Source organism: Antechinus flavipes, chromosome 2 (assembly GCF_016432865.1).
Source record: "Antechinus flavipes isolate AdamAnt ecotype Samford, QLD, Australia chromosome 2, AdamAnt_v2, whole genome shotgun sequence".
NCBI lineage: Eukaryota > Metazoa > Chordata > Mammalia > Dasyuromorphia > Dasyuridae > Antechinus > Antechinus flavipes.
The window spans coordinates 60048784-60162925 of record NC_067399.1 but is presented as its reverse complement, the minus strand read 5'-3'; the positions used below and the strand labels follow the sequence as shown (position 1 = coordinate 60162925).

The 114142-nt window shown below is 46.1% G+C and overlaps 4 protein-coding genes and 1 long non-coding RNA gene across 7 annotated transcripts in view; 1 reads left to right on the top strand and 4 right to left on the bottom strand.

Moving 5' to 3' along the window:
• Window positions 1-9686: 9686 nt before the first annotated feature.
• On the bottom strand, window positions 9687-14630 carry PSMB10 (proteasome 20S subunit beta 10). The gene is made up of 8 exons (XM_051974965.1): window positions 14282-14630; window positions 13869-13956; window positions 13631-13728; window positions 13155-13295; window positions 12857-12972; window positions 12028-12086; window positions 10013-10164; window positions 9687-9867 (listed from the first exon to the last, which is right to left on the bottom strand). The coding sequence occupies exons 1-8, from the start codon at window positions 14335-14337 to the stop codon at window positions 9756-9758; spliced, it is 822 nt and encodes a 273-aa protein (XP_051830925.1). The 5' UTR covers window positions 14338-14630; the 3' UTR covers window positions 9687-9755.
• Window positions 14631-21609: 6979 nt separating this feature from the next.
• LCAT (lecithin-cholesterol acyltransferase) lies at window positions 21610-25428 on the bottom strand. The gene is made up of 6 exons (XM_051974960.1): window positions 25194-25428; window positions 24463-24619; window positions 23776-23891; window positions 23480-23575; window positions 23152-23376; window positions 21610-22719 (listed from the first exon to the last, which is right to left on the bottom strand). The coding sequence occupies exons 1-6, from the start codon at window positions 25348-25350 to the stop codon at window positions 22094-22096; spliced, it is 1377 nt and encodes a 458-aa protein (XP_051830920.1). The 5' UTR covers window positions 25351-25428; the 3' UTR covers window positions 21610-22093.
• A 3584-nt stretch (window positions 25429-29012) lies between these two features.
• Window positions 29013-87357, bottom strand: SLC12A4 (solute carrier family 12 member 4). The gene is made up of 24 exons (XM_051974947.1): window positions 87207-87357; window positions 64603-64697; window positions 61726-61857; window positions 52766-52912; window positions 52317-52371; window positions 48647-48777; window positions 47525-47766; window positions 46808-47022; window positions 43924-44088; window positions 43677-43775; window positions 41820-41877; window positions 39351-39525; window positions 37717-37835; window positions 36853-36951; window positions 36356-36475; window positions 36015-36119; window positions 35482-35650; window positions 34695-34890; window positions 33558-33727; window positions 33295-33426; window positions 33108-33215; window positions 32603-32787; window positions 30443-30576; window positions 29013-29932 (listed from the first exon to the last, which is right to left on the bottom strand). Exons 1-24 carry the CDS (start codon window positions 87328-87330, stop codon window positions 29841-29843), a joined length of 3267 nt encoding a protein of 1088 aa, XP_051830907.1. The 5' UTR covers window positions 87331-87357; the 3' UTR covers window positions 29013-29840.
• LOC127547879 (uncharacterized) lies at window positions 85723-107434 on the top strand. 3 transcript variants are annotated; one of them, XR_007950281.1, is made up of 3 exons: window positions 85723-85987; window positions 102815-103108; window positions 106557-107434. It is a non-coding gene; the product is annotated as an uncharacterized LOC127547879 (long non-coding RNA). The 3 variants fall into 3 exon arrangements; XR_007950282.1 differs by lacking the exon at window positions 85723-85987 and adding an exon at window positions 85995-86426; XR_007950280.1 differs by lacking the exon at window positions 85723-85987 and adding an exon at window positions 99826-100814.
• Window positions 107435-114141: 6707 nt separating this feature from the next.
• LOC127547874 (dipeptidase 2-like) overlaps window position 114142 on the bottom strand; it is a 14178-nt gene continuing 14177 nt past the window's right edge. The window contains exon 10 of the mRNA XM_051974961.1: window position 114142. This exon is cut by the window's right edge and continues 1179 nt beyond it. The gene's annotated coding sequence lies outside the window, so the exon portion shown is untranslated.

Genomic DNA, 114142 nt, shown 5'->3' with positions numbered 1-114142 from the left:
TACACAAAAGATCATCCCAAATAGTAAATAGTGAATAAACTCGTTTATTCTCACGAAGAGCAAATAGAAATTGGAGAAATTATATATATTAGAATATATCAGTCACAGAATATATAATATATATTAAGTCATAGAATGAATGAAAAAGTTATCTCAGCTCAACCAAGAAAGAGATCTTGATCACAGAAACTCCCCAAAGTCTCTGTGGAGGCAAGCTAGAAACCAAGGGCATATTGATGTGCTGCCTTTCCTCTATATATTTGCCTTTTAAAATATTTTCTCTTTTCCCAGAGTAGGTCCTGAAGAGGGTTTGGAACTATATGTGTGAGTGTCTCTTTTTCATAACAGGAACGAAGAAGAATATCTCTTCTTTCCAAAGCTCCTGGGTCCATTCTGCCCCTCACACAGGTACACAATGAATAATCATTCTCTCTATCAGTCCAGAATCTCACTTAAATAGTAGTCCACAAAACGATCCCGTTTAAAACGGTATGTATCCAGCCAAACTATTGATCAGAAAGGAAGAATAATGACTTCTATTGAGGTAGGGAGAAAAAAAACCCATGCATAGATGACAGGAAAATTGAGGATTTAGGCCCAGATGAAAAATAGTGAATTTAGATTTAGAATGCATAAATTCAGACATGGCTCTTAAGAAGAGAAATGAGAATACACCTCATCCTACTCCTTCAATGAGGCAGGAAGTCCACAGTGTTATGTTGCATGTTTTCAGATTTTTGATTTGTTTTGTAGAATTTTTTTCTGTTTTCCTCTTCCTTCCTTCCTTCCTTCCTTCCTTCCTTCCTTCCTCCCCTCCTTCCTTCTTTCCTTCCTTCTTTCCTTTCTTCCTTCCTCCATCCCTTCCTCTCTCCATCTCTCTCTCCATCCTTCCCTCCATCCCTCCTTCTCTTCCTTCCTTTCGTTTTTAAAATAGTATTTGTTATGTATTGGTCATCTGGGGGAAGGAGTGGGAGGAAGGAGGGGAAAAATTGGATAAAAAGATTTTGCAATTTGTCAATGCTGAAAAATTACCCATGCATATATTTTATAAATAAAAAGGTATAATAAAAAATAGTATTTGTTATATGAGTTGGCCTTCTGAGATCTGGAAAGGGAAACAGAGGTAATGTTAAAAACAAAAGATATATATAAAAATTAATTTTAAAAAGACAAGATCAAAACTTTATTCTGTCACTTTTTGATTGTGTGACCTTCATAGTCACTTCTCTGAAGTTTGTTTAGCTCTTAAATGATAATAATAATATATAATGTTATGCCCAAAGTTGAGAAAAAGTTCTTTACAAACCTTAAGACGCTATAGAACCTACCTTCCTCCTAACTTCCAACTCAGAGAGCTAGCTGCCCAGATTTAGGTGATCCATTGAGTGTGGCAGAACTGGAGGGCTTTAAGCCAGCCACCAAATGATTCTACTCATCTATAGAGCCTTCTTTTATTGGAATTCAATCGTATACCTGGCTGTGCCTCCCAGTCTCCTAAGTGTGACTCTTGGACCTCAGTATTTCAAAGATCTGTGATTTCATTTCCGTTATAGATTGCAGCTCCTCCATGAGCCTGGTGGTGAACCTCCTGGAGAGGAGATATCAGGATAAAATGATTAACTGCAGCATAATGAAGGATATAAAACTTGGAGATAAAGGATCTCCCTTAACTAATCCCTTTCTAATCAGTTGTTGTTTGTCCTCTGTACTTGAAGAGGACTGAGGACATTTCCATGTCGGGGTCAGGTGCAGTGTGTCCAGTTCAGTATGATCTTGGAAGGCTGGACACAGACAGTCCGCTTGGACCTTTGGGACAGAGATGGCTTTAGATTTGCACATCTCAGGTTTCCTTTGAGTTGCTCCATTGTGCCTGAGTTCTCTCCCACCCACCCATCCACATACTCACCCACTGCAGTTCTGGTGGGATGGTTGGGGGGAATGTATGAAAAAGTTTTCAATTGTATGTGATGAGATAAGAATATGGATGCCTCAGGTCATAGGAAGAGGGAGGGAATTGTTAGGTATTCATAGATATGATTTGGAACTGAGATAGATCTTAGATATCATAGATTTAGACCTTGGAGATAAGGTGCCCATTATTAGGTCCAGCTGCCTCATTTTATATGTAGCAAAGGGTAATTAGGCTAGACTGAGAAACTTCCCATGGTGTTGATCCTACTGAGGAACATGCATCGTTACTGAGGTGTCCCAGACTAATCCCCAAAACAGTGCTATACCAAAAATCATTGGTGACTTCCAAGTATCAGGAAGAGCCAAACCCCACCCAATCTATAAGAAGAGCAAGAGAAATAGTTAAAGTCTTGTTTGATTCTTTCCCAGTGTTTTCTCTTCTTTGGATTTCCAGAAAGGGAGAAGGAATTTCTTTCCCCATTTCTCTCATTTTGCTAATTCAAAGATAGGTGTCTCTGCTTACCAACACTGGTTTAGCCCTGAGGAATCTGAGTAGGATTCAGATTTCTTTAGCTCTGGTATGTCCCTTGCCTGGAGCAATCTCAGGAAAATTGCTAAAGTGAAGCTTAGGTTGGCTAACATGACAGGAAAGGGAAGTTATAAAGGGGGACAGTAAGGATAATAGGGGAAAATAGGGGCAATAATGTGCTATTGGTAGACTTGTAAACTGATTCAATCATTCTGGAAAACAATTTGGAAATATTGCTAAAGAAAAAAAAAAGGATCCAGAAATACAAAAATGGCAAAGAATTAGAAATTGAAGAGATGCTCATTAATTAGGTAATGGTTGAACAAGTCATAGTATGAGTATAATGGAATACTGTTGTGCTATGAGAAAGAATAAGAATGGTGATTTCAGAAAAAACTTGACAAGGCTTATTTAAACTGATGGAAGGTGAAGTGAGCAGAATCAGGAGATCATTGTATACAGTAATAGCAATAGTTTAACAATGATCAATTATAAAAGATTTAACTACTCTCATTAAGGCAATGATTTAAGACAATTCCCAAGGATTCATGATGAAAAATGCTATCCATAGTCAGAGAGAGAATATTGAAGCATATTTTTCCACTTTATTTTTCTTACAACATGATTAATATGAAAATGTTTTGTATGATTTCACATGTATTATGGGAATTATATTGTGAATAGGGGTGGGGCTGGAGAGAGTAAGAGAATTTGAAACTGAAAAATTTTAAATGAATAATAAAAAATTCAAGTGTAGTATATGGCCCATGTTTAGGGACATACATAATTGGTGGCAACCAATTTCTTGCAGAAATGACACTTACTGTACAAAATGGATATTAGGCATAGGACAATCATTTATTTTCTCTATCACAGAAACTGTATGGAATGCAGAAAGATTCATAGGTACATAACAAATTCAGAAAACATAAAACAACAACAAAGATATCTTTGTAGTAATGCTCAACAGATAGTTTCACATATTTTTCAATTTAATAGTATTTTAATTTTTTCCACTTACCTATGGAGATAGTTTTTCAACATTCACTTTTATAAGATTTTGAGTTCCTGTTTTTTTTCTTTCTCCTTTCCTCCTCTCACCCCTCCCCAAGAAGACAAGTAATCTGATTGTTTCACATTTACTTTTAGTAGACATATTTCTCAATTAGCTAGCAAATGGCTATCTTTAGTCTTTCAAATACAGGATGATCCTGGAGGTGCTCATCTTCTCTTCCAAAAAATCCTCTGTTAAGGAAATCCTCCTCCTTCTCATCAGCTGATACTTGAATCCCTAACTTAGGAACGTGACTCACAAGCAAACTTTGCCTAGGCTTGAAATGTCCGTTTTCAGCATCACTGGTCATAGGCTAATGCTTAGGGGGAAGGAAATGGAAAGAAGGTAGAAGAAGGCAGCATGACCTCCAGGCCCAATTTCAGGTCTACCTAGACAAACATATAGTTCTGTTGCCCGATGCTACTGCGACAAGCTGCCTAGGAGAAGAGAAAGCCCTGCTATCTTCTATTTTTCTTCAGATTCTTTTGTAAACCATTGGAGTCTCTCCTCTGCGCTCTCATCTTAAATGCCTCTTGTCACTAGAGACCAACCAATTGGGAGTTTCCTTGTTTTACTCTCAGCAAGGAGCTCCCTGGGCATTGTTCCTGGTCCAGAAAATTAGGGCTTTCCTTGATCATCCCTGCTATGTAGAGATGAAGGAACTGGACCCACAGAATTTCAGAGATGGAAGGGACCTTAGTCCAATGGGAACCCCTTCATCAGCAGCCTTGACTACTGGCCAGACAGCTTCCACTTGAAAGCTTCCAGTGATGGGGAACCCACTACTTCCCCAGGCTCTGTTAGGAAGCTCTATTAGGAAGTGTTCTCCCCAAGATCAAGAAGCAGAGCCAGAATTCCTATTGAAAAGGTCCAGTCCTCTAGTGATGGCTTTAGAATCCAGACCAAGATTATAAGCACATGAAGGGCATGGAACAGCATCCAACAAGATGAAAACTATATCAGCAATAAGCTGTCCCATCTCCTTCTCCCGGAGGTTCCACACTGGACACAGGAGGCCATACAGGCCGAATTCATGGACCCAAAAGGCACTGGATCTCCAAACAAGGTGTTGGGCAGGATCTGGGCCCTAGGTCCAGCCTCCTTCTGAAACTTTCATTAGCGTAAATGGGCGCACTAATTAATTGGTATCTAGAGTTTGTGACTGTGTAAAATGTTTATAGTATACTCAAATTACAAAATGGTATCCTGAAAAGCACCCATCCCTGGGGGTATCAGAACTTATCTTGGCACCCAGAATCTGAGAAAATAGGTACTGTTTAAAACCAGACCTAAGGGAAATATGAATGATCTTTGGATACAGGGTGTGTCCTTCAATTTGGCTCTACCAATAAGCTAAGACTCAAGGCAGAATGAATGGCATTGGACTGTAGAAGGTCTCACAGGAAGCTAAGTGAGTCTTTTTCTTTTAAAATTTATTAGTTTTTTGACATTTGCTTTTAAAAGATTTTGATTTCTATTTTTCCCACCTCCTTCTCCTCCCCCGTCTTTAAGATAGCAATGAATATGACGTAGATCATACATATACAATCATATTAAACATTTCCACTTTATTCATGTTATGAAAGAAGAGGAAAATCATGAGTAAGAAAAATAAACAAACAAAAGTGAAAATAGTGTGCTTTAATCTGCATCCAGACTAGTTCTTTCTCTGGGTGTGGAGAGCATTTTCCATCATGAGTCTTTTAGAGTTGTTTTAGATATTGTATTGCTGAGAAGAGCAAGATCTATTAGAGTTGATCTTCTGTACAATGTTGCTGTTGTTGTATACAATGTTCTCCTGATTCTGCTCCTTTCACTCAGCATCAGTTCATGTAAGTCTCTCCAGGCTTTTCTGAAATCTTCCTGCTCATCAGTTTTTATAGTTTTCAGTTTTATAGTATTCCATTCCATTCATATGCCATCGTTTATTCAGCCATTCCCCAAATGATGGGCATCCTCTCGATTTCCAATTCTTTGTCACCTCAAAGAGAGCTGCTATGAACATTTTTGTACAAGTGAGTCCTTTCTCATTTTTTGTGATCTCTTTGGGATTCCTAGTAGAGATATTGATGGGTTGAAGGATATGTATGATTTTATAGCCCTTTGGGAATGGTTCCAAATTGCTCTTTGGAATAGTTGGATCAGGATGAGTCTTGAAACAGAAAAAGAAAGGCAGTCTTTGCTCGCAGCTTGGCTGGACAGGTTATACTCAAGGAGGGATGGCGCTTGTATAGGTTAATTAGGATCACATGTAACCCTTGGTGCATCCACTCTGAGACTTAAAGCACTGAGATAGCGTAAGCACCCCAAATCAGCTCATGGGTCACCTCCAAGCCTCTATAGGAAGGCAGTATGTTACTCTATAATTAATTATTCAAGAGAAAGTATTGTCCACCAGGGAGCACTGTAATCAAACCGCTAGCCAAGAGGTCTTTTCAGTCTCTCTGGCACAGCCCTAAAGCTGGTACTGGTAGCCAAAGGTTAGTTTGAAAACTAAAGGTGACTATCTTCTGAATTTGCCCAGAGAATGATGTGAAATACTCCTCAAAGATACTTAAAATAATAATGTATGGTTCTGCCCTCACCCCATGTCTGGAATTTCTTCTCTCTGTTGAAGGACCCCCACATTTATAGGACCCTGGGAGTCAATATTCTGGGGTCATGTAGTAAGTTAAACAGAGCAAAAATGATCTTGATCTGCCCATGGCCAGGCAGGTTGTCTGGTGGAGGCAGATAATGTCTCAGACTAGGGCAGCCTGCGACCACCATTGACACATACCCAAAGACAGCTGCTGTTTATCTCCTGGTGACAGCAAGCCCTATTCCAAAATCAGCCACTGGCAACTCCAGTTCCCCATGTGGTGAGCAAGATATCTGTATGAAGGACCAAAGGATAAAAAATAAGGAATCCACTTCCTGTGACTGACAATTTTGTTTCTCCTTATGGGAACTTGCAGTGGCTCCCTTGGTTCCCCAGAGGGATGGAAGTCGTTGCAAAAATGTCTCCTACCTGGGCATTTATGTCTGTAAGAGGAATCAGGGGCATTTATGGTCCCACCCTCACCATTTTGCAGCCTCAGAGAGATGAGTCACAAAAGAAGTAAATAATAGATGGGAATGGAAACTGGAACTGTGATTTCATTTGACTAGGGAGCTCAGGTGAGGAAACTCTCTTCCAGCAGATGGACGCCTTCTCTGAAATATATACTTGCAGAGGATTGCCAAGATATCCAGGAGTTTAAGTGAAGATTGAAGTCTCCCAATGTCCTTCTTTGAGGATCATCCAATCCCATGTTATCACAATTAAGATTCAGGCAGCTGTCATCTATTGACCACTACTCTCTCCCACAACATTTTTTTTTCCTTACTGGTTCAGTTTTTCTCTTCACTCTAATTCTACTCCTCAAACTAGGCTTCTTCAATATAAACATTGACACTTTCAAGTGCCCCAACTTTCTAATTCTTTAATCTAATTAATTCCCATGATCTCCTCCCGGACTCCTCTTCAGAGGTATCACACTTTTGGTCTTACCATCACCCAGTGTATTCTACTTCCATGTTTGTGAACACTGGAATTCCTTTTTCTAATCATATTTTTTTCATTCCACCTTTCCTTCTGCCTTATGTTCCCTTACCCTGTTTACTGTGATTTACTCACCAGTTACCTCCTCCCCTCAGTTCTTGCCCAGACCATCACCTCTGCACTGATTGTGTTCTTTTCTCTTTCCTGTCTCTACCCCACAGTGAATCAGGTCATGTCTATAATTGTCCTTTTATCTTGAAACCTGTCATTTCATTCCATTTCTGATCCTCCCTTGCCAAGCACAAGTCCAGTATTACTTGTATTATTCCCATTCTCCACTGTCTTTGCTGTTATTCACATGTAGAATGGAGATGGAAGAAGTCAAGGAGTGGGCTCACTCCATTGAGTATATGTATTATCTCCACTGGGCCTTTATTGTGTCCAGACAATCCTTTGGGTTCACTCTCCCACTCACCACAATGGCTCTCCCAAGCCTTTTCATCCCTGCTCAAGCCCCCTTCTTTCTACTCTCTCAGCTGAGAATCTTATCTCAGACCCAAGTGAAAAAATTGAAACAATTTGCTGAGAGCTCCCTCTCTTTCAAGTTCCTCTCATATCACTTAAAAATCTTCCTTTATATTTTCTCTTTCACTGCTGTCTCATGTATAGAAGTGGCCCTTCCCCTTGCCAGAGCAAACCCCTTTAGCTGTACAAGTGGTCCTGTTTTCTTTGGCAGATTTCCCATTCTCTCATGCTACTCTCTTTCTCTCCCTGTCTCTCCTTCCTGCAAATAGAGTGAGTCAGTTCTGTGCTGATGATTCTCATATCTATTATATCCAACCCTAATTTTTCTTGCCTCCAGTCACACATCTCTAACTGCCTTTTAATTGAGTGTCCCAGAAACATTTCAAACTCTATGTGTCCAAAACAGAATTTATTATTTTTACCCCAAATCCTCCTCTCTTCCCAACTTTTCTATTACTGTTGAGGATGGCACCTTCCTCTCGGTCACCTAGGCTGACAAGCCGTAGGCCATCCTCAACTCCTCACACATACTCACCCTATGTGTCCTATCAGTTGCCAAGTCTTATTTCTACCTTCTCAGTATTTCTGATATCCACCCCCTTTTCTCTAATCACAGAGCTTCTGCCCTGGTGAAGGCCCTCATTACTTCATACCTGGACTGTTGAAATAGCTTTAGCTGATCTCTCTGCCTTAAATCCCTCTCCAGTCGGTTCCATCTTTCATTCACTATCAAAATGACTTTCCTAAAGCACAGTCCGACCACGTTGCCCAATGGGGTGTTGTTAAACTCCAGTCGCTTTCCATTACCTCCAATATCAAATATAAAGCCCTCTGTTTAGTATTCAAAGCCCTTCACAGTCTGTCTGTTTCCTATCTTTTCACTCGTTTTTTTCTTGCTATTTTTCAAATATGACCCTTCATCTCCATGAGTCTGAGAAAAACACATCATCTGTTTCCCCTGGCTCTTCATTCTTAGAATACACCCTCTCCTCACTCTGTCTTCTCACTTCCTTCGGACTCAGCTCACATTCTACCTTCTGCAAGAAGAGTCTCCTGTAGAACCCCTCCTGATCTTCTAAGAGCCCTTTCATTTATTTATCTTGGGTTTATAACTATTTTTCATGTTGTTTCCCTGCTTAGAATGAAATCTCCTTGAAGGCACAGACTGTGCATCCTCAAAACTTAGCTCAGTACCTGGTACACGGTAAACCTCCTAATAATGCTTTTTAACTGACTGACAGCCAACTTATGTTGGAGGTGGGCTTTAGGCTCAGGTCTAAATGAGCTGCCCATCCATTACTCAGTGTTGTTTCTCAAAAGTAGCAAAGCTGAAATTAAATCTCGGTCTCTGGACTCCAGAACCAGCGCTCTTTCCACTCTCTGCTATAGATGGAAGCTGGGCCAAGACTAGATGGGGAGAAGCATGAGGGGCAAAGTTAAGCCTCACTCAGACTTCCGGTGACTGTCCAGGATGATGAGTGGGTCAAGGAAAAAAATAGAATGCCTATAAACATTAGTCATAGAAAGGGATTGCAGGGGTGTGAAAGCATCTGCAAAGCAGCCTGTATTTGGGGAAGAATCTCTGTGACTAAATATAAAATTACTGCATCTGAATGAGAGGGAACCTTAAAGGTCAACTCATGCAGCTCCCACCTGAGAGGAATCATAGATTGATGGAAGGATGGAGAAGGAGATGGGTGGAGAGATATAGAGAAATGGACTTAGTAGTCCAGATTTAGGATGACCAGGACAGGAGGACTCCCCAGCCCAGAGCCAGAAGTACCCTCAGGAGACTTGTGTTCTGCATTCTCTCCAGCCCTACAATTTCCTATTTACTCATCTTTTCAATGATTATTCAGTAAAGCATCTTCTGAAAACCCCAGCATTTATCTGGGTTGAACTAAGAAAAGATGTCCTACTGAATGGGAGGAGCAGAGCTTGGAAGGTTCCATGTGGTGGTAGCAGCCTCGGATGCCCACTTGTTAGAGGAAACCTTGGGGAGAAGGTCTTGGGCTCATCCTTGGGGCTGTTCCCTGCCATCCTGGGTCAGTTAATCAACAGTTGTTTCTTAAGCACCTACATGTATTCAGCATTGCCTTTTTATCCCTTCCATGACGGGGTACACGGTCTAGAAACTCTTGGAATTCAAGATTTCAAAAACTTTTATTTTCTGGAAGTTTCCTGAATGGGGCCCCGTGACTATTAGGGCTCACTCACTCCACCTCCATTGTCTGCACAGTCTCCTCAATCATCTCCAGTGCCAGAGGTGTCACAGTCTCCTTCATCACTGCTGTAGTTCCCTCTGGGTAGCGATACTTGCCCTGTCTGAAGAGTAGGGGATGGGCCAGACCCTTTGTGGTTATATCCTTCCTGCCCTCCCCATATGCTTCTCCCCCATATCTCCCTTTCCCTTGTGTCCTCCCATCACCACACATTCCTCCCCACCTCCACCTGCCATCCTGCTCCTCACCTCTTAGAGATGACAGCTGGGGTGCTCACTGCCCTCTGGATCTTGGCGCCAGCTTGAGTGATCACACATATATCCACGTTGCTTCCTGAGCCCAGGTCATCCAGGATCCCAGCAGTCACTGCCTCCACTATCAGCTGCTGGCCTTCCTCCAGCTGGAAGATGGTGGGGAGACAGCCAGAGGTGGGAAAGAATTAGGGAGGAGGAGAGTGAGCCGTTCAGTTTATAGAAATAAAAGAAATGAAAGAAAAATAATAGAATAAAAAGAAATAAAAGAAAATAAAAATAAAAGTGGCACAGTAGATAGAGCACCAGCCCTGAAGTCAGGAGGATCTGAGTTCAAATGTGGTCTCAGACATATAACACTTCCTGGCTATGTGACCCTGGGCAAGTCACTTAACCCCGATTGCCTCAGAGGAAACAAAAGAAAGAAAGGAAGGAAGGAAAGAAAGAAAAGGAAATGAAGGGATTGAAAGAATAGAGAATAGACAGTTAATGAGAGTTCATAGAAATAAGGTGAGTTATTGAGAATAAGCATATGGGGAGGTGGTGAGGAGACAAGATAGGAGAGGGTGAAGGAACTAAGATAAAGAGATGAGGAATTGAATGGATATAGAGGTGAGGAAGATAGAGGTAAAGATGGCAAAGGGGGACAGTGAGGGAACAGAGAATTGAAGGGAAATGGGGGAAGTGAAGAGGGTATGAACAGAGCAGAAAACAGTGTGAGTAAAGGGGACAGAGGAGTGAGGGAATTCCTGAGGGAATCTCCGAGTTGGGATGCTATCAGCCTTTCCAAGAATCCTGGTCCCCCTCCCCCATCCACCTATCTACCCATTCTCCCTGGCATCTCCCATTTCCTCCTTTGCTCTTTCTCCCCAAGTCTCATTCCTTTGCTCTATTCAGGAAGGTGAGGCAGCTGATTCCCCATCTCCCTTCTCTACCCCCCCCCCAAGCTCAGTCTCTTATGGCACTGCGATCCAGCCCAGCCCAGCCCAAGTATGGACAAAGTCCTTTTATTTAATGCAGTTGCCTCTCTCATTGGGTTATCCTGAGGAAAGAGCTTTGCCAATCTCATTGGCCTTTGGGCACATGGGTGGGTGGATTGAGATAAGACTTTTTTTTACTAGAATTAAAAAATAAAACAAAGACCTTCTAAAGGCCTTTCTCTAGGAAACTTAAGGTCAAATTGAATCAGAACAAAAAGATCCAAAAGAAATGAGTCCGTGAGCCCAGAGGCTGGATATCCACCCAAGGGAACCAACCACAGTCTGGGTGCAGAATCTGATTTCCCCAGCTCCCGGATCTGTTCTTCACTCTTCTTTGCTGAGGGTTGGGGGCTTAATCTATCCTAGAACGAGACTGGCTTTCTTCACTTATTCTGAATTCTCTTTGCCGGATGGCCTTGGGAACATTCAGTCAAAATCTGCCTCTCTATAACTTGTATTCAGTGAACCGAGTTCTGTCTCTGGGACCAAGCAGACCCTGTGGACAGTTTCTCCTTCCCTCCTCCCCCACAAAGTTTCTCTGGTCCATCTACAATTTGCTCACTCTCTCCTATCTAATAGAGAACACACTGAAGCATCTTAAGGTTTGCAAAATGTTTTTTTTTTCTTTTTACAGGCATTCTATCTTAGGAACAGGCTGCCTCCCATTTCAAAGCCATCCTGTACTTTCCACTATTCAGCCCCATAATGTGTTCTCATTTCCTGGCCGAGGAAGCATCTGCCACTCAACTCATTTACAGAGCAGGGGAGGTGGCGGACAGGTCCTGAGCTCAGCCCATCCCAGCTTCTTCCCACATCCCCCAAGTTCTTATCGCTAGCCTCTCAATCAAGCCCAAGGACTCTGATGGGTTTTCAATAAGAAAAACATCCTTCCATAGAGTGTTGCTCCCTATGGTAAAGGAAGCTGGTTTCGGCACAGCAGGAGGTAGAGAGAAATGAGATCAGGAGAGAGCTGAGAAGATGAGGAGGAGGAGGGTGGTGGCCCAGGGACAGGATAGGGGAAGGAGCTCTCACCGTCATATTTGGTTTGAAGCGATCCTCTAGCACAGAAATGGCTGCTTCCCGTCCAGAGCCTTTTGGAAGGTGAGGGAAGGTAGTAGTGGTGAGCAGTGTTAGGTATTAGGCAGTCTCCCTTAGCTTTCTCCCCATGGACCCTTTCCACAATCCCCTAAGACACACCTCCTGTCCTGGTCTGTTGCCACATATACCTAGGACTTAGAGGTTTGTTTTTTGAGGGGAAGGGGTGAGGAGGTAGAGTTGGGGAAATATCCTTAGAGACATTTGGTCTCAGAGGTCTCAATTAATTAATAATATTAGCTATTATTTTTATAACACTTTAAAGCTTACAAAGTACATATCTCACTTGGATCCTCATGTTAATCCAGTGAAAGAGTGCTGTTAATGAGCTCATTTTATGGGTAAGGAAACCAAGGCTGAGTGAGACTGGGCAAATAAATTGTCAAGGGTCACAGGGCTAGTAAGATAAGTACCCTAACTCAGTTCTTCTGATGGATAACTCTATTCCTTGTGCTCCCTAGCAAACATGGAGATTACACAGGAGCAGATTTAGAATGTGTTAAAGAAACTCTTTCCAACAATTATTGGCATCCTGTCTAGGGAAGCAAAAAGGGAAAGTGTCAGATTTGAAGTTGGAAGCCCTAGATTATTAGAATCTGTATTTTTGTATTTATTTCCTATGTGACCTTGTGCCAGTTACCTAAGCTATCTGAATCTCATTATAAAATTGGTGGGGGGGGGGGGTCCTCTGGGTATTTTCTACCTGAAATTCTGTAGTTCTGGGAGTGTGAGGTGAAGGAGGTCTGACTAGGAATCAGGGACTCACCCAAAGCAGTGAAAAGCAGACGGCTGTAGGAACCATGGGGATGCACACTGTAGAGAAGGGGGCCTGTGATGTCCACTCCCCCCACAATCAGGGAGGCCCCAATATGGCCCTGGTAGCTGTGGGGAGATATATCATCATTTCTTCTCCCCACCTCATGGTTCCCCCACCGGCCCCATTTCCCTCCCACTCTTGCTTCCCACCCATTTATCTTCCAGCCCCATCCCAAGCATTCACTCTCTGCCTCCCTCCCAGATCTTCCAGCATTGTTCTTAACTTCCCCACGCAGGTCCCACAGTACCGGAACAGCATCTGGCGGAGCATTCGCGTGACGGTGGCCACCCGAGGCTTCCTGCCTGTGGACAAAGCGTGGAGCTCCATGTTGGACGCCATCATTTGGGTGGTCATCTCAGCATCCGCTGCTACCCCTGCCCCGCAGCAGCTGAGGGGAGAGTCGGCGTTAGAGAAAGAGGCTTGTAGGGGGAGGGTCAAGCTAGGCTAGGGTTGGGGGGACGGGGAGAGGCCTGGAGCAAAGGGTCTGCTCCTATCAAGTATGGAAAGTTGGGTTTGGAGCCAGAGGGATGATTTTCAATCTCAGGCAGCCTCTAACTCCGTCATTAACTCGCTTCTTTCTTTGTGGACTCAGTTTCCTCGTTTGTAAATAAGAGGGTTGGCCTGGATGATTTGTGATGGACGCCTGCAGCTCTAACCGCTGTGCACCAAGGAGGAGGTGTCGGGGGATGAATCAGGGGAGGGGAGGTGGGAGAGGGGACTCACTAGATGTTGGGGGCGATGAAGTGGATTTTTTCGCAGTTCTTGTCCGCCACAACGGAATCATTGGTGGCCCGGGTGTCCGCCCCGAGGATGACTCCATCCTGGAAGGCAGGTAGGGGTTTACTCCAGCCCTGGGACTACAGGAACTTCTACCAGCGCCATCTCCCCACTGCTCCCGGAGCAATTCCTCTCCCCACCCTCCGGCACTGTCCTTCGCACCCCCTCTCCCCTCCCTCCTCACCTGGAACACAAGGCCGGCGATGGTGGTACCGGTTTTTCGGGCGTGGGGGACTCGGAGTCCCTTTAGGGAAGACTCCAGAAATACATTTCTGTAGGAAAAGGAAGAAAAGACCCTCTGGAGTCAGGAATCGCATTCGAAGGGGTCCCCAGAACATAGACCCTTTCAATCCAGTTTATAGTTTTTTCTCCCCGTCTCCCCCGCCACCCACACACCCGTGAAGCAGTCTCAGGACTTTCCGGGTAGGAACTGCAGCAACCCCCAAGATTCCCCCTCCCCTCCCCCACCCAATCAGTTTCACTTTTCATCCGAGTTTCCAGAAACTCAAAGCAGCGTGCCCCGAGTCTTCAGAGAAGGGGGATCAGGGACAGCACAACACCCTCCTCCCCACCCTGCCCCGAGCGGCTCCCTCTTACCTCTGGCAGTTTTTGAAGGAGAAGCCCCCCTGGGGGTTCCAGTCTGCCTGCAGCATGGCCTGAGCTGAGGGGTCCTGAGGCGGAGAGCGGGGGAGGAGGCTGCCCCAGCCTCGGCAGGTGGGACAAAGGGCGGGACTGGAAAGGTTGGGGAGGCAGACAGGGGCAAGAGGGGCGCGCTGGGGTCGGGATCCTGCACGACTGCCAGGGGACTGTGCACAGATAACTTGGAGACTTCCTTTTCTTGTGATTTCAGCTTTCGCTTTCACCTTGGCTGTTGGAGGAGGAGGGGCTGGGATGCTGGTGGGAGGCGGAGGAAGGAGGGCAACAGGGAGGCCGCCTGGGCTGTCAGCCGGAGCAAACTCCCCTCCCCACCCCATCCCTCCCCCCACATCCCATCCCGTCCTAGGGCTCCCACCCCAGGGAAGCAGCGGCAGACTCGGGGGTTCCCTGCTTCCTCTTCCTCTGCTACCACCCGTGAGGACTTGGCGGGGACAGGGGCCTCTTGGGATTGGTAGCTTGGCCGCTGGCCGGCTGTGCTAAGGGCGCATAAGGTGACCCCGGGAGAAGTGATTTTGCCCCTCTTTAACATAGTTTCCTATCTGAACCTGGGGGGTTGAAATTGATTTTCGAGGTTCCTCGCCTCGGACGGTCTGATGTTCCGGTCCTGTCCCCTTCGCTTCCTTGCCCTCTTCTCCATCGGGCGTAAACGTGGGCTCTAAATACAACAAAGCTGGATCCTGCCAGCAGCGTGGAAACAATGTATCTACAGGGCCAGAAAGTACCGTTAGTAACGAGCTAGTTACAGCCCCCTCAGGAGCCGGGAGATTACTTGGTCTCAGATTGTTCAAACCCAGGGACCTTCTGGTAATCACCATAATCACTTGTACATATAGAGCATTTTTAAAGTTTGCAAGGGGAGGTAGGGGAGGTTATCATCTCTGTTTTAAAGAAGAAACTGAGGTAGGTGGAAGTTAAATGCCTACGACCATACAGGTCTTCCTGATGTCAAGTCCAGTGTCTATCCACTATGTCAGCTGGCTGCCTCTGCGGGAAGAATCTATAGCCTCAAACCACTGTGAGAATAAAAATCTCTAAGGAACAGGGAACTCTCCCTCCCTCTCCTCTCTCTCTCTCTCTCTCTCTCTCTCTCTCTCTCTCTCTCTCTCTCTCTCTCTCTCTCTCTCTCTCTCTCTCTCTCTCTCTCTCTCTCTCTCTCCTTTCCTCTCCCCTCCTCCTTCTTTTCCTTCTCTCTTTTCTCTCTCTTCCAGCTTACTCAGTTAATTGACACAAAAAGTTCTCCATACATGTTGCCTTTACTATCTCACTTTACTCCTTTGCTATGGGGCTTCCTATAGCACCACTTAATGGAAGCCCCTCTCTCCAATTAGGTCACCAATAACCTCTTAATTGATAAGTTGGACGCCTTTCCTTATTCTGTTTTAAAAGAACCATTACCTTTGCAGTGCCCCTGTCCAAAGTAAGTTCGTGTGGTTTCCTGTGGGGCAGCCTACATTAGGGAGATGTGACTTGGCAGGGAAGCTCAAAAGAAAGAGTCAGGTTTAGGGGAAGGTGAGATCTATGAAATGACTGTTGGGAACCCTGGAACTGAGTCCTGGGAAGAAAACTGCACTCCTCTCCCCCACATCCTCCCCAACATGTCCTGTGGTTCTTAGTGCTTGCAATCCCTGCAATTCACAGATTTCCCAGATAAGAAGCTTTTCTCCTTGGTGAAGCTGAAATTTCATCTCATTCCCTTTCCTCTTGTGTGTTCTTTCTCCTAAATTAATCTGTACAACTTCCCTGATCACTATTTACTGCTTATATTGATAAATGTATCTTTGCTGTCCAAGATGATTGTCTTTTGTGTATCAGGTTTGGGAACGAGGGAATCAACCTGACCAAAAGGGAGCTGTTACCCTTCCATTCTAAGGCTCTAGGACTGTTTCCCACTTGGAACAATTAGGGAAAGGGACTTTTATCCTGAACTCCCAAAAGAGCATCATATCTGTAGACCAAAATTATCTGATGTATAGTATATAAGTATCTTCTTGTTTGTTCAGTTGTATCACTCTTCTTCGTGACCCCATTTGGAGTTTTCTTGGCAAAGATACTGGAGAGCTTTGTTTATTTCCTTTTTCAGCTAATTTTACATATGAGGAAACTGAGACAAGCAGGGTGAAGTGACTTTCCCAGAGTCACCACAGCTAGGAAGTGTCTGAGGCTGAATTTGAACTCAGGAAGATTTTTCCTGATTCCAAGCCCCATGCTGTATTCACTGTACCATTTTGTTGCTCACAATTTATTGTTATTCAGTCATGGGTAACTGTGATCCCTCCCTCATTGAAAAGGCAAGCAATATGATATCAATTATAAATGTGAAATCATGCAAAGCATATTTCCATAGTATCGATGCTGAAAAAAAATTAAAAAGAAAAAAAGTATAAAGAAAATCTGCACTCATAGTTCATCAGTTTTTTCTCCACAGGTGGATAGCATTTTTTATCTATTGGATTTGTCTTGGATCACTGTATCCACCGTATCAATCAGAGTAGTATTATTGTTACTGTGTACAATATTCTTCTGGTTGTGTCCGCTTCACTTCACATCAATTCACATATGTCTTTTCAGACATTTTCTTTTTTGAAAACTATTCTGCTTATAATTTGCTATGGCACAATAATATTCTATCAGAAGGCAGCTGTGTGAAGAAGAATGCTGGGCTGGAATCAAGAAGACTTATCTAAATTCAAATCTGGTCTCAGTCACTTTCTAGCTATATGACCCTGGAAAAGTCACTTTACCCTGTTTGCCTCAGTTTCCTTATTTTTAAATGAGTTGGAGAAGGAAATGGCAAACCACTCTAGTATCTTTGCCAAGAAAACCACAAATGAGACTATTAAGAGTCAAACACAACTGAAAATTTTTGAACAATTCTATTACAAACATATACCACAACTTGTTTAGGCATCCCCATGTTGATGGGCATCCCCTCAATTTCCAATTCTTTGCCATCACAAAACGAACTACTAGAAATTTTTTTGTACATAAAAGTCCTTTCCCATTTTCTTTGATCTCTTTATGAAACAGATCTAGGATTTGTATTGCTGGGGCAAAGAACAGGCACCGTTTTATAGGCTTTTGGGTATAAATCTAAATTATTCTCCAGAATGCTTAGACTAGTTCACAACTCTACCAGCTGTGCATTAATGTCCCTATTTTTCCATATGCCCCTCAGCATTTATTATTTTCCTTTTCTGTCATATCTGATCATGTCTGATAGGTATAAAGTGGTATCACAGAGTTGTTTTCATTTGCATTTCTCTAATCAATAGTTATTTAATGTTTTTTATGTGACTTTTGATAATAGCTTTCTTCTTTTGCAAATAGTTCATATCTTCTGACCATTTATCAATTGGGAAATGGCTCTTATTTTTATAAATATAGCTGAGTTCTTATGTATGAGGCCTTTGTCCAAGAAATTTACTGTAAAATCCTTCTCCCCATCTTCCTGCTTTTTTTTTTTTTTAATTTTGGCTGTATTTGTTCTATTTGTGCAAAACTTTTAAAATTTAATGTAAAAAACTTATCCACTTTATTTCCCATGATCTCCCCTTTCTCGTGTTTGGTAATAAGCTCTTCCCTGATCTTAGATCTGAAAGGTATAATTTTCTATGCTCCCTTCATTTGCTTATAATTTTTCCCCTTATGTCTAAATTGTATACCCAATTTTGACCTTATTTTGGTATATGACATATTGGTCTATGCTTAGTTTCTGCCAAGTTGTTCTCTAATTTCCCTAACAATTTTTGTCAAATGATGAGCTCTTGCCCTCAAATCTTGGATTTTGGGGTTTAACACATACTAGATTACCATAATCTTTTATTACTATGTGTTATGTACCTAATCTATTCCACTGACTCACTGCTCAATTTCTTAGCCAGTTTCAGATTGTTTTGACAATAACCACTTTGATTTTTTTATGTTAAATCTAATATATGTATACATATTTATATAATTATCTTGTTGCACAAGAAAAATCAAATCAAACCAGAAAAAAAAAAGATGAGAAAGAAAATAAAATGCAAACAAACAACTACAAAAGAAGTGAAAATGCTATGTTGTGAAGTGCATTCAGTGCCCATAGTCCTCTCTCTGGGTGTAGATGGCTCTCTTGATCACAAGATCATTGGAACTGGTCTGAATCATCTCATTGCTGAAGTGAGTCACGTTCATCAGAATTGATCATCGTATAATCTTGCTTTTGCCGTGTATAGCGATCTCCTTTCACTCATCATCAGTTCATGTAAGTCTCTCCAGACTTCTCTTAAATCATCCTACTCATCGTTTCTTATAGAACAATAATATTCAATAACATTCATATATCCATAACTTATTCAGCCATTCTCCAATTGATGGGCATCCATTCAGTTTCCAGTTTCCTGCCACTACAAAAAAGGGCTGCCACAAAGATTTTTGTACATGTGGGTTCCTTTCCCTCCTTTAAGATCTCTTTGGGATATAAGCCCAGTAGTAACACTGCTGGATCAAAGGGTATGCACAGTTTGATAACTTTTTGAGCATAGTTCCAAATTGCTCTCCAGAATTGTTGAATTCCATCAACAATATATCAGTGACCCAGTTTTCCTATATCCCTTCCAAGATTTGTCATTATCTTTTCATGTCAACTCAGCCAATCTGAGAGGTTTGTAGTGGTATCTCAGAGTTGTCTTAATTTGTATTTCTCTGATCAAAAGTGATTTAGAGCACTTTTTCATATGACTAGAAGTAGTTTCCATTTCTTCATCTGAAAATTGTCTGTTCATATCCTTTGACCATTTATGATAACCACTTATGAAAAACCATTTATGAAATCTAGGCCATTATCCCTCACTTTTTTTATTGATTCCCTTGATAATCTCAGCCTTTTGTTTTTCCAGATGAATGTACTTTACTTAATCTATTCCATTGACTCACTGCTCAATTTCTTAGCGAGTGTCAGATTGTTTTGATAATAATCATTTTGTAATATAGTTGGAAATCTAGGCCATCATCCTTCACTTTTTTTTATTGATTCTCTTGATATTCTCAACCTTTTGTTTTTCCAGGTGAATTTTATTATTTTTTCCTAGCTCTATGAAACAATTCTTTGGTAGTTTAATTGGTATAATGCTGAATAAGTAAATTAATTTAGTTTGAATTGTTATTTTTATTTTATTGGCTCAGCCCACCCATGAGCAATGAACATTTCTTCAATTGTTTAGATTTATCTTTATTTATGTAAAAAGTGTTTTGTAATTGTGTTCACATAGGACACTGTCTTGGCAGGTAGATTCCCAAGTACTTACAATGTTCGTAGTTATTTCAAATGGAATTGTTTTTTCTATTTCTTCCTGTTGAATTTGTTGATAATATATATATATATATATACATATATATAGACATACTCGTTATTTTTTATGTTTTAAAATTTATATTCTTCAATTTACTAAAGTTGTTAATTGTTTTTAGTTTTTTAGTTGATTTTCTAGGGTTCCCTGAGTATAACATAATAGCATCTGCAAAGAGTATAGTTTTGTTTCCTCATTATCTATTTTTATTTCTTCAATTTATTTTTCTTATTTTATTATTATAGTTAGCATTTCTAATACAATATCAAATAATAGTAATGGTAATGGACATTCTTGCCTTACCCCTTATCTTACTGAGCAGACTTCTGGCTTATGCCCATTGCGATAATGCTTGTTCTTCATTTTAGATAGATACTTCTCACTATGTTGAGGAAAGCTCCATTTATTCCTATGCTTTCTATTGTTTTTAAAAAATAAGAAAATATATTATATTCTGTCAAAAAAGTATAGTTTCTTTTAAAAATGAAATGAACAGAGACAGGAGAACAATTTCCACAATAAATAATATTGTAAAGATAATTAACAATGAAATATTTGGTAACTGATCAACCACAGTTCCAAAGAATTATTCAATATAATATTCACTTTCAGGCTGAAAGTTGATGTAGAACTCTAATGCAGATGGAAACATGGTCTTTTCCTTCTTTTTAAAAATCTTGAACATAATTAATGCAAGGATCAGTTTTGCATGATATATACATTTGTTATAAGTTTTATATTTCTTGCTTTCTTCATGGATGAGGGAGTGGGAGATGGGAGAAAGAGAGAATTCAGAGCTGAAATAAAATTGAAATAAAAAATGTGTGAAGTGTCCTAGAAATAAGGCATTGGTGTTGGAGGGGTGGAGAAGGAAGGCCATGGGCCAAGTACTGAACTTAGAAAGGAGGGAGAATGTCTTGGGAATTAATAATGACTTGATTGACTAATACATTTTGATTTCATGAAGTTCAAAAATGAAGAGGTTCCTTGAGTGATTGTGACAGAGAGAGGATCTGGAAGTGACAATTGGATTCAAGAATATTCTGATTCCTTACCATAACCAGTTCTGGATAAGAGAAAAAGTGGAGTCAGTACCTGAAGAGTGGTCAGAGAAGCAGTGACATCCAGAGGGAGCAGGTCTCAGGAAGAGCTACAAGATGGCAAGAGAAAAAGTTTTAGATGAAAGGAAGTTAGTGAATCGTGGACAAAAATTCCACAGAAGGCATGGGAGAAGGGGAGAGCAGATCTGGAGCCGGACATTGGGAAATAATGTTGAAGATATTGGTGTTTGTCCTTTATTCTCAAAAAGGTCCAATGACACACCAGGAAGATGATAGCTTGACTTGTAAGTGAATTGGCTTTAAGTGCAAAGTCAACAACTTCAATCTTCTCCAGAACCCTCTGGTTCCACTGGCAGGATATAAACCAGGACAACTGGAGATGGCCCTGTATGCAGTGGGAAACTTTAGTGCTTCTAAGCTAAGGCCTTTCCTAGCTCTCATTTTGTCTGATTAAGGCTAGGTTTAAAAAAAAAAAAAAAAAAAAAAGGAGGCAAAAAATGAACTCTTATCTACTCAAAAGAAAAGAAAATCAATCTGGAAGAAAAAAATCAAATTAACTCTTTTTGCTCCATTAATTAAATTCAGCACTGGAAAACCAGGCCCATTGTTTTCAAGTGGAGCTACCTGACTATATCTTAGATCCAAATCACTCTGGCTCTCACTGATTGCTAGATCTCAGTCCAAGCCTTATTTTGATCATTATTTGGATTTTGATGACTCCAGAATGAGAATGAGAAGGAGGGCCCAAGTAACTAAGGCCGTGGAGGAGGTTTGTTCTTATGAAATTGGTGTTTTAGAATCACAAGGATAGAAAACTTCAGTGTAGAAGAAAATTCCAGGGGATGAGGACTAAGAAAAAAAAAATCACTAAGTCTAGAAATTGAGTATTATTGACAACATTTATAGCACTCTAGTGAAGTCATAGAGGTGGAAGCCAAATATCACTTTTTTACATATGCAAATGTACTTATATAATATTGTATCATCGGTACATTTGTGTCTCATCTTCTTCTGGGACTATAAAAGCCACAGCGATCCTTTCCTATCTAAAATCCTTTCCTATCTAAAATCCTTTCCTATCTAAACTTTATGTTTCTCCCCGTCCCCCATCACCTATCACAGTGCTCTGCACACAATACATGCTTAATAAATGTTTATTATTGTTCTCCTCCTCCCACTTCCAGAGAGTCGGGCCCTCCTTCCTCCTTAGTCACTCCAGAGATGGACTTCAAAGAAGAGTCCATGTCCCCTCAGCCCCAGGCGAGGCTGTGACGGGGTAGGGTGTGGGGGGGAGACCCAAAGTCTGGGGCAGAGCCAAGCTTCGGAGGGATGCGGTGCCCCCCGCCCTTTCGGCCCCCGGCTCCTCATATGTGATCTGTGACCTTGTCTGTGTCTGTGTCTGTGTCCCGCAGGATCGAAGCCGAGGGGGGATCCCCGGAAGGGGCAGGGTCCGGGTGGGGGTCCCTTGTTCGATAGGCACCCAACAGGATGGAGTTGATGTAGTCCAGCGTCTGGTTGTTGAAGACCATGTTGAGGTGCTGCAAGCCGGGGATGGGGAAAACGTGGACCGGCTGGGGCTGCTGCTCGCGCCAGCGCGCACAGAGCTCCATGCTGCGCGTGGCTACCGTGTCGTCCCCGTCTTCGTAGAGGATGGACACGGGGTCGTTGTAAGGGAAGCCCTCGTCGTAGATGTAGGTGTGGGGGGTCGGCAGCCCCACGCCGTAGAGGCAGTAGACCTCCACGCCGGGCGCGGGCAGCCCCGCAAACAGGTCGCGCGTGTGCAGCCACATGTACCAGCCGTCTTCGAAGCGCAGGTCTGCAAAAAAGCGCTGGAAGTTCTGGAAGGTGTAGTTGATGGTGGGCGTGGAGAAGAAGACGTGGTCCTCGGGCCAGGCGAGGCGGGAAGGGAACATCCACGGGGAGCTGGTGGTCCTCCGCGGGCCCGCTCGTAGCTTGATGTTGGACATGATCGGGATGCCCTGGTTGTCCCCTGCAGACGGTACAGGGTGAGGGGTGAGGGGCCCACCCAGGGCTAGCTAGCCCTGCCAACCACCCCAAATCTGGCTCCGCCACCATGACCTCCGCCCCCCTGCACTCCCCTCATCCATCTCCGCAGAGAGCCCCGGGAGGGATTCAGGAGGCGAAATTTTTGTTGGATAGGAGCGCCTGGCAAGGGAGCCAGAAAGGCTGGAGCCGCCCCTAAGTGGGTCCTATCTGGATATGGGGGATCCATGTGAATCAGTATTAGTGGGCGGAGAGCCGTGCAGCTGGGGGCTGGTTCTGTTCCTGAGGGTATCTGTCTGTGAGTGCCCTGGCTCTGGGTCCGAGGGATCTGGATGTGTCCCCCGAGGGTTCCTGAGGATTTTACAGTGCACATTAAGGCGTTTCTCTTTCCCCGTATGGCAGTGGCTGATGTCCTTACCAGAAGTGAGGACCTTCATGGGTTTGATGGAGCCAGCCCAGGGAGCTCCCAGGGCAATGAAGCCATCAATGAAGCGGTCCTTCCAGGCCTGAGGCTGATGTACAAGGAAGTAGAGCAGATGAAGGTTGCCCAGGCTGTGTCCAATGAGGAAAACAGGCTTCCCGTAGCTGGCGTACATCTCCTCCACCAGCCTCGCTAGGTTCTTAAAGTATTCTTCCTGCTGGGCTGGGGCCAGAGAGAGATGGGACGCCAGCCTCGAGCGCTTACCATGGGCCCCCTCCCTTCTCAGATGCCACGCCCAGCGCCCCCCTACCCCTACCCCACTCACTGGGGTCCAGTCTCCAATCATAGGGCGCAGCCCGAACTGTCTCGTCCCGCACGTACCCATTGTTGACGAGATTTTGAACTAGTGTGTGCATATAGCCTTCATTGGGTTGGGGAATGGGGATGGAGATACAGGATAAGGGGATTAATGACAGTTATAAGGGTGCCCTCCAACCCAACCCTCCAGAGTATAGAGTCTTCGGGGAGTCTCCCTCCAGCGGGGCTGGGACTTAGATGACAAGCAAGACGGAGTGGGTCCCTGGCTTTTGGGGCAATCAGCACGGACCCCCAGCTTCCTACCTGCCAGTTTTTTTGGGTCCAGATACTCCACTGAGTAGGTTTTGCCAAAGCCTGGGACCCGAATCTGCACGCCAGGGGCATTGGACATTTGCCCTGTGGTCCTGTTGTAGACCACCCTGTAGAGTCAAGAAGGAGGCTCAGGCTCCAGAGGGATGTGTGTGTGTGTGCAAACACTCTGTGGGGGGTGGGGGAAGGGGGAGATGTGTGCAGGTACAGAAAGGTGGGATGTGCTTGTAAGTGGATGGTGCAGTCAGCACATGCGGTCATCCCAGGCCCAGTCTCTACCAACTCTGAGCTTCTGAGAGCGGGCAGCTGGATGGACATGTGGATGCTCGCCCTGGCCCCAGGAGAGTCCCCAGCAAGTGTGACTCCTTCCTGGAGCCCTGGGTAGCTTTTCTGCTTTCTAGAATGAGGTTGGTAACCCTCCTGCGCCTGTCCTTTGGCACAAATGGACCAATGGATTTTGTAAAAGTTGATCATTTTTTGGAGTGTGGAAGGATCTGGCCTAAGGGCGTGGGGGTGGCTGGGGGGCTCCTTGGCTTTGGGAGGGGGCTGGGGGGGCTCCTTGGCTTTGGGGGATTGGGGGTTCCTTGGCTTTGGAGGTGGCTGGGGGTCTCCTTGGCTTTGGGGGTGGCTGAAGAGCTCCTTGGCTATGGGAGGGGGCTGAGCGCAGTTCTCAGGGCCCACCTAGTGTTGTCAATCCAACAGTCAACCCCGAGGGGCAGGAACATGTTGAAGTCAAACCAGATGGTGAAGAAGTCCTCTGTCTTCCGGTAGCACAGCCAGTTGACCACATCTGGCTTGTCCAGCTTGGCCTCCAGTTGGTTCCCCAAGCAGCCAGGCACTGTGGGCAGGAGGACCCTCACCCTCACATATCCCCCTCCCCTCCCCTGGCCCCTCGTGGGGAGGGGGGAGGAGCCTGTAACTCCATACCCTGGGCTCCCACCAGGAAGAGGAGGCGGTGTCCCTCACCCCCACCTAGGACAGAGCTAGATAAACACAAACATCCCCTTTCTTCCCTCGGGGCCTCAGCCAAAGTCCAGGATGGAGCAAACAGTTTGGGCCCGGCCGACAAGAAGCCAGCAGAGATAGAAGGCTGGTGTGGCAGTGCGCTTTGGGGTGCAGGGAACGGGAAGACCCGGGGAGCCAGGACTCCCTTTGTCCCAGCCCAGGCTGCCGTGGGAGGTGCCCCAGGAGCCACCCGTCCTGTCCCCCCAGACCCCCAGGCGGCCTTGGGTTTGGAGGAGCAGATGCAGCTTCCCAAAGCTGGAGCCACAACCACAGCCCACCCCTGCGAGGCCTTCTCCTACGGGCTGCGCCCCTCGGGAGGCCCCAGGACCTGAGGTGGGGAGCAGGCCCTCTCCCCCGTTTCCCAGAACTGCCAAGCCCAGGCTGGAGGGGGGCGGGGAGAGCCTTACCCAGCACCACGGGTCTCGTGTTGTTGTTGAGGGCAGCCTTGGGGGTGGCATTTGGGGGGAAGAGGACGTTCAGAAGCCAGAAGGGGGTGGCCGAGGGCAGCAGGAGGAGGAGGCCCAGGAGGGAGCAGCGGCCGTGCAGCCGCCCCAGAAGCCCCATGCTGCACGCCCGGAGCCCGGCAGGCCACAGCTCGGCCCCTTATCAGAGGTGGTGGTGGGAGGGACTGGAGGAGGGCGGCTGCTGGAGGAGCTGGGCCCTGTGAGGGGAGGAGGGGAGGGCTCCGGGGACCTGGGCTCTGGGGGCGGAAGCCAGGGGGAGGAGAGGGGCAGTGTGGGAAAACGGGCCAGGACACTGACCTTTTCCAGGTACTCGGGGGCACACGAGCCAGCCAGGACTCTGCCCTTGGAATCTGGGCCAACAGAACAAATGCTGGACTTGGGGTGGGGGGGTCAGGGAGACACGAGTTCAAAAGCCACTCTGACCACTGGGCTTTCAGCATCCTCGTTGGTAACGGGGCATCAGCCGGGGCCATGGCGGGCATCCAGTAACAGAGCGGGGGCCCAGGGAGAAGGCGAACATTCACTCTGTTGTTTGCTTGCGTTTTGCTTTCTCTCATTTTTTCCCTTTCTGATTGGGTTTTTCTTGTGCCGCACAATCATCGGAGAAATGTGTCTATGTATAAAAAAAAGCTGGCTAATATTCTAAGGGGCCAGGATGAATCGGTGCCCTCTGCCTCTGAAAGGGAACAAATCCCGTCTCACCTTCTTCCTACCAGAGCAACACCAGGGCAGCTCTGCCACTCAGGCTGGTTCTTCCTCCAAAAAACAGGATGGGACTAATGTCCTCGGACCCTTGAAAAGAACAATAATATCCTGAAAGCTAACACTTGTCTAGTGCCAAGAACTGTGCTAAGGGCTTTATGATTGTCTTACACGACCTTCCCAGCTATCTGGGGAGGGTTTGGCTGCTCGGGAGCATGTCCGACTCTTCCTGTCCCCACAAGGGGTTTTCTTGGCAAAGATTCTGGAGCTGTTGGCCATTTCACAGATTAGGAAACTGAGGGAAACAGGGACCTGCCCAGGACCACACAGCTAATGACTGAGGCTGGATTTGAACTCAGGCTTTTTGAATTTAAGCTGGGTGCTCTATTCCCTGTGCCCCTAAGGAGCATGGCACAGTGGTTCTCGTGATGGCCCTAGGATCTGGCAGACCAGAGGCTGGATCCTATTTTTAATACTTACTCTGGGCAAGACCCTTAAGTTTGGTGAACTTCAGTTTCTTCATCTGTAAAATGGGGATAATAGCACTCACATCATTGGTTTGAGTCCATTGAGATCATGTATACCACATGCTTTCTAAATCTATTATGTAAATGTGTGCCAATATTATTGTCAACCCAAGATCTGATGATCCATAGGAATCTAGTCCAAGTCCTGGTTTTCCCTTAAAAAAAAAAAATCTTAAGGGACCAGAAGAGTTCTGAGCACCTAAGAGCACTCACTAAAGTGGTCTTGATTAATCACTTTTTTTTGTCCTTTGTAAAAACTGCTGGACATTTGGGATTTTTTGTTTGGTATTTTTTGGGGGGGAGATAATTGGAATTAAGTGACTTGTCCAGTGTCATACAGGTAATGTCTGAGGTCACATTTGAACTCAGGGTTTCCTGACTCTAGGGCTGGTACTATATCCACTGCATCCACCTCATTGCCCCTTAATTTATTCTTAATCTCATTTTTATTGACATTTTTAAACAATGAAATCTCAGGTCCAGGTCTTATTTCTTTTGTCTTTTCATCACTTTCATTTCTAAATATGTTTCTCCTCCCTCTACCCAGTGAGCCATTCTTTGTAACCAAGGTTTAAAAAGGAGAAAAAAGTTCAGTAAGAAAGCATTTGTACTGGTCTATACCTGGAGTTTCCCACCTCTGCAAAGATGGATGTATTTAAAAGCAACTGCATATGAAAGTGTTTGCAACATTATATACCCTCAGTCCCCTCACCTCTGCAAAGATGGTTAAATACATTTAAAATCAGTTGCATCTGAAAGCATATGCAACATTATATACCCATATTTCCTCACCTTTGAAAAGATAGAAGTGTTTAAAACCAACTGCATTTGAAAGTGTAACACGTATAATCTGTATCAGATTGTTTGCTATTTGGGGGAGTAAGGAAGAGGAAGGAGGGAGAAAATTTGGAACTCAAAAAGCTTATAAAAAAATGAATGCTCAACACTATCTTTACATGTAATTGGGGAAAAAAAAGTTTCCTAAAACAAACAGCAACAAAAATACTGAAGTAATAGTCAATGCTCATGGCTAGGCCATGCCAGTAAAAATTGACATTATCCCCCAAAAGCATATGCAACATTATATAACTGTAGTTCTCCACCTCTGCAGAGATGGGAGGTGTTTTTTTCAATTCTTCCCCCAAACCAAGCTTGATCATTGTGATTGCACACCCTCATGTTCTGCTTTTTTTCTGGCAAAGTGGATCGAAAAGGAACTAGAGTCAGGAAAACCAAGGTTCAACTCCCATGAAAGACACTTAGTGTTTGAATCTGGGCAAGTCTGCTTTAGTTTCCCCTTCTTTAAAATAGGAATAACAGCAGACTTGTTGTGAAGAACAAATGAGGAAATATTTGTAAAGTCCTCTGCAGCTCTTAAAATGCCAAGTAAATACTAACAATGCTTGTTGTTGTAGCTACTGTGTAGGCTAGATTCTACCTCCTTCTCTCCAGTTGGTTATTATGGCTTCCATGCTTCTCTGAAACCTTCACATCCATTGTTTCAGAGAGTTCAAGAGCATCGTGGCCCATTACTAGCTACCACAACTACTTCGGCCATTCCCCAAGCGAGCCCTTCAGCTTTGGGAGAAGACAAGGATTGAGTGTGGTACCTCAGAAGGAGGGAAAGGATGTAGCTATAAGGGAGGGGTGATGAGTTTGCAGAAGGGCAGCTGGGTGGGACGAGGGAGGAGGGGAAGAGAGGGAGGGAGAGAGAAAGAAGAGAGAGAGTGGGAGGGAGAAAGAGAGAGAAGGGGGCAGAAACAGTGTTGGAGAGAGAGATAGAGAAGAGGATAGACAGAGAGGGTGGGAGAGAGGAAGGGAGGAAGGGGCAAAGAAAGACAGAGACAAAGAGAAAAAAAGAGGGTGGGAGGGAGAGAAAAAGAGACAAGGAGGCAGAGACAGTGTTGGAGAGAGAGAGAAGAGAATAGGGTGGGAGAGAGGAAGGGAGGGAGGGGCAAAGAAAGACTGAGGAGAGAGAAAAATACAAAGACTGATGGAGGAGAGAAATAGAGGAGAGAGAGACAGAGAGAAGGAAGGAGGGAGGAGTTTGCTGCGTATAATGAACAGAATGCAAGATATGGAGGCAGAGGATCTGGATTCAAATCCCAGCATTCCTACTTATTGCCTGTAGGACCGAGGACAATTCACTTTCACTTAACAAGAGGTTCTAGGAAGGGGAGGAGGAAAAAAATAAAGTGACTTTTTGAAGTTTCTTGAAGCTCTCGATCTGTGGAGCGCAATTCACTTCCCTGAAGCTGGCCCCGGGGGTGGGGGTGATGTGGAAACTTGGGAGGTGAGACATTCCTACCCCTCCCAACCCCCCTAAGGCCCCCCCTTTCTGACAAACGGTCAGATCGCAGGGCAGGAGGCAGAACCAAGGCAGGAATCACCCAAGACAAGGAGGGAGGCTGGGCTGGGGCCGAGCCAGCTCCCGGGGCCTCCCAGCTCTTTTTGAAGCTGGGCCTGTCTCTCTCTAGAGCCAAGTTCCCTTCTTTCCTCTCAAAGGAAGAGGAAACAAAACCAAGTCAGGAGATGGGAGAAAAGTCAGTAAACAATGTTTTATTGGGAAAACAAACAAACAACAGCCCCCACTCGGGACCTTCTGCTTTGTTCACTTGGGTTTCCAGGGCAGGGCAGCCCCGAGGACGAGGATGGCTGGTGAGGAGGGAGGGCGGGGGTGTCCGATGGGGGCTTCCCTGGCACAATCTGGGCCCTCACAGCCTGGCGGGTTCCTCGGGGCAGGGACGTGCCCGTGGTCAGAGAGGAAGCCTCCCCCTCCCCCCAAGCATCTGTCTTCCTGTTCTCTTGCTCCCTTGTAACTTTCCTGACCAATAAATACACAAATAAATAGGACGCGGTCCCCAGGCCACGGCCACCTGCAAACATAATCCTCATCTCTCTCAGCGTCATTGATTCCCGTCTCTGTTGCCGGTGGGCCTCGCGGCCCAGGCGAATGGCCCCCACGGCCCCCTTCCCGCTGCCCAGGGGGACTAGGGAGTCGGGGAGAAGGGGGCCCGGGGAAGGGGGACCGAAACAGCCTTCAAGGCCCGCCCCCAGATCTCCTAGCAAAGCTTCCAAGAACAGTCCTGGGAAGGGCCTTCTCCTCAGCCCCACTATCGAGCCCTCGTCTACAAGGAGTTAAGTTTCAAAGTCGGACACTGTGGGCGGAAGGTGAAACCGGAGGTGAGCAGTGTGGGAGGGGCTGGGGGCTTCCTGTGGGTAGGGGGATGCCCGGCTCTCCCCCTCAGTGCCCGAGGGGCCCGGGGCGGGACAGCGTCGGGGAGGGGGCAGAGAGGGAAGCAGGAGCTGCGGCTGTCCGGGCGGCCCTGGAGTGTCCGTCACTGACCAGAGAGGCCCCGGCTCAGGAGTAGATGGTGATGACCTCTCGGCCCCCGCCCCTCACCAGCAGCACCCGCTCCAGGCCCTCCGTCAGCACCTCCAGGAACTCCATGTCTGAGCAGGCAGTCAAGGGCCATACCCCGCGCCTCAGGGCTGCCAGCAGGGGCCCGCCCGCCCCCCCAGCCTCCCAGCTCCCTCTCCCCCCCTGCATTAGCCAACACTGTCTCCCCGGCTGGACCAGAAGCTCTGGAGGGGGCAGCTTGTGACCAAGGGCCTGGGTGGGCACCCCCGCCTTTGGACACCTGGGCTGGTGCCGGGAGCTTATGAGCAGGCTCTCTCAGGGCCTACATGGTGACAAGAGAGCTGGAGGAAGGTGCAGGGGCTCCCTCAACACGGGGGCTGTCAGCCTGTCGCTCTGCCTCCTGGAGGGCCCCCTGACCCAGGCCCCGTCAGCGAGGAGGCCCCCCGACCCAGGCCCCGTCAGCGAGGAGGCCCCCAGACCCAGGCCCCGTCAGCGAGGAGGCCCCCCGACCCAGGCCCCGTCACCGGCCAGCAGGGAGACTCCTATCCCCCCCCCCCCCCCCAGCTCCTGCCACCCCTGGCCACCAACGTCTCCAAGGATACAGTTCTCGTCTCCGTCGCTGTTCTTGGGCGGGCCGGGCATGTTCAGAAGGACGAGCCGGGCGTCGTGGGAGCGGTTGACGATGACCTCGTTCAGTTTGACCGCCGTGTGCATCCTCCGGACGTTGGACTGGTCTCTGTGAAGCAGCCGAGGTCAGGGTCGGGGGAAGGGGGAAAGGGGCAGAGACTCCCCTTAGGTCACCTGCACCACATCGTACCAGACGAGAGCCCCCTCCCCTCTTTTCTTTCTTTCCTCCTCCCACTCCCTTCTTTCTTCTCTCCTCCATTCCCTTTCTTCCCTTTTTCTTCTCTTCCCCCCTCTCCCTTTCTCTCTCCTCTCTTTTTCCCTTCCCTTCTTTCCTCTCTCCCCTTCCCAGAACCTCTTGTTAACAACATGCCTTCACCTCCCTCTTCGCAGCTCCCACCCAGCTCCCAGTTTTCCCTTCCCCACGTGCCAGAGCACACACTCCGAGGGCCTGTGGCCCCATTAGCGCCTTTCTCTGGACTAAATATCGCCAGCCCCTTTGACCCTCCTTTATGGCCCCGGCTGCCATCAGCTAAGTCTGCTCCAGTTTATTTATTTAATTGAAAGCTTAAGACCCTTCTCTGCCCACGCGCCCTTCCCACCAGATGGGGGCCCCTAGTGTCCCGGGCCCACAGATACCCCCCTCTCTGCCTCCCCGGCCTCCCCACGCCCCCCACTGTCCCCGGCACATCCACAAGACTGCACCTTGATTTTGTCTGCCTCCCCCCTCCCCTAACCAGGTAAGAGTCTTTTTCCCTCTGTGTTGAGGTCATAGGCCCTGCCGGACTGTGAGCCCGCGAAGGCAGAGACTACGATGCATTTAAGCTCTGCAGTTTCCCTTGGCCCCGCACAGTGGGCTTAGACCCCCGGCCCTCCCGCCTCCCGTATGCATACATGCCCCTTTCCTGAACCTCCCCCCCTCCAATCTCTGCGAGATCAATAGTCCCAGGAGCCACTGTGGGCGGGCCTCCTGGCTGCCACAAGAGCTTCCGCCCCAAGGCCCCGGCACCAGGGGGTACTGAGGGGGCTCCGAGGGGGCACTGGCCGGATGGCCCTGGCACTGGGAAGGGCACCGAGGGAGCTCTGAGGGGGCACTGGCTGGATGGCCCTGGCACCGGGGAGGGCACTGAGGGGGCTCCGAGGGGGCACTGGCAGGATGACCCTGGCACCGGGGAGGGCACCAAGGGGCGGGGAGGGCACCGAGGGAGCACTGGCCGGATGGCCCTGGCACTGGGGAGGGCACTGAGGGGGCCCCGGCACTGAGGGAGCTCTGAGGGGGCACTGGCTGGATGGCCCTGGCACCGGGGAGGGCACTGAGGGGGCTCTGAGGGGGCACTGGCCGGATGGCCCTGGCACCGGGGAGGGCACTGAGGGGGCTCCGAGGGAGCACTGGCCGGATGGCCCTGGCACTGGGGAGGGCACTGAGGGGGCCCCGGCACTGAGGGAGCTCTGAGGGGGCACTGGCTGGATGGCCCTGGCACCGGGGAGGGCACTGAGGGGGCTCCGAGGGGGCACTGGCTGGATGGCCCTGGCACCGGGGAGGGCACTGAGGGGGCTCCGAGGGAGCACTGGCTGGATGGCCCTGGCACTGGGGAGGGCACTGAGGGGGCCCCGGCACTGAGGGAGCTCTGAGGGGGCACTGGCTGGATGGCCCTGGCACCGGGGAGGGCACTGAGGGGGCTCCGAGGGGGCACTGGCCGGATGGCCCTGGCACCGGGGAGGGCACCAAGGGGGCCCCGGCACTGAGGGAGCACTGGCTGGATGGCCCTGGCACTGGGGAGGGCACTGAGGGGGCCCCGGCACTGAGGGAGCTCTGAGGGGGCACTGGCTGGATGGCCCTGGCACCGGGGAGGGCACTGAGGGGGCTCCGAGGGGGCACTGGCCGGATAGCCCTGGCACCGGGGAGGGCACCAAGGGGGCTCCGAGGGGGCACTGGCCGGATGGCCCTGGCACCGGGGAGGGCACTGAGGGGGCTCCGAGGGGGCACTGGCCGGATGGCCCTGGCACCGGGGAGGGCACCAAGGGGGCTCCGAGGGGGGCACTGGCCGGATGGCCCTGGCACCGGGGAGGGCACCAAGGGGGCCCCGGCCAGACTGGGTGCGCACGTTTGGGGGGGAGGGTCTGCCCCGGGCACTCACGGCTTGATGCTGATGAGCTCACGGAAGTTTTCCAGAGTATTGCCCCGGTTCCTCCTCTCGGCATCGTGCTTGTCCCTGGTCCAGGTCATCTGGACCTTCTCGGGCCTGGCTTCCCCCTCATCCTCCTCGTCCGAGTAGAGGCTCTCGAGCCGGATTATGGAGTGCCGGTCCTTGACCAGCTGAGCCTGGGGGAGCGCACAGAGCCGTGCACCCGGAAGGCGAGGGCGCGGTGAGGGAGCCGCAGAGGAAAGGGCCCCTGCTCCCAGGCTCCGCTCGTCACCTACGCCCCATCCCCTCCCGTCGCCCCCTTCTACAGCCCCTCGTTTGTCTCCCTTCTCCTGCTCCAACTCCGGCTCCCTCTCCCGCCTCTAAGCCCGGAGGAGGAAGAAGGCCAGGTCACTGGGCGAGGGGTTGGCGCCGGCCCCGAGGGGACCCCCGGGATCTCCGTGGAGGCCCCGGGAGCCGGGACAAGACCAGCCTCCCTCTCCCGGGAGGGCCTCCCTACCTCCCTTTCCCTCTCCGTCTTGGTCAGCCTCATCTGCCTGAGCATCTGCGACCTCTGCTCCATCATCAGCGTCCGCTCGTAGGTGTAGGCGGAGATGTCACTGTTGTGCTGGGGGGAGACAGAGTGGGTGGTGGGCAGCTGTTCGCGGCCAGTCACTATGGCAACCTGGGGCCGGCGCGGCTCTTACCATCTCCACCACCTCCACCTCCGCCTCGATGCGCAAGTGGTACAGGAAGGTGGCCAGGTCCTTCTTCATCTGGATGCTGTTGTCGTCCATCTGGGCCACGGTGAAGATGCGCATACGGCACTTACGCCAGACCTGCGGGCGTGGGGAGGTGGTCAGGGCCGGGAAGAGCGGGCCCCCGCCTGCCCACCAGCCCCCCGCCCGCCCGCCAGCCCCCTGCCCACCAGCCCCCTGCCCACCCACCCGCCCGCCGGCCCCAGGGGCACCTTGTGCTGCTTCAGGAGGAAGGGGAGCAGCATGAGCATGCCGCCATCGTGGACGATCCACCAGACGTCGATGTTGCCCTCGTTGTAGCGCTCGTGGTTGCTGGGGTAGAAGGAAACATTCTTGGGCACCAGCAGCGCCAGGTGGGCAGCCGTGGTACAGCGCACAGTGTCTACGAGGCAAAGGTAAGCCGGGTGACGCCCGGTGCCCCCAGGATCCCATCGCCCGTCTTCAGGCTGGGGCAGCGGGCACTGGGGGGGGGGCACAATCTCCCCTCTGCTCCTCCCACATCCCACCTTGCAACCTTCTCCTCCCTCCCTAAGAACTGACAGCTGGTTTCTACAGTCTAAAGGCACTCACTCTAACCAAAGTATCAATGATGCCAGCTTAAAGTGCTTAAAGTGGGAGGAGGGCATGATGGGCACAAAGCTTGCCAAGTTTGGACCCTCAAATTGTCTCACTATAGTGACTTATCTATGCTTCTAATTCTCTTTTTTATAATAGCTTTTTATTTTTCAAAATACATGCAAAACGTATATAATATATACTAGATTATTTGGAGGGATGGGGGAAAGGGGGAAAAAATTTTGGAACACAAGGTTTTGCAAGGGTCAATACCCTTAAATTATCCATGCATGTGTTTTAAAAATAAAATAAAATAATTTAATAAAAACAATACACTTAATAAACAATTTAATAATAACAAATTCAATTTAAAAACTTAATGAAAAAAATAAAAATAATTGAAAAAACTAATAAAATAAACAGTAAAATAATTAATGATTTAATAAAAGATAATGAATTTAACATAAAAAATAATTTAACAAGAAAAAAAAACCAAAAACAATACATGCAAAGATAGTTTTCAACTTTCATTCTTGCAAACCTTATGCTCCATTTTTTTTTCCTGCCCTCTCTCCCTCCCCCTGATCCCAACACAGCAAATAATCCAATAATTTTTCTTAGCATCGTTCCAGTTTTATCATCACACTTCCAAGTTGTAAGACCACACTGGTGGGAGACTCAAAGCTACGGGGGCTCTGTCTGCTCAGCCCCCGTTCGTCCCCAGCCCTCCCAATGGCGCAGGGCAGCTGCTTAGCGAGCGAGGGGTCCGGCTGGGACCAGTGCGGGAAACTCACCAATGAAGGTTTTCCACGCCCGGGGGTCCTCGCTCTGCCGCCAGCCGTAGGGCCAGCCCAGCACCACTGAGTTGTGCTTCATGCCCCCCAGGCCGCAGGACTGGATGAGGTGGGCCAGGCCTTCCCTCACTTTACTTGTTACCACCACCTGGCAGAAACCCTTCACCTTCTCAATCTCAATCATGTTCTTGATTGTCTGAAAACAAGAGGCCATATGTGGTCAAATGGGTCAAATCAAGCTGGTTTTCCCGCGTATCCCCCCTGGAAGCAACAGTCTAACTGTGGCTCCACTGAGAGCCTTCAGGTGTAAGGTACTAAGGAGGAAGGAGAAGGCTGCAAGGTGGGATGTAGGAGGACTATAAGGGCCCCTTCTTGGGGGGCGCTCAGAGCCCACCCGTCTCTTCTTGGCTCCTGGAGCTCTGGGAATACCTGCCACCAACGGGCTCATCTCCGTACGTGTCTGTCTACGCTAGAACGTGAGGTCCCCGCACTCTCTGCCCTCCTGCCACCAGCAGTAAGTGCCTGGGGCTGGCTGGAGCCGTCGCTGGGCCCCTGGGAACAGAGCCTGGACCATTAAAGACATTTGTCTCGGGGAGAATCCAGAGGGATGGAGAAGGAGACATTCGCTTCCCACTCTGCTCAGAAATCTCGGGCAGCGGCAGCCAGGCCCGGCCGCACTTCTGCTCCTCTGGGCAGGCCCCGCTGTGGGAGCGGACTTGGGCCCCCCAGAGCCTGACTCGGGGGTCCCACCAGAGGGGGGCTGGAGGGAGCCCTAGGACGCTGTTACCTGCTCAGCTGCCTGGGCTTCCCCGTAGCTTTCCAGAAAGTTGCCTTGGATCACGGAGCCGATGATGGTCAGGCCTTTGCCAGCCTTGAGCTGGGAGGCAAATGTGAGCAGCCGTGGGTACTTGACGTGGAGATCTTCGTCCAGCTTCAGGAGCACCAACAGCTGGGGCCTGTGGGAGAATGGGGCAAAAGCCTCCGTCAGCAGCAGCGCCCATGCCCCGTCTGCCCGGACCCCGGGAAAGTTCCTGGAGGGCGTCAAGCCTGGTTTCAGACAACTTCCAGACAACTGGGTCTTGGTGGAGCGAGCTTTGGGTCTTCCCTTTCCTATCCCCTCCCTCCTGGGGGGCTACTGCTAATGACAGTCTTAGGCCGACAAACTGCTTCGATTTTGGTGGGGTCTCATCAGCTCCAGTGGGAGCCACCCTGGGCCCTTCCAGAGGCCTGTGCCCTGCCGGTCATCTCTTGGCTGTCTTTTCCCCCTCCTGGCCCCGTTCATCCAGCAGAGCCGGAGGGGGCTCGGGGCCGGCGCCTCACCTCCAGTTCTTGGTATGTGGAGGCCCCTCCTCCAGGCGCAGGAGCGCATAGCGGGCCGCGCTCAGGGAGAGGCCCCGGATGCCGTCGCCCCATTCCTTCTCAGCTCTGCATGAAGGAGAACCGACAGTTTGTCCCAGAAAACGCTGCCTTTCCTCCGAGTCCCTGAAGGACACATTCCCTTCCACCCCGAGGCCAGCGGCAGCTCCCCCTGCTCTCCAATTGCCAGGAGAAGCCCCTCGGGACCCCGACTTCTCACCCTTGGCCCAGCCGAGCCGGCTGCCCCTCCCCTTTCCCTGAAGCCCCTTCCACCCCGAGGTCTCCAGACCCCAAGCCCGACTCACCCCTGATACTCAATGTACTTGTAAATCATGCCCGCAATCAGCATGGCCACCAGGGCGTAGTACCAGGAAGAAATGAACATCAGGGCGAGGCAGATGCTCATGCCCAAAAAGGACAGGGCCCTGAAATAAAGTCAGCCGTCAGTCAGCGGGCACTCATTAAGCACTTACTGTGTACCGGGCATGGGGGTGGCAGCAGACGACCCTGGCGCCTCCGTTTCATCGGCAGGTGTGTCACCTGCACACACACACATCCATTACGAGGCTTCTCGAACCTGGCCCACCTTTCCCACTGGGAGCCTTCGTTTCCCGCCATCTATTCACGTCCCAGTGGGGAGAAGGGCCAGAGGCACTCGAGGCTGGTTCCCGGGGGGCTGAGGGGGTGGGGTCCGGGGCCCACGCGAGGAACTTGGCAGGGACAGGATGGGGAGGCAATGGCTTCCATTATTGTTGTTCATTCCTGAGGGATGTCGTGTCCCATAAAATGAACGTCAACTTACCAGTGGTAATATTTAAACCGGGGCCGCCAATTGGGGGTCCTCAGGAGCGTCTGCACCGCGCAGGCCAGGTTGACAAACAAGTAACACATGAGGAAAAACCTGTGAAGTTGGAAGGAGCCTCAGAGTCCATGATCCCCCTTCTGCGGCCCAGAAACCCAAGGCCCAGGCCGAATGACCCTGGGCCTTAGGGCCCTGGATACGAACTGTGGTGAAAAGGAACAAAGTGGGGAAGAGAAAACAAGGGAGGAAATGAAGGAAAAGGGAAGAGGGAGGGGAAGGTGGAAGGAGAAGGAAGAGAGGGAACAGGGGAAGGGGGAAAAGGGGTAAATAATAAGGAAAGAGGAAGGACAAGTGGAAGGAGAACAAAGTGACCTGAGTCTGAAAGATTTTTTAAATTCCTTAGCCGGGTCATAAAGCAATGTGTGTTAAAAATCAATCAATCAACCAATTAATTAAAAAAATTCCTAGCTGGGTCTTATTTTAAAAAAAGAAAAAGAAAAAACCCAACTGAGATTTGTATGCTGGTTGCCTCGGCAACCAGTGCCGCTTTTACAAACTGCTTTCTGCTGTAGCCTGCTCTGCGGGAGACTTCCAAACTCATAGCAGATCCCAGCTTTTAAAAACACTGAAACAGAGGAAGCACAGGCTGGAAATCTGGAAGCGGACCAACATCTCTGGCTGCTCTTTCGTTAAGTGCTATTTTAACGGCCGTCCAACGCCGGGGACCGACAGCGCAGGAACTGTGAGACGCTTGTAACAGCCCTCGCACACGGCCCCTCGGCTGTGCCGGGAAGGAATTCCGTGGAGGAGGAAGGGGAATTCCGAGCAGCGGGGGAGACAGACTCGCAGACTCTGGATGCTTACATGGACAGAATGGGCGCCACCATATCGAGAGAAGCGATGAGAATCCCCAGCTCGGCGATGAAGGCCGTCAGAAGCAGAGCCCAAGTTGGTTCCCCATTTGCCTTCCCGTGGCCAAACACCTAAAGCCAGAAAGAGATTGGGGAGGGGGAGGAGAGGGGAGGTGGTCCTTAAGTGCCTCCCTGTTCTTTCCCCAAATAGCCACTGCTGGTTTGGTGACTTCAACACTGAATCTTGGATTCAAATCCCCCCTTTGGATGGGTCTTTGCAGCTACTCTGACCCAGGGAAGCCTCTCACCTCCTGCCCCTCCAGATTCTTCCCCTCAAATTCACATAATAACAGGGGAACATCGTGGAGGTCCAGATGGAACGGCCCTAAGAGCCCGGTGTGTTGGCCAGGCCAGGTCTGAGACCTGGTCCTCCAGCTTTCTGTGTGTGTGTGTGCCTTTCAGCAATCTGGGGACACTCGTGGATCACTTCTCAGAGAGTCTTTTTAAGTAATGGAAAGAAATTCCAGTTTAAGGTCTTTTCCCATCCAAGTTTGTGGACTCCCTGAAATCTCCCTCAGATTAAAAACTTCATCTCTCGATCTCCTTCTCTCCAGATTAGGAACCTCTGTTCCAGGCCGTCCCTGGATCCCCTTCTCCAACATACACACATTCAATCCTAGACTTTCCTAAGGGAAACACGCTTCCCAAAACAGGACCAAATCACATTAACATCAATGTCTCAGTCTGTTATTACTGAGTTCTTTCGATTGCGTCTGACTCTTGGTGAACCTGTTAGAAATTTTCTTGGCAAAGTTACTGGAGTGTTTTGTCAATTCTGCAGCTCATTTTACAGATAAGGAAATGGAGGCAAACATGGAAGTGACATGCCCAGGGTCACACAGCTAATAAGTATCTGAGGCTGCATCTGAACTAAGGTCCCTGACTAGGGCCCGAGCTCTATCCTCTGCCCATCTCAAAATATGCCGTGTTTCTAATTCCACGTGCTCCATATTGCTTTTCTGGGTCAGAACCTTGCCAGCAGGTACCAATAGGATGAATTAGAGGCCTGCCTCCCTCCCTTTCTCCATGCCATCGATCCCTGGCAGGTCTTGACTCCCCCCTTTGCCCTGGAGAAGTGGGGCAATCTTTCGGTCCTGTTGGCCCGGTCTGAGTAAGTGAGCCAGGCAGTTAGTGCCACCAGCTGGGTTGTGCCCACAGAGAACATGGGGAGACCAGGGAGGGGTCAGAAAACCTGGGTCCTGATCCCGTCGGGGACCTTGGCCAAGCCATCAACTTTGCCATCTATAAAGTGGGAACACAAACAAAGGAGCAAGCTCCCCTACTCTATTGAGTCTGTCCCATGGCCCTAAATCAGGGATTTCTGAACTAGACAGAGGCTGGCTGAGAAGCCCTCAGAAAGCCAATGGCTTCTTGTGGCATAGGGAGGACCGACTGCCTGTATGTGCTCTGGGGCTCAGTTTCCTCATCTGTAAAACAGGGGTTAGCTTTAATGGCCTCTAGGGCCCTCCCCAATCTGGATCTGTGACCCGTTATCCCAGAGTTCCCGGGAAGGCTGAATGAGATCGTGGCTCCAGAAGCGCTCTGATGGGTCTGGAGGACCCAGCACCCGTGAAGGGGAGGACAAACCCGCAGGAAAGGGATGATGTTGTCCTTGGCGATGGCCTGCAGCAGGCGGGGCGCTCCCGTGAGGCTCTGCAGGCCGGCCCCACACGTGGAGAAGAAGGAGCCAATCACGATAACCCACGGAGAGGGCCAGGACAGCGTGCCCACCACCAAGTTCTTATTCACCCCATCGCCGTACCTGCGGGGGAGAAGACGCCAGAGTGAGCTCCCCATCAAGGCCTCCCCCGTCCCCCCCAAAATCCTAGAGCCGGGGATGCTCACACCCCATCCAAAGGGGAAGCCAACCAGGAAACCCAGTGTTCCCAGCAGGCCCCAGACAAGTCAACAAGCATGGTCAGGCACTGTGCTCAGGGTTGGAGATATGAAGAAAGACAAAAACGGTTCCTGCCCTCAGAATCATGTTCTAATTGAGGAGACATAAATAACTGGGCAGATAAAAAATATGGTAGAGATGGGGGGCCCTCACACAGGTAAGGGGGTGACCCGGGTCCTGAGGAAAACCAAAGGAATTAAACAGTGCAGGTGAGGGGGTGGAGAGTCCTAGCACAGGGCAGTGACGGGAGAGGGGTATGTGTTCTGGGACTGCAGATTCAGACCAGGGCAGCTGGATCATGGCGCAGGCAACCGGTCTCATCTGGGATTTACCAGATTCCTTTTGGCAAACGTGTGGGTACGGGTGGAATGGAGTGGGGAGACCAACTGGAAGGCTGCTTCAATCACACAGATCTGAAGGCCTGAACAAGGGCAGGGGGTGGAATGGAGGGGAGAGGGCATCTGCAAGAGGCGGCAGGAAAGCCGAAATTAAGGGGTAAGTGTGAGGAGTCCCACTAGATACTTGCCACGAGAGCTAGTGGGCACCATAGAGCACAGAGCACTGCGTCTGGAGCCAGGAGGACTCATCTTCATGAGTTCAACTCCAGCCTCAGATACTCGCTAGCCATGGACAAGCCACTTAATCCTGCTTGCCACAGTTTCCTCATCTGTAAAATGAGCTGGAGAAGGAAATGGCAAATCCTCCAGTACCTCTGCCAAGAAAACCCCAAACGGAGTCACCAAGAGTCAGACATGACTGAAAAACCACTGAACGACTTGGCAAGACATTATTTGTACATGTGATTAAACACTGATGATTATTTATAATTTAACACCATTTCCTACTATAAATGAAAGAGGTGGGATTAATTGTATCAAGTTCAAGGGCAGGGTGGGAGATAAGAAGCATAAGTAGAGATGGAAAGTTATGTAAAAAGCCATGGTAACCATTCAGTTAGTGACTATAAAATGTATAATTTTTCTTATGTCAAAAAAAAAGTTAGGATTTGGAAATGGTTTCTATATATTTGCAGAGAAACCAATGTTTTCAACACTGCTACTTTAAACTGTGAGTAAAGATACTCCAGTTAAAAAAAAATACACATATATATAAAGCTGGGAAGTTTTGGAAGAAAAGAGAAAGTTTTGGAAAAAAGATACCGAATTCGGTTTTGGACATGCTGTAATTTGAGATGCCCATGGGACGTCCACTTGGAGATGTCCAAGAGGCGGTCAGTGCTCTGGCACTGAAAGTTAGCACACGCAGGTACCCACACGTGTACATATAAGCACATGCTGTAAGCACCTGTACACGTATGTGTGCATGTGTATATCCATGTGCACATCTATGTGCAGCATGTCTGAAATACAATCTGGAGATCAAGCTATTGTGGGAAGTCCTCCCTGGCCTGCTGTCCGGCACCGGCATGGGGAGAAAGGAGCGAGGGCCACGGGCATCTTGGTGCTATGGAGCCGTCCTCGCAGATGGAAGAAAGGCCGACAAACATCCAGGGGGAGGCCGCTAGATCTGACCAAGCCCGGGTGCTCCCGGCCGACCCCCTGGACCTTTCTTCCTCCTGTTCCCCTCAGCCCCTTCTAGCATCCCCTTTCTCTGCTTCTCCTCCTTGGCTTTCCAGGCCCCGGATGTTCCATCAGGCCGCCTGGGGCAGCTTCTCCCCGGAGAGAAGGGACCACTGGCAGCTGCCAAAGATGCCGAAATCAAAGCATCCCTTTGAGGTAAAGACTGGACCCCAAAGCTACACTCGGAGCCACTGAGAAAGGCAAAGACAGTCCTCTCCTTGTGGCGGAGTGGGGGCCAGGAGGGCAGCATCCTGTAGATGCGGGCACTGAGGCAATAAATTGCTTCCTTGTTTTTCTTTGTCACTGAGAAGAGATCAATCTGCAATGCTGGGGAGGAGGTGGGGAGAGACTAACCACCCCCAACTGAAATAACTATGACATAAAAAGGCATCAATAAAAGGTATCTTTTTACCTTTTTTTCTGGTGAGGCAATTGGGGTTAAGTGACTTGCCCAGGGTCACCCAGCCAGTGTTAAGTGTTTAGGGGCTGGAGTTGAACTTGGATCCTCCTGACTCCAGGACCACTAGCTGCCCCCAAGATATCGTTTTAAAAGCAGAAAACAAATTGCAAACCACTCACTTATCTCTGAGGACCACGCCCTCAATGCAGGCTCCAAAAAGCACCACGCTGCTAAAGTCTGGGGAAGGCAGTCAAAGAAATTGTCAACAGTTCTCCCACCAACCCCTAGCCCAGGTGTAGATTCTGGGGTCCCCGTGGGAGGAGGTGGGGAGGCCTGAGCTCCTAACGTGCCAGAGGAACCCGACCTGAAAGCCCCGGGCTCTCTCATCCCTGGGGGCTGGAGCCAATCCCACCCACAGGTGATGTGGCTGCTGGGGGGGGGGGGAGGGAGGGCAGGAAAAGAGATGGGACTGGGGCTAGAAGATGAGAATGGAGCAAGAACAAGGTGGGAAAAGTGGACGAGAGAGTGAGTTCCGGGCGTGGGGAGGAGGAGTGCTTTATGGAACAGCGTGTGCATGGGGAATGTTCGGACCGCGGAAGGGTGACTGCTGAGGGGGACGAGGTGGGCAGGGTCTGCGTGTGCAGGCAGGGGCAGAAACGGCGCGGGACGTGTGTATGAGGCGCTATGGGTGTGGGCCCCATGACTCTCTGCAGGTCATAGTGGAATCAGACAAAAGCTTTTTATTCGTGTCACTGAAATCGCTTCTTTTGTCCGTTAGGATCTGCTGAGTCCCTGGTCTGGGCAAGGGCAAACCCTTAATCTGCAATGCACAGGGCCCAGCTTCCTTTCTATGCTCTGGTTGAAGCCGTTTGGGGCTCGTCAGGGTGGTGACGTCAGAGTCCAGCCTTAAGCTGTTCTCACTAGTAATGTGTGTCTGGGGTTCCCTAATCCTGAGCCGGGGGGGTCCTTTGTGGTCTGTTCTGTTCCCCTTTTCCACTTGTAAAAAGGCACCCGTTTGCTCCCTGCCGCTTTGTAACAATGTCGGGGGAGACACAATTCAGCTGAGGAATAACCAGGAGGCCACGACGAGGTCACCCCTGAGACTGGGCCAAGGACGGGGAGCCCAGGCCTCTGGTCCTGGGGGTTCGAGAAAAGCACATTGAGCCTGATGCACAGAGCAAGGAGCCAGAGTGGAGAGGGCCTGCGGCCTTCCCTTGCCCAGACTTGGCACAGTCCCCCCAGGGGATTCTTTCTGACCAGCCTTGGAGGGGTTCCTGGGGCTGCCAGCAGGTGGCGCTGAAGGCCACTGCAGCCCAGCGGGGGCTGGCAGGGCCAGGACTAACAGGTCAGGGCCGGGAGGACCAGGGCTAACAGGGCCAGGGGCCGGGAGAGTTGGGGCTGACAGGGCCCAGGGCTGGGACAGCTAGGGCTGAGAGGACTGGGACTGGGAGGATCAGGGCTAACAGGGCCAGGAGCTGGGAGAGCCGGGGCTGAGAGGGCCGGGGCTGAGAGGGCTTGGGGCTGGGAGAGCCGGGGCTGAGAGGACTGGGACTGGGAGGACCAGGGCTGACAGGGCCCAGGGCTGGGACAGCTGGGGTTGAGAGGACTGGGACTGGGAGGACCAGGGCTAACAGGGCCAGGAGCTGGGAGAGCCGGGACTGGGAGGACCAGGGCTAACAGGGCCAGGAGCTGGGAGAGCCGGGGCTGAGAGGGCCGGGGCTGGGAGGGCCTGGGGCTGGGAGGGCCTGGGGCTGGGAGGGCTGGGGCTGAGAGGACTGGGACTGGGAGGACCAGGGCTAACAGGGCCAGGAGCTGGGAGAGCCGGGGCTGAGAGGGCCGGGGCTGGGAGGGCCTGGGGCTGGGAGAGCCGGGGCTGGGACAGCTAGGGCTGAGAGGACTGGGACTGGGAGGACCAGGGCTAACAGAGCCAGGAGCTGGGAGAGCCGGGGCTGAAAGGGCCGGGGCTGGGAGAGCTGGGGCTGGGAGGGCCGGGGCTGGGAGATCTGGGCCCGTGGGCTCAGCATTTTAAAGGATACAGACTAAAGAGGTGGTGACGATGGCCAGGATGGTGCCCACCGGAATGGATTTCTGGGCATCCTTGAGGTCTCCAGACCGGTTTGACCCAGCCATGATACCTTCAAGAAACAAAGAGCGGTTTTTCTCCCCCCCACCCCAGGGGGCCCGAGGGGCCTCTCAGGAAGTCTTTAATTCCTGGAATGGCTGGAGGTCGAAGGGAAGGGGTCCCACACGGCTCCCCCCGACATGGCAGGGCCACGGCCTCACCTGTCACGGAGGGGAAGAAGATTCCCACCAGCACCGTGAAGGACGTGGCGATGTCTGCAAAGACGTAGAGTGGGAGGCTGCTCTTCTGGCCTGGGACGTCGACGGAGGGCATCCCGGGCTTCTCCAGAATGTCGCCCTTCTCCAGGTAGCTGCTCCACAGGTTATCTTGTGGGGGAAAGAGCGACATCAGCCCGAGGCAGGGCTGGGCGGGCAAACCTGAGCTTGGAGAGCATGTGCCAAAGGTCCTCCCTGCTGAGTCAGCCTGGCAGACGGAGCTGGGGGCCTTGACTCGTGGCCCCGCTCCCCACCTGTGACATCCATTTCCCATCACTAAAAGAGCAGGCCCGACTGTCAGGACATAACGCTGCTAGAGGACTTGGATTAAAATCCACGTTAGATCATTACTAGCTGTGGGACTGTGGGTACAGGTCTCTTTTCTGGGCCCATTTCCTGGGCCAGCTGCTGGACTCCTCCCCACTCCAAACGGATGATCCTGTGCCCTCCTCCCCTCTCAGCTCTCTCACCCACAAACTATCATCTGCGGTCACCTTTGTCCTTGGCCCCAACCTACTCATGACATCTGGGGGAGAAGCGCTTCTCCAGCACCTGCTGCAGCTTAGCGGCAACTGGTCCCGTCTCACAAGTTCTTCACCGCAACCCTGCGGGGAGGGGCTGCTACCACATCCATTTTACAGATGCGCAAATTGAGGCAGACAGGATAAGGATCACACAAATAAGCCAAACTTGGATTCAGAATTTTCTGACTCCTGGCCCAGTGCACTATTCACCAGCTCTCTTGGTGCAGAGAATCTCTGAGGTACTGCTGGTGGGCAGGGGTTCTCCACCTCCTCAGAACATTCTGGCCTTTGACAATACATATTTCTAGAGCAACCAAAGTTACCAGGGATCATTCTCGCAAGTGTCAGAATTACACCCCCATTTTACAGATGAGTGAACTATCTACAGCCCTGAGAAAGGACACAGAAACCCTCTGTGATACCCTTTTTTGCATGAAAACTAAGTGAACCCTGGACTTCTGTACATCTCATGTGTTATATTTTGGTTTAATTAATGATCAGCTATGGAATGTAATATTTATAGTACTTACATATAATTTGTGTATAATACATAATTTATATAGTTTTTATAAATTTACATGTTTATACATTTATGTATGAATGATAATAAATATGGATTGTAACCATTTAAAAGAGGGAACATTTGTCACTTTTTACAGAATAATAAAGGAATTACATATTAAAAAACACTCAGGAAAGGTACTTATTAATCTGATATATTGTGATGGCAGGCATGAAGACTGATTTCTCGATGTAATAGCGTTTCTAAAATGTGTTGGTGAAGGACAGTGTACAATCTATCACATTTCTTCTCTTATCTACAGTCCTCAGTTGCAGTAATTGTAAACTCCTGGAGAAAAGGGACTGTGCTTTATTTCTCTTTACGGCTCCCAAAGACAAAGTGCTCTGTGGATGTTTGGGAAGGAACAGTGAAGCCCCCGACAACTCCCTGGAGAACATCCAGGCCCACCAGCCCTATGGGATGGGATCCAAAAAGCAGCTAGAAAGTGTGGATGTTGGTGCAGTGGATAGAGTACCAGCCCCGAAGTCAGGAGGACCTGAGTTCAAATCTGGACTTGGACACTTAACATTTCCTAGCTGTGTGACCCTGGGCAAGTCACTTAACCCCAATTGTTTCAGGGGAAAAAAAAAAAGAAAAAAGAAAAAGTGTGGATGCTGACACTGCGGTCCTCCCACAAGTGAGCCCTTAGCATCATGAACCTGAGCAGACTGCCCAGTTATCTGGCTAGCCCCAGGCCCTTACTCCTAATCTCCCCCTGCTGAAATCCTTTTCTCCTCCTGGCCCAATTTTGGGGGCTAGCCTGCCCCGGCTGCCAGTTTTCTCCTGTTTACATTTTCCTGGAGCACTTTCTCACTTGTATGTATTTCCCTTCTGCAGGGAGTGAGGGGACAGAGCTTGAGGACAAAAACTGTGCCATTTTTCATCATGAAATCTCCAGCTCTTATTAAATACTGACTTGAACTTCTGGAATACTTAATGACACAGCTTGGCAGGCTATTTGGAGATCACCCTCCCCCTCTCTTTTGGCCAACGGTGTTTGGAAACGTTACTCTAGAATCTCAGAACTGGGGGAGCCTCTCAGCAGAACTGGGGGAGCTTCTCGGCAGAAGTGGGGGAGCCTCTCGGCAGAAGTGGCCGTGGAGCCTTGGCCAAGAAAGAACCACGGGCTCCAATCAATCAGTCAATTAACTGATAAAACATTCAGTTGGCAGGTGAAAGCACCCAGACATGTCCGCCATCAGAAAGCTTACGCTTGGCTCCAGGCTAGTGTCTAGGTTTCAGCTTCTTACAGGAGGCCTGGGATCCTCCGGGGTCTCCAGGCCTCTGGATCACACCTACCACAAAGGGCCAACTAGTCCCAAGTGCCCCATGAGGCAAGTCCCGAGGTTGGCAGCCCAGCCCCATGGGAGCTGTGCCCAAGCCAGGGTTCAGTAGGAGAGCGTTCGGCCGCTGCCAGCTGCCCAAACAGAGGCCTATTATGGGCTCTGGTGGGAACTTCTCAGGCCAGCGTCAGCAGGGCCTGACTCTTTGAAGGGAAAAACCTCGCCCAGTGGCTCTTGTCCTGGGATGCTGGAGAAGGGACGCGGGCTCAGAAATGCGTTTAGTCAGCAGGACGAAGTGGCTTGGAAGGCTTAGGAGGCCAGGCCAGATTTCCCCGTGACACCGTGCCCTGGCGGGGGGTGGGCAGGGGAACCCCTTTTTCGAGGCTGGGTCCCAGACTCCCCCCTTTCCCAGGAAGCGAGGGCGCCCGACCCCAGCGGGGGCACCCACTTTCTGCACCTACCCTGGAGAATCCCACTGGCGGCTCCGGGGATGCCAGAAATCTCGGTGACGTTGTTGAGGAGGAAGTACTGGTCGCAGCCCTCCGAGGTGAGATTGGCCGTGTGACAGAAGAGGACCCAGAGCTTCGTGGCCACCGTCTCATTGTCCACCACTGTGGTCTTAGCACAAACATCAAACTGGTCCCGAGACAGGGTCCTGTTGCCCAACATGCAAACTCTGATGGGAGGAAAGGTCAAAGTTTGCTAAGTCAAGGGTAGGAGTTCATCGACATGCTCCCGGGGCTGATCTGTCGCACCCTTTTTGGGCAGGACAAGGGTCCTGGGGAGCTCAGACCTAGGGGGCCTGAGGGGTGTGTTCTGCACGCGGCTCGTCGCCTTCCCCGTTAGAAGAAGGGACAACAGTCGGGGGACAGGGACGAGTCGGAGTCCTGATTGTGACACTTGCTGGCTCTATGACCTGGGACAAATCAGCCTCTGCATCTCCTCCCATGCAACCCATGGAGACTGAATCAGATCCATTCCTAGTGGTCTCCGTGCACGACGGAGCTGGCCCTCCTCCTAACGTGGCTGCTTTCCCTTTCTCCCACCAACTGACTGCCCCGTCCTTCTGGGAGGACTGGGAGCCCTACTTCTCAAGGGGCTCATGAGGAACTGGCCCAGCCAGCCCGAGTGGCTCCTTACATTCCGGCTTCCCCCCGGCTCCGGCGCCCCTCACTCACGGAAACACCGGCGGGTCAAAGATGGACTTGATGCCGCCGGCGTAGATGGACAAGATGGAGATAATCACGCAGGCCAGGAAGAGCGAGGCGAATTTGTTGACATACTTCACGCCTACAAACACCACCACGGTCATGAAGGTCAGAAAAATGGTCCCGTAGACACGCATGTTGTTCAGGCTGGCGCTCGAGGTGTCGTGCGCCCCCGTGGGGTGGAAGATGGCGGCCGGCGGGGCGATGTACGTCTGAAACGACAAGAGCGGGCTCGGGGGCGTGAGCGCGGCGATGCTCCCATCTCGTTTCCCAAGGACCAGGTGGCCAGGGGCCAAACTCCGTCCATTCCGAGGGGCAGTTCTGAGGCGGGAAGTGGTGACTCCCTTCCCTCTGTGGGAACAAGGGTGGGGCGAGGAGGTCTCCCCCCCACCCCCGCCTCAGACTGGGTGGGGTGCCCTAAGACTCCCGCCCCGCGGCCCCAGCTTCCTGCTCAGGCTGTCCCGAGATGCGGCTGCTGCTTCCAAGGCTAAAACTGAGCCCGGGAGCTGGGGGGAGGGCTCCGGGAGCCAGATGTTGGCCAAACAAGCAATTTCCCCAGGACGTTAAAATAAAAAAGTCTGGGCTCTTCTTGTTGTAAGGGGCTCCTCCTCTGCAGGGGCTGGGCCAGAGAGAGACAAGGTCCAGCAAATGGACACGGGCAAGCAGATGGACACACAGACACAGACAGAAGGAGGAACCAAGGAAGGACAGATGGAACAAGATGACATGGATGGGACGCTTGGTGTTGCCGCCAAGTGAAAATCATGGCACAAAATTAAGCCCTTCACAAAAACCAAAGCTTCCAGTCCCGGCCACAGATAAAATTATTCTTGGCCATATTTAAAGAGGCAAAGACAAGGCAGATGTGTCCGAGCTGCCCCCGTCCTTCCCCTTCCCCGCCTTCTCTCACCGGCTCTCAGCCAGAGGCTCCTTCCCTCTTCACCATCGGCCCAAAGGGCAGATTCCCAAGAGCAGGGTCCCAATCCCACCCCCGCCTCCTCCCCGGCCATCACTGGCCATACCTGGGCCCCATGAAATGATCCTGGCTTTTTATGCTTGGGATGGGGGGGAGAGGGGCCGAGCCGGACTCACCAGCAGGATTTCTATGGCTCCCAGGATGTACATAGCGGCTGCGAAGGTAGTACCCAGGTAAAAGCAGAGGCCCACGGCTCCTCCAAACTCGGGCCCAAGGGAGCGGGAAATCATGAAATAGGAGCCCCCAGCTAGCAGGGACAGAGAAGACACTGAGCTCGCCGCTGAATCACAATTCTCCCCAAACACCCCAACGGTTCCCTCGGCACACTGTCAGAGCTTGCGTCACCAGGGTCTGCGCATTCAGAGGCTCTGGCAGCCCGGGGCCATCTTGGATGCCCAGATAGCCCTTCAAGGACAAACCCTCCTCGGCTACTCACTAGCTGGATGCTTCTGGGCTTACTGTTTGTCCTTTGTTCTCAGACAACCATAACCTACAAGTGAGTTAGATTTGAGCGAATGTACAAAGTCACCGGCCTTACTCTCTCCTCCAAGAGCCATCTGGGCCCAATGGCAAATATAGATCAGAACAACAGGAGATGGCCCTGGACATGGGGGAGACCTTGGTTTTTCTAATGCCCTTAATGGGTCTCAGTCTTACGGAGGCAACCACAATCACTTAACTTTTGGGGGAAATGTTTCAGTTTTTTCCTCATCTGTACTTTACAGAGAGAGATCTGGCCTTGAAGACCACCTATGTCTATGACTCTCAGGACCTAAGAGGATAGAGTGAAGGGAATGGCACCAGGAAAGACTGTTACGATGAAGAGATGTGATTTTTAACCTATGTTGGATCACTGGGGGTCCAGGGAAGGTGAGAAGGGGGAAGGGAGGGAGAAGGTTTTGCAATGAAGGTTTGAATGTTAAAAACTATCTTTGCATGTATTCTGAAAAATAAAAAGCTACTCTTATTTTTAAAAAAAAATCAAGAGATGCAAGAAGGCAACTTCTGAATCAGTTCCTGCCCCTGATACACACTGGATTGTGTGAACCTGGACAGATTTCTTAACTTCTCAGCGTAACAGGTAAACTCTGCCCTTTAGCAGCAGAGCACTGACCCACACAGCTAAATGGCTTCCCTCCCTGCCGCCTACTTCTCTCGACCTTCTGTCTGGCAGCCGGGCTGCGCAGGGGAGAGTGCTGGCTGGGCCTGGGGTCAGAAAGCGCTAAATTTAAATGCAACCTCAGACATTTACCAGCTGTGACTCTGGGCAAGCAATTTCAATTCTGTCTGCCTCCGCTTTCTCAATTGCAAAACAGGGATAGTAAAAGCCCTTATCTCCCAGAGAAGATACTGATAAAGCACTTAGCGCAGTCTGTGGCACACAGTAAGCGCTTAATAAGGACCTACTTCTGTCCTTCCATCCTTTTTGAGCTCGGTGTGGGCCAGGATGTCAGTGGGACTGGGGCAGCTCAGGCTTACCTCCGCTCCGCCATCACTGGGCTCTGTGGTCTGAGGTAATCTTGCCCTTCTCTGGGCTGGCCTTGGCCCAGATACAAACAGTGGCAGGACTTGGAAGGATTTAGGGGAACTTCCTGGCTTGAGGCCCTCTTTCACTTTTACCTTCCTGTGCTCTCCTCTGTACTCTCCCAGGGGTTACAAACATGCTTTTTTAAAACAGCGCCTGAACCCTCAGGTTCTGTGGGGTCCCTCACACCAAACAGAACTGTGATCCCCCTGGCAGGGCCGGCTCTGCTGGCCCCGTGAGACTCTGCGGAAAGGTCGCCTAAGTCTGCGAACCCATTCTCTTCTGCCAGATGACAGAACTGAAGCTCTGGGACTCAAATGATGTGGCCAAGAAATTAGCATCAGGGCCTCCTGACGCTCAGTCCAAGAGGCCTTCATATAACTTCTCCCCAGGGGGACAATGAAAGACTCTGAGGCAAAGGGCCGGGACTTGACTCTTGCCTCGTTACCCAGTCTCCGTGTGACCCTGGAACCCTATTTCTGAGCCGCCAAAGCCTTGCTTTAAAAGCCAGGGTTTGAGAGGGTCTTTCTTTACGGCCCCATTTGAGTCCATGGGCGAGCTCTTTCCTCCTCGCCCACTCTATTAGCTGGTAAATCATTATTCTGAGGCCCCAGCTGGCTGGGAGCCACAGCAGCAAAGAAACTAGCCCGGAGGAGGGCGCCTGGGCCAAGGTTTCAGGGCCAGTCCCCCAGCAGGCTCCCCCGGAACAAAGGCTGCAGCCTCTAATCCTGGGGCCCTTTCTGTGGCCGCAGTCTCTGGGGCGCTCTGGCTTCAGAAGCCCCGCAGGCGATGGTTTTGGCCTGAGAAATCCAAAAGGGTCATTGACCAGAAGGGAAAAGTAGCAGAGGGAGACGGGTCGCTTCCAAGTGAGATAAAACCCGCTCTTCCCCCATGAGTGAGCGCTAAATCACCCCTGCCATCTGGCTCCACACTGCCCAGGACAGCAACGGTCGGCAGCCGCCCAGCCAGAGGAGATAAGCTCTCCATGTCAGGGACGGACCTCCCAGCAGGAGGGCGGGGGGATGTGAAGGGGCGGAGCCCGGCCAAAGATGCTACCAGGCTTCTGAGCACTGAACCTGCACTGGGATGGGCCGCAGAGCTCAGTGACTCCTGCACGAGTGGGACCCCCAGGCAGCTGCCTGGCCCTACCGAGAAGTCCCCCAAGTGACTCCCTGCTCTATCGGACCCCTCACAGACCTGCTGAGAAGCCCCCCGACTGACTCCCTGCTTTATGGGATCCCTTATAGACCTGCTGAGAAGTCCCCCAACCGACTCCCTGCTCTACCGGACCCCTCACAGATCTGCTGAGAAGCCCCCCGACTGACTCCCTGCTCTACGGGACCCCTCACAGACCTGCCGAGAAGCCCCGACTGACTCCCTGCTCTATGGGATCCCTTATAGACCTGCTGAGAAGCCCCCCGACTGACTCCCTGCTTTATGGGATCCCTTATAGACCTGCTGAGAAGCCCCCCAACTGACTTCCTGCTCTACCAGACCCCTCACAGACCTGCTGAGAAGCCCCCCGACTGACTCCCTGCTTTATGGGATCCCTTATAGACCTGCTGAGAAGCCCCCCAACTGACTTCCTGCTCTACCGGACCCCTCACAGACCTGCTGAGAAGCCCCCCAACCGACTCCCTGCTCTATCGGACCCCTCACAGACCTGCCAAGAAGCCCCCCGACTGACTCCCTGCTTTCCCAGACCTCTTGTTGAGGTTACTCAGAGCACAAGCTCCAAACAATAAGACTCCAGAGTCAGAAGAAAGGCCATTGGGCCAGGGCCTGGAAAGAACCTGGACACTCACCCTTCTTATTCTGCAGGAAATGAATCTGATGTTCCCGAGGCCCAGAGAAGGGGACATGGTTTGCTCCATATCGTGGAGCCAGGATCTGAATTCAGATCTAGTGCTCTTTCAAGTTTACAAGGAGCAAAAGGAGCGTGGGGAGCTTGGGCTCCAGATCTAGCTATGCCATTGCCTGTTATGTGATTAATGTTGGCCACATCACTTGGATTCCCAATCAGTTAGTTTTTCTCATCAGCAGTGAAAAGTCCCTTCCGGCTCTAATGATCTGTGGGTACCGAGATGACCTCTAAGCTCCCTTTCCATTCACAGACTCATGGAACTTCAGAGCTGGGAGGGAACTCGGAGGTCAGCTGGTCCCCACTCCCTCTGTCTGGAGATGGGGAAGCCGGTTCTTCTAAGATCTGGCCCAGAATTCTGTGTCCCCGAAGACCAAGTATCATATCTATAAACAAATACCTGGAACTACCCCATTGGTGGCGATGGCACTCATGGATATTGCCGTCAGTAGGGTCTATAAAGACAAGAAATTGTAGCACAAGTTACAAAAAATTCCCATCGGAAAAGCCTCCATTATTAGTCAAAGAAAGCTTTCACAGATGTGTCAAAGAGAAGTTCAATCTGTTTTTTAAGTATTTTTTTTCTTTAATAAAGCAACTAATTAATCAAACATTCCTGCTCCAATAATGAAGGAAGGGCTAACGGTGATGGATGCTTCAGAACTGAAGCACTGAGTTCTACGGATCAGAAATTTCTTTCCTTCCTGACATCTATTACTCTCACCCCTGCCCCCAAGGGTCTCACTCCAGCCAGCCAGGCCAGAAGAACAGAGTCCAGATGTCGGCCTTTTGGGTGGGAAAAGAAATGGAAAGCAGTGCCCACAGTCAGATGGGAGGGCAGATACTCACACAGCAGCAGCAGATGAGGACGATGAGGAAGGACTGCAGGACGCCGGCCGTCCCCACCATCCAGGTCAGTCGGAGGAACAGGATCACCCCAAAGATGTTCTGCATACAGGGCAGGTACACGCCCATCAAGGTGCCCATGCTGGGTGACTGGGAATAAACAAACGTCTCGTCTGAGTCACCCAAAGTCACATTTTTGGCCCTCGTGATGTATTCCTTGCTCAACATAAAGCTCTTGTGAAGCACCACAAGGACAGCCAAGGATTCCAGACCACAGACAGTGACTTTTCCATTTTGATAGAAATGCCCTATATAGCCACTGAGGGCATCCATGATGAAGATAAGTCTTTCAAAACTACACAGACCCTTTCTTCTGAAAGGGGGACAGCAAAAAAGCTCCCTCCAACAGAGCCCCTCCCCTGCCCACGTCAGGGACCCGCAGGATTCCCGGGTGATACCACGACAAGAACAGCCTGAACTGGAGACCCGGCCTCTGCTTCCACCGGCACAAGGACAGGGCCAACTTGAAGAGGCTGGACCAAGCTCTCAGCCTGCATGAGGACCTCCTGCTGCTTCTGTTGGCGGGTGACACTACGCTGACTGCCCTAAAGCCCTGCTCGCTTCTGAACATCCCAAGTAGGAAGGACTCAACGGTTTGGCTCATGTCCTAACAAAGAGTGGGGTGAATTCACAGAAGCCCAGGAAAACATGGAGTGAAAGAAGCAGTGGAGGAAGGAAACAATATTCATTACAGCTCTAATGGCACTCATGGAAAGAACGAGAAATACATGAGGAGACATTTCTCCCCACTCCTATGGAGAAATCACAATTTGTGGGGATGGAATTTGTGTCTAACACTGCATCCTTTTGTATGTGTTGGCTGTTTTATGAATTTTTTTTCTCTTTTTCTTTCTGTTATAAGGGCTGGTTCTCTGGAAGGAAGGTGGGGGAGAGAGACACAGGGAAATCTAGATGATATAAAAATAAAAGATGGCAATCAAATCTATTTTTAAAAAGTTTGCCCTAACCATCCACACAATAATGGCTAAGTGGATGAAAAATGAAAAATGAAGTCAGATCAGGGGTCTATAAACCTGTGTTTTTTTTAATTCTGAGAACTTTTTCAATGCAATTGGTTTTGTTTGTAATCCTGTGTATTTCATTTTATACATTCAAAAACATTATTCTGAGAAGAGATTCAAAGGCTTCACTAGATTGCCAAAAGAGTCTTTCATAAGAACCTCCAAGCTGTATGGAGAACCTAGAAAGCCTTTTCCATTTGTGTGTATGTGTGCACAATGTATGTACCCACACATACCCATTGTGTATGTACATATGTAGGCTATCTATATACATATACAATAACATGTACATATGTGTATATAAAAATGTGTATATATATGTATATATGTGCACATATATGCATGTGGCAGGTCTGGAGTCAGGAAGGTTCATCTTCTTGAATTTAAATCTGGATTCAGAGACTTACTGTGTGACCTTAGACACTTCACTCTGCCCCATTTTCTCATCCACAAAATAAGCTAGATTAGGAAATGGTGAACCTCTCTAGTGTCTTTGCCAAGAAAATCCCAAAGGGGGTCGCCAAGGGCTGGACGTGACTAAAAACAACTGAACAATAACGTGTGTGTGAGAACACATAAATGTGTGTGGGCGCACCTATATATTTGTGTTTCTCTCTCTCCCTGTCTCTTTCTGCTGCAAATGGACCACAATTTGGGCACCAAGTTCTCCAAGAAAGGAATGGGCTAGAAACTTGGGACGCTTAAAGTTTTAAAATGACCTCAAGCCTCCCCCTTAGTAAAAAGGCTCCTCTCTCTCTCGAAGACCATATTATTCTGCTGGGGTGACACAGTTATCAGTTATGGATCAGAACAGCCTCTGAAGGCCCGGGGCCATGGAGAGGTCTACGGTAGTTGGAAGCAGGCTGTGCTACATGACCAACGAGGAGCTGCAAAGGAGAACCAGAGCAAATGATACCTAAAAAGAAAGGAGCTGGGAAGAGGAGCAAGGTTGAGGATGATGCTCCAGGAGCATCCCTGGAAACTCACAGGAAAGCGAAGGGGCTCCAGTGGGCAGGTCCTGGTCCCTGCCATGGCCAACTTAGGGAAGGACGGGAGGAGAGTCCTAGGGCATGGAGGGCTGATGGGCTGTCTCATGGGGAGGAGAGGTACTTCTCTGAAGTCACTGAGTAACAGAAGGAGCCACCAAATCTACCACCCACAGACACCAACCGAGCACTGGGGAATCCTTGCCTGAAAAGGGGCTGGGGTGTGGGGCAAAGATGACCGAGTTTAACGTCAAGAGACATGGGCTTGAATCCCAGGGGCACCCTGATTGGTCCTGGCCACGTCAGCCAACTTCTACGCTTTAATTTCCTTCCCTATAGAAGACGAGGTTAGTTGGAACTCGAAATCTTATAAAAGGAAAGAAATTTCCGTGGAATTGGAAAAAGTAAAATACTATTAAGTATGTGTGTGGGAATTAGAAAAATATAAGGAGTTTGGCCCAGATTACCACTTCTGGCTATGACTCTCAAGACATGACTGGAGGTACTGTAAATAAATAATGTTGAGGGAGAAGGGAACATCCGGCTAGGCTAAGTTAGAACGGATCACGCCTCGGAGAAGACACAAAAAGGAGCCATTGGGGGCTTTTGAAACTTAAAGGAGAAATGATGCAATGAAGGGGGTGGGGGAACAGTGGGAGAAGGAACTAAGAAATGACTCAGGAGCGTGGACTCACAGTATGGGGGCAGGACAGCTCTGTTACAGACCGAGGGAGGGAGGAAATCCACGTCACAGAGTCAGAGCAGTAAGAGGGAAGTCCCTGGGAGTCTCACAAAAGCTGGGGTGGGGGGTGGGGGGGGAGGTCATAGGAATCCAACAGGAAGGCAGAGGACTCTGTTCTAGAGGCCCTTCTACTCTGACGTTCTAAGATCCAAGAAGACGACCCTGGGAGAAGGTACAGAGATCCAAGATGGGGCAAGGATGGAGACAGGAACTGGAGTCAGGAAGACCCAAGTTTAATCCCTGCCCAAGACAATTCCCAGCTTTGTGCCCTTGGACAGGGAATATAACCTCTCCTTGCCTAGTTTCCTCATGTGCAAAATGGGGATAATAACAGCATTTACCTCCAGTGAGGATCAAGATAACTCACATAAAGGGTTCCACAAGCCCCTTTACCTTTTTTTTCTTTTTTATTGAGGCAATTGGGGTTAAGTGACTTGCCCAGGAAGTGTTAAGTGTCTGAAACTAGATTTGAACTCAGGTCCTCCTGACTTCAGGGCTGGTGCTCTATCCACTGCACCACCTAGCTGTCCTGCAAGCCCTTTTTAAAAGAGTATTTTATTTTTCCAAATACATGCAAAGATAGTTTTATCAACATTCATCTTTGCAAAAATCTCATGTTTTTCTCCCTCCCTCATTTCCATCCCTATCCCCAAGACAGCAAGCAATCCAAAATGGGTTAAAAAAAATATTTTGTAAACTTTAAAGTGATTTATAAATGCCAACTATAATTATTATTACATATTGCTTTCCTAAACCCACTCTGCCTCTCTCTCCCCTACATGGATCTCTCTGTAAAAAGGGCAGTGAGGGAAAAAGCAATGAAGAAAAAATTTCCTAGATCCTAAAATAAGTTCAGCAAATTATCAGGAGGTTCTGGAATCAGAATCCCCCTGCTCCAAACAGACCATTTTATCTTAATAAGATCATCTATCTCCTCCAAAACTAGCAAATCTGACAAATAAATAAACCACCCATAAGGCCTTAGAGTCAAATTCAGGACTGCAGAATTTAGAATCAGAGAATCAAGCTCATTCAAGTCAAATTTTAACAAGTGAGGACACCAAGACCCAGTGACCTGATGTGACTTGACCAAAGATGAAGAAGAAGAGAAGAGTTACTTTCACATAATGAGTCAAAGGGCAGGAACAGTTTTCAAATGGAGAATTGCAAACAATTAAAAATCACATTAAAATGTTCCAAATCACCAATAAGAGATTCAGTAAAAAAAATAAATAATTTTTATAAATTAAAACTGATTCAGCAAATGTGATAAAACACAAAAGTAATCAGTGCTATGTGTGATCAGGGAAGGTTATATGCTAATATGCTGCTAGGGAAGCTCCGAATTGGTCAAACCATTTTGGAAAACAATTTGGAGGTGTGAGAAAAGCCACTGGAAGGTTCATACCCTTTGCCCAGAAGTCTTAATATGTTGTGTATGATCCAAGGATGTCAAAGGCAGGGAAAAAATAATACACACATTTGATATTGTTAAGTTGATTAAATTACATTTGGTTCTTCATGACCCCGCTCAGAGTTTTCTTGGTAAAGATATAGATGTTGTTTGCCATTTCTTTCTCTAGCTCATTTTACAGATGAGGAAACTGAGGCAAAGTTAAGTGACTAGGGTCACACAGCTAGTAAATGTCTGAGGCCAGATTCGTGCTCTTGAAGATTAGTCTTGCTGATTTACTGATTCCAAACCCAATGCTCTAGCTGTTATTCTATGTGTATACAGAGGTACATACACAGCCAAAGATATACAACACAGACAGACAGACGGATAGATTATGAAGCACAATACGGCTAACAGTGTACAAATATATGAAGAACTTGTGATTTTGTTGGTACAGGAGCTCCCAGTGGGAACATTCCCAGGAGTCCCTGCAGGGACCCAGAACGTAACTTGCCTATAATGTCTATTCTTAGAGCCGTGTCTAATGGGAGGTGAAGTGACTCATCCATGGTGAGAGCAGCAGGAAGTGTCAGAGAAGGCACTGACGGAAGGCTCCAAGGGTGAGTGCCATCCACACCTCCACACCACCTCTCCCTGACAACTAGAATACACACTCAAACAACATTAGAACGTGACAGAATTTGTATGAAATACAATGACCACCGTTGGTTCCAGAGGGCCACTGATGGAAAGGAAACACACTCCCCTTCTCTAGGGAGAGAGATGGAGGTCTCCAGTGAAGAAGCTGGCCCGCTACCAGAAGGAACTTGTAATAATGGCTGGTTTTGCCTAATTTGTTTGGAGAGTTCTCTGGATCAAAGGGGCACTTATTCAGAATCTGACTATAGAGGAAAAACCTCAAAGCGTTCCTGAGATGTTTTTTCAAATAATAAAAATAAAGGCACTTGCCCAGGTTCACACAACTAGAAAAGAGCAAAGCCAGAATTGTACCTCACAATTTCTGATTTCAAATCTAGTTTTCTTACTAATACAGGACACAGAATGTGGCAGGGCTAGTATCTTCAGTCAAGAAGTACTGAGTATCCACTATGTGTAAAATGTACCAAGTACTATGTGCAAGAAGTACTGTGTACCTACTATGCAAAAAGAACTGATTACTATGTGCAAGAAGAACTGAGTAACTATGTATAAAAAGCACTGAGTAACTACTATGTATAAACTGCACTGAGTGGCTACTATGTGCAAAAGCACTGAGTACCTACTATGTATAAAAAGCACTGAGTACTTAGTATGTACAAAAAACACTGAGTGCCTACTATGTGCAAAAAGTAGAGTGCCTAATATGTGCAAAAAGCACTAAGTGCCTATGTGCAAAAAGCACTGAGTACTTCCTACTATGTACAAAAAATAGAATGCCTACTATATGCAAAAAGCATTAAGTACTTCCTACTATGTGCAAAAAGTAGAATGCCTACTATATGCAAAAAGCACTGAGAACTTACTATGTGCAAAAAGTAGAATACCTACTATGTGCAAAAAGCATTGAGTATTTAGTATGTGCAAAAAGCACTGAGTACCTAGTATATGCAAAAAGTAGAGTATCTTCTATGTGCAAAAAGCACAGAGTGAGTACCTGCTATGCGCAGAAACCAGTGCAGAGGGGGACTGAGCCCAAATGGTCCCCGAGAAAACAAAGGGAGGCAGCCCTCCTCCCTCCCACAGAAAGATCCTTGCTAAAAGTCCTCTTGCCCACACAGATGGAGCTAAACGCCAAGGCTGCCTCAAGAAGTCACTAAAAAGCTGCTCGTGGGCATCCGGCCGCCCGGTTCCTGAGCTCACAACCAGAGGCCCCCCAGCCGCCCCGAACATCTATACCACGATGGCTGCGGGGGGCTCCGTGCTGGGCAAAGACTGGCCAGGGGGAAAGAAGGGATGGGAGCAGGCTCCCAAACACAAACCCAGGCACCCCCTGCCTGGGCCTGATATCGCTCCCTCACCTGGTCTCTTAAATAAGCCAGGCCCGAGAAAACACTGACTCCTCAGTTCTCTCCTTCCCGGCCAACAAGCCGCCCTGTGTTCTCCTTGGCAGCCAGAGGAGGGGGTCAGCCTGAGCAGCAGCGGTGGGGGGGAGCCAAGAATACCCAATGCTCTGGCTGGGGGAGGGGGCGCCCTGAATCCTCGCATCTTCCAGGGGAGCTGTGGGGAACAGGAGATAGGGAGCTCCAGCCCCAAAACAGTTAATCCGCCCCTCAGAATCGAGCTGATTCACTGTGACTGGCTTGCTCGGCTGAGAATGATAACAGCTGCCTCTCTGTGCTCTGGACTTGCAAAGCCCGAGCGGTGGGGGAACCAGGACACCCGAGCCCGAGAGGGCCCAGAAAGGATGGGCCAATCAAAGGAAACTCTGTATTTACCGAGCGCGTTTCTGCCACCCAAAATGGCGGAGAGGAAGTGATTTTGTGGCTCTCTGGGCTCCTCTCCACAAACTCCCCGCACTAATCCCGGGGGTTCTCATCCCCATTTATTCACCCACAGTGAATTCTCAGACACCAGTGGCGGTGGATTCAAAAATCTAACGTTTTCTGTCCTGTGCCTCAGAATATTTGCCAGTGAATTTTTGGTAAAATGAAAAACAAGAAGAGTATAAGATGGTTTGCAAAGTGGTTAAACGGTGGTGATTGTGTTCACTGTCCCTTCCCTTGGAAGTCTCGGGTTTAAGTCCCTTTGGCGGCCTGGAAGACCCACCAGATGGGTGTTGTGGCCCCTGCATAAGCACCTTTGGTGGCCTTCGGCATAATCCACTACGGTTGGGTTAGGCGGTTTTTAGTCATTTCAAACTCTATGAACCCTTTTGGGGTTTTCTTGGCAAGGACATTGGCGCAGTTGGCCATTTCCTTCTCCCACTAATTTTACAGATGGAAAAACTGAGACAAACAGGGTGAAGTGGTTTACCTAAGATCATATAGCTGGATTTGAAGCCAGACCTTCCTGATTCGAGTCCCCATATTCTATCCACGCTACCGGCCAGCTGCCCATAATTTACTACTGGCTATGTCTAACTCCAATGCCATTACAGCCCAATTCTATCAGCCTCATTGAGACCAAAGCCTTTCCTGGAGACAAATGGAAATCAACACATACTATGCTCACTTTTTCCCCTTTTTTGTCTTGTCTCTCCCTTCCTCTCTCTTTCCTGTTTTTTGTCTCTTTTGTCTCTATCCCTGTCTATGGCTGTCTCAGTCTCTCTTTTCCTCTTTCCCTCTACCTTCTTCCCTTCCTCTCTCCCTCACTCTTTCTTTCCTCACTACCCTCCATCTTTCTCTCTCTCCAATATACATGACATGTGTCATCCAATCTTTCTTGGAAGACCATAAGGGAGAGGGATCCTACTACTTCATGACAGCCATTGCTGCTTCTTTCTGTTGTTCAGTCCTGTCTAACTCTCTGTGACCCGATTTGCGGTTCTCTTAGCAAAGATACTAGAGGGATTGGCCATTTCTTTCTCCAGCTTATTTTACAGATGGGGAAACTGAGGCAAGCAGGGTTAATAATGTGCCCAAGGTCACCCAGCCAGGAAGTATCTGAGGCTGGATTTGAGCTCAGGACTCCAGACCAGGAGACCACCTAGATGCTGCTTTAACCTGAGCCTCTCAGTCAGTCCCCCAGGAGCTCCAGCCAAGCATGACCTTCCCTTTGGCATTCCACAGCCCTCAGACCTTGAAACCAGTCCCTATGTCCTTCTCTCCTCCAGTAACTCTGGTTAACCCTCGCCTGATCATGAGGATGGCCGCCGTCCCAGTCACCCACCTAGGGACCCTCCAAACGATCCATTTCTTCCCTATACAGGGCACCCCAAACGAAGCCCACCTCCCGGGTGGCGTCAGGCCTACGGCTACCCCAGTCTTCATGGATGGGGACACTGAGTCACAGCCCCTCTGATGTCCGGCCTCCTCCTCCTAGTTCTCCCTAACTCAGCTTCCTTGCAATGACCTTTGCCTTCTCGGAGTTTCTGATGGCTTTGTCCCTCCCGGGTATCCCGGGGAGTACTCTGAACTCTGGGAGTGGGGGGCTGCTCCCCTAACACTGGCCCGAGCACTGCCAACAAAGAAGTTTAATACATGCTTTGGAACAAATGATCACCAACAAGCTGGGCCTTGGACATCTTTATGGAGATTGAGCCAGATAAATTTAATCTCCAAGCTTTTCACCCAGTCTCACTTATCTTGAACTATTGTTTTGAGTGTGCACAACCTCCAATACCTCTTTGTTTAACCAACAGAGCAAAGGGCACAGCCCCGGTGGGAGGAGTGGCTGGGGCCCAGGCCTCTGGGACAGCATCCTGGGGCACTAAGGTAGGGGATTGGGGTCTCTAGCCCCGCTCTGGCTCAGGAGATCATTTCCCCAGGCAGATTCATTTGGCAAACGCAGAGAGCGGCTGTCCAGAAAACCACACTTCAGAGCACCCCAAAGCAGCAGAATAGAAGTGGGAGGGGCTGCTGTCTCCCCCAGAGTGACCTTTCCTGAGTCAGAGACCCCAATACCTTGATTCTAACCCAGCACCTTCCAAATAAAGCAACAAACTAGGCTGCCGGCCAGTGACCAACAGCCCCAGCGCCACCAAGCTGCCAGAGGGACCCAAGCAACTCGGCCGGGCCACAAGGCCTGGCTCGGACGCCTGGGAGTGGCCGGCCCTTTCTGGTGCGGAGGGAGGTGGCTGAGCAGGCCGGCTTACTCACTTTTGAAACTTTTCTCCGAGACCCCTCCACATTCTCAGCCTCTTCGTGTTCTTTGGCCCCCTGGGTGAGGTTGGTATAACTGACCAGCTTCCCGAGGAGAGATGAGACCTTCGGGCGGACATCGAGTTCCTCCTGCAGACAGAGCCAAGGAAATGTGAACAGGACAGCCTCCCTCGATGTCCTTTGGGGCATTCAAAAAGCCAGGTCCTAAGTCAGGGCACAGGGAGGAAGGGAGGGAGTGAAGGAGGGAAAGAGGGAAGAAAGGAGGAAGGAAGGGACAAAGGGAAAGAAGGAAGGAAGGAAGGAAGGGAGGAAGGGAGGAAGGGAGGAAGGGAGGAAGGGAAGAAGGAAGGAAGGAAGGAAGGAAAGAAGGAAGGAAGGAAGGGAGGGAGGAAGGTAGGCTCATGGCAGGAAGTGGGAAGGTGGGGAGAGACCCGGGAAGGGAGCTGTTGATGAGGGTATTTTTCTGACTAAACCTGTTGAAATCTAAGTTCACCAATCTACAAATATGTGAATCAGATTCCAGCATTTGGGTGGTAAGGGCAGTAATTCTGACTCTCTCTCTTGTCTCTCTCCCTCCCTCTGTCCCATCGCTCCCTCTCTCTTCTTTGCTCCCCGCTGACTGATTCTCCCTCCCTCTGTTTCTCTCCCTTTCTCTTCCCCCTCTGCCTCTTTCCTCCTCTCCCTCCCCCTCCATTAATTTATGGAATAAAATAAGCACAACTCGCTCTCTTAAGCCTCAGTTTCCCAGACTGTAGGTTTGTCAGGTGGACAGGCCCTTAGAAACCACCTACTTTTCCCACACCCATCACATTGCTTCTCCCCAATCCTGCCTCTCACTTTCTCTCTTCCCTTCCTTCCCCCCTTCCCACAGGCACCCTTCATGTTCTCCAAAGTTGCCCCTCCATCTTCTTCCTTGCTGGCCCCCAGTGCTTCCCCCTCCTCATTGTTTTCTCCCCACTGCTGCCTTTCCCCCCAAGTTCCTGCTAATATTTTAAAACTCTATCTCATGATTAGCTTTCACAAGCCCCCAAGGACTAAATCAAGATAAACTAGTACAGGTGGCAAACAGCAGAAACTGGGTTTGAAATCAGGCTCTCTCTGACCCCAAATTCACTAATGGGGCTATTAATGCTGATACTCCCCGGCTCATGGGCTTGTTAGATGGAAAGTGCTCGGTGATGCTGGAAAGCTTATTACTGTAATTATTAACAAGAATAACAATGACTATCATGATAATGATTAAAATCGGGATAAAGATGATGACCTCGGACCAAACAGCCCTGCTTCCAGTTCCTCCGCTGGCTGCTCTTCCCCTCCGCTTTGCCCGCTGTACCACTCCGGGCTGCAGCATTGGGGGGGCCACACTCCTTCCCCCTGCCCCAGAGGCCCACAGACGGACCCTCGGCCCCAGACCAGGGCACGGTAATGTTTCCAATCCATTTGTACAATGAGTGGCTGTGAAAACCACAGCCCCCCAAGGGATGCTGGAGCAGGCTCCTGGTACAGGCTGCCCAGCTAAAGGCCTCCTGCCTGCCAGGGCTGGGTCTCCCTTCTGCTGGCCCCCTGCAGGCCTGCCCTCACTTACCCCTTTCCTTGCTCCCTCCCCAGAGGCGCTCTGCCGCTGCCCTCATCTTCCCCCAATCTCCTCACTATTTTCTCTTCGCTGCTGCTCTTCCCCCGAAGCGCCTGCTAATATTCTGAACCCCCACCTCATTTATGATTAGCTTTCAAAAGCCCCCATGGACTAATTCATAATTCAGGACTTGCTAAAGGGGCCATGAAACAGATGAGGTCATTCTCAGCTTCTGGATCTCAAATGATCATCTTGGTCAGATGAAAGTTTCTTCTGCTACCCCAGCCCATTCAATTCTGTTCAACAGACATTTATCAAGTGCCTGCTGTGTGAACACGGTGCCGAAGAGAGAAGGATTATAAATGACACGGTCCCTGAACACGGTCTGGTTCCACACCATTCCAACAGCAGAGCTAAGCCCAAGAATGAACTAAGGTCAAAGTGGGGGGTCCACTGAATGTACCCCAACCGTTCCACAGAAAGAAGGAGAAAAGTCTCCTTCCTGTCACTTCCCCACCCATCGTGTCCTTCTGGACCTTCCAGCAGCATGGGAGGGGCTGACTTGACACTGGGCCCAGGTTTAGCCTGTGAGCCCTGGGAGGGTGGAAAAAGTGACTCCCCCAGATGCTCCAGCCTAGGGTGGTACAGTGGGCAAAGCGAGAGGAAGGGCAGCCGGCGGAGCCGTCTGGTCCGAGGTCATCCTTGTCCCGATTTTAATCGTTACCATGATAGTCACTGTCGGGCTTGTTAATAATAATTATAGTAGTAATAAGGCTTTTCAGCATTACCGAGCCCAATCTCACAAGAGTCCCCACTTGTGACTCTGTGAGTCTCAACAAGGGCCCATCTTCAGTAGAAACAGTAAGAGCAAGGGATTCCACCATCCTTCAGCTCAGAATGAAATAAAGGCACCCACACCCTTGCCTGCCTACCCCTTCGGGTCTCCCGTCCCCAGAGCCGATTCTGCCTCTTTCCCGGTCTCCAGGGGGCCTTTTTCATGGAACATTTCCCCGACCACCTCAGGGCCCACATCTTGTCCAAAGGTCTGCCTCCTTCTCATAGAAGTGAGCCATCTATCCTCCCTGCTAAAGGGGCAGGACCTCTACTTTCCTCCTCTCTGTATTCCAGGGATGGCTGCACAAATGAATGAACGACTGAGGAATTAATCCAGGATCTGAAGCGGAGAGAAGGGACAGGGATATTCCTCTACCCTTGAACCCTCTTCCCTCCCTCTGGCTTAGCAAAAGGTCCAAGTCCTTAGGGGTTTAGATAATAAAGGAGGAGGAAAAGCGACATTTTACCTCAAAGAGGGCCAAGTTCCTATCATAGTAATCGCTTCCTTTACTGGCTTCGGAGCAGCTAAGGAAAGGGCTGCTCTCTTTGTGATTGCCGTGACCTGCGGAGAGAAAGAGAGGCCGTTGTCGCTGGCTGCCCAGAAGCCCCCTCGATGGGCACCCGGGGGACCCGGAGAGCCACTCTGCCCCACTGGAAGCCACTGGCTGTGGAGCATCAAGGCAGGGACTTCAGGAGAACCTATTTCCCTAGGAAGGAAGGTAAAGGAAAGAAATGAGTAGTAATAAAGCGCAGACTGCGTGCTAAGCACTTCTACAACAGATCCTTATAACCACCCTGGGAGACAGACACTATTATCTCCATTTTACTTTTTTTTTTATTTCTCCATTTTTACTTTTGACGAAACCCAGCTACTCCTAGGAAGCTAGTTACTTGTATATATGTGTAAATTAATATATAATATATACTTATATTATATATATAGTTTATACAAAGTTGATATATATAAATATACATATTATATATAAAATGTTACATATTATATTATGTAAGCTACTCCTATAAACTAGCTACTTGTATATATGTGTATATTACATATAATATATATTCACATTATATAACTTACATAAAGTTTATGTATATAAACATATATATTATATATAATGTTACATATTATATTATATTATATATATACATATACACGTAAGATACTCCTATAAACTAGCTAGTTTGAGGGTAGATTTGAACTCAAGCCTTCCTGATTCTATGTCCAGCACTCTCCACTGGGCTACCAGTTTCCTCTAAACCAGGACAGGACTTGGCAAAGACAAACACTTGGGAACCCAAGAATACATTTAGTCCCCTCTAAAACCATTCTTAGGGATGCCACGCGGCTGCTGGGAAACAGCTGTCTCACAGATGCACTCTCACACCAATTAGCAGAGTGCTAATGTTAGACCCTCTGGCCATCCTGCAAATGTCCTCAATGTCACATCAAGGCCGTCCGCAGCACAGGAGAGAGGGCACTGCTATGGAAGGCGGAGGAGCCGGACTTGAATCCTAGTTCTGCTGCCCATTACCGGTGTGACCTCAGCCGGACCCTCCCAGCCTTGGCGGCCTCCTCTATAGAGGAGGAGGATGGGCTGGGTCAGATGGTCCCCAAGGCCTTCCCCAGTCCAGACTCTATGCTCCTATCTCCAGGTACCAGAGTTTGCACAGGCAGAAGTCATGAGAAATGTGCTGGGCAGTCCAGTCAGTTCCGTGACCCCTCCCACAGCCCCCAGACCCTCCCACTTAAACCTTGTCTTTTTTTTTTTTTCTTTATTAACCTTTTTATTTTTCAAAACACATGCATGGATAATTCTTCAACATTAGCTCTTGCTCCAATTTTCCCTCCCTTTCCCCGACCCCTTCCCCTGGCCTACATGCAGTACAGTGATCATGGGAAGGAATGAGGGATTCTGCTTTCTGCATCATCTCAACCCCTGACAGGCGGGCCATCTACAACAGGAACTTCCACCTCCTCTGCCCTAACCATGCATCCTCCGAGCAGCCCCTAAAGTGATTTTCCCATCATCCCCTATTCAACACACTCCACGGGCCCCCACAACCGACAAGATCAAACACAAAGGGCCCTCTCTGGCATCTCAAATGCTTCATCCCTCAGCACCCTCTACCTGCCATCTGGTTACACTTTCCTTCCTGAAGAAGTAGGCTCCTTGATCCAGTAACCCCGGCCTCTGGCTATTCCATGGACCCTAACACTCCACCTGTTGGCTAGGGTATTCTCTCTGGCTTGTTCCCCAGGCCCGGCACCCAATCCCTGCTGTCCTTCCATTACTGACCTCCCGACTTCCTTTAAGTCTCAACTCAAATCCTACCACCTCTCCATTTCAGGGCTTCCCTCTCTTAATTATCCCCCATTTGTCCTGCATGCGACTCAATTTGTGCAAATCCGTCCGCGTGCTGTCTCTCCCCTAGACCGTAAGCTCTTTGAGAGCAGGGACTGATCTTTGCCCCCATTTTGTACCCCACAGTGCCCAGAAGGCACTTAATAAATGTTGGATGATTCATCTTCAGGTATATCAGAATCTGTCCTGAAGGAGACAGTAAACACTTAATAATTCTGCTTGTCACCTGAGGGTACATTTCAGAGCAAAGCCTCCAACTTGCAAAGAAGTACATTTTTGTTTAATTTAAGAGAAAAACTTCCTGATAATTACTGATGTTCCAAAGTGGAAGGGCAATCATGGAAGGCAGTAGCTGTCTTCTCAATGGAGATTTTCAAGGGAAGGTTGGGAAGGGGACACTTTTTGAAGAGATTACAATAGAATGTAAGCTCCTTAAAACTGATGATTATCTCCCCCAATTTTTTTTGTGGGGGAAGGGAAGCTGCGTTATCTTTGCTAGGGAGGGGAGGGAACATAACTGAAATCTTTGCATATAGTAGGAACTTAATTAATGTTTAAATAGAATTCCTATTCACTGTAGATTAAGGTAAATGATTAACTCAAAACAATCCTTCAGAAAGCAAATGCTGTGTCTGCCCCTGATATTAATGCCTCCTCTCCTAGGGATGGTTGTATTCTTGGGACAACTAAGTTGTATGGTGAATAGAGCATTAAGAATGAAGACCTGAGTTCAAATCCAGCCTCAGACACTTACTAGTGGGTGACCCTGAGCAAATCACATAACCTATGTCTTAGTTTCTTTATCTCTAAAATGGGGATAACAACAGCCCCTGCCTCCCAGAGCTGATGTGAGGATTAAGTGAGATAATAGTTGTAAAGCATTTAGCATAGTCCCTGGTACATAATTAACACTACATAAATTATTTTTATTATACTATATTTTAAATTTATTTTTCTTTGTTATTTTCCATCCAACTGGAATACAAGTTCTTTGTGGGGCAAGGCCATTAAAATGAAAATCTTAAGTCTTTGTATCAGCAGCTGTGGTTGTACCACGGTAAACACTTAATAAATGCTTGTTGAATGAATGACATCCTGGTAGGCTGGGTGGTTTAATTAAAGTCTGAGGCAGAGTACCCAAATTCAAATCCCAGCTGCTATTTTGCTGCCTGCATAGCTCGTGTGAGGCAAATCATTTACCATCTCTGAGCCTCAGTTTCCCCATCTGTAAAACAGGGGTGGAGCAGGCTGAACTAGATAATATCCAAACTTCTTTCCAAATTCTACATAGACTTACGGTCTCTCCAGGGTGGCCAATCCTCCAAGATATTATTATTGGAATATTATTATTATTCCTACTGTGAAGGTACAGAAACTCAGAAATCGGGGCTTTTCTGGGTCTTTTGGTCCATTCCAACTCCCCCTTACGCCATTCTAAGTCTGGGCCGGGCTGCAAGGTCTGCTCCAGGAAGGCCAGCCCGCGCTTTGTGCCCGACTCCACAGCCACCCGCCTGGAGGACAGCCCCGTTACCGGCTGGCCACTGCTGGTTCTGAACAGAGTGACCTTGACTTGGGAGCAGCAGTTGCCCAGGTCTGTTGCAACCAGTGAGTGCTGGGAACAGTCACTAATTATCCACGGCTCCCTCTACACGCCCCTTCTCTCCTTCCATTTGTCCCTCCTTTGCTGACCTACGATACTAAAGCCACAGAGAGAGCCGTTATCTCCCCAGGCAGTTTCCTACCTTTCCAACCCAGTAGTGGACCAGTTTGGGGTCCATGAGCAGTTTAGACCAGACATCAGACAGGACTGTGACATCATGATAGAATAGAAAAGTCAAGAGGATGAAGATCAAATCCTTTCGGTCAAGGACCTGCCCCCCTGCCTCAGTTTCCCTCATTTAGCAAGAGAGGATTCGATGAGCTTTTCAATAGAACTTCCCAATCAGGTGCCTGTTTCCTTACTTATAAAATGAAGCACTAAAAATCCAGCTCCAAGACTGGATTGCAGACAAAAACTAGATGCAGACCCCACAGGCTGGGTGACAGAACTGGGAGGTGGGCTGGGGAGGAGAAGGAATATGAACTGAATTACAGGACACTCTGGGAGTGGGTTGTCCAGGTCTCAATCTCAAAGAAAACTAATAAAACTCTAACACTGAATGCAGAACAATCAAAAACAGCTCAAATTTCCATAGCACTTGGGGATTTACAATGCTAAATCTGGGGGGAGGAGGGACAAATATTATCTTCATTTCACAGATGAGAAAACTGAGGCTCAGATTAGTAAAGTGCCTAAGCCAAGGTCCTACCCTAGGGGATGGTAGAACCAGGATGAGAATTCAGGGCCAAGTTTCTTCCCACTACACTTCCAGGCCTTTCAGTCAATCAATTAACACTTATTAAGTAAGAACCTACCATGTGCCAGGTATTATACAAAAAAGCACTACAGACACCTCTTGCCCTCAAGGAGCTTCCAATCTAAAATAGTTCCTGCCTTCAATGAGCTACAATCTAAGGGCAGGGGACAAAGAAAAACGCCAACGCCCCAAAGACTGGTGGCCATCATGAGACTGATACCAACCCTGGGCTCAGCAAGGCAGATGTCAATGAGAAATGACCTCCTGGCCCCCGCCTCTCCCTCCTGGAGACCCCTGCCCCAAGCATTCAGCAAAGGCAGGGTTGGCTATGACTCTGTGTTAGGGGGAAAACTTCCTGAGGGGAGGCAGTGGGGCCAGAAGCTTCTGGGCCAATTCCTGATTTAACAGAAAAACAAACCGACGCTCATTGGGATTAAATAAAGCCCCATTGATTGTGCTCTAGCTACAGCTCTTCCCACAGGACCATATTGCTCCCTAGGTGGGTAGTAATAATGATGATGATGATGACAGTAATAATGATAATAATGGCTAGCATTCATATAGTACTTTAAACTCTATAAAGCTCTTGACAGATAACTCAATGGATCCTCACAGCAACCCTGGGAGGAAATTGCCATCATTATCTCCATTTTACAGATGAGACATCTGAGGCTGAGAGACATCAATGACTTTTCCAGTTAGGAAGTGTCTGAGGTGAGATTTGAATTCAGTACCCTAATCCACTTCTACCCCTCCATCTCCTGTGCTGTCCAGCTGCCTCGAGTTCCACTTTTCCGTTTTATACGAAAGGAATCGGAAGAGGAAAAGGGATTGGCCGAGGTAACAGTGAGTCTGCAGTAACTGGACCCAAGACCTGGCTTCCTGCCTTTGCCACGCTACCTCCCTGGGGCTTTTGGGTGGATCCAGTCCCTTTGAGACTTACTCCCTGGCCTTTCCCCCCAGAAGTTCCTCCCCTCCGCTCCACATTTCTGGCTGGAGGAGTGGAATCCACATTCCACATTGGGCGCTTCCCTTCCTCCTACTTCCCTGATGTTCCCAGGGCAGAGGACATCTGTGTCCCAGGGGCCGGTCACACCCTAACCCCGAAAATTCTGAGGAAAACCAAAACCTCACAGACAAGAAAGCAGGGCCTGGTGGGGCTGGGTGGGGCTGGTCTGGGACGAGGGGAACTGGGCTGGGCTGGGTCGGGCTGGGTCAGCCTGGGCTGGGATGCCCATGGATAATAATGACAAGAAGCAGAGACCAATGAGAGGGGACACAGCTACAGCCTGCAAGCCAGCAAGCTCTGTCTCCGTGGGCTGGCCACTTAAACCATCAGGGCCCCCGAGCACAAACTGCACAGGGACAGAGGAAGCTTCCTCCCCGGGTGTCCCTGCTACCAGTGAAATCACGAAGAACAATTACTATCACAGCTATCACTTATGGAGTCACTTCTATGTGCAAGGCACTGGGCCAAGCACTTTACAAACATAACAACCACCATAATAGGAGCTAACATTTATACAGTATTTACTATGGGCCAGGCACTGTGCTAAGACCTTTAAAAATCATCTTCTACTACTACGGCTACTTCTCCTCCTCCTCCTCCTCCTCCTCCTCCTCCTCTTCCTTTTGCAATGGGAGAGCAGGTTCCATAGGTAAGAATTACCTGGACACCGGCCTTGTTTCTCAAAGGAAAAGGCTTTACTGTTGTACAAAGTAAGATGAGACCAAGCAGCATAAGAGAGCTGGTTGGTCTGAGGGGTTACTTCAGGATGAGTATTTTATAGGAAAAGTAAGGCTGAAGAAGAGATGTTACTCTTTACCCACTGGCTAGTCTCTCTAGGGAGATGTCCACCTCCCAACCATTGGCCAAACTTTGAGAAAAACAAGGAATAGAAACGTGTGGCAGGACCCAAGCTTCCCAACAGCCTGCTTAGCAGAACCCAAGCTCCCTGCCCCTGGGTGTATGACCAACCAAGTCCTGTTTACCACAACTCAAGCTCTCCGTGCATATCCTGGTGGGCAATAACAACTTGTTTCTCTTCTCCTGTCTCTGACTGCAAACAGAGACCTCACTGGGGCCCACGCCACCACTACCAATACTACTACTGCTATTGCTACTGAGGCTGATAATTACAGCTAATATTTATATAATTGACTATGTGCCAGGAAGTACTATACTATTGATAAGGGAAGCTAATATTTATATAAATTACTATATGCCAGGCACTATGCTAAGAATTTTACAAATATAATAATTAACAATGATAATAATCTTGGAAATAATACTAGTAGCAGTGAACATTTATATACTATTACTAAGAACCAGACACTGTGCTAAGCACTTTACAATCGTTATCTCATTTGATCCCAATCCAAAAAGAAAAAAAAATGCTCCAATATTTCAAGGCTCCCTGATTTCCTACATTGCCCCACTTTTTTTTTTCTTGACAAAGATCTCAAGCAATCCACAGTTTGACAAATGGTTTTCTAAATTTTTGTGCTCAAACCTTTTATCAAACGATGGACCATCTCTCCAGGATAAAATCTGTCTGAATTTTAGTTGCACTGGTCCTCAGAAAATAATCCACAGCCAGGCCAGCACCTGCCATTTTTCTCATTTGGTAGAAAGAAAATTCTTATTCTCATATCCACAAGCAGAGTCAGATTTAAATGTATATCTATGTCATAATAATCAGAAAGAACTTTACAAAGACAAAGTAATAACCAATCCTGCTCTCAAGCAACTTACAATCTAGGCCAAGAAGACGACATCTACTTATATATACGTGTGTACACATATATGCATAAAGACATAATCAACATACTTCGGTCACTGTACATACATGTATACTTATTTATATATGCATGTATTGCATAAATACAAGTATTAAAATTACACACAAATATAGGTGAGTCATAAATATATACACAAATGCTATATACGTGTATATGTAGAAAAACATAAGTGTACATAGAGTAAATATGTATATATGTAAGTAAATATATATGTGCACATGTACACACATACTTGTCTCTGTGTATGTATCTGATTTGGGAGGGAAGATATTAGCATCTGGCGGAGGGGAACAAGGAAAGACATCCTGTAGAAGGGAGTTTTTGATCAGACTCTTGAAAGAAACAAGAGATTTAGAGATTCTCAGGTTGGGGTAAGGCATGGAAATCATTAGTTTGGAAGGGACTTTAGAGATCAATTAATCTAAGCCCTTTGCTCTACAGATGAGGAAAATGAGGACCCAGGAGGCTGGTTTGCCCAAGTTTTTATAGGTAATTAACAAGTGGCTTAAAATAGGGATCCAGAACCAGTAGTCTTTGCCCAGATGGCACTGAGTGAGAAACTGAGGCAAGAGGTAAGGTGAGCATTCCCTAACGGCAACCTACCCAGGGTCCTGGGCCTGATGAGCTCAAACTCCTGCCGGAGCAGCTCAGCCATTCCACCTTCCAGGCAGATAAGGTCACAGAAGGAGCCATCAGTAAGGGTGTCCATAGTGGTCACGGATGCTGCCCGCTCCTCCTCCACCCATCCCAACATGTCCCCTAGGAGTGGGCAAAGAGGAACCCCTCAAACTCCCTCTATGGTAAGAGTCTGGAACATCCAGAGGTATTCTGGGATAGCCCCTGTGGAAGCAGCCCCCAGAGGTGGGAAGTGGGGGCCTCCCAGCTGGCTACCATGGCAACAGTACAGAGGCATTCCAGCCTCCCAAGGCCAGCTAACCAGAACTTGAAGCCCTAGGGGTAGGAGTGGCTTTAAGATCCTTCTTCTTTTGTAGCCCCAGGAGAATAGTCAGGAAACCAATTTACAAAGAAGAGCATGGAAGAGAATCTCGGTTATGGCATCTGAGGATTTTAGAGATGGAAGGGGCTTTAGAGGTCATTTAGGCCAAGCCATCCATTTTACAGATAAAATGGAGGGGGAGAAGGGAAGAAGGGAGAGGAGGAAAAAGGGGGGTGGAGAGACAGACCGACAGAGAACAACAGTGAGAGGGAGAGAGAGAGAAAGAGAGGAAGAAAGAGAGGGAAAGAGAGGAGGGAAGGAAGGAAAGAGAGAGGGGGGGGGTAGAAAGAGAGAGGGAATAGACTTGATCAATGTCTTACACACAGAGAGAATGAAATAGACTTGCTCAATGTCACACACGGAGAGAACAGACTTAAGTCAGAGAGAGAGAAGGAAATAGACTTGATCAATGTCACAGAGAGAGAGAGAAGGAAATGATAAATGTCATACACGGAAAGAGAGAGAGAAGGGAATAGACTTGATCAATGTCTTACACACAGAGAGAATGAAATAGACTTGCTCAATGTCACACACGGAGAGAACAGACTTAAGTCAGAGAGAGAGAAGAAACAGACTTGATCAATGTCACAGAGAGAGAGAGAAGGAAATGATAAATGTCATGCACAGAGAGAGAGAGAGAAGGGAATAGACTTGCTCAATGTCACAGAGAGAGAGAGAAGGGAATAGACTTGATCAATGTCTTACACACAGAGTGAATGAAATAGACTTGCTCAATGTCACACACGGAGAGAACAGACTTAAGTCAGAGAGAGAGAAGGAAATAGACTTGATCAATGTCACAGAGAGAGAGAGAAGGAAATGATAAATCTCATGCACGGAGAGAGAGAGAGAAGGGAATAGACTTGATCAATGTCACAGAGAGAGAGAGAAGGGAATAGACTTGATCAATGTCACACAGAGAGAGAGAGAGAGAAGGGAATAGACTTGATTAATGGTCACATGTAGTGAATGGCCAACCAAGAATTCGAATCTAATCAAGGTCAAATCTTCTGGTCCAAAGTTGGCATCAGTATCTCCCAGCAGAGAACAAATTATGGAGGATGAATGTAACATAATACTGTTGTGCTGTAAGAAATGAGAGAGGGGATAGTTTCAGAGAAAATTAGGAAGACTCAAATGAACTGAGGCAGAGGGAAGGAAACGGAACCAGAAGGACAATTTATATTAACAACAACATCATAAAAATATTATCTTCAAAGGCCTTAAGGTTTCTTATCAACATAATGATCATTGGTTTCAGAGAGCCAATGTTGAATGAAGGAGAGATGGACTCAAGAGGTGGGATCAGATATTATTTTTAGAAATGGCCAACATAGAGGCAGCTATATGGCACAGTGGATATAGCACCAACCTTGAAATCAGGACTTGAATTCAAATCTAGCCTCAGATGCTTGACACTTACTAGCTGTGTGATCCTGGCTAAGTCACTTAACCCTAACTGCCTCACCAAAAAGAAAAAGAAAAGAAAAGAAAAAAAAAAAAAAAAGAAACCAGCCAATGTGAGAATTTGTTTTGCTTGATTATATATAATTGTTAAAAGAAAAAAAAAAAAGGCTCTTACTACTTCTCCCAATGATGGGGATATGGTGGGAAAGAAAATTACTTTTTTTGTTAATTGAAAAGCTTAATTTAAAAAAAAATAAGCATTCCCCATAAAAAAGTTAAGGAAAAAGAAAATCCTCTCTGCACTTAAGCACAATGCCCGGCACAGAGCAAGCAAGTGTTTAATCCATATCTGTTGATTGATTTACTGATAGGTTCATAAAATTTAGGGCTGAAAAGGACCCGACAGTTCACCCAGTCTAACTTGATCATTTTGTAGATGAAGAAATCAAGGCTCAAGAGGGGAAGTACTTTTCAATGTCACACAGGTAGTTTGAGTCCCAATTCTTCTGACCCCAAATTCACTCAGCTTAATAAACACTTGTTGACTTGACTTTCCATTGGCAAGTTCTTAGGCAACTTAAATCAGCAGCCGACTATACCAAGAGGTCAAGTCAACTATTTACTCTGTTCCAGGGCCTGTACTTAAGCACTGAGGATTCAAGAAGGACAAAGAAGTCCCTCCTCTAAGGGAGTTCAGTCTAGTGGGGTGAGCATCTGCAAACAAGTATGTGTAAACAAGCTTATAGATGGGAGAAAGGATTCCCCTCCATAGAAGGAATACAGAAAGCTTCTCTGAGAAACTGGGTTTTAGCAAGGACTTGAAAAGCCAGGAGATGGGGGTGAAAGGAGAATACCCAGAGGTCTGAGTTAAGAAAAGCAAAAAGTGTTACCAGTCCTAGAGTTTATGGAGGTAGGAAAGGTGAGAGCTTATGAATGGCTTTCTTTTCTTTTCTTTTTTTTATTTTTCTTCCTTTTTCATGAATGGCTTTACTTTATTCATTTTTATTTTTTCTTTATTATTCCTTTTTTATGAATGGCTTTATTTTCTTTTTCTTTTTTTTAATGAGTGCCTTTAAAGACCAGAAGATTTTCTATTTAATCCTGGAGGTGACAGGAGCCATGGCTTCCCCCTTGTAACCACATCTACTTGATCACACATCTGGAATCCTGCTCAAGGCTCTGATTTGGAGCATTCAAAACAAGGCCCGGTTCTACCTCAAGTACCCCAATTAGGCCAGTCTATACCTCCTTCCATCCTATTTTGTGTCTTCCTCCCCTAAGTCTTCAGTAACAGCTTCATTGTCTCAGGTGGGGACACACAGACATGGGACCCAATCTTGGTGGCAAAAGCAGAAAGAGAAAGCTCAAATGCTTAGGATAAACATGCAGAAACACATAGTGGAGGGTGGGATAGACAGAACGAGACACGACTGGCCCAGACAGGAAATACAAACTAGAATGAAGAACAGCCTTGTCTTTGGGGGGTGTGGGGTAAGAAGCTAGCTAAGTATACTCCCAACCTACATGAAGACAAGTGAGGGCAAGATCCAAAAACCATGGCCCCTGGTACTGCTGAGAGAGGCGCCCCACCCTATCCAGTAAGCCTTGGGGGAGGAGAAAGCTGCCACCATTCAGATTCTACATTTGAAGACACCCAGGTGTTCCACACCAAGTCCCAGAAAAGAAAGGACTCCCCACCCCCAAAGACTTGGGGATTCCCCACATGGGGAGAAGGATCAGGTTCATTATTAGGCCAATGGTTCTGAAACACCTCTGCAGTTTGGGGAAACCTATGGACCCCTTCCCTGAATATTTTCAAATACAGCATAAAAACTGAATTGAACAGAAATCAAAAGTTAATGAAAATAAAGATGTCATTTTTTTTTCCTCCACTCAATCCCTGCAATCTACAAAGCCCTGGTTAAGAAACCCTGGTTCTTGACTGAGAAAGCTTGGAAAGCAAAGAAATCAGATGCAATCAGGGAAAAAATGGCTGGAGGGCTTCTAGGGATGTCTCTGTTACTCTAAGGGCCCCACAATCTGGCTGGCCATCTGACTGCAAGTAGATAAGGAAGGAGCTCTAAATGGCCATTCTAATCAATAATTAAACTGTAGTGCAGACATTTTACTTGGGAAGTTAAACACAATTCAAAATGAAAAACCCTCTCCATTACTTCCTTTGATCTCTGAGATGGGACAATCTATCCATCCTCAGGACTGATGAGGGCCACCAAGATACTCATTCATTTATATTCTTTCTTTCCTTCTCCATCTCTCACCTCCCCCCTTCTCTTTTTCTCTCCCTCCTCCTCCTTTCTTTCCCTTTCCTCATCTTTATTTTTTTCTTCCTCCTCTCTCTACTCTCTTCCTTCCCTTTTTTCCTCTCCTTTCTTTCTCTCTTCTTCCCTGTTGATCTTTTCTTTCTCTTCTCCTCATTCCTTTCTTTCTCCCTTCTTCCCTGTTGATCTTTTCTTTCTCTTCTCCTCATTCCTTTCTTTCTCCCTCTTCTCCTCCCTTCCTTATTCTTTCCTCCTTTCTTTTCTTCCCCTTTCCTCCTTTCTTCTCTTCCCCTTTCCTCCTTTCTTCTCTTCCCCTTTCCTCCTTTCTTTTCTTCTCTCCCTTTCCTCATCTTCTTCCTCCTCCTCTTCTCTTCCTTCTGCTTTTTCTCTTCCTCTTTTCTTTCTTTCTTTTCCTCCCCTCCCCCCCCTCCTTTTTTTCTCCCTCTTCTCCTCCCTCCCTTATTCTTCCCTCCTCTTTTTCTCTTCTCCTCCCCACTCTCTGCCTCTGTCTCTCTCCTCCTAAGTAAGGGCCTGGGCATCTCCAGCTGGCACTGGGGCCTCCCTGGCCTATTCCTCCAACTCATCCAGGAAATGCTTCAATCTGGGGGACAGGAAGATGAAAAAGGAGATTAACCTTGCTCACATTATCGCCAACGCAGAATAAGTTCTGTTTTCAAGGTTAAAAGAACCCACACATGGTGTCATATACCATGGATGAAAGGTTTCAGCCCCCATGGAGAAGCACCCAATCACTCCCACTCCCTGGATCAGCTTTTCTTTCCTGGGTCCCCACACTGTAAGAAACACTAGACCAGGGGTTTTATCTACAAGTCTAAGAATTTTTTTAAAATTTTGTTTTTCGATCACTGTATCTCAATACAATTAGTTTCCTTTGTAATCCTCCATATTTTAAATTATACATTTAAAAACAATTCTGAGATGGGTGTGCCATCTTGGGTGACAAGTAGAACTTGGACTCTGATTCCAGTGTCCTTTCTGCCCTTTCCTCACCATTCCAGAGATCTGGGGAGGGTTAGGAGTAGAAAATGTGAACTGTCTTTGTCCACACAGACAGGTACACAGTGGCACAGAGCAGCCCCTACAAAGCCCTACAGAAAGCAAAGAAGGGTTGACCAACCCTCAGAAGGGTCACCGACCCAAGATGCTGACCCACATCTTACAGTCGAGACAGCAAGAAAGACCCTTGTGCCACACAACATGTCAACATTCTGAAGGCATCTGATCAAGGGAGGAAGGGATTTCTGGAAAGAGGGCCAGATCTGGAGTTAGAAGGCCTCCACTCAACTTTCAGCTCTCTCCATTGGGCCGATCACCTAAGCTTGTGGGACCTGGCTTCCTACAAGACTCAGCTTCAATGATAAATGTGGAAATGTTTTAGAAGAATTGCGCATGTTGGATTATTTTTGAATTATTTGATATATAGGATTATTTGCTGGATTATTGGATACACTGGATTATTTGCTGGATTATTGGATACACTGGATTATTTGCTGGATTACTGGATACACTGGATTATTTGCTGGATTATTGGATACATTCAATTATTTACTGGATTATTGGATACATTGGGTTATTTGCTGGATTATTGGATACATTGGATTATTTGCTGAATTATTAGATACACTGGATTATTTGCTGGATTATTGAATATATATTGGATATACTGGATTATTTGCTGTCTAAGAGTGAATGGAGAGGGAGAAAAATTTGGAACACAAGGTTTTACAGGGATGAATATTGAAAACTATCTTTGTATGTATTTTGAAAAATAAAAAGCTATTAATTTTTTCAAAATGACAGATTCTTCAACCCATGTGTAGAATGCCTTTCCCAGCGCCCATCTCCCTCTGAGATTCCCTTCATATATTTTGTCTATATCAGGGACATACCTAATTATCCTTATGTTGCCACTTCCTTCACTAGAATGTAAACTCCTTGAGGGCAGGGATTGTTTTTGTTTTTCCTTTCACTCATTCCATTTCATTCTTTTCACAATTCCACAATTAAATGCTCCTTGACTATTTCCTTGGCTGTAAAGATGAGTCAATGTTAGCAAGTTGCTAGGGTTTCTTTCTGTTCTAAATCTATGATCCCTTGATTTTTATTTTTTTTTTAAATGAGGCAATCACAGTAGTAAGTGTTAAGTATCTGAGGCCACATTTGAACTTGGATCCCCTTAACTCAGGGCTGGTGCTCTAACCATTGCACCATCTGGCTGCCCCCAATTCCCTGATCTTAAGGGCAACAGAAGATCCCACAGCTCGGGGCAATCTCCCCACACACCTGACAACATCCCCTGGGAGCCAGTTCCCTTCTCCAGACACACAGAGGAGGCTGCTGAGCTCCCAAGAGTAACAGTGACCACATTTGGACCTGCCCCATCAGCCGGTCTTGGGATCAGGTTTTCCATCCCTGGATCCTGGCTGAGAACTAACAGGAATGAGGGATTAGGCAACGGAGGGGAGCGGCAGACTGGTACCCGGTCCCTATCCCCAACAGGCAGGCAAACAACATTCTCTGCCTCCTCACAAAAAATACTAGAGTACAAATTGTATTCACTTTTACATGGCTGTACAAAAGACATTCCTGTCTTCAAAAAGATAAGCAATAATAATAGCTAACATTACAGATCATTTTAAGGTTTGCAAAGCACTTCACAAATATTAGCTTGGTTGATTAGCAACCTGAAAGGCAAGTGTTAATATTATCCCCATTTTACAGATGAGGAAACTGAGGCAGAAGTTATGTGACTTGCCCAGGATGACAGCCACAAAATCTCAGAGGCTAGATTTGAACCCACTACCCCACCTTGCTTCCCACTCTCCCCTTTCTATCCTCACCCTGCTTTAACAGTGTGCAAATTCCCTAAATTATTTAAAAGATGATCTTCTTTATGTTCCATATATACACACACACACACACACACACACACACACACACATATATAGCTCAAGGACATCCAAAACTAAGACAGGTGTACAAAAACCCCCCAAAAAGCTACTCTATTGAAGGGCTAATAAAGTATACTCCTCAATGAAGATATATAAAGAACACCGATCCTCCTTTCCCTCTACAATGTCCCTCCTGCCATATAGGTCTATTAAAATCAATCTCCCTCGCCTCCCCTTACAGGCCAGTGGAATCTACACCCCGTATCCCCGCAAAAAATATCAACTTTCCAGTTTGGCAGAAACTAGATATAGACCAACATCTCACCCCACATACAAATCAGGGTCAAAGCGGGTACATAATTTAGACATAAAGAGTGATATAAGCAAATTAGAAGAGTGTGGAATATCTTGGCTGCCAGATGTATAGATAAGGTAAGAATTTATGACAAAATGAGATCCTAGAGCATTATGACATGTAAAAATGGATATTTCGACTATGTTAAATTAAAAAGATTTTACACAAACAAAAGCAAATGCAACCAATATTAGAAGCAGGAAACTTGAGGGGGAAATTTTCTAGCAAGTTTCTGTGATCATGGTCTCATTTCTTAAACATATAGAGAAATGAGTCATATTTATGAGAATGAGTCATTCTCCAAATGATAAATGACCAAAAAATATAAACAGGAAGTATCAAACTGTCAATATTCAGATTTTCAAAATGCTCTAAAAAAACTGATTAGAGAAATGCACATTAAGACAATTCTGCGCCACTATTTCACTTCTATCATATTGGCTAATATGACAGAAAAGGAAAATAACAAACATTGGAGATGTAGAAAAATTGGGACACTAATTCACTGTTGATGAAATTGTGAGCTGATCTAACCATTCTGGAGAACAATTTGGAACTAAGCCTAAAGGCCTATAAAACTATGTTTACTCTCTGATCCAGTAATAACACTGTATCCCAACGAGATCAGGAAAAAGGACCAGTCTACCCCCAAAATACAGCAGCTTTGTGTCTGTGAGTGTGCACACATGCATGCACACGCACAGTGGCAAGGAATTGGAAATTGAGACAATAGCCCACTTGGGGAACAGATGAACGAATTCTGATATATGATTGTAATGGAATACTATTGTGCTACAGGAAATGATGAGAAAGATGGTTTCAAAAAGCCTGGGAAGCCTTACACAAATTGATGCAAAGTGAAGTGAGCATAACAGGGGAACATTGTATATGATTGTATATGATACAGCAATATCATATGATGATCAACTTAACTATTTTCATCGATACAATGGCCTCAAACAATTCCAAAGGACTTATGACAAGAAATTTGAAACACAAGGTTTTGCAAGAGTGCATGATGAAAACTATGCATGTGTTTTGAAAACAAAAAGCTTTATATAAAAAATTAAATACAAAATGAATGTAAAAATTGTTATTATATATAATTGGGAAAATATAACATTTTAAAAATATTTTAATAAATACATGTTTATATATTGTACATAATTATGTTATATGTTAATAAAATGTCAATTTCCCCACAGATTGTAAATTAATTACCTAGAATTAAGAACCCCTGACTTAGGTGGACTGGACTATGACTGGGATAAGAGGCACGGGGGGATCTGGTTTGTTACAAGACTAACCCAAACCCCAGTTTCAAGCTCTACGTGGAGTCCCGTGGAACCTGGCTTTCTTCTCAACTCTCAGCAATTTAAAAAATGTTGCAGCAGGTCCCAACATGTCTGTACCACCGGCTGCTGCCTAAGACACAGACCTCCAAGCCCTTCCCACAGCCAGCACACCACCACCCTGTGCAAGGACTGGTGGGCAGGAAAAGGGCACTCACTCAGTTCTCCCATCGGGGGCACAACCCACTTGGCAAAAAAAAAAAAAAAAGCCTCTTTTACTGCCTCAATTTACAGTGATGCAATAATTTAGGCCCCCCTCCTTCCATCCTCCTACTTGTGCAGCTCTTCAGGAGGAAACACTGAGATTTACAGGGGGCAAGTCGGTCAAGAAGCCTTTAGGAAACCCTTATTATGTGTCAGGTACATTCTCCTAAGCTCTGGGATACCAAGGCCCAAAAACCCAGTCCCTGCAGCAAGAAACCCCATCCCAGTAGGGGAGATGACCATGTGCTAATTATGTACCACAAGATACATGCAGGGAAGGAGAAGATGGTCTGGCATTAAGGGACACCCGCAAGGATTTCGCATAGGAAGAAGACTTCAGGGAGTCCATTCTAGAAGCAGGGATGAGTGACTGGACAATCTGAGAGGGTAGGAACCTTTAAGATTATTTAATCCAGATCCTTCATTTAACAACTGAGGAAATTAAGGCCCCGAGGGCCAAGCTCTACACTGAGCCAGGTGCATGAGAGCATAGGACCAAGATAACCGGCTTCCTTGTGCAATCTCCCTGGGCATCTGGGATGGAATCGTGCAGTGATGGTGGGAGTTTTGAATTTAAAGGGAGAAGTCCTGGTTTCAAATTCTAGCTTTGCCTTGGGGGACCCAGGACTGGTGATTCCATCTCCAGGCCTCAGTCTAGTCCATCTGTAAGAGGAGGAGGGTCCCCCTGGGCTGTAGGCCCTCCATCTATGACTTCCCACCATGTCCCCCGAGTTGGGCAGCCTTCAGCCAGAGATCTGGGCCCTCAGTGGGAGGAGAAAGCAAACAGCAGTAGCCATGCAGCTAGGGTGGGCCTAAGAGGTGACCCCCCCCCAAGGCTGGGACCCCCAAGTACCAAGTCAGAGACCCTGGGTCTCCTTAACCATAAACACAAGGGTTGAACAGCAGAGAGAGGTCAGAGAAACAGACAAATAAATCCTTGGAGTTTTTAAAGACTTGGGACAAAGCGGGGTTAAGAGGCAGAAGCTAAAGTCCTGGGAGGAAACAGACAACAGGTTGGAGGAACAACAAGGAGAGTCCGGAAGGGAAGATCTGGGGGAATGAGACAGAGAAGGGGACATGGGGCAGGGGGACCAGCAGAAAGGAGACTCAACAATAGCTCTCAGTGGCTCCCCTCCCCGGCCAGCTCACTTTGGGGCTCCTCCCAGCCACTGCTGGAGGACAATTTGGGGTGTGGGGGCTGCTAAAAGCTACTCACCACGAAGAGGGCCCTGGATGTCCCCCATCGAGCCAGCTGCCAGGTGCTCCCCAAGTGTGTGGGGCCTGGCTCCGGACTCCGGGCTCCTGGGAAGGCTGGAGGGGGGTGTCATGCCTGGCTGGCTTCTCCCCGGCCAATCAGGCTGCGGAGGGTTTTAATCTGGGCTCAGTGTGGGGTGGGTGTGAGGGATCAGCTTCGAGACCACACTTTCCTGGCCGGGCAGGAGGCGGTCGCTGGTGTGGGCTCGGTGACCAGGCAGAAGGGCAGGTCGGCTCAGCACGGCCCGGGGGCTCCCACCGAGAATCTCCCCGATTCCCGGTCCCCTCTAACCTCCCGCAGCTCAGTTACCGGCCCTCGACGGTGGGCCCGAGCCGGAGGGCCCCATGACCCAGGTACTACCTGCTGGACCACCGGGCCCGTCCCTGGCAAGCCTGGGCAGCAGGGCAGGGCCGCTCTCCCTGTGTCACACACAGCAGACGTGACCAGAATAAATGTCCTTTCCTCAGCGACAAAGGAATGAGGGACAGATTGTTCCTGCCTCTCAGACTCGGGGCCTACCGACCTAGACAAAACGTGAGCGTGTGTGAGGTGGGGGGAACAAGGAGCTGAGGAAGGGCCCTCGAGGCAGGGCAGCCCCCGAGCCCTGTTGGCCCAGGTGGCCCCAGACAGTGAAAGTCCTATAACCTTAGTTTCTATGGCTTAATGTCCTTGGAACCAAACCAGGCGAGTTACCAACAAGTCTGCAACTCAGGCTGCCAGACGCCTCGGCTACACATATGTCCATTCATATGACACAGAGCGGATACAGCACGGTCATCTCGGCGGAAGGGGGGGTCCCCGGAGAGGCTGGGGAGGAGACCCCGGGAGCAAGTCCTCCAACTAACCTGCTGGGGTGATTCTGGGCCCAGATAATCCGAGGGAAGGGTGGGAGCAGGGCCAATCGGCCAGGGCCACATTCTGATGTCCAGACGGCACGGCGGGAGGGCAGCTCCCTAACCCATTCACAAAGGATTGCCCCCCAGGCCTGCGAGGGATGCTGAGGTCCTGCCACTCCCCAAAGACCCACGCGTGTGCCCCAGAGGTCAGAGTCAGCCCCCCTTTTTCCCTTTGGTGGGGCTGAGGGCTCTGAGAGGTGTGGACCAACCTGAGACCTCGGGGACTGGAATCTTTCCTCTGTCCCTCCTCTCTGAAATGGGATCAAGGAAGACGGATGGCTTAAGCCTGAAGGGGAGCTGGACAATGTATATGTATGTGTGTATACAGTATACAGGATAACGTGGCAAAGGGCACATAAACAAAGGAACAATTAATAAGTGAGTTACTTCTCCCCACCCCGTGGCCTGTGTCCCGTACCCGGAAACTTACTGCAGACCTTCTCTGTCACCCCTCTGCAATCCAGCACAAGGCAAACTCTTAGATACTCATTTATACTACAGTGTCAATGACAACTAAGGCATTATACTTGGAGTCAAGGGACTGAGATTTAAATTGTAACTCTGCTATAATCTAAGTAAAACATTAAACCTCTCTCTCTGAAATTCATTTTCCTTACTTGAAAAATGAAGATGCTGAGAGTGACTTCTAATGTCCATCCCATTAAGATATATTTGCATTCTGAGAGGGGGAGAATGTCTTACTCCATCCCAGTTACAGTGGGGCATCCTGGGACAGTTTGTGATGTACAGATCCCAAGCGAAAGTCCTATGTGGGAAAGTATATATGAGGATAAATGCATACATGATATAGGAGTGCCCATGTGTGTGTGTGCATGCATGTATGTATACGTGCTGGGGCCACACCGGAAGATACAGGGAAGGAAGAGGTAGAGATACAAGTTGAGTCTGTAAATTGCAACAGAAAACAGAGTAGTTGGAGAGGGATTACCCTTGCCCTGTCTATCACAATATTTATTCATCCTTCCCTAAGATCTTTAATCTTTCCCTCTCACATGTATATGACTATATAAACATGCATTCATAAGCACACATAAGCACATTTGCATACACACACACTTCTCCAATCAAGACATTCATATTTATGACTACCACACACAAGACATTATGGTAGACATCATTTGGGAAGGGATGATTCAAAGATCCCTGCCCTTAGGGCACTTAAAAGTTGGGAAGGTCTTAAAGACCTGCCTGGATAGGAGAAAAAATAAAACCTGTATATGATCTAAGCCAAATTTGGGGTACAGACAGCCAATGATGAGGCAACAAGGTGACAGACACAGTGGACAGAACACTTCCTGATGCCAAAAAGAACCAAGTTCAACTGGCCTCAGACCCTTAGTTGCTATGTATCCCTGGACTGATTGTTCTGTAAAATGGGGATAATAACATTTACCTCCCAGAATTGTTATAAGGATTAAATACGATGATATTTGTGAAAAACAGAGTGCCTTCCACAGAGAAGGGACTTAAATACTTGTTCCCATTCCCTTTCTCCAATGCCACAGGAGTTTAGTAAAGGGAAGTCCTCACAGAGGAAGTGGGATTTGAGCCAGACCTTGAGGGAAAATAGAATTCAGATGGGCAGAGAAGAGCAGGGAGGGCATTCCCAGAGAAGAGGAAGATAAGCTTGAGTGAAACTGAAGAAATGGGGATGGCCCATGTTTCTAGAGGGTAGCAAGGTGGGGTAGGAAGGAAGAGAGGGAGAGGAAAAGAAATTGAAGAGAGACAGAGACTGAAAGATTCATTTAATGAAGTAAATTTTAAATGTAGGTCTGGGCCAGCCAGAATGCCAAATTACTGGGTGAAGACAATATCTGTGTTCAAGTTTGACTCTGATATTTAATTTTCATGTAACTACGAGCAAGTCAACATCTCTGGGTTTCAGCTTTTTCACCTGTAAAATGGTGATAACAAATACTGACATTATCTAGCTCACAGCTCTTTGGAGGAAAGTGTTTTATTTGTAAAAAAATTAAAAGGCTAATTTTAAACTAGATTTCATTTCTTTTGTGCACCAAGCACTTAGTACCTGAAAATGTAAGGTTAAAAAATGCTTGTTATAATAATAGCTCGCATATATATAGCATCTACTATGTGTCAAGTACTGTGCTAAGTACTTTACAATATCTCACTCGATCCTCCCAACACCTCTATGAGATAGATTATTAATATCCACATTTTACATCTGAGAAAACTGAGGCAGAAATCAAGTGACTTGCTGAAGGCCAAATAGCTAGTGTCTGAGGTAAGATTTGAGTTCAGACCTTCTCCTGTTCCCATGCCCAGAGCTCTTTCAACTTCAAACTGACTAAATAGAAAGTCATTGGAGACTTAAGAGCAAAGGAACAACTCAATTACTAGATGAAAGTAGTATTCTGAGATGATTAGTCTCTTTGGGTGGACAAAGTGATACTGAAGGGGGAAAGGAGAGAAGAGATAAAATCTCTGGTCTGACTCAGGTCTGCCTGTTGAGAAACCTCCACATTCAGGACAGGAAAGGGGACCAGAAAATGAAGTGGCCAGAAACTGTGAGAGCCTAGCCGAGTGATAATAGCACAGGATCTGAAGTCAAAGGCTCTATATTTGAATACTGACGCTGTCAGTCACTCTCCGGGACTGGGTGAATCATTCAGTAGCTGGCACATGGTAAGTGTTTAATATATGCTTGATTGACTTAACTTCTCTGGATCTGAGTTTTCTACTTTCCTATCTCTATACCATGAGGGAAGAAGGGTAATATAAATATGGACTTTTTAAAATTGTTTTTATCACAGACACTTGTCAGTCTGGCGAAGGCTACGGACCCCTTCTCTGAATGTTTTCAAATACATTAAATAAAATAGGAAACCAATTATACTGAAAAAAGTTATCAAATGTGGTTTTGATTTTTTTCTAAATCAAGTTCACAGACCTCTTGTAAGAAACCCGTGGACTAGATAATCCCCAAATAAGCTGCCTTTCACTGGAAATCTATCCTTAGATCAGGAGTTTCAGAAAGAAGGAGTGGTCCATACTGGGAAGGTCATCTCGTCCTGCCGGGCTTACTCCCCCGGCTTTAGGAACACACAAACAGCTGGAGTGCCAGGTAAGGTTAACCCGGAGGCTCAGAATTCACACCCAAAGCTGGGGGAGGGGAAGAAAAGAGGGGTAGCCGGTCCGAGAAGTTCCCCGGAGCCTACGCCACACTCCCAGCCCTGAGTATACAGGAACGGGAAGTTTTGGAAGTTTAAGAGGGGAAGTGGAAGGCTGGGAAAGGGGTGCCCGATTGCAGGTAGTGGGGAAGGGGAGATGATCATATCAGACAAACCATCTAGCCAAAAGCTCCCGAACCTTCCCGGGCTTCAAGCTGCGAGGTTGAAACTTCAGCCCCGCGGCACCGGCCAACTTTACGGCTGGACTTTTCAGGCCAGCTCGGCTCGGCCCGGCCCGGCCCTGCGCCACGTCTGCAGCCCACGCCCCGACTCATCCCGGCTACCCCCCACCCTGGGTGGCCGCGCGTCCGCGGATAAGGAGATCCGCTAGTGGGAGTAGAAGTAGAGGCGCGCGAGCTTCCGCGAGGAGGTGTCTGGATGATTTATGTGTCCGTGCGTGTCTGAGTGTGTGCGTGGGTCCCAGAAGTGGAATGGGCTGGAAGTGGGACTCCTCCGCGACAGCGTGAACAGGGATGTAAAAGTGTGTGGGTACGGAGCGCGCCCGGGTGGGTCTATCGAGGGCAAGTTTACAAGCCCTTGGTGGGTGGGTAATGGGGACGGGCCGAGTGTCTTTAGGCGAGTGCGCCGGCGTGGGTCAGTTTGGGGTTCACGTGTGGGCGCGAGTGGAAGCGAGGGTCGGGGGGCTGGGGAGGGGGCCGGGATCGCGCTCTCACCGTCCGAACTCACGGAGTCCTCGGGGTCCCCAAGCTCGCGGTAGTCCACCCAGCTCAGTCCCTCTAAGTTGTCGTAGTCGCCCCGGCGCGGCCCCTCCACGGGCACCACGGTGAAGTGCGGCATCCCCGCGGCGGCCCCGGCCCCGGCCCCGGCGCCGGCTCCCCACGGCCCCCCGCGCCCCGCCCCGGCCCCGCTTCCCTCCCGCATTCCTCCCCCGTGCGCTCACTTCCTCCGCCCGCCCCCCGGCCTGGCCCGGGACCGCCCAGGGGGGCGGAGGGGAGGGGGAGCGGAGGAGCGGCCGAGGAGGGGGCGGAAGGGGCGGGGGGTGGAGGAGGAGGAGGAGGAGCCCAGGCCATCGGACCCCGGGCTCGGGGCGCCCTCCCACTGCGCTCCTGGAGGGGCTGTGCTGGACTGGGGTAGAAGGGTGCCTGCCCAAGGTCCGAGCCCCCCTTCCGCGCTGGGCTCCGTGCTGGCAATGTCCGGGGTGGAGCCGGGCCCGGGGTAGGTTCTGTACTTGGGTCCTTGTTGCGCGGGGCATTGGAGAGTTGGGTTTGAATCCGGGACCTGGATGCAAATCTTGCCCTTCCACTTAGTCCCTTCCTGACCCTAACATTGTGGTGCTTTCTGCGTAAGACGGATCCGAAGTCACTCCTATCTAGATGTAGATACAGCTACGGATACAGATACAGATACAGATAGAGATATAGAATCTAAACATCTCGGCAGAGGAGACAATGTTTCCCCTAGCTGCTCCTTTAGTGGTTATCAGCGGCGGACCAGGCTTGCTTTGGGGCTCCCATTGTTCCTTCCTCTCTAAAAATGCTCCAGGAAGCCCGTAGGCGGGGCGCCCCATGTATCTATCCCCAGGAGGCAGGGATTTCCCCATAGAGCAAAAATGCTAACTGCCTTTCTCCGTGACACAGCTGATAAGGATCAGAGATGGGATTTAAATTCAGGTCTTGTAGACTCCTGGTTTAGCCCTCTGTCCCAGGTGCCCCTCTAGACTAGAAAACAAAGCTGACAAGGTGAGAGGTGAGCAGGTCATTACTGATTAGGAAGGCAGTAGACCCAGAAAGCTGCTTTATCTTCTCCGGGCAAGGCCTTCTCCTTGGGTCTCTGTGTTCCCCAACTCCCACTGAGACCGGTACCTCCTTCAAGGTCCAGCTCAGATACCCTCTCCTTCATGAAGTCTTCCTTATTTTGGAAGCCTGGAAGTCTATACCACTCATTTGGCATTTAACATGGACGTGTATTAAAGTTATCTATACAGTGTAAATTCCCTAAATGGAGTGAATATGATTCTACTATCACTCTAGGTACATGATGAATGTTGAATGCATATCTATCTCGGATGCTCACTTTTTGGGTCCATCTACTTTCCACATAAAGAATTACTCCAGTCCACCTTTATAGGTCAGGGATATCAGAGGCCATCTGGTCCTACCTCCTCATTTCGGGAAAGCAAGGTGCCCTTAATCATGAGTATCATAGGTGGGGTTGGAACCCAGGCCTGTAAATTTCTGAGTCAAGAGTTTTAATTTTCCCCTTCATCAGGCCTCCTCCCTTTAGGAATTGCTCTCCATGCTACAGCCCTTCAATCCCCTTACCAAAGAAGAGGAAAGAGAAAAGAAATTGATTACAACTGTGAAGCTTTGTTCACCGCTCTGCTGACAATCAAATCTACATTTCTCATAAGAATCATACAGTTTTAGAATTAGAAAGACAATGGAATCATCCATTTTAAAGCTGAAATGGATCTAAGAAAATCACTGAGTTTTAACCCCATTTTTTCAGATGAGGAAACCATCCCAGAGAGGTTAAACAAGATCTCCAAGGTCACACAGGCCAAGATTCTCCACTGATTCTGAATGATTGTTTTTCCACTTGGCAGATCACTTCATCTCACTCAAACTCAGTTTCCGCCCTGTAAAATGGGTTAATTACTTGGGACTTGGCTGATGTTTCAATCCTGAATCTCCAAATGCTTCCAGATTCTTTAATTCAACATTTTAGAATGTAGAACCTATTTTCTCATAACACAGGTTCTTTCTCCCAGCATCCTTTCTCTCAATGGCTTCAACATTCTCCAAGTCACTTAAGATATAATGGAGATAGTTTTGATTTCTCCTCACTTCTTGATGTATAAATGTGTCAAATCCCATGAATTCTTATTTAGCCATTTACTGGATGTATCACTCCAGTTCAAAGCCCATCTATGATTTCCTGTTGCCTCCCACACAAGACATAAGAAATCCTAGTCTGGCAGTCGTATACCTTCAGAGTCCGGTGGTACCCCCTGCATCCCCAGCCTCATCTCACATGACTCCCATGTGTGTTAGTATGATTCAGCCACACTGGACTAAATCTCTGAAGATATCCTTTACTAATCTGCCTCTGCTTTTGTTAATGCCATTCCTCCCTGCTCCTCATCATCATCCCACATCCCACCTGCCTTTTGAAATCCCAGGGGTTCATTTAAGGCCCAATTCAAAAACTATTACTTTCTCTGACCTTCCTAATCAGTAATGGCCTTCTTATCCCTCACTTCTCTTATCTAATCATCATGGATTGTTTTCTAGTCTGTAGAGGCATTGTGGTCAGAGGGCTAAATCTAAAGCCTCTATTGTGTGATTTACCATCTTTGGGCCTCAACTTCCCAACATGGGAATAATGCTTCTTGGGGTTGTGAGACTCAAATGGGATAATTCATATAAAGCAATTTGCAAGCGTTAAAGTGCTATGTAAATGTCAGATTCCCCGCCCCCACTTCTCACTCCCCACATACATGCTCTTGCTCCTAAAAATACACATTCTTGCTGTGTAAAGGTCAACTGTTATTATTGCCATCTGTCAAGGACAGGAACAAAACTAACACAGGTTAAAAGAATGTGGATGGGTTTTGATCTGGCCCAGTAGCAGGACTCTCCATATTAAGAAGCTCATATGTAGATCTATTGAACAACCCAAGTTATCCCACATGTCCCAAAACCCTCCCTCTTGATGATGAACTCCATCCATAATTTCAGGGGATGCAATTTATTTAGTTTTTCTGTGCCCAGGGCAGGGAGAGGCACACAATAAACACTCAAGTGTTTGGCAAAATACTAATAACCTATTGTATCCAAGGTCCAGTACTAGGGAATTGTGAAAAATGCAAAAAATCATAAATGGGATCTTGGAAGTAATTAACCCATTTTACAGGGCAAAAACTGAGTCTGAGTGAGATGAAAGGATCTGCCAAACTTAAAAGTCCAATTTTCCTTGTCCACAAAGAAACTTCAGGTACTTATCTTTTAAAAGTTTCCAGTCCAGTTAAAAAGATAAGACAGATACCTGTGTAAAGATAAGTAACTATACAAAGCAGCATAGAATGACAATAAATGCTGGAATTCAGAGGAGAGAGAAATCTTTTCTAGTCAAGATGAAAAAGTTCAGAGAAGAGGCAAAATTTAAGCCCAGCTTTGAAGGTTGGGGCAGACTTGTAGCTAGAGGGCTGCTTTCTCAAAGACCACCTACTCAGAGGATCATGGATTTTAAGTTGGATGAAACCGAGACGGGAAGGGGCCGAGGTCACCCAGAGAGTGTCATAGATTGGGATCGACAAGGAAGAAGGAGAGATACTCCCTGAGGGAAGACAAGAAAACACAAATCTAAGCAGAGGACAGGGAAGAGGCCTGTCTGCAGCAAGAGTTGGTTCTTCCACAGAGTTAAATGATACCTTCAAAGTCATTTTGAATCCAATCTCTAGTATTAAGCTCACGTTATTTATACTGGTCTTGGGAGAGTATGTGAAGATTTTGGAAATTCCAATTTAGAAAATAACAACCACACTGGGAAAGTACAATTTAGGCCTTAGAAAGATTCTGATTACCCATCCCACTCCAATGTTTAACTACTCCCAGGTTTCTCCTTTATTCTGGGGACAGATATTCTCAGTTGGAGAATGTGCAAAACACTGGACTTCCATTGGGGATTGTAGGAGACTTTTTCTTTCCCAGGAAGGCAGTTCTGGGGGAGGAGCAGTGCTTCCCTTCCTCCAAGACAAGCCCTCCACCAGCACTAAGGGAGCCGCCCCAGGTCATCTGAAAGCCCCTGCCCCGTTGACTCCGGAGAGATCCCAGGGCCGAAGGATGTGGGACGTGGGAAGAGAGAAGGGAAGAGGTAACGGGAGATTTTTCCAAACTGCTTGACCTATAGGAAGTAAGGATATAGGAGTGCCCACCTGGCCCACATCCTTAGTGGGAGTGGAAACCCGATGAGGGGGAGGGGTGCTCCTGATCACCGGACAGACCTCTGTGAGGTCAGAGGTCAGGGGAGGGACCCAGAGCAGACTCCGTTGCTTGTCAGGGGTCAGGGTGACATGCAGAGAGAGAGAATGTTTCCAGCCAAGCTTTGCGATCCCAGCCTTCCCTTTGAGGGGAGCTTTCTGTGAAAAGACCAAACTATTGAGAAAACCCAAGGGATGGTTGGCGATTGTGGGAGCGGTCACTGACACCATCTGCTGGAGAATGGTGGGGGAGAGATGCTACCTGCGGCCACGGCGGCGTTGGGGTTTGGAGCAGCTATGGGAGCAGTGACCCACTGCCATCTGCTGGGGAATGCACGGCATTGAAGCAGGGCTTTTAAAACATCCAGCATTATACTTAACTTTGCAGGTGGCCGGGGAGCCCTGGAAGGGAAGGCAAATGAGGAGAGCCACAGGATCCCTTGTTGGGACTATGACAAGCCTCATGGGCAAGGTCCTACCTACCAGTGACTGAGTCTGTTTAGGTCTCTAGTGGAGGTTGGTCCACAAGCCCTAAGGGGAATTCTCATTGTTGGTTTGTTGTATTTTGTTTTGTTTTTGGATGGTGTTTGGAACTTGTTCACTGTTCGAGCTTTCTTTCTTTTTTTATGCTTTGTGTTTTTATCTTTTTTTTTTTTTTTTTTTTTTTTTGCTGAGGCAATTGGGACTAAGTGACTTGCTCAGGGTCACACAGCCAGGAAGTGTTAAGTGTTTGAGACTAAATTTGAACCCAGGTCCTTCTTACTTCAGGGCTGATGCTCTATCCACTGAGCTGCCCTGTTGGAGCTTTTTTAAAAAGCCTGTGCTTACAGAAAGAGTCAGGTACAAACATTATCGGACATCCTAGTGCTTAAATGGAGTCGGTGAGCCAGAAGGAGACGTTCCCAATGTAGCTACCTAGATAGCACAATAGAGAAAGGGCTCAACTTGGAATTAGCATGATCTTATTTCAAATCCTGGCTCGCATACAAGTCACTCAATCTCTTTCTGCTTCGGTTTCCTCATCTGTAAAATGAAGATAATCATGACATCTATCTCCCAAGATTGTTATGAGGATCAAATGAGATAATATACATCAAATGCTTTGCAGACCTTCAAGGGCTACATAAATGCTATTGTCCTTCATGTCATGTGCAAGTTTTTGATGCAAGGATTAAATAATAATAATCACCATTATAATATAATAATGCATATTAACATATTTTACAAAGATTTTCATATACAATTATTTCATTAACTTCACACCTTTTCCATCATAAATATTCAGTGGTCTCTCTCCCTCTATTTTTCTTCTTTTTCTTCCCTGTGCCTACTTGCCAAATTTATTTGCTAAATGAAGAGGAAAAAAAACCAAGTTATTTTATGTGTGTGTATATATATATATTATATATATACTAAAGACACATATATATACGTATATATATACACGTATATATATGTGTGTATATATATATCTTGTGTGTCTATAGTTATTTGCATGTTTTCTCCCCCATTAGATTGTGAACACCTTGAGGCAGGTATTGCTTTTAGCTTTCTCTGCATCCTCACTGAGATACTCAAAGCTATCCTCCAATGTAATCCCCAAAATATAATAATCGGTACATAATTTTTGTTGTTTGGACCTTTTCTGGTTGTGTCTGACCCTTTGTGTCCCCGTGTGGGGTTTTCTTGGCAGAGATACTGGAGTGATTTGCCATTTCCTGCTCCAGTTCATTTTACAAACGAGGAAACTGAAGCAACCAGGATTAAGTGACTTGCCCAGGGTCACACAGCCAATAAGTGTTTGAGGACAGATTTGAATTCATGAAGATGAGTCTTGCTGACTCAAGGCCCCAAACTCTATCCATTATACCACCTAACTCCCTATCTCCAATTTGCAGATTGGGAAATTGAGGCTCAGGAAGGTTAACTTTCTTCTTTGAATTCACACAGCTAATAAATGGCAAGGCCAGTACTTAAACCTGGATCTTTCTGACATCAACTCAAGTGTTCTTTCTACTGAATCATACTGTCTTTTCCAAAGTTTAAGCACATGTGAAATAAGCAGAACCAGGAGAACATTGTACACAATAACAGCAAGATTATGTGATGATCAACTATCTTAGACTTTTTCCCACAATGATTAAAGATAGTTCCAATAGACTGGGATGGAAAATATATCATTCGCATCCAGAACAAGAACTAAGAAGACTGAATGCAGATTGAGGAGAGTATATACATATATAAATACACACACACATATATATAATCTCCTAAATATATATTTAAATTCTAAATATATCCAACGCACTTTGCATACCTCTCTATAAATGCTGTCTATTTTTATTGTTTTTAATAAATATTATATGGGAAGAGAAAGAAAAGAAAGAGGAGGAGGAAGAGGAAAAGGAAAAAGAAGGGAGGAATGATTTATTCCTGAGAGAAATTGAAAGGGTTCCAACAGGTCTTTTCTTACCGCTCTTTGATTGGCCTTGACTTCAAAGGAAAATAAAAGTAAACCCCAGCAGTAATGACATCCATAAAAGACTTATGCAAACAATTACTTGTCAACAAAGAGCAAAAATTTCCAGCCCAGCCTGCCTGTGGATGATTAAATAATCCATAGCTTCTACAGTGCCAGTTGCAAAGAGAATGATGTAGGAGAAAAAATAATAAACTGAAGTCACACTTTGAATCCTGCTCCTGCCAGTAGTTCTGAGGAAGTCACTGACACTCTCTGAGTCTAAGCTTCCTTCTTTCTGGAATGAAGGTATTGAATCAGATGATCTCTTAATTCCCTTCCAAATCTGAATCCTAGAATCCTTTAAAAGACTCCCTCCTTGGGATGTAGGAAAATTGAATACTAAGGCGTTGTTAGTGGAATTGTGAACTAATATAACCATTGTGGAGAGCAATTTGCAACTACACCCAAAGGGCTATAAAACTGTGCATGCCCTTTGATCCAGCAGGGTCACTACTGGATTTGTGTCCCAAAGAGATCATAAAAGAGAAGAAAGAACCCACATGCACAAAAAAGTTTGTAGCAGCCCATTTTTTGTAGTGAACAGAAACAGGAAATTTAGTGAATGTCCATCATTTAGGGAATGGTTGAATAAATTATGGCATATGAATGTAATGGAATATAATTGTTCTATAAAAAATGATGAACAGGCTGGTTTCAGAAAGACCTGATGCTAAGTGAAGCGAGCAAAGCCAGGAAAACATTGTACACAGTAACAACACGATTGTGTAATTGATCCATCATGATGGACTTAACCTTTCTCAGCAATTTAGTGATCCAAAACAATTCCAATAAATTTTGGATGGAAAATGTCATCCACATTTGGAGAGAGAGCCATGGACATTTAATATGGATCAAAGTATATATACAGTTTTCACCTTTTTTTCTTTCCTGTGGTTTTTCCCTTTTGTTCTGATTTTTCTCCTCCAACATGACTAATATGGAAATGTGTTAAAAATGAATGTACATGTATAACCTAAAAACATTTTTTAAAGCCTCCTTTCTTGGGGCAACTAGATCATCTAGCAACAACCTTGGAGTCAGGAAAATCTGAATTCATATCTGGTCTCATTGACTAGTCATATGACCCTGAGCACCTGGGTCACCTCAGTTTCCTCATCTGGAGAATGAGCTGGAGAAAGAAATGGCAAACCACATTAGTATCTTTGCCAAGAAAACTCCAAGTAGGGTCATGAAGCATCAGATATAACTGAAAATGACTCAAAAAGAAGAAAATATATTGGGCATAAATACACTAGAGGCAGGAATTGCCCTCAAAGAGTTTATATTCTAATATGGAAGACAACATGCAAATCATTGTGTACATTCAAGATATGTACTGAGTGAGGCATTAACAGTTTAGGGAACTAGAAAAAGATCTCTTGCAGAAATAGGGATTTGATCTGAGTCTTGAAGCAGTTTTTGGGTCAATATGAGGAAAAATAATTAGAATTCTTTAATAGCCTCATGGACTGCCTTGGGATGTAATTAATTCTCAATCATTAAAGATATTCAAGAAGAGATAAAGTGAACACTTGTTAGGAATATAGTAGAGATTTCATTTGAAGATGATATTCATTATTCCCAAACTCCCTTCCACTTCAAATTTTTATTCTAAATGAAAAATCCCTCTTCTCTCCTTTCCCCAGTTTATCCTATCTCCACGCCAGGTGGCCAGTCTTCTCAGATCTACCTCACACATCCTACTAACCTTACAGATTCTGCTAGACACCCACATACTAACAGATGTGAACCCACAGAGAGCCTTCCCTAATTCTCACTTACAGAGTAAAGCCTCACCCTAGGGCTGTGTGTGTCTGGGATAGACCTAGAAAGTGTGAACTGAAATTTTGGGGAATAATTTGAACTACCAAATTCTAGTTAATTCCTTTGTGTGGATTTATATAACGACCTACCCAGGAGCCACTGTTCCCTACTGCCAAGCAATTCTATCTCCAGGAGATGTGACAGATTGTGGAGATAAAAACAAGAATAGAAAGCAGGGCCAGCCCTTCCAGATATACCCTGTCCCAGAACTATTTGGAGGCTTCTTCGGCAGGGTCACTACTAGATCTATATCCTAATAATAATAATAACATTAATATCTGATATTTATATAGTACTTTAATAAGATTTACAAAGCATTTTCTTCATCACAATTGTGTGAATACATTACCCCCATTCTCACAGATGAGGAAACTGAGGCTTAAAAAAATTAAATAGTTTGCCTAAAGCTAGAGCTATGACTAGGAATTTTTGCATCTGGAAAAAGATTCAGGAAAGGCACCCACTTCCACATGAGGTAGGAAGATAAACACTCCCTTCTTCACACAGGAAAGCTGAGACTACTACCTCCCCTGCCATCAGCATCTTGCAGCATCTTAAGTCAGTTTGTTCTAAATTTAGCAAACAGTGCCTGGGACTAAGTCCACATTGCCCATCATAGTTATGGTAGAGTGTAAGAGGCAATTTTTAAACTCAGCTCATCTGACTCTAAGATTAATAGTATCCTTTCCCCTACAACTGTCTTCCTCTTAGGGAGCCACACTCCAAAGCCACACATACTTGGCTGGAAGTTCCTTTTGTTTCTCATTATTGCACCATCACTAGCAGACACTGATTTCCCTAGCTTTTTTGTCTGAGAATCCTTTGCTTATTAAAAAACAAAGTATGGATTTTTTTGAAGAATATTATAAGCAATTACAGGAAAGATGAAAAAAATAAAAGGTTACTGAGCAAAGAAATCTTCCAGGGATGCTCATTTCTTCTATTTCTTCCTCCATGTTTTGAATTCTCTTCATTTAATATATCCCTACTATTATGAGAGAATAAGTTTCCTTCCCTTTTTCTTTTTCTCTCAACTCTCTTATCCCTCCATAGGGGCAATTAGGTTGTATAGTGAATAGAACTTTGAGCCTGGTACAATGCATGGAACTGAGCTCAGTGCAGTGCATAGAACTGAACCTGGAATCAGGAAGATCTGAGTTCAAATGTAGTTTCATAAATTTACTAGCTGCGTAGGGAAGTCACTTAATCTCCTGTTTTAATTTTCTTTCTTTCTTTCTTTCTTTTTCTCTCTCTCCTCCTGTTTTAATTTTCTTTCTTTCTTTCTTTCTTTCCTTCTTTCCTTCTTTCTTTCACTAAAGCAATTGGAGTTAAGTGACTCACCCAGGATCACACAGCTAGGAAATGTTAAGTGTCTGAGGTCATATTTGAACTCAGGTCCTCCTGACTTCAGGGCTGGCGCTCTATCCACGGGGCTACCTAGCTGCCCCTGTTTCAATTTTCTTAACTTTGAAATGAGAAATCTCACAAGGTAGTTGTTGTAAGAATTAAATGAGATATTTGTAAAATACTTAGCACAGTGTCTGACACTTAATAATGAATGCTTACTTTCCCTCCCATTTCTGTGTTCGCCTAAGACAATCTAAACAATATAAAACCACACTCTTAGGCTTTCTGTTTGTCATAACCAGCTTTCTCCATGACTCTTGAAGACATGAGAGTTCTGAGAAAATATTTGTTTCTTCTCACACATTAGTGTGTAAGCAATTTATATATACATAGTTTCTTTAAAATGATCAGATAGCTATGTATATGAGATATATATATATAGGTATACATATATACGTGTACATATATGTATATATATTCTTTAGATTTCTTCATTTCAAATTATCTATTTAGTTCTGGGGTTTTTTTAATAGAAATACTCAGAAATCCTTTATTTCATTAAAAATCCATATTTTCCCTTGTAGGGAAATATGTCTTTATATTTTGCCTTTTGAATATCATATTCCAAACTCTCCTTTATTTTAGACGAGCAACTGCCAAGTCTGGATGCTCCTTACTATGACATCTTGATCTTTGAACACTTTATTTTTAGCTCCTTGCAATATTTTTTCCTTTGACCTAGAAACTCTGAATTTTGACTACAATGTTTCTGGGAGCCTTCATCTGGGGATTTCTTTCAGAAAGTGACCAGTGTATTCTATTTTTACTTTGACCTCTGGTTCTAAGAGATCTAAGCAGTTTACATTTATGATTTCTTGAACTATGATATCTAAGTTTTTTATGGCCATGATTTTCAAATAGTTCAGTAATTTTTAAATGATCAATCTTTAACCTGTTTTCTAGGTCAGTTGTTTTTAATAGTATATTTCTTATTATTTTTCTGGGTTTTTCTCAATCTTTTGATTTTATGTTAATAATTATTATTTCTTTGAATTATTTTCTATTTTACTCCTTAAAATTTTTAGGCTGTTCAGTTCTTAGGTAAGTTTTATTTCCATATATTCTAATCTATTAATTTATTTTCCCATTTCTTCCTGCCCAACTGTTCCATTTTGTATTTCTTGTTTCTATTCTTTTTTTCTTCTGCGATTCTACTTAAACTTGTAGAATTACTCTCTTCTTCTGGATTTACTCTTCTCACTTCAAGGTATTTCTTCATTGTGTTTTGTATTTTCTTCCATTTACTTAGCCTCATTTACTGGATTGGATTTGTGCTTAGACGATGTGGCAGGTCTTGCTTGGTCTTAAGAATGTCAACTAAAACTAGGAATCATCTTCTACAAGAATTGTCTGGCTTTCTTGTTGGTGGAGTTGTGAAATAGGGAGGGCAATTTGGAACTGTGCCTTAAAGGCATACCCTTTGATGCAGCAGGATCACTACTGGATCTGTATCTCAAAGAGATCATAAAAGAGAGGAAAAGACCCACATGTGCAAAAAAGTTTGTAGCAGCCCTTTTTGTAGTGGTCAGGAATTGGAAATTTAGTGGATGCCCATGAGTTGGGGAATGGGTGAATAAGTTATGACATGTGAATGTAATGGAATATTATTGTTCTATAAGAAATGATCAGCAGGTTGATTTCAGAAAATCCTGGAAAGACTTATATAAACTGATGCTGAGTGAAATGAGCAGAACCAAGAGATAACTGTACACCAAGATGATCAACTATGATAGATTTAGCTTTTCTTGGCAATATAGAGATCCAAGATAATTCTGAATAGAAAATACCATCTGCATCCAGAGAGGGACCTATGGAGACTGAATGTGGATTGAAGCATAGTATTTTCACCTTTTTTGTTGGCTTGCTTTTGTTTTCTCATGTTTTCTTCTTGCACAACATGACAAATATGGAAATATGTTGAAAAGAATTGTACATGTGTAACCTATATCAGATTGCTTGCTGTCTTAGGGATGAGAAAGAGAAAAAAAATTTGGAACACATAGTCTTATAAAAATGAATACTGAAAACTATCTCTGTAGGCATTGGGAAAAATAAAATACGATTGAGGAGAAAAAAAAGAATTGTCTGGCTTTGCCTCCTGTTGTACTTCACTTGAAGGTTGCCCTGGATTCTGCATTGGGTTATGGATAAGGCTTTGATGCTACTCTATACTGACTATTATGTGGAGCTAAAATGTGAGAATGAGGTGCTTCACACAGTGCCATGAGCTTATTGCCATGATTCCTGACACACTTCTCTCCTCATAGAATATGAGACCTGGAAGGAACCTAAGAGGTCACCTAGTCCAATCTATACTTGAATAAGAATACTTTCTAAATTATCCCTGAGAAGTGGTCATTCAATCTCTACTCAAAGAACTCCATTAATTGGAAAATTTTCCCATTTTACTTTGTGATAGCTCTAAATATTGTTTTTCTGTGTTTATATATATATATATGTATGTATATATATATGTATATATATTACACTTTAACTCCCCCGATTAAATATAATTTTCTTGAGAGCAGGGATAGTTTAATTCATTTGTTTGTTTGTTTTCCCTCCAGTCCTTAGCACAGCATCTGGGATACAGTAGGTGCTTACTGATTGGCCCCAAAATGCCTTAAAGTTTCTACCTATACTCTGAACAAAGAAATCTAATCCATCTCTCTGTCTCTTCATCACCATGCTATCCTTCTCTGGAGGGTACTTCAGTTTACCTTAAAATGTAGGCTCCAAAGCTGAACTCTGTGCTCCAAATGTGTTCTGAAGAGAGCGGAGCACGTGGATACTCCTGTCTCTCTAATCTGGAGAACTCTACGCCTCATATTAAAAGCCTAAAGTCATACTGACTTTTTTGAACTTTTTTGTCACTTGGCTGAATGATACTAAGCTCTCCCTTCAAAGCTGTCCCCGTTTCTTTGCAGGGTTTGTTTCTTTTGAATTTGTTATTAACTTTGAATTATGAAAAGACCAATTAAACTTAAGGAATTGGGGAGGGAGAGGAAGGATCAGGGGATGAGTTCCACAGCTCAACTGATGAAATTACAGAGCTTCAGACTTTGGCCCTTTTGCAATTTTATAGGATATAAGGCAAAACTTTTTTTAGACTGGCCAAATTTGCATATGAAAGGGGCCAGGAAACTCCCCGGAGGTTAGACAGAGGCGAGGAAATTTTCTAAAACTGTGGACTGACTTTTCTACACCCACTCATTGATGTGATCAAACGAGAATGACTTGATAAATTGAAAACCGGAGAACTGATTCTGGCAGAGGCTATCCATTCAAGAGATTCTGTTCTAAAACAGCATTTCTAGCAGGATGCAACATTTTCTTGGGTTGGGACAGGGGAAATTCTTCTGTAATAGCATCCTGTAGCAAAGCCCATGGCCGGGTGGGTTTTCCCTCAGAGGGGAATTTGAGGACATTGCTTACCGAACTTCAAAGAATGAATAACAACATGGAGAAAAAAGTTCAGAGACAGAGAGCTCGGAATCGGGAGCAGGGATCCTGCTGCTTGGGAAATGGTCAGCCTCGATGTCAGGACACTGAGGAAGAAGAGCTGGGGTTGCTCCTCTTGGACCTAAGGTAAGGTCTTGGCCAAGGTTCGTCCCAGTGAGGAGCAGTGTAAGGACTTGGTGAGAAGGCCCACGGTGTTGAGGATAAAAATGGTAAATTATGAACCTCTCATGAACCATCTTCAACTTGCTCAGTCTCCCTATTGATGATATGAATATGGCATTGTAGGAGAGAATGTTCAATTGTAAATCTTGCTATTCTAGTAAATGGAGATAGCATTTATTTAGCGCTTACTGTATGTCAGACACTCTGCATGAATTTGTTTGGAGCTAATTTTGTTCTCTGGCTGACTAATGAAAGCAAACACATTGGTGGGGACTCCTGAGCTATACTTTTAATAATATAAATACATAGAGTACTTGGAAACTGGGGGTAGCTGTTCTCTGGGGAGCCCTCTCTGTGAGTTGAGCATATGGAAATAAACGAAGATCCAACTTTTTTCCCCTCTTTCAGAAATCTTAAATCACATTTTCTCAGTGTCTTTGTCTAAAATCCTTGTTTTCATATGAATAGGAAACTATCTGGATTTAATTCCAAAAAGACAGTGCCCTGCATCAAAATCTTTTTGCTTCATTCTGATCAAAAGCCTAATCAATTTTTAAAGAAATCTAGACCTGATCAACCTAAGAAGGACTGCTCCTTGAAATTGATTAGGGTAATGATCAGAGGAAGAACAGGAGCCTCTTGAATAATTCAACAAAAGAAGTCTTATTGGATGGGATGATTTAGGGAAATGATTCTCCCAGGTGCACCGGAAATTAAGTTATATGAATCAAAACTAGGACCTAAGCTTTGTGTTCTTGTTTAATCCTGATGGAATTTGGGGTTTGAATTTGAACCCTATGAATTATGAAAGTGCTTTAGGTCAGAGAGATTTTCAAAGGCAGGATAGGTCTGTGTGCCTTTGGATTCTTCTTTCTCTGAGCAGAGATGCTTTTGTTGTTGAGTCATTTCATGGAAGAAACTGAGACAGGGTTAAGTGACTTGCCCAGGGTCACACAGCCCATGAAGATGAGCCCTCCTGACTTTAGGCTTGCCACTCTGTCCACATTGTTGTCCAACTAGTTGTCCAAGCAGAGATGCTTGGAATTTAATTAATAAATTTGTTTTTTGCCGGCCTTCTGGCATGAAAAGGGCAGGATGCCGAATTTTTCTTCCCTCGGGTAGTTCCAGAGTGTGCTATGTTAACATTAACAACTGACCAGAAGCAAAGACTTTCCTAGGACTGCATATGCTAGGTGACTCGGTAGATAGAGTTAATGGCCTTGGAGTCAGAACAGCCTCATAGCTATGTGATCCTGGAAAAGTCACTTAAAATCTCTGCCTCTGGTTCTTCAACTGTAAAATGGGGATGATAATAACTCCTCCCTCCCAAAGGTTGTTGAGGACCAAATGAAGTAATATTTATAAAATGCATGGTATGTAGTAGGCACTTAACACATGCTTCTTTTCTGAGTCATGTCTTTCACATCCTTCTCTGTTGTTTTCATCCCATATTTCTATATATATTTCCACAGATCATAAGGATCAGAGAAGACCTCAGAGGTCATGAGATCTAGTACATATCTGACTTAGAATCCCCTCTGTTCCCTCCTCCTCAGCTTTGATTGCAATACATCAATGAACTCATTCCCTCCAGAGGTGGTCCATTCCATGTTAAAAGGGCTTAACTTACGGTACCTAGCTATGTGATTCTGGGAAAGTCACTTAACCCTCTTTCCCTCAGTTTCCTCATCTGTAAAAGGAGCTGCAGCTGAAAACTGCAAGCTCCTCCAGTATTTTTGCCAAGAAAACCCCAAATGGGATCACAGAAAGTTGGACAGAACCAAAACAACAATAATCCCAACTTCAAATGATCCTGGTATGGAAAATTCATCGGCTCTGACTTCTTTATCTGTGGTCAAGAAGAGAAATCAGAAAATAGGAGAAAGGGATTAAAAAAATTTTTTTTAATTATAAGGGCAGTGATGGTGTCTTCCTCCTTCTAATCTTATGATTTGGACTTCCAGGAAAGGGAAGAAAATGTGAATAAGAAACAGATGCGGGTACTCCTCACAGCATTGGCCAGAAGACATGGCACGAGAACATCAAGACCTGGAGCAGAGAAAGCAGCTAGAAGCTTTGATGGGAGAAGAAGCACAGAGATGCCAAAATTGCCAACTGTTGTGATCCTGTTAAGGTGGGGAAGCTCATCTCCCCTTTTAGTTCTTGAGTCTGAGCTGAGTAGCACACCTCCCTTTCCACCAGCAGTGGGGAGCTGCAGTTAGGATTCTTTCCTTCACACCTGAAGATCGCATAGGAAGGTGAGAGGAGGGGCTGAATATGATTGAAATGGAATGTTCCCATAAAGGCATATTTGAGCTACTTTCCTTTTCAGGATTTTTTTTTTTTTTTTTTTTGATGTATGATAAACTGATCCCAGTGTCCTGAGTCTTTGAATCTGAAATAATCACATTGATTCTGTATTATTTTTTCTATTGATCCTATTTGCAATGATTGATTTTGTCCTAAGTCACGATTCTTTGTCTTGGAATTTAGTTCAGACATTCAGTGGTCCTGTAATGAGTTAAACTGAGAAATCCAGTTCTCTTGTTCCTCACTGTTCTGTTCTCGGGTCAAAAAATATAATAGTGTTGAAGAGTGTAGGTGGACAACAGAGAGACACGTCTAGAATTTTTGCTCCACCAAAGCTATCCCACAAGGACGTCTGGCTTATTATCCAAAGAAGTCTGGCCCATTATCTCTAACCTTGAAAGTAGAATCAAACAACAAACATTTCTTGGTCACAGGAGGGAAGGGGGGAGGTGGCTAGTCTCTCATCCCCAATTTCTTACTGATCCTGTTGTCCCCCACTCTTCAGCTCTGATTTTTACTGATTTTTACCATATATGATACCAAGTTCTTTTAACCAATCATAACTTGTTTCCTGCCTATGAAGTCTCATTCTTTGTTCTGTGCTTTACAAAAAACTAAAAAATGTAGCTGCTATTCTCTGTCTTGAGGGCTTAGCCCTGCAGGAGAAGCTGAGATTGAATAAATTGTGTGCTGAATTTTGTGCCTCAGTTTGCCTTGTTTTGACTATAAAAATTACCTGTGACTATAGAGAAATAAATTAAGAAAGAGGATTTTCACTGTTGGGTGGGAGCTCTGAGCTAGATATTGAAAGGAGATTTCACTTTTTAATATTTTGAGTAATCTCTCTTTTCATCCCCTAGGTCAGAGGTTAAGACCTTTGTATGTCTTGGTTCCCTTTGGCAGATTCCTGGTAATCTGGACCCCTTCTCAGAATACTGTTTCTAAATGCATAAAATAAAGTACATAGGATCACCAACCATAGGACCACCAAAGGAAACCAGTAATATTGAAGTAATATATATATATATTTTTCCAGTTCAATTCAGATTTACAGATATGCTGAAATCTATTCACAGACCCCTTGTTTTTAAGAATCTTTGCCCTAGATTAAGTTTGTGTCTGCTCAGGGAAGGGTTTATCACGGTCCCATTTAGCCTCAAGTAAGTTTGGTATTGGGGAAGCTCCTGCAGGTTCTTGCTCATGCTTGCCATGGGTCTACTACAACTACAAGCTCTGGGCTATATAGCTCAAGTAGAGTGACCTCTGGTGGGCAATTCATTTATTTGCACCCACTAATTAAATTACCTTGTGGGATAATTAGCACAAGGATACAGATTCTATCTGTAGGTTTAAGGAGGCAGCACCTGAGGCATAAAGCCAAAGGGAGCCTAAGGGAGGGCAATTGCTGACATATGTAAAATGCCTTGAAATTTTTAAAGCATTATAAATATTATCCACTACTAATATTACTCCTCCTCCACCATTTCTGCCCCTGCTACTATCATTACTACTTCCAACACCACCGATGCTTTTACTTTTTATTTCTACTATGCCGAACTGAGTGAGACACTCATGCGAATGTAGCTTTAAACTATACCTTCACTGTGATTTGAGTCTTTATACTAACAAATGGAGCTACAGCTAAAAAAGTTGCAGGTATTTGTCCCCTCCTGTTTCCCACCATCTCTTAATAGCATTTAAGTACTTCTTTTAAAGGTGATGATGGCTTTGAGTTCTCTTATCCAAGGATATCTGCTTGTGGAGCAGTCCTTGAGGGGAATTTAAATTAAGAGTTTATTATTATTGACTTTCATTCTTTTGTTTCTGGGATAAATTTCCGGGTTTAGGGTATAAAACTAGACTCCCCCAAACAAGGGGGAAAAAGGCCAGGATAGATGGGGGCTTTGGAGGCTTTTTTGTTAAGACTATTTAATCTTGTTTGCAGTTTTTACTCTGAGCTCCTTTTACTGACAAACACCACTCCAGATGGGAAATGTCCTTTCTCAGGAGAGCATAATAAACCCCTTTTTGCTTTTTCTTACTCGGAGAGTCTCTGATTGTTTTTGTGGTTGATACCGTCCCGTACAACTACTAACATTACTACTACTACCACCGTGACTATTACTACTATTATTATTCCTACCACTACTTGAAGACCACCCCCAACACATCCATACCCACACCCACACCCCTTCTCTTATTCAGGTTAAACCTCTCCAGTTCCTTCACCCAATCCTTGTAGAAATATGTGTTAAATCTGACATATGCATACATATTTATACAATTATCTTGCTGCACAAGAAAAATCAAATTAAAAGGGAAAAATGAGAAAGAAAATAAAATGCAAACAAACAACAACAAAAAGAGTGAAAATGAATACAATCTTCTTGAAGCAGGGACTGTCTTTTTCTTTGTATTACTGGCGCTTAGCAAATGCTTAATAAATATTCTGTCTATCATCTCTGAAGTTATATAGTCCATGTGGGTACTCCTTTTCTGCTCCTGTGTTCGTCACTTTGTATTATTTTGTTTTGTCTTTTGGCAGCACAGCAATATATAATGATGAGAAATAGTTGCATGGTTAGCCATAGTAGAGCTGTCTCCATACCCTTATTATTTTAAGACATGGACTAGGGAAATGACTGTTTTCATGTCCCATTCTTAGGAAGGAAAAGGAAACACTTAAGCACCACTGTTTAAAATGTGGGGACCTTCCACATGCCAGAGGACTCCCCTGGGAAGTGAGTTGGGCACTCAGGGTTTTTATAATTAAAGGTGGAGAAAGGAGAAGACGAGTCAGACTCCAACTGATAAGCTAATAAGGCATTTAAATGATGCAGTAAAGAAAACAGTATACTCTGAGTAAAGACGATTCCAATTCAAATATGGATCAGACACTAGCTGGCCAGTGACCTAATCTCTGTCTGCCTCAGTCTCCTCAACTGTAAAATGGTGAAAAGATTAGAACCCATCTCTCAGGATTGTTGTGAGATAATATTTATAAAGATAAATGTTTATAAATATTTATACATTTGCAAACCTTGGAGCACTATAAAGACCAGCTATGATTCTTCTTATTATTATTATGTTCAGTCTATGCAAAAGATCAGGGACTGCCCTTTCACTTTTGCTCACTTTCCTAGTTTCTTCATTTGTGTGTTGATGGTCCACCATGACCACGTTCCCACCTGTGATTGTCTATACCTGGCCAGTAAGACCGGGTTGTCCTTCTGGAACCAGTATCTGGAGCTAGCCAAACTCCCTAGCTCTTTGGGGACAGGTCTGCCCCAATCCAGAAAACAGTAGGATGCCAGCACCAAAAGCATCCTGTAATAGGTCCCTTCCTTGGTACCTCTGCCTCCAGCACATCAGCGATCTTTATCTTTCTTTCACCAGGTCTCTCGATCATCCCCTCCCACTGAGTCCGAAGCAGGTCCCAGGGGCTTCTCACCTTCACTCATTACTTACTACAGCAGCATTCACCCCTGTGACCCACAGAGTACGGATTCTGGCAGTCGTTTCCTCCTGCCCTTTTCCAGGCTTAGCGACCTTGATAGTTGGGGATAACAGGACCTGTCCAGATCAAAAATGTAGCTCATAAGTGACTGGGCTGCTCAGAAGGTCAACAGGAGTGGAGCCCTTTATACAGAGTCTTTGGCTGCTCTTTGTACTTTCCAGCTGTTCTAGTAGATGATTGGCGAGGACTCCATCCCAGTCAGGGAAGATGATGGTACAACTCGGTTTCATAGTGGATAGGATTCAGGAGTTGGGAACTGGAATACCAGAGTTCGCCAGTGACCAGACACTAATTAACTGGGTGATCCTGGACAGATCACTTCCCTCTCTGTGCCTCATCTATAAAATGGGAATAATAAGAGCACCTCATCTATAAAATGGGGATAATAAGAAAAAAAAACTTCACAAAGTAGTTGTAATGGTTAAGTGAATTAATATAAATAAAATATTTTGTAAATCATAAAGTGCTGTGTAAATGCTAGCTATTATAATTTATATATATTTTGTATGTATTTACCCTTCAGAGTGCATATATTTTAAAAAGTTTTTTTAAATATTTATTTGCATATGTATACATATATTGTATTTAACATATACTTTAACATATTTAACATGTATGACACTTGCCATCTGGGGAGGGGGTGAAGGGAAGGAGTGAAAAAGTTGAAACAGAAGTTTTTGCAAGGTCAGTGTTGAAAAATTACCCAGCATATGTTTTGTATATAAGAAGCTATAATAAAAACATTTTAACATCAAAATTTTAAAGGCAGAGTTTTCTGGTTTAACTAATTAATAATAATAATAATAATATATAATAATAATAATAAATAAGAAAACATTTTTAAAGAATGTTTATTTGCAGTTCTAAATTATTGCTTTCCCTCTACCCCTTCCTCCACCCATTGAAAAGACAAGAAATGCAATATTCATAAGACATATAAAATCATGAAAAACAGATTTCCACATTAGCCAGAACATAAGCTTCTAGAGGGCAAGGTGAGTATCAATTTTGTTTTTGTATCCCTAGCACTTAGTTCAATGCCTAGCATGTAGCAGTTGCCTAATTAATGCTTGGTGAATTAAAGTATACTGAATTGAATATAAGGGACTTAGATTCGAAATCAGGATGACTTGGATGACAATTCTCTTTCCCCATACTTATTAGCTATGACTGTAAGTCTGAGATTCCAGCCCCTCTGCAAGATTTTAGGTTGCATACAGATTATTTTGAGGAGGGAGTTTCTCCTTGACAGGCCCTTTGACATCATTCTTATTTCCCTTGTGTAATGGCCTTGGTTTGCTCAGTCATTTTCAGATTATTAAGCATTTAGGTGATTTCTAGTTTTTCCCAATTCCAAATCTGCTCTCTTTGAACAGGTAACTCTTTTAAAATTAAAATTTTTATTTTGATCTTAAACCTACAAAATATGATCATTTCCATACATGCAGCAAAACACAAAAAAAGAATTCAATAGGAAACTGTGGATCTCAATTTCTCATAGTTTGTTTTTAAAATAAAAATATGTAGAAATTGCTGGTCACCTGGCAACTATCCATCAGCTGATGCTAACAAAATTTTTTTATCATCTAAAAAACAAACAAATATATGAATACTACCTTTAATTGCAAAACTGTCTCGCTTGCCTGTACTTTTTTTTGTCTATACATTTTTTAAAATGACATATCTCTCTCTCCTTCCATCCTTTTCTTTCTCCATTTTCTTCTTCCCTCCCTCTCTCTTTTCTCTTTCTCCTTCTTCTCCTCTTTCTACTCCTCATCCTCATCCTTCTCTTCTTTTCTTCTTCTCCTTCTTCTTTCTTCTTCTATGTCTCTGTCTGTCTGTCTTTTTCTGACTCTGTCTCTCACTACCTCACATTAACCAATTGAAAAAAAATAAAAATAAAAATCTTCCTAATTAGCAAAACAAATCGACACAGTGGCCACTTCCAAAAATGCATGGGTCTTCCCTTCTCTGCCAGGACGCAGATAGCATGCTTCATCATAGGTCCTCAGGAGATATAGCTGGCTATTGCATTGATCAGAACTCCTAAATCTTTCACGGTTGTCAACTTTTGCCATGATTCTGCCCTTAATATAAATTGTCTTCTCAAGTGCCTTTCACATTGCATCAGTTTGAACCACCTAGGATTCTCTGAAATTATCTTTTTCACCGTATCTTCCTATGCAATCACATTTCATTATATTCAATCTACCTCAGTCTGGCCATGTTTTCCCATTACAAAGCCACTTACCTTGTGACATAGGCAGTGGCAATATCTTCATTTTACAGAGGCATTTGACTCAGACTTGTAAAAGGTTAAATAGCTAGTAATAGAACATAGGCCTCCTAACCTCATATTCAACACAAGTTCCCCTTCATCTCTTCAAAGCTTTATCTCTGGGTCAAAGGGAATCATTATTTTCATAACATTATTTTTTCTTTTCTTTCTTTTTGAGATAGCATCTCTCTATCTTACCCAGGCTAGAAGTACATAAACTCCTTCCTACTGTTGATCAGCACAAATTTTTAACCTGCTCCATTGAAAATGAAACAAAACAAAACAAAAAATCTCTATTAATCTTTAACATTCATTTAAAAAATGAGTTCTAAATTCTCTCTGTCTTTCCTGTCTATCTCCACTTATTGAGAAGACAAACAACATGATATCAACTACATATGTGAACTCGTGTAAAATATATTAGTCATGTTACAAAAAAAATTTAAGTGTAAAAAAATCTGCTCAATCTTCACTCAATTCATGAGTTCTCTCTCTGGAAGTAGAAAACATTTTTCATCACGGGTCCTTTGGAATTATCTTGGATTGCTATCTTGATCAAAATGGGTAAATTTTTCACAACTGATCATCATGCAATATTGCATCATTGTTACAGCAATGTATGATGTTCTCCTGATTCTGCTCACTTCATTTTGCATAAGTTCATATTAGTATTTCTAGGTTTTTCTTAAAGCATTCTCTTTGTCATTTTTTATAGCACAATAGTATTGCATGACAATAATATTAATTCCATGAATAGATTCCATAATACATTCATGTATCATGTTCATATCATATTCATATATCAATGTTCAGCCATTCCCCAATGGATGGACATCCCTCAACTTCCAATTCTTTGCCACCACAAAAAGAACTGCTATAATGAGAAATGCTGATTAAAACAATGTTGAGATATCATTTTACTCCTACCCAAATGCCTAAAATAATAAAAAGGAGAAGTGATAAATGTTGGAGAGGATGTGGAAAAAATTGGGACACTAATTCATTGTTGCTGGAATTGTGAACTGATTCAATCATTTTGGAGAGCAATCTAGAATTATGAACCAAATTGCATAGATCCTTTGACCCAGCAATACCACTACTTGATCTATTTCCAAAGATGATTTAAAGAAACAGGAAAAGAACCTGTATGTTCTAAAATGTTTATAGCAGCTCTCTTTTTGGTGGCAAAGGACAGGAAATTGCAGGGATACAATGGCTAAAACAAGTTGTATTATACGATTATGATGAAATACTGTTGTGGTATAAAAATGATGAGCTCAATGATTTAAAAAAAGATGGAAAGACTTACATGAAATAATAAAGAGTGAAATGAGAACCACAGAACATTGCATATAGCAATAAGCAATATTGTTTTAAGAATGACTTTGAGATAATAAGTTATTTTGTCTATCAAAAATACCCAAATTAACTCTAAAGAACATATGAAAAAAGATACTATCTGAATCCAGAAAAGGAACTGATAAAAGTGTTTATAGAATAATTTTACACACACATCCAGACACACAAACACATACCTTTTTGTGTCTCATGGTAGCTATTTTCTATTATATAATTTTGTTATATATTTGAAAGGAATAGCAAGTTGTACATAGTGGATTTACAGTTTCATGTGCAATCATCTTTTTATTGTACTATTTATCAAAAATACTTTTTTATGTTGGAGGGACTGGGACGCTAATACATTGTTGGTGGAGTTGTGAGCTGATCCAACCATTCTGGAGAGCAAAATGGAAGTATGCCTAAAAGGCTTTGGTCTAGTGTATCCCAAAGAGATCATGAAAAAGGAAAAAGGACCCACATGTGCAAAATTGTTTGTAGCAGCCCTTTTGTAATGGCAAGAAATGGGAAACTGTGTGAATGCCCATCAATTAGAAAATAAGTTATGATATGAATGTTATGGAATATTATTGTTCTATAAGAAATACTCAGAAGAGGACTTCAGAGAAACCTGGAGAGACTTACATGAACTGATGTTGAGTGAAGCAAGCAGAACCAGGAGATCATCGTACACAATAACAAACAACAAGATTATGGGATGATCAGCTCTGATGGATGAGGCTCGTCTCAGCAATGTCGTGATCCAAGACAATTCCGATAGACTTGTGATGGAGAGAGCCATCTGTATCCAGAAAAGAACTATAGGGACTGAATGTGGTTCACAATGTATAATTTTCACCTTTTTTTGTTTTTGCTTGTTTGTTTGTTTTCTTTCTCATTTTTTTAAATCTGATTTGCCTTGTGCAGTACGATAATTGTGGAAATGTGTATAGAAGAATCACACATGTTTAACACATATTGCATTACTTGCTATCTAAATCTAAGGGGGGAGAGAGGGAGAAAAAATTTGGAACAATGTTTTACAAAAGTGAGTAATGAAAATTATGCTTATGTTTTGAAAATTAAAATAATTTTTTAAAAAACTGCTATAAATGTTTTTGTATATTTAGATCCTTTCCCCCTTTTCTTTCATTTCCTTAGGATACAGACCTAGTAGTATTATTGCTGCATCACAGGATATATACAGTTTTATAACTTTTTGGGTATAGTTCCATTTGTTCTCCAAAATGGTTGTACCAATGCACAGCTTCACAAAGAGCACATTAATATGTCTACTTTTCCATATCCCCTCCAGGATTTACCATTTTCCTTTTCTGTCATGTTAACATTCTCAATAAGTGTGAGGTAGTACCTCAGAGTTGTTTTAATTTGCATTTCTCTGATCAGTGGTGATTTAGAGTATTTTTATGAGACTATTTTTAGCTTTAATTTCATTTGAAAACTCCTGTTTATAATGCCCATTTTTTTTCATAAATTTAGCTTTATTCCCTATATATTTGAGAAAGAAGACCTTTTTCAGAGAAACTTACTTAAAATTTTTTCCTTCTATTTCCTGCTTTCCTTCTTATTTTGGTTGCATTGATTTTGTGTGTGCAAAACCCTTTGAGTTTCATATAATCAAAATTATCCATTTTACTTTCCATGATCCTCTCTCTTATTTTGACCTGGGTCTGTTTGCCTCTCTTTAGGCTTGCTGATATTCCCCCATTTCTGAGGGCTCATTATTTTGGTACCAGACATGTTCAAACACCCAATTGACTTTAGCCATGCTGTAGCAAATTCCAAGAGCAAATGGTCTACTAACTTCAGCCTCCTTTAGTAGCAGGGATTACAACTGATCAACTTTCATGGTTTGAAAACCACTAGGAAGATGTATATGTTGACAATAACCTGGGAAAGTGGCTAGAACTGAAAAAGAGAGGGTAGCCGGTTGCTAAAAACTGGTAGGATCCTGTAATATTCTTGGACCACAGTAGACGTGTTTTGTACATAATCTTCTGAGAAAATATTCAATTCCCCTTCCTATCCCCTCAAAAACATAACCAACATGTGAGTAACCAATAGGAAGTTAGAGAAGTCCCCATCACTTTGGAAAACCACAATCTGTTGATTTTTTCCATCATGGATTTTAATCCTAACAACACTGGTCCAGTGGTTGCAGAAGTTGCAGAAGTGGTTGCACAGCTCTCTGTGTGATCATAGACTTGATCCAGAATGAGGAATGGACATTGGTGCTGTTCAAAATGACTACCCACCCACACTGTGAGCATAGCAAAGTCTACACTGCACAGGACTCTGTAACCTTGGGAATGAAGGAACAGTCAGAATCTGCTCAAAGAGATGGGCCAAGTAGAACTGATAACTTTATACTAGAGATGCCATTCCCTTAGGGGTGAACCTTACTTTTCACTGTGGAGTAAGCTGACTCAACTGAGCTGGCTGATGGTGTGTATCCTTTCCCTCCTACTTGGATATGGCACCAAGTGCCCCTCATTCCCTTTCCCTCCTACTTGGATATGAGACCCTGAATGTCCCTTATTCCCTTTCCCTCTCACTTGGTATGGCACCTAAGTGTCCCTCATTCTCTCTACTTGTGGCTCAGCCTGCACCTATTGTCCCTGCACTGAATCACCACTCCCTTCAGTCTCCAGTCATAATTCTTATGTTGTTCTGTAATTATCTGCATAGAATCCTGGCTGGGAATCTCTCAGTGACACAATCCTTCCCTTTTATCTCATCCCCATTGATTACTCACATGTTGGTTATGTTTTACTTTTGAACCTTTTTCACAGTGAATGGGCATGGGGGAGGAAAATTGAAATACCTTTCCAAAAGATTCTACCAATTTTCAGTTCCACCAACAATGTATAAATATATCTGCTTCTCTACAATTTGAAACTTTTTATAAAAAAATACAGTTTTTAATAATGTTTTTGGGTCTTTTTCATTGCCTTAGTTTCTCCCATTGTTTCTCCCCTTCCCTTTTCCACAGAGTCATCTTGGAACTGAGTCTATGTTCATGAATCTGTTAAACCCCTTTCCCCCCTTCCTTCGTAGTTATCTTAAAACCCATGTGAGGAATTTCATTTGCTGCCAGGGAGGCAAGAAAAAGTGCTGGAAAAGCTCCATTTGTTCAGTAATGAAGAAAATCAGCTACACCCAGAAAGAGAACTCTGGGAAATGAATGTGGACCACAACATAGTATTTCTACTCTTTCTGTTCTTGTTTGCTTGCATTTTTGTTTTCCTTCTCAGGTTTTTTTATTTTCTTTCTAGATCCAAATAGACAGCTATTAATTATTAACCTTAACGATTACCAGAATTCCTTGTCTCAATGGCACCCAAAGGAAGTCTTTGAATAACTGATCATTCAGATAACTGGATATGAGTGACCTCAGTGCCATCCAATTTGGGTACAGAAATAAACTTGATCTGGAGGCAGTAAATATCCAGGCTGGCACTGAGAGAGGGATCTGACCCAGATTAGGAGTTTCCCTTTTCCCTCTATGATTCCTGGATCCTGGGCTTCCCTTTCCCACCATAGCCAGTCTAGAAGCTCAGGAATTCCTTCAAAACCTATAGTGAGATTCATAATAGAATGTTCTTCTCCCTCCCAGATGCCAGGCGGATCTTAGTAGGACATAAAGAAATCCAGTTCCCTAGCTTCCTCAGGATCTTGGATCAAGCCCTAATTCTGTTTCTTTGAGAGATTATCCAGCAAATAAGCCATCCTCCTTCCCTCCATATATAGCCAAAGAGACCCAGGGTCTCCTTATAGATTCACCATTACCCCACTGAGTATAAACTAGGAAATAGAGAAGACACAGAT

What these genes read in the sequence shown, in the direction of transcription:
- PSMB10 (XM_051974965.1), bottom strand. Translation starts at nt 14,337, where the DNA reads ATGCTGCAGGCAGACTGGAACCCCCAGGGGGGCTTCTCCTTCAAAAAC. An exon ending in TCCTTCAAAAACTGCCAGAG is followed by an intron (nt 13,957 to 14,281) that starts GTAAGAGGGAGC and finishes CTTTTCCTACAG; the next exon opens with AAATGTATTTCTGGAGTCTT. An exon ending in CCAGCTGTCATCTCTAAGAG is followed by an intron (nt 9,868 to 10,012) that starts GTGAGGAGCAGG and finishes CCTACTCTTCAG; the next exon opens with ACAGGGCAAGTATCGCTACC.
- LCAT (XM_051974960.1), bottom strand. Translation starts at nt 25,350, where the DNA reads ATGGGGCTTCTGGGGCGGCTGCACGGCCGCTGCTCCCTCCTGGGCCTC. An exon ending in TGTTGGATTGACAACACTAG is followed by an intron (nt 23,892 to 24,462) that starts GTGGGCCCTGAG and finishes TTGACTCTACAG; the next exon opens with GGTGGTCTACAACAGGACCA. An exon ending in CATGAAGGTCCTCACTTCTG is followed by an intron (nt 22,720 to 23,151) that starts GTAAGGACATCA and finishes TACCGTCTGCAG; the next exon opens with GGGACAACCAGGGCATCCCG.
- SLC12A4 (XM_051974947.1), bottom strand. Translation starts at nt 87,330, where the DNA reads ATGCCGCACTTCACCGTGGTGCCCGTGGAGGGGCCGCGCCGGGGCGAC. An exon ending in CGCCAGTGGGATTCTCCAGG is followed by an intron (nt 44,089 to 46,807) that starts GTAGGTGCAGAA and finishes TTCCCCCACAAG; the next exon opens with ATAACCTGTGGAGCAGCTAC. An exon ending in ACATCATCCCTTTCCTGCGG is followed by an intron (nt 37,836 to 39,350) that starts GTTTGTCCTCCC and finishes TTCTGGCTTTAG; the next exon opens with GTGTTTGGCCACGGGAAGGC.